General features: G+C 43.6%; 1 protein-coding gene across 4 annotated transcripts; it reads right to left on the bottom strand.

Annotated features, from left to right (window-relative positions):
- Positions 1 to 59637: 59637 nt before the first annotated feature.
- IRF2 (interferon regulatory factor 2) lies at positions 59638 to 136611 on the bottom strand. Of its 4 annotated transcripts, XM_083170466.1 has the most exons (9): positions 136425 to 136600; positions 113775 to 113885; positions 97458 to 97557; positions 96166 to 96342; positions 91227 to 91267; positions 69316 to 69430; positions 65053 to 65211; positions 64394 to 64434; positions 59638 to 60894 (listed from the first exon to the last, which is right to left on the bottom strand). In XM_083170466.1, the coding sequence occupies exons 2-9, from the start codon at positions 113859 to 113861 to the stop codon at positions 60583 to 60585; spliced, it is 1032 nt and encodes a 343-aa protein (XP_083026592.1). In that variant the 5' UTR covers positions 113862 to 113885; positions 136425 to 136600; the 3' UTR covers positions 59638 to 60582. The 4 variants fall into 4 exon arrangements, with proteins under 4 accessions (XP_083026592.1, XP_083026572.1, XP_083026565.1 ...); XM_083170457.1 differs by lacking the exons at positions 59638 to 60894; positions 64394 to 64434; positions 65053 to 65211; positions 69316 to 69430 and adding exons at positions 78322 to 78688; positions 79734 to 80180 and having other exon boundaries at positions 136425 to 136611; XM_083170446.1 differs by lacking the exons at positions 59638 to 60894; positions 64394 to 64434; positions 65053 to 65211; positions 69316 to 69430; positions 136425 to 136600 and adding exons at positions 77992 to 80180; positions 135990 to 136411.
- Between the last annotated feature and the right edge of the window lie 7568 nt (positions 136612 to 144179).

Raw genomic sequence — 144179 nt, 5'->3', positions numbered from 1 at the left:
CCTGCATAGGGAAATGGACTTTGTGCCGCCCATTCTGTTTATGTACGACACCGCTGTCGTATTGTCTAGGCACAGCTGTATGCAGGTGTTCGTCATGTGATTGGGAACTAGAGCTTTCATGGCCAGTTTCGCTGCCCGCAATTCCAAGATGTTTATAAACATCTGGGCTTCTTCTACAAACCAGACTCCCCGGACTGCTTTGTCTTGTGAGAAGCCTCCCCAACCCGTTAGGGATGCGTCTGTAGTAATTGTCATAGACGGTGGGGGATCTATCAGAGGACGAGGAGGAGGGATAGGAAGAGTGTTCCAATGGGACAGCTCTGTCTTCGCTTTCCTGGACAGGAATATCGTATCTGTCCATGTATAATGTGCGTGTAATAGAGACCTAGGAAGACCCTGCATCTCTGCACATAAGGGGGACATGGCGAAAACCCGGGGACATGGCGATCATTTTCCAAATGATTGCAGCTAAATCCCGTAGGGTTAGTCTGCGTTTCTTTAATGTATTGTGGCTGTAGGTCTGTGTATCTAACCTTTTCTCTGAAGGGACTGCCAGGGAGAAGAATGGGTTTCCAGGTTGAACCCTAAAAATGTTATCGTTTTGGTAGGGTTAAGGATGGACTTTTGGGTGTTTAGAGTGAAGCCCAAGGTGGACAGGAGAGATAAAGTTATGTCCCTGTGTTTTATTAAGGTATTGATGTCCTGGTGCATCTGTCCAGGTATCTGTTTAGGCCTTTGACGTTTAGTACCGGTCTTACTTTTTGTTTTGCTATAGGGAACAAGTGACTTGTCCAGCCCGAAAGTGCTGGGTTCGCTGGTTCTATTTTCCCCTGGCTCAAGGCTAATGCCAGGACCTTGTCTAGTCGAGGACTGCAATTTCTTAAACAAGGAACGCGATGGAACTGGTGTGGAAACCGAATTAGAGGGAGGTTCAGCCCAAGTCGAATTGTTTTTAGCAACCATTTGTCTGAGGAAATGTTTTCCCATTCCGCATAGGCTTGGCCCAGAGTTTTGTGAAATGTGGTGTGTGTGGGTACACTTACCGTAATTTCGGCCTCTTTTGGAGCTGTTCCAATTATTTCCTGCCGATGTTCTGGGGTTATCACCGGATCTGTTACCGAAACCTCCGGTCTGGGTTCTTCTCGTGCCCTGGTATTCTCGGGACGGACCTGCGGGTCTCGAAGTCCAACCCCCTTGGGGAAAGGGCCTCTTGAAGTGTTCACTCCCTTATTTGAGGTCAGAAAAGGATTTACGCGCCTTATGGTGAATTTTCACCTCTTCTATAAATTGGGGCCCGAAAAGGTCGGCGTTATCTAGATTCGGGAATTCTAATGACTTAGGGGCCAAGTCTGCCAGACCCGCTGTAGTGAGCCATCTAGACCTGCGGGTATTGGTAATATGATTAAAGGTTTGGCCTATAATCAGTGTTGCTCTAATAGCTTGAAGAAGAGCCGTTTTAGATGCTACCAGTCCGTCTAAGGAGACGCTAGATTCTCCTTCCCTCTCTGCCTTATCTAGCACAAATAATAGCGGCCCAGCTGTGTCCGCAATTTTGTATTGTATCTTTTTTAAAGTACGGTGAGTGGTGTCATTCTGTCTCTTTTCACCCACTATGGACATTAGTGCTGGGGCAATACCAGGCGCAAATAGCGCGGGTACTTCTGGTAACCCTGTATGTGAGCGCAACACTAATTAATCTTCCTTAATCAGTGCTGCTCTGAATGCTAGCTGAGCAAACTTCTGTACCTCAGAATTTTGTTTTAGTGCCCATTGGGTAGCATATAGCTTAGGTGGAGGAGTCTTCCCTGCAAGAGCCACTCTAGCCATTTGAATGTCACTATATTCCCCCCGTTTTGAAGAAGCTGATGTTCTGGTTACTTCTTCTGACTCCCAATCCAATGAGGGAGGGGGGTTACGCTCCCTATGGGAGTGATGTGACTGTTTGATATACTGGGAATGGGTACCTTCAGGCTGCCTGCTACGGGCAGGAAAGTTTTGCTGGCTACGGGCAGGGGAGGTGTGCTTGCTCCGAGCACTATCAAGTTGCCTGCTACGGGCAATGCCAGGAAAGAGGGGTTTATCACCTGAATAGGTCCCCTTATCAGAAGACTTACGTTTATCTGTTTTCTTAAGACTTTTCCTGTGTGGAATGGGGCTTCCTGAGGTGTAGGGTGACCCTGCCTCCTCCTGAGGAGACTCATTTACCTCAGAATCAGAGTCAGTCTGTACCACCTGTCTGACTGACTTTTTCTTCCTTTTTGGTATAAATATATCCTCAGAAGAGGATGAACATGTTGAGGAGTGAGACAGTGCCCTCTTGTGGCCTCTCTCCCCTTTCATACTGCCAGGCATGGAGGACATATAAAGTGAATCTGTAGCTGACACAGAAACACTGTCCTCCATGTCTGCTGACAGAAAAAATCTGACCAGCGCTTGGGGGCGTGCTCACGTGTGCGCGCACGTGCACGTGCCGCGATGTGCGCACGCACGCGCCCCCAGCGGTGCTGTAGCTGTATAGGGAGAGGTAAGTGAAAAAAATGTAATTTTCTCTCCCTGAGCATTTTCGGGAGGCTTGCTGCCTAACCTACCTGCTGTTGCTAGGTGGCAAGCCTCCCGAAGAACAAAATGCTCTGTTCCTGGACTTCCCTGGTAATGTATGATTGCCATCACCTGTGGGGAGCTAGGTAAAGGTGTTTCACCACAGGTGATGGCAATCATACATTACCAGGGAAGTCCAGGAGCAGAGCATTTTTTCCCGCATGGAGAGGGTCAGGTAGGCAAGTATGAGCTATGAGCAGCCTGTGTGATAGAAACGAGATGACCAAGGCGTGAGCGGACGTCACATGCCCTCCCTGCAAATGCCTGTGCACTACTGTGTTTTCCCTGACACACCCGGAAAATAGCCAGTTACCACCCACAAACACTGGCTTCCTGTCAATCTAATTGTGAACGGTTTGTGATCAGAAAAGAGCCAGGATTTTTCAGCTCAATGGCTTTGTGCATGCCCGCTACAAACCGTACTCATGCGCAGTCAATTGATAATCATCTGCCCTGTTAAAGTGCAGAGTTACAATCATACATACTTGCCTACCTGACCCTCTCCATGAGGGCGGGATGTACTAAAGGGAAAATGCGGTAAAACACCCGTTTTACCGCATTTTCCTATAAATCAATACCCGTCCGCCCCGTTTTCGCTAGGCAGGGTATCGCCACCCAGACCCTATAGAAGCCTATGGGCTTCTTTCGCCGCCCGCCATCCGCACGCCCTCCCCCCCTCCCATCCTCCTTTGATCTCCTCCTCCCCCTGGTGTCACATCCGGGAGGACATCCGGCTTCAGGGGGGAGGAGGAGACGCAGGGGGACGCTGGCAGCCGCCGGGAGGTGACGGAGACCCCCGCAGACCACATCACAGGTATCGCGGGGGTCTCCGTCACCGCAACCCGAAGCTAGCTGCCATGCGAAGGGCGGCGATGTATATTAATACATCGCGCCCTGAGGGAGAAAATGCTCTGCTCCTGGACTTCCCTGGTAATGTAGGATTGCCATCACCTGTAGTTAAACACCTTTCTTGTCAATTAACTAGCTCCCTACAGGTGATGGCAATCCTACATTACCAGGGAAGTCCAGCATTCGCACGCAGTACCGATGTTGCGCGTCTGCGCATGCGCAGGCGGGTATCTGTGCATGTGCAGGCGTATGGTGAACCTTTCGGTTCGCCGGGTGCACGCACCCATGCCGGTGTGGGGGGGCGTTCCATGGGCGTTCCCATGAGAACGCTGGGCGTTCTCATGGTAATGAGGCAGTGACGCGGGTGTGGGGGGCGGGTAACTGACATCACCGGATGTCAGCTGCCCGCCTATATCCACGCCAGCGTGCACGCAAATGTAAGTAACTGAAAAGTCACTTATATATGCGTGCTTGCTAAACATCATTTGATGGAAAGATGTGGGCGGTTACCCGAGCCATGCGAATGGATGTTTATGCAAAACATCCATTCACAGCTGTTCGGGCGAAGCCGCACTTTGAGGGGGGGGGGGGGGGGGGGCGGTCGTTCGCTGGGCGGGGTTTGGTGGAATCAACCAGAATAACCCCCAAAGATTCCAAGCCTTGACTTGTGCAATAATATAAGTGTAATACTCACGTTTGCCAGCAGATGGCAGCCAAACTATCAGAATAGCCATGTTTAGCGTTGGCTGTGGAATATATTCATACTATGCTAACACATTATTCTCTGCCTGAACAGTAGATATGTATGTGACCACATTATTCAGCGTTGTTCAATTTTGTTGATGATCCTTAAGCGCAACCAGGACAAGCTTACAAAACAGACAAAGTAAAAAATCAGCCACATGTGATTGGCATTGCTGTTTTGGGGCTTTTACAAACCTGATTAATATAGTAAGATCATAGTGACCAAGTCTTGACTTGGACTAAGCAGCAGCTAGGTAGCTACACCAGCCCACACCTGGGAAGTGTCACAGGTGACAGGTATACGCTTAATTGTGGGAAGTGTGGCCATACAGGCTAATAATTTCGGCAGCGCTCCTGCTGGGCAGTGTCCACCTACTACAGTGTGGGGGAACTCTAACGACGTTGGAAAGAACCAAACATGTCTGATTTTCCTAACTAGTTGGGCCAACCGTTTTTGGACGTATCTTAGCATGTGGGAGCAAACGGCTGATTATCATTTGCTCCCACACACTAGAAAAGATTATCAGGTACTTATGTAGTACCAGGGCGCCCACTAAGCAATTTGCTTAGTGGGCTATTCTGCGTAAGGAAATCGCACTGCATGTCCCGTTTTAGTGCCGTATGATGCGTGTGATGCAATGCGATCTTCCTAAGTAATTTATTCACTGCTCTCTCGCCTGGACTTATCGCATGCCATCGCACCTCACGCAAAATCACATGCAATCGCATGCGGTTTTAAAGGGTGCAATGCCATTAACTTTACTACACTGCAATGACATGCAATGTGATTTTTAGGCACCCACCCACTATCCACACCACCCCGAAGCGTGGCGAGCGGCGGCGGAACGCGTCCTCCTGACCTTTTCATACCCCCACTATCCACGCCGGCGTGGAGTTGATTTTATATAGTGTGGCGAGCTCAGCGAGCCACCAAACCTGAAGCGCGGTGAGCGGACACGGATTACTTTACATGTATTCCGCGTCTGCTTGCCACGCTTCGGGCTCAATGGCTCGCTGCACTAGATAATATCAACTCCACGCCGACGTGGATAGTGGGGGTATGAAAAGGTCGGGAGGACGAGTTCCGCTGCACCCGCCATTTTTGTGGGACGCGCCTCTTTGACGCTTGTTTCACCATTTACATGCCCCCCCACAGCCGCTCAATGTTTTGCGTGTGAACCCCTGACTGTGGGTCCACAAAGTTAAATCGATGGTTCACATGCGCATGCTCATATCCTGCCTGCTGAAGCTGCTCCGTGTTGTAGGCCCTCCAACAATCCGAATAGATCATCGATCCAGAAGCAATAAAATCGTTGATGGCGGCCATCAACATACTGGCATCTCTCTTCTCAACTGGCGTGACAGAGCAGGCACCTGTCTCCCTGCAAATCCTTCCAAAAATCCACTGCTGAGGCAGCATCCTTCCCACATGATTTTTACGCTTCACGAAGAGGCTTTCGTCCACTTCGACCACCATGGCGGGACCGCCAATTTGCCTATGGGGCTGGGAATTTAAGTCCCTAGTGCATGCCTCCCGCATCAAACCGTTGTACTGCACTGCGATTTTGATAGACATGTGCAGTTCCCGGTTACAATACGCCACACTTGTCATCTCCTCCGCGTAGGAATAGATAAAGCAGACAAGTGTGGGGAAGGGTAAACGGCACCCTGGGAACCAGTGCGCCGCTCTGAGGCTGACCTTTTTGCGGCAGGCCTTAATGTGTTTACTAATAGTGGCTGGTGTCTTGGGTGAGGGAGGGTTAAGAAGTGATTGTATAAATGTATTAAATAGTCATTTGGGTTAGAAGCTTGAGCAGAGAGGAGAGTTTGGAAATATGTTTGTTTGGCAGTGTACAGGTACGTACATTACGACAGGAGTGGTAGAAAGTCTTATATGTGAGGAATTACATTGGTCTACGACAGGGCAGTGGCGCACACAGGGGGATTTCTGAGTACCCAGAACCCCCCAGGTGTCTAAGGGCCCTAGGCTGAAAGCTGAGGGTCCCCTCTTTCCATGAGCACAATAATTAAAAAAAATCGGCCCTTGGGAACCGGAGATATCTGGTGGTCCCCATCCAAGCCTGTTAATTGCTCTTCCCAGTCAGATATTTCAGGTTCTGTTTGACTCCCCCTTTGATGGACACTAGTATCTTGTCTCTACTGTGCCCAGAACCAGAGATATCAGCCTTCCAGCAGCTGGTTACTGCTCCAGCTCCACACACCTGGTATGTAGTATTATATACTCGTTGGCGGATTGCTCTGTCTCCTGAACTCTGATCCCCTAGTCCCCAATACCATTTGGTAGGTGGGATTCTCTAATTTTTAATTCCATTAAAATCTAAGAAATCTATTTCCGGGAACTGGAGATATCTGCAGTCAAGCAAGCTGTCCTCGCACCAGAAAATGATGAATAATAAGCCCACTCCACTATACACCCCTCCTCTGCATATTAAACATCCTCTACCACCCTGGAAGTTATGTATCAGGGCCCCTTCATTCAGCCCAATGCCCCCTTCTCCCACCCCATCTCCCACCATCTGTGCAGTAAAGGGGTAAATAGTGGAAATTACTGATCCAGGCCCTACATGCAGAGTGGTTGATATAATACCCCCTACCACCCACGGAACATCAAAGCTTCCCCCATCCCTACCGCTAGAGGATAGGTAGGGGCCCCAATACATTGCTATGCCCAGGGGTCTACACTGCTGTTTACGGCCCTGTATGTACTGTATATATATGTAAGTATATGTATGTATGTATATATATTTTTTTCTTCATTATTATTATTATTATTTATATACATTTGGTCTATCTATAATACTTTAACTGACCCGGCATATACTGGGTCACCTAAGTGTCCATCTCTGTGCTTTGCTCCGCCCCTTTGGAAACCCCCTTCTGAAAATCCTGCGTTTGCCCCTGCAGGGGTGTCCAAACTTTTTGCGACGAGGGCCAGTTTTGGTGAAGTAAAAATGTGGGGGGCCGACCATTCAGCCTGACATTCTTTGAATCATTAATCACATCAGAATGGTCCCCCAATCTGCCCCATTCATTTTATGTCCCCCAGCCTGCTCCTTCACAGTATATTCCCTAGACTGCCCCCCTTCTCTGTATTTCTTCCAGCCTGCCCCCATTCACTGTATGTCCCCCACTCTGCCCCCTCCACTGTATATTCCCCTGCCTGACCATCTTTCTCTGTATGTCCCCCAGCCTGCTCCTCCTTCACTGTCTGTCCACCATTCACTGTATGTTCCCCACTCTGCACCCATTCACTGTCCCCCAGCCTGTCCCCCTTCTCTGAATGTCCATCACTGCCTCCATTCACTGTATATCCCAAAGCCTGACCCTCCATTCACTGTATGTTCCCCAATCTGCCCCCTTCACTTTATGACTCCCATTCAGTATGTCCCACAGCCTGCCCCCCCCCCCCCCCCCCCCCCCTTCACTGCTGTCACTGTGATTGCAGAGGAGGGTGATATACAATAGCAGCTGCAGGGGTTGGATGCAAACTCACCCGAAAGACACCAAACACATCTCACTGTGGCGGCCGGCACCTCCTCACTGCTGCAGATAAGGTAAAGGCACGCTCACCGGGGCCCCACCTTTAGTGCTGTTTGTCCCGCATCTGATGCTCCACCCGCTTCTGGCTGGAGGCTGCGGGCTGCTTGAAATGACAGCACGGGCCGCAATTGGCCCCTGGGCCGGACATTTGGACATGCCTGGTCTACGAGATTTGCACCATTTATGTTCAACTTTTTGGGGTTTTGTAGGTGTCTTGTTAATTTAGAGTACCATGGTTGGCATCTATGCCTATGTTTGTATATGATGATGATGATGTGATCTGATGGTATCTGGAACCACTTCGTCAAGGAGAGTCTGGTTCAGGTGGGATACCGCCATCTCAAGAGAAGTGAAAGAAGAAATAGGTGAAAGCAATTATTGCAGAGAGGAGGAGAGTTCTTGGAAATAAATGGCATTCATATTTCTGTGGGTTGGAGGTAGATTGGGGACTTCAATGTTAGGTGTCTGTGAACGGGTGCAAACAGTTGTGGTCTGGGTTTGGTGAAATGATACCAGCTAATAGAAGCAGGAGCGAGAGATAAGTGTAGCTGTAGGAGGTTTGTGGAGGTTTTTAGTGGCAAACGGTTGTGGATTTTATTGTTAATGTAGCGAGATACTGTAAGTAAAAATCCCATGAGTGCTAATTAGGAAAGTGGATAATTCAGGCAGAAATTTGTATAGTGGGGTGAGTTGCAGGGTGAATAATGGATGTGATTGATTTAGAAAGAATACCATGGAGAGAGATGCAAAGGAGTCATTAGTGGTACATGTTGTATTAAAAATACAGTTATTTAGGCTTGATGCAGACTAAAATTGCACCACTAACTGAAATTATAAACACAGGTATTTACAAATTGCAAGCACATTATGATATTATAATCATCATAGCATGTATAAAAAATGGCTGTATGGCAGGGGTTCCCAATCTTTTTGGAATCGCGGCACCCTAGAGTATCAGAATTTTTTTACTGCACCCCTAGGCCCCGCAAAAATGTAGAAAAAAATATATAAAAATAATTAGATTATATGTGATCCTGATGTTCAGTTATATGGTAAAATGCAGGATTTGCTTCTGTATGTACACAGATTTTATGATTGGCAGCCACCAGCACTGGTTTTGTCCATAAATAATTAACCATAAATAATTCTAATTGGTCCAGGACCACCAACCCGTGGCACCCCTGCAAGTGTCCCGAGGCACACCAGGGAGACGCTGCACACAGTTTGGGAACCACTGCTGTATGGTGTTACCGGACAGTGGGAAATATGCACTAAGCTTCAAAAGTGATAAAATGGAGAGTGATAAACAACCAGCCAATCAGCTCCTGCCTGAAATCTATCAAACACAGCCTGTGACATGGCAGGTAGCAGCTGATTGGTTGTTTCTCACTCTCCATTTTATCAATTTGAAGCTTAGTGCATCTGGCCCAGTGTGAGGATTGCAGAATGAAATATATGTACATATGATTAAATACACATGTGAATTTAATTGAGTGTGAAAGGCAGGTTGTTGTTTGTCAGGGTTGCCTACCTGACCCTCTCCTTCAGGGAGAAAATGCTCTGTCCCTGGACTTCCCTGGTAATGTATGATTGCCAGCACCTGTGGTGAAACGCCTTTCTTATCAATTACCTAGCTCCCCACAGGTGATGGTAATCATACATTACCAGGGAAGTCCAGGAACAGGGCATTTTCTCCCTGAAGAAGAGGGTCAGGTAGGCAACCATGCTGTATGTTAGTTACATAGCCACAAAGGTGGAGGTTTCTGTTTTTCTCCTGAATAAGTGGTGAATTTTGTTATATTACTTAACCCTTTTAAATAAAACACATACCAGCAAACAGCTGCCCAACCTAGTATCTCTCCTTAAGAATGGTTTCTATCCATGTGTACAATAGTTCTAATCAAAGGCTGAGCAATTTCCTTGGCATTACTTTTAAGTTATAATAATGTATAAACAGAGTACACACTTATAATTGCTGGCATAGATATTAGCAATGTAATTACCCCAAAAAAATCCTCCAGTATGACCCATTCCGTTACAAAATGCTCTGCTCCTGGACTTCCCTCTTAATGTAGGATTGCCATCACCTGTGCTGAAACACCCTTCTCATCAATTAACTCAGGGATGGGGAACCTTTGGCCCTTCAGCTGTTGATGAACTACACATCCCAGAATGCTTTGCTACAGTTTTAGCATGGCCAAATAGTAAAACTGTAGCAGTGCATGCTGGGATGTGTAGTTCAGCAACAGCTGGAGGGCCAAAAGTTCCCCATCCCTGAATTAGCTAGTTCAACACAGGTGATAGCAATCATACATTTTCAAGGGTCCAATGTAAGTACCTGTAATGATAGGAGGAGAACACATTGTAACAGCACAGCACAGTCCCTGGCACAGAAACAGCCACTAGGTAAGTACTGAAAAATTTCTACATTTTGTTATATTACTGAACCCTTTTAAATAAAACCCTTCTAATATTAAAAAAAACCCTGACCAGCCAATGGCTGACTAGCCCAGTACTGCATGTCTCCTTAAAGTCGATTTGTTTAAACCAGAATCAACAACACCGCCTTCCACTAATTATGAAAATGTTATGTAATCTTTTACAACCGGATTTGCAGGCAAGGTCCATGCCTTGCTATTAATTAACCAGCAGCCTATACTTGTAATTTCTAAAGATAACTTTGAATGTTAAGCTGGGTACACACCTACAGATTTATCTGTTCAATCTATCTGGTGGGAACAAAACCTAGAAATGTATAGGACCAAAGGACAATCAAAAAATTTCTCCCAAATGCTGTAAAACAAACAATAGTAATACAGATAAATTGATTAAAGTCGTTTGATTTACCAAATTAAACCAAACAATAATTTGTATACATTTTCCAGTGTTTGGGAGCAAATGATCAATTGTCATTCTCTCCCATACATTTCCAGATTTCTGTTCCCTCCAGACAGATAAATCTGCGTGTGTACCCAGTGTGGAAGTCTAGTTGCACACACGCCATTTTAGGATAGTATGGCCGCCATTTATGGTTCGCAGAGTTGCGCAAATAAAGTTTCCATACCCGAGTATGTGTGACAAAGTGGACCAGAAGAGTAGCCATACTATCACACATAAATTCATAAATACATACTGACACTAAGTAAAATGTAGTTAAAGGTTTAGAACGCCACACATAGCTTAGTTAGCCCTGCACACATCTGTCTGTATCATGTTTAGTATCGTTCCGTTCCCTTCATTGTGCGAAGTATTCCGGTCATTGCGAATATTTCGCAATATACACGGCTCGATAGTTATGGACATAATCCATATTCCAGGGACAGTTTCTGTTGAAAGAATGTAACAAAGGAATCTAGATGAAACCAGTTCTTATCACTGCTGACGCCGAAACCACCAAACAAAGGACTCTTAAAGTTCACTCCCCTGGACCTAGCCAAACCAGGAGTATCATCTTACCCCCCAATCACAGCTGACCTGACATACGACCTCTGACCAATGAGAACGGCCTTTGACCTCCCCTTTCTGACCCTATAAGATAGGCGACCCAGAGCAGCCAAAGTCTCTTCGGCACATCTACCTTTCCCTGACTTTCCACCGGACTATAGTTCATCCCTGAACGATAGTGAGCTCTGACCGGACTGCGCTTCGCATATTTGATGAGAACGGTAACGGTTGCATTTAACGGTATTTATCCTTAGTGTATTGTTGGCTGATTGTGTCTTGTATCTGTTTTTCTTCCCTTAGCAGAGCCTGTATAGTATATACTTTGTTAGACTATTGTATAACTTGTTATACCTGTATTTTCTATTTCTGTAACCCCCTTTTGTCCATTAGGGACTTAAATACATCTTTTTGTGGAGTTCCTATCTCCTTACTTCTATACCGTGGTTGTGTCTGTTATTCGCATTTAGAGATAAAGGTTTATTACGGACTCTGTCCTTAAAAGGTATATTCGCAGATCAGAGTCAAAGTACTGCGAAAGGATCTCTTATTAAGGTATTGGTTCTTTGGTGTATAATACACGATAAAGGTACGCTACGCTGCGCTACGTTTTGTTCGCACGTAGCTAGGCATAAAGGGTACGCTGGTTACGGACTTAATACGTAACTCGCGCTTTTCACTTATTGTTTCTTTGGTCATATTAAATCGCCATTAACAATTGAGGGCTCGTCCGTCCGCTCCACATTCCAGAACTCAGTACCAGGCGTGCGACCTGACCTATACCAGCAAAAGGGTGGAAGTATTTATTGTTTCCATTGCTGGATAGGCCAGGTCCGCGGCGGTGCGGGGTTCGGGAAGTGCTAGCGTTGAACCCGAAGCACAATAAGTGAAAGCCACGTGTTTTAAAGCATATATTAAGTGTTTAGTAAACTGTACTTCTGCCTGCCACAAGTAGTTTAACGGGGTATAGTGTCTTGAGTTGCTTGTTCATTACAGTATATGTACCACGTGCGATAAGGTTCGCACACGTGGAGTCTGTGTTTATTATAGTACATAGAGGATCCCCTCTGTGCAAAACTATAACTGTTTATTGTTAGTTACTGCAAAAACAGGGACTCCGCCACGTGGCGACAAGTCCTGGGCCTTTTGCAGTAACGTAAAGCGTCTATTGTGTATTACGCAAGGTGCGCGCGCACGTGCCCATATCGGGAAATTTTCGCATCTTTGTACGTGATTTACGGATTAAGTGCGGGATTTATTTCGCATCTTGATACGTAACTTTCGGACGGAGTTAAGGGATTTATTCCACATTTAGGCGCAATTACTGCGTATAGCGAAACCCGAGCGCAACCTTGCAAATACACTATAGAACACGTGGGTGGCCGATTCATCGGCGGCCTGTGAACAACGCATGTACACACGTGGCTGTTCATTGGTACTGCACATGCAGCACACATAGGAACTCAAAGGTGAACAGTATTGAACCACTAGCTTTATTTAAACAGTATAGTAATATACTGTGGATAAGGCGGTGATTAATAAAAGAAAATAAGTTTTTTTTCTTTTTGTTCATTTTTCAAAAACAAGCAAACTCAAGCATTATTTTAATAGATTCCTATAGCGTATTATAAGGGATTTATACCTGCATAAGTATCTAGTGAAAAGCTACCAGCCTGGGAAGATTTTCTGTACAGAAATATTTCAAATATATGCATAAGACCAAGGTGTAACCAGCGCCCAGTGTGAAAAATAACTGAGGCGAACGGGTGTGTGACGACACGACTCAAGCGCAGAGATAGCCAGTGTAGGACAGTCCAGTTAGGACCGGGTTCACGTGACGACGTGCCCATAGGAACTGCCCCTTCCGTGGAACTACCTATTTTGATCCACTGGGAGGGTACAAGAGATACATCGGAACCCAGTGATCCGATTAGCTACTTTAGAAATTCCCGTTTTTGGGGGTACAGGAAAAACAAGTTTTGCTGTGCCCTGGAAAAACTGCCGCACCTTGCAAGTTGGCTAGCAGTTCGCTACTAGTTGAAAGACTTGGTGATTGAGTACATTACCTCGCATAGTGGGCTTCACGCTTGATTGCGGAATAGTGCCATTTTGTGGAGAAGGAGTGATTTGGGAGTGACTCACTGATAAACGGCCCTCCGGTTTCTGCTAGCTGTGAACGTTTATTCCTGTAATTATGGGTAATAACGGGTCACACAGGGATACCGAGTCAGTTAGGGAGGAATCTAGTCGACCCAAAGGGTCGGCGGCTTTCATAATGTGCTGTAAGCACGGTGAACGCGCAGTTGTTTACCAAAATAAATGGAGAAGAATGACACAAGGCAGCAAGTTAGAATTTCCCAGTGTTGGTAGCTTTGATCCAGAAATTTTATCGGCAGTAAAAGATGAAATATGCCTACTCTCCAGTCGTAAGGAGAGAGTGAAGCATATAGATATTCTTAAATTGTGGCAGAAGGAAGGACAGGAACAATGGGGAATCAGAGGTCTGACAATACCAGATGCAATCAGCCACAATAAAAATGCAACCGCTGCCACAATAGAATCAGCTCCCCCACCCCCATATGTGCCGAAGGGGTTAATGACTCATAAGAAAGACATGAGTAATAATGTATCCATTGCTAACTTGTACGCTGTTTTTACCCCCTATAAGCAAGATACAGATCCAGAAGGGAGATTCCTGACATCAGCCATCCCTTGCGAAGCTAGCAGAAAGGAGAGAGAGGCTGAGACAGCCCAAGCTGCTGCTGCCATTCTGGTCGAGGAGATGGCTGATGCCAGGAACACGATTGGAGACACAGGTAAGTACACACAACACAGCACAGAGATAGTTGCTCCTGGGATGTTGTCCAATGGTGCAGGGGGGATACAGATCCACCCTCTGCACACAGTGGAACCTCCTTGTGGACGGGGAGACGGGGATGAGGTAATGCCTGTAAAGGATAGTGACATGCACAATACATGGACACGATTGGAACGTCATTCAATCATCAAAAATTTCCCTGATCCCAGCAAAGATCTGGCAAAGTGTCAGAAATTTGTAAGGGAGCGAGGAAATTCAGATGAGCCCACCAATAAGGATTGGCGATACATGTTGAGAGCTTGCCTCCCTTCACACATAGATGTCCAGAAGTTCATTCGAGACAGTGGTGTGGAGGGCGATAAGATTTTAACTGAACAGGGCAACCAGGAAAATATACGCCTAATAAATATACAATTGGGTGTATATTTCCCAGCGACAGTTGAAAATACCCTAGGGTTCACCATCACACAGAAAGATGGTGAGTCCACCAGCGGATATTTCAACCGTGCTTTACAGACATTGCCAAAACACTCTGGTATCCCCAGCCCCAGGGACAACATACATCTTAATGGAGGGATTGTCTCTGTGCTGATACAAGGTCTTAGGGAAAATCTGAGAACCAACATAGAAACCATTCACCCCAACTGCAGACAAATGTCAATACACACTTTAAAGAAATCTGCTGTTGATCTGGACAAACGATTTATGACAGAAAGACAAAACCAAACGGTATGTTTCAAATGTGGAAACAAAGGACACATAGCCAGACATTGCAGGGTAAGTAACCATAGGAAACATAACACATATGTAAGTAACTGGGAGACACAATGGGAGAAGACAGATAGGTCTCAACACATAGCCATAGCCCCACCTAGTAGCCAACGCCGCCCTAAGCATGACACATATATGCAAACAGGGAGTAGGACACACATACACCCCACATCCAGGTAACATAAGACAATATCTGAGGGAGGAGCCCCAGATATGGGTAAGTGGAATAGTTTAAATATAAAGTTTTTTTTGTATCAAACCCGTTAACAACATTCCCTCCTGGTCTAGGTTGTGCCAAGCAATTAGTAGCAGCAATTGGGGTAACAGGAAAAATACAGCATTACCCACTGACGAAACCAGCAGATGTTACAAGCGGGCCTCTGCATACCAAACACTCTTTTCTGTTGGCTGCAGCGGCCCCGACTAACCTCCTGGGTAGAGATTTACTATGTAAAATGGGATGTGTCATCTATTGCACCCCTGATGGGGTATTTCTGGACACTCCTAGAAATCTTACACAAGAAGTGCAAGATATGCTGGACAGTCCTCAGAGGCTAATGTTGTATTCCACTGTCATAGAGTCAAATCCATCTAAGGTAGCTAAAAACTACAGCACAAATACCGAGTTCCCTTTGAACTAAAGATGGGAAGGACACAGGATCAATGGCAACCATAGCTTCAATAGAAACCCTGTTAAAAACAGAAAGTATAGCGCCCCAAAGTACAGCTTCACCATTTGAAATCTGAGGTTGAGCTGGAAAAATACCCAGTGAAATAACAAGGTTCCCAAAAGAGAACTTTTAACTAAATACCCCTAGACACAGCCCATAGTCACAACCACACTGGGAAACAGAAAGAAAGGGAGGGCTTACAAATCAGAACAGGAGTTGAAAAGGGTAAGAACCAAATAGTTGAGAGCCAATTCCCCCATAGTGCTAAATCCTGGTGTCATAAAAAAAAAATAAAAGAAAAATTTCCAGTTGAAAATAAATGTACACATTACTGTCATAAATATTTTCTACTTTTTTTTTTTTGAGCTTTTCTCTCTCTCTTTTTCCAATTTTTTTTTCTCCTTCCCCTACTCTTCTGTTCCAGAAACCTCAGAGAGCCACCAAGCCCTCCCCCGGGTCTTGCAAGATCGCACACTGTCCTTACGGCCCACAAATGGGTAAATACCAATACAATGGGTTAATGATCTATTGTTATGTCCTTTCCTCATCCACAGCAACAGCAGTTGGCGATAGACAACTTCTGGTGTATCCTCCTGAGGCAGGACATAAGGTATCTCAGGACGGATTGCGGTTGCGCCTGAACAAGAAAGGGGGGGGAGGGGGGGGAAATCTGGGACACATTAGTAACCATAAACCCACAAATCATAGAAAAATAGTTTGAAAGATCTGTCGCACTCCCAGCAGAGAAATACCCATTGTGTATATGCGGTACCCCATAAAGCGAGTAGTCAATATATATATTTTTCCAGAAAATCTTGAACAAAGTCCCAGTAACTTTGAGCATTGCTCCTAATGTTACCCAGGGCAACCACAGCCACCATCTTGTGAAAAGCAGTCCAAGTAATGCACAAGCATTCCCCTTCTACAAAGAATGAAAAGGGTTGTAAAACGCATTTACATATAAATAGGTGCAATCACAATACCCATGTCTTCACAGACAGATGTGGATAATAAAGAAGGAGAAACAGGCCTGATTACAGCCTTTGACATGGGTATGACTGACACAAGAGATCATGTGATTTAGAATATTAGACCTGCTGAGGGGGCGACAGATATAGTGACGTAAGAAACCTGGTGATGCCAGCCTGACCAATGTCGTACTGCAGTGTGCAATTAAACCCTATTACTTGAGCACTTCATACTTGTCTACACAGTGTAGTTGCCATAGCACTACTGGTAAACAAAACTGAGAATGTGGTGTTGGGGTGTGTTTTAACTGTTTATGCTCCTCATATAGTCTGGACACTCCTAAAATTCTGCCTAAACATGTGAAAAATATTCATCAGCCAAGTTCACTAAATGGGAACTTGCATTGATGTTACCAGTAAAATGGGTAATATTGTAAACCCAGCAACACTCTTACCAGGTGTGCCCGCCAAGGCACAAAGGGTGGATTGGTGCTGAGGTTGCTGGAATGGTGGAATTTAGTGGGAGCCGAGACGAATATGATTGCATGACATGTTTGAATCAGACCTTTGCAGCATGCCCCCAAAGGGTGGTAACAACCCATTGGAAGAGGTAAGTCATTTTTTTTCTCTCCCTCGTTTTTTTTCCACAACACCGAGAGGGGAAAATTGTACACTGGCTATACCGTAATAGATGGAAAAGGCATAGTAGAGGCTGAACCCATTGGACGTCTCACTCAGCAACAGCAGTCTCATTAGTAGTACTGCGGGCTGAGAGAAAAAAAAAAACAGCCAATATTCATGCCGACTCCAAGTACGTTTGTTGGGGTAATGCAGAAGATCTTAGGCCCAATGGCGCCTCAGATGTTTTGTTTCAGTAGCTGGCACTCCAGTGGCGCAAGCGTTGTAAGTTTAAAAGATTCCTGACAGTCACACAGCTGCCGGACAGAGTGGCTGTTATCAAGTGTAAAGCCCACATCTTCAATGAGGATTCAGTGTCACTTGATGATGAACATGCTGGCAAGGCAGCTGGGTGAAAGGGGGAGGTGTGTGCAAGGTGTGGGGAACGGAATCGCCACAAATTGCACTGTGCCTCTGGCGCTGTTGTCGAGATAATTAATTAATACAAAAGAGTAAAAAGACTAAATTGAGTGGTTACTGCTGCTGCATGTGATTTATGTGAATTAGCTACAATTCACAGAGAGAAAGACCGAAAAAAACTATTGTGTTTTAAACCACCTTGCGCTGCTAGTACACCAATTAAACGCTAATAATACCACTGGATAGAATGACACTGGACACACTGCTAGAAATATACAAAAATCTTTTTATATAAGAAAAACGAAATAAAATAATTCATACATATAAATTAATACAATACAATAAAATACCTAAATGGCCATTAGGTTTACGTTAGCAAACTATAGAGTACTCCGTGATGGGTTAATGATAACAGTCACTGAGGGTAGCCAGAATGATGAGGGAATGAAAGGGGGGAGATGATGCAAATGGGTAAATAGCAGAGTTAGTGGATGAATGCACAGCACATGCGGGGTTAATGAAGCTGATAAATCTGTGCCCAGAATGAGGCACTTTAAACAGTAGATGTTATCTCACCCTCCGTTGGTATAGTAGTGGGAGGCGTCGGGGAGCTTCAGTTGGTATCAGCTCGTACCCGGTAGATGACGCTGCTGACGGGGAGCTTAAGTTGGGAAAGCTCTACCCGCTGTGTGCTGGGTCTGATGGTTTTAGACCAGCTGATCAGACGTAGCCAGGAGAAATAACGGCTGGATGAAATTGCTGGGTAGCGGGAGGGACACTCGACCGCTGGGTGAGGAAGTAGTAGCTGCTGCCAGATGACGGTGGCTTGTGGGCTGAAGACCGCGGCAGACCAGCTGATAGTGGTGACAAGGAGGCAGGGGAATCACGGAGGCTTGCTGACGTAACCGGAAGTGACGTCGACGCGTTTCGTCTCTATGGCAACGGAGACTTTTTCAAGACGGATGTTAGACAGGCTCTACACAAACCTATTTAAGTGCTGTATGGCGATCATTAGCCAATCAGATCGTAAGGGTAATCAACATATAATTAAAACAATTCTAAAGCTCGTGTGTCCAGTGAGATGACTCATTACATAGTTTAAACAATAATGCATTAATTTCTTCATTTTAGCACATCATTTCTACAGATCATACTGAGATTCAATCTTTATATAGTAAACAATCTGGTGGTTTTATATCATTCAAATAATTGTATTGTGCGTATTTGGTGTTGTGACCTCATTTAAAGAGGTATACACATCCGCGGTAGAGTGGAGAGAGATAGGGTACAATAAATTAAAAGTCATTCAATATAAACATCTAGAATTTTCAAACATATGTATGTATATATAACACATATGTATATTGAAATGGTGGAGATAAAGAATTCTATATTGCAAGTATCATAGTTGAAATAAATAAATAAAACTATAACTAATAAAAATAATAAAAATAATAATAATAAAAATAATAATAAAAATACACATATAAATGAAATTCCATAAATATAAAGAATTATTATGTATATATATATATATAAGGACATAAGGAACTGATATAGAAAAATGGTTGAAAATTATATATATATTAAACAAAAGTAAGAATAATTAATAAATAAATATATATCAACTAAATAAATAAACATATAATATATTCCATAATTTCTACACAGCGTATTACATAGTGGGTATATTCATCATTAATGGGACCTAATGCAGTTAGGGTAACTATCTGAGATCCGTGGGGGTCAGGGTAAATTTCATCTGCAAACCCGTGGTGTCATGGAGAGAATAACCTCTGACCAAGCACCCTGGGTAGATGTCCTTCACCCTGATCCGCACGGAATCGAGAGTAAAAAGAAACATTTAGAAATTTTTGGATAGCATTATAAGACCCTCAAGGGGAATAACAAGAGGAATGAATAGTTAGAATAGTCGAGTACATAAAAGGTTCTAGTCCATACATGTTAAATCCAGGGCTTCATTTAGGCCCTGTGGACTGAGTGTGTCTAATTTAAAGATCCAGGAGGTTTCGGCTAGGCATAACTTTCTGAACCGGTCTCCTCCTCTTTTAGTGTTTGGAATAAATTCAATAGCAGTAACTGTTAATCCACTGGGGTCACTCTGATGGTACTGAGAAAAATGGCGAGGAATGCTGTGATTCACATAGTTCTTTAAAATGTTTGTTCTGTGCTCCCTAAACCTGGTTTTAATGCTCCGTATTGTCCTCCCCACGTATTGTAATTTACAGGGACACTCAAGGAGATATATACAATGGGTTGTATCACAATTAGTAAATTGTTTCAAAGTAAAGGTTTTTTTATTGTGTGATGATGTTATATTTTTTATTTTGTTTCTCATATGTTTGCATGTTAAGCAAATATTTTTGTGGCATCTATAATTGCCAGGGGGTTTATTAGGAATCCAGGATTGATTAGGAATTACCATAGGGGCGGGTAGCAAACTGGGTGCTATCTGATCTTTTATGTTTCTATTCCTCCTAAACACAATTTTTGTTTTTTCTTCTAAATTTCCTTGTAGAATTTTGTCATAATTCAGAATCTCTAAATTTTTACGTAATATCTTTTTGATGTTATGTGATTCTCTGTTGAATTTTGAGATAAATATTAATGATTGAGAGTCATTCTCCATAAATTTATTTTTATTTTTATTTTTATTCTCAAGTAGACTTTCTCTATTAACTTTAGCTACAGATTGAGATGCTTCCGTTAAGAGTTTGTCAGGATAACCTCTTCTTTTGAAATGGCCAAGCACTGATTCCGATTGAGTTTGGAAATCTGAATTTTTTGTACAATTACGACGAAGTCGCAGTAGTTGGTTTTTGGGGATATTCCGAATCCACGGTCTATAGTGTCCACTATTAAAGTGGAGATAGTTGTTTGTCCCCACCGGTTTGAGATAATTGGTGGAAATGAGTAGACCTTCATGAACTGAGAACGCAATATCCAGGAAGTTGATAGACGTGTGACTAAAGGTGTGGGTGAAAGTAAGATTAAAAGTGTTGTGATTAAGGTAATTGACAAATTCAAGAGCTGTTTCGTGACCCCCCCTCCATATAATGAAGAGGTCATCAATGAAACGGCCATAGAGGACCAGATTCTCTCTATATGGGCCGCCCCATATAAGTTGTTCTTCCAGGCGGCCCATATAGAGGTTGGCAAAACTAGGTGCAAATCTGGTCCCCATGGCCGTTCCAAGTGACTGTAGGTAGTGGTGATCTTCAAAAATAAAATGATTATGTGTAAGAATAAATAAAATGGAGTCTAAGATAAACTGCTTTCTTGGTGAAGAGATGGTGGCATCTAGGTCCAAATAGTGATTGAAAGCTTGAATACCCTCAGTGTGTGGAATGTTAGTGTAGAGTGCCTGGACATCCAGTGTGAGAAATGCCCAACCTTCAGTCCAGGACAACTCGTGAGTTAAATTTAGAATGTGGGTAGTGTCTTTGATGTGCGAAGGGAGTGAGGTGACGAATTTTTGAAGGTGAGAATCTACAAAATGTGACAAATTAGATGTGAGGGACCCCATACCTGAAATAATGGGTCTCCCAGGAGGTGCAGTGAGGTGTTTGTGGATTTTGGGTAAAAAGTAAAAGGTGGGGGTGATGGGGTGGTGAGGAAATAAAAATTGTGATTCCTCCCTGGATATTGCGTTCTGTAGCTCAGCTCTTTCGAGCAGATCTTTAAATTGAGACTGATATAAGGGGGTGGGGTTGGACTGGAGTAATGTATAGTAATGTTGGTCATTAAGTTGTCTTAGAGCCTCTGCAACATAGGCTTCACGGTCCATTATCACAACCCCACCCCCCTTATCAGCCTGTTTAACTACCAATGATAAGTCTTTTTTCAAGGAACTCAATGCTTGGCGTTCAGATTTACTTAGATTATCTTTTCCTGATAGATAGAATTTATTATTTTTTCTTTTTTGGGTTTTAGAACATAATCGTTTAAAATCGTCTAGGGTTTTATTATAGAAAATGGTTATTGCAGGGCTTTTGTGTTCTAGGGGAAAGAAGTTAGATTTCTTTTTAAAACGGGGTACGGATTGGGAATCTGTTATCGTATTGATGTTGAAAGTTTCAACTTCTTCTGGGTGACTTTCACTCAGAAGAGATTCAAGAGTAAGGAGGGATGGTAGATCGTCATCATCCAGAAACACAGGTACAGCATCTGCATCTGTGTTCGTGGATTTAAGTGCTTTCATTGAAAAATAGCGTTTTCTGCAAAGGTCCCTGGTGAACCGATTTAGGTCCACAAATAAATCAAAAATATTGGGATCTTGTTGTGGGGCAAAATTAAGTCCTTTACATAATAGGGATTTTTGGGCTTCACTAAGGTCCTGTTTGCTAAGATTAAATAGTCCCGATGTATCTAATTTAGTCTCGGTTTTCTGGGATCTTTTTCGACCTCCTCTTCCACCCCTCCTTCTCGAGAACGTTTTGGTGTGTGATTGGTTAGGACTTCGTACGGATTGTAATCCTTCCAAGTTCCTAATTGAAAAACCTGGTCTTTTTTGTTTTTGTAATTATGGGTAGACTCCGCTGGCTGTTGATATGATGATCTATTTTCTTTTATATGTGTATTTTGTCTGGGTTCTGTGTAATTATGACTTGATCTCTCTCTGTAGGAATTATATCTCTCTCTACCCCTCGAATAAGATGATTTTCTTTGATGGTACGGGGGTCTTTGTATATATGTTGAGGGGATCTCTCTGTTGGGATTGGGGTTCATATTAGAATTGGTTTTGTGGTAAGTTCTTACTATACCTTTTTGGTAATCATTATGGTCCCTATCCCATTTGCGTTTTTTATTTGTTAATAGCTCCTTTTCAAATCGCTCCACTCTATTATTCACCTGTTCATCTATCTCTTTAAATGATGGGTTGTCTTTAAATGGTAGTAACTCATCCTTCAGTTTATCAATTTTAGTTATGGTTTTAGTGACCATTTCCTCTCTATATTGTATGAGAACCCTCATACAATATAGAGAGGAAATGGTCACTAAAACCATAACTAAAATTGATAAACTGAAGGATGAGTTACTACCATTTAAAGACAACCCATCATTTAAAGAGAGAGATGAACAGGTGAATAATAGAGTGGAGCGATTTGAAAAGGAGCTATTAACAAATAAAAAACGCAAATGGGATAGGGACCATAATGATTACCAAAAAGGTATAGTAAGAACTTACCACAAAACCAATTCTAATATGAACCCCAATCCCAACAGAGAGATCCCCTCAACATATATACAAAGACCCCCGTACCATCAAAGAAAATCATCTTATTCGAGGGGTAGAGAGAGATATAATTCCTACAGAGAGAGATCAAGTCATAATTACACAGAACCCAGACAAAATACACATATAAAAGAAAATAGATCATTATATCAACAGCCAGCGGAGTCTACCCATAATTACAAAAACAAAAAAGACCAGGTTTTTCAATTAGGAACTTGGAAGGATTACAATCCGTACGAAGTCCTAACCAATCACACACCAAAACGTTCTCGAGAAGGAGGGGTGGAAGAGGAGGTCGAAAGAGATCCCAGAAAACCGAGACTAAATTAGATACATCGGGACTATTTAATCTTAGCAAACAGGACCTTAGTGAAGCCCAAAAATCCCTATTATGTAAAGGACTTAATTTTGCCCCACAACAAGATCCCAATATTTTTGATTTATTTGTGGACCTAAATCGGTTCACCAGGGACCTTTGCAGAAAACGCTATTTTTCAATGAAAGCACTTAAATCCACGAACACAGATGCAGATGCTGTACCTGTGTTTCTGGATGATGACGATCTACCATCCCTCCTTACTCTTGAATCTCTTCTGAGTGAAAGTCACCCAGAAGAAGTTGAAACTTTCAACATCAATACGATAACAGATTCCCAATCCGTACCCCGTTTTAAAAAGAAATCTAACTTCTTTCCCCTAGAACACAAAAGCCCTGCAATAACCATTTTCTATAATAAAACCCTAGACGATTTTAAACGATTATGTTCTAAAACCCAAAAAAGAAAAAATAATAAATTCTATCTATCAGGAAAAGATAATCTAAGTAAATCTGAACGCCAAGCATTGAGTTCCTTGAAAAAAGACTTATCATTGGTAGTTAAACAGGCTGATAAGGGGGGTGGGGTTGTGATAATGGACCGTGAAGCCTATGTTGCAGAGGCTCTAAGACAACTTAACGACCAACATTACTATACATTACTCCAGTCCAACCCCACCCCCTTATATCAGTCTCAATTTAAAGATCTGCTCGAAAGAGCTGAGCTACAGAACGCAATATCCAGGGAGGAATCACAATTTTTATTTCCTCACCACCCCATCACCCCCACCTTTTACTTTTTACCCAAAATCCACAAACACCTCACTGCACCTCCTGGGAGACCCATTATTTCAGGTATGGGGTCCCTCACATCTAATTTGTCACATTTTGTAGATTCTCACCTTCAAAAATTCGTCACCTCACTCCCTTCGCACATCAAAGACACTACCCACATTCTAAATTTAACTCACGAGTTGTCCTGGACTGAAGGTTGGGCATTTCTCACACTGGATGTCCAGGCACTCTACACTAACATTCCACACACTGAGGGTATTCAAGCTATCAATCACTATTTGGACCTAGATGCCACCATCTCTTCACCAAGAAAGCAGTTTATCTTAGACTCCATTTTATTTATTCTTACACATAATCATTTTATTTTTGAAGATCACCACTACCTACAGTCACTTGGAACGGCCATGGGGACCAGATTTGCACCTAGTTTTGCCAACCTCTATATGGGCCGCCTGGAAGAACAACTTATATGGGGCGGCCCATATAGAGAGAATCTGGTCCTCTATGGCCGTTTCATTGATGACCTCTTCATTATATGGAGGGGGGGTCACGAAACAGCTCTTGAATTTGTCAATTACCTTAATCACAACACTTTTAATCTTACTTTCACCCACACCTTTAGTCACACGTCTATCAACTTCCTGGATATTGCGTTCTCAGTTCATGAAGGTCTACTCATTTCCACCAATTATCTCAAACCGGTGGGGACAAACAACTATCTCCACTTTAATAGTGGACACTATAGACCGTGGATTCGGAATATCCCCAAAAACCAACTACTGCGACTTCGTCGTAATTGTACAAAAAATTCAGATTTCCAAACTCAATCGGAATCAATGCTTGGCCATTTCAAAAGAAGAGGTTATCCTGACAAACTCTTAACGGAAGCATCTCAATCTGTAGCTAAAGTTAATAGAGAAAGTCTACTTGAGAATAAAAATAAAAATAAAAATAAAAATAAATTTATGGAGAATGACTCTCAATCATTAATATTTATCTCAAAATTCAACAGAGAATCACATAACATCAAAAAGATATTACGTAAAAATTTAGAGATTCTGAATTATGACAAAATTCTACAAGGAAATTTAGATGAAAAAACAAAAATTGTGTTTAGGAGGAATAGAAACATAAAAGATCAGATAGCACCCAGTTTGCTACCCGCCCCTATGGTAATTCCTAATCAATCCTGGATTCCTAATAAACCCCCTGGCAATTATAGATGCCACAAAAATATTTGCTTAACATGCAAACATATGAGAAACAAAATAAAAAATATAACATCATCACACAATAAAAAAACCTTTACTTTGAAACAATTTACTAATTGTGATACAACCCATTGTATATATCTCCTTGAGTGTCCCTGTAAATTACAATACGTGGGAAGGACAATACGGAGCATTAAAACCAGGTTTAGGGAGCACAGAACAAACATTTTAAAGAACTATGTGAATCACAGCATTCCTCGCCATTTTTCTCAGTACCATCAGAGTGACCCCAGTGGATTAACAGTTACTGCTATTGAATTTATTCCAAACACTAAAAGAGGAGGAGACCGGTTCAGAAAGTTATGCCTAGCCGAAACCTCCTGGATCTTTAAATTAGACACACTCAGTCCACAGGGCCTAAATGAAGCCCTGGATTTAACATGTATGGACTAGAACCTTTTATGTACTCGACTATTCTAACTATTCATTCCTCTTGTTATTCCCCTTGAGGGTCTTATAATGCTATCCAAAAATTTCTAAATGTTTCTTTTTACTCTCGATTCCGTGCGGATCAGGGTGAAGGACATCTACCCAGGGTGCTTGGTCAGAGGTTATTCTCTCCATGACACCACGGGTTTGCAGATGAAATTTACCCTGACCCCCACGGATCTCAGATAGTTACCCTAACTGCATTAGGTCCCATTAATGATGAATATACCCACTATGTAATACGCTGTGTAGAAATTATGGAATATATTATATGTTTATTTATTTAGTTGATATATATTTATTTATTAATTATTCTTACTTTTGTTTAATATATATATAATTTTCAACCATTTTTCTATATCAGTTCCTTATGTCCTTATATATATATATATACATAATAATTCTTTATATTTATGGAATTTCATTTATATGTGTATTTTTATTATTATTTTTATTATTATTATTTTTATTATTTTTATTAGTTATAGTTTTATTTATTTATTTCAACTATGATACTTGCAATATAGAATTCTTTATCTCCACCATTTCAATATACATATGTGTTATATATACATACATATGTTTGAAAATTCTAGATGTTTATATTGAATGACTTTTAATTTATTGTACCCTATCTCTCTCCACTCTACCGCGGATGTGTATACCTCTTTAAATGAGGTCACAACACCAAATACGCACAATACAATTATTTGAATGATATAAAACCACCAGATTGTTTACTATATAAAGATTGAATCTCAGTATGATCTGTAGAAATGATGTGCTAAAATGAAGAAATTAATGCATTATTGTTTAAACTATGTAATGAGTCATCTCACTGGACACACGAGCTTTAGAATTGTTTTAATTATATGTTGATTACCCTTACGATCTGATTGGCTAATGATCGCCATACAGCACTTAAATAGGTTTGTGTAGAGCCTGTCTAACATCCGTCTTGAAAAAGTCTCCGTTGCCATAGAGACGAAACGCGTCGACGTCACTTCCGGTTACGTCAGCAAGCCTCCGTGATTCCCCTGCCTCCTTGTCACCACTATCAGCTGGTCTGCCGCGGTCTTCAGCCCACAAGCCACCGTCATCTGGCAGCAGCTACTACTTCCTCACCCAGCGGTCGAGTGTCCCTCCCGCTACCCAGCAATTTCATCCAGCCGTTATTTCTCCTGGCTACGTCTGATCAGCTGGTCTAAAACCATCAGACCCAGCACACAGCGGGTAGAGCTTTCCCAACTTAAGCTCCCCGTCAGCAGCGTCATCTACCGGGTACGAGCTGATACCAACTGAAGCTCCCCGACGCCTCCCACTACTATACCAACGGAGGGTGAGATAACATCTACTGTTTAAAGTGCCTCATTCTGGGCACAGATTTATCAGCTTCATTAACCCCGCATGTGCTGTGCATTCATCCACTAACTCTGCTATTTACCCATTTGCATCATCTCCCCCCTTTCATTCCCTCATCATTCTGGCTACCCTCAGTGACTGTTATCATTAACCCATCACGGAGTACTCTATAGTTTGCTAACGTAAACCTAATGGCCATTTAGGTATTTTATTGTATTGTATTAATTTATATGTATGAATTATTTTATTTCGTTTTTCTTATATAAAAAGATTTTTGTATATTTCTAGCAGTGTGTCCAGTGTCATTCTATCCAGTGGTATTATTAGCGTTTAATTGGTGTACTAGCAGCGCAAGGTGGTTTAAAACACAATAGTTTTTTAAGGCAGCTGGGTGAGCCATGCGCTCTGCGGATAATGTTTGTGTTCCCCCTGTAAATGTCAGTATATTCACATAGAAATACAAGATTTGTGTCCCCTGCAGGAGAAGCAGTCTGGAAGGAGAAGGGATGTGGACAGGAATAGAAAAATGGACAAGGAAAACCAGTGACTCTGAGAACATGCCAAACTGTCAGGACAAAGATAGCCCATGGCCTGACTTGTCTTGACAGGGAAGGTATGTGGAAAAATTAGTCCGAAATTATAGTGTGCCCACAGACAGGTAAGACGACAGGATCGTGCCTTACTTGTCTGGGGGAAAGAAACTGCAACGGCTGTTCCCACAGAGCCATCTCCACATCCCTCCTCCAGCAGGATCCTCTGCAGGTAATACAAAATTGGCTTTGTACAGTCCACTCTAGAAGCATTCTAGTTATTTATTTATTTATTTTATATATATATATATATATATATATAGGGCGATGACCCGGCACTCCAACGCTGAAACAATAGTGGCCCTGGTGCCTTCTCTGTAGCCTAAACGGCTACTGAATAGCAGGATGATCCGGTGAACGGAGGGGGTGGAGCGGCACTCAGATGGACTTAAATCTCACAGAATACAGCAACAACGTGCGATCAACGTTTCGGTTTATTTAACCTTTGTCAAGATCGTTCAAATGATGAAAACACATACCTTTTATGCCAAACACCGTGTGTGACCCTGCGTCTCCCTCTTCCGGGTCCATCGACGTCAAGTAGATGATGGGGAGAGGACGGGTAGGGAGTTGGTCTGCACACTCTTAATGGGTCGTTATTCGTTTTATTTATAGACCCGTATTGCCCGCTATTCCGGTTCACTTGCGGGGGTGCCACTCAAGGTAACTAGGAGTATACAGAGAACTGTGATGGCACAAAGAGTAGTGCCAGGAAAGAACGTTACGCTGTTAGAGTGCACACTGTTTATTTGTATTTTTCACTGTATTGTGGTCTGAGTTTGTAATAGAATTTAACTTTTAATAAATTTGCTTTAAAAAGATTTCCTCTTTGTTTTTATTCCTTTATATTCGTGGGAAAAAAAGAGGATTGGGTTTTCTAGGTGAAATATAGAATTAAAATTGTTTACATTTAGACATGGTGCTCATACAAGGAAACGAAATGAGAGGGTGTATAAGAATAGAATGTTTAAAACAAAAGAATGTTAGAGTCCGTAGTCTGCTGCACTTGATTTGATTGTTTCAATGTTATAATTTTGTTGCAGGTATTCCCTGGGTCTTATTATGTCTATGCACCGTTGCCTGTGATTGGCTTTGCCCAGCTACCTGTGTAAATATATCTAGTACAAGAATTTAGGCTGATTTTTAATACTGCCAATATTATTGGCTTTTTTAGTTCAGCACATTTCTTTATTGTAGAGGTAGGTGTGTGTGCTGGTTATTCTTATAATTGGGGTTGTGTCACCTCCTTGGATCCTTAGAGGTTCTATTAGCCCCAGTTAGTCGTTACGTATCGGGGTTTTTAGTATACAGAGTTTTGGAAAAAGAATTATTTTGATGGAATTCTGTGTGTAGTTTTTACTTATATTTATAGCCTTTTAGGCTTAAGTTGCACAGTCAGTTTAGTGGGTCTATCTTTGTTTTCCTTCCGTGTGTATTCTGACGCCGCACTGGGGGTCCCTGCCTGGATCGGCAGTTGGAGCCCTGTTGCGGTTTATAATCACAGGTTATATTGGGTTTTTGTTACAGTGATTCTCCCACCAAAGTTCCACATGCATATATCTGTTGTTACTTATTGGCACATATTATATTTGAATACTTATTTAGCACTTATTTGCAGACCTTGGCTGGTATACTATGTATCGTTCTTATAAATTGTATCAATTGCTACCACAGTTATCTCCTGTCTGAATTGGTAGTTTAGGATTTAATTCACAGTCTCCTGTTCTAGGAGAGTGTTGGTATTGATACTTTGTTCTTAAATCCTAGTATACCCAGCTCTATGATATCATTGTATCTGCGCATTTATTTGCCAGGTTTATACCCTATGCAGGGTGAATTGCAGTCCCTTGATTGGGTAAGGGTTAACACTGATTGTCTGTGTATCCACACAGATTTATTCTATGTGCACTCGCTGTTTTTATAAGTAAATTTCCAAAACACTTTATTCCTGCTCTGTATTAGTTGCAGGTTTTTATTTTATGCATATACACTTTAATTTACTATCATGTATGTACATGAGTTTCTATCACTATGGATAAGTAGTACTCTGTGTGTGCACGTTCGCTGGCTATCTCCACTATGGGTAGATATGTTGCCACTGCTTGTCCCCACACACACACCTTATTCCTCTAAACACAAATAGTATACATTGTTATAACATTGTAATTAATATCATTTAGTGCAGCTAGAGGTCGGGCTCTAACAGCTCGACGCGCGTTTCACCTAACAAGGCTTTTTCAAGACCAACCAGGTGCTTCCTTAGGATTATATTTATTTATTTCCAGCCTCCAATCACGTCGCGTTTTCGCGGTCACGTGTTCTTCAGCCAGCCAATCTCGTGGCTGTAGTTCTTTTAGTGATCAGACGGCATCTCCGTCTGTTTCCCTTGTTTCCGGGTCATGTGATTAGCGTCATGCATCACATGCGCTAGACTAGCCAATCACTGGCTTGAGATCTCGATCCCGGAGTTAGTTCTGCCCGGGACTCTGTATATTGAAACATAAGTGTTTTACTTATGTCTTTCTTGTTTGCTCAAACGTCTTATCCCATCTTTATTTGGGTATGTATATAGTGTAATGGACATGCTTTAATATTAGCAGAATGTTGGTGTCCCTATTCTCCAGCTATTTTTAGCATCCTGACATCGATATTCTTTTATGCCATGTTCTGGGGGGTCCGGAATCTGTATAATACAATGTCCTCTTTAGTTTAGAATGTCAAGTCCTATTTTGTGAAATTTGTCATAAGGTTTGATCCTTCCTTTTTTGCTTGGACTCATCAAAATTTATTATTGTATTGTACTTGTCTGTCTCTTCATAATTGTCATTTTGTTAATAGTGGGAGCGTTATGATTTATTCAGTTTCCCACGTAGTATTGATCTGTCTCAGTGTATACATCTGGGTGGATTTAAAGGGAAAGTGTAATAAAAAAGTGAATACAGTGAACAAACTGGCAAAGAAAAACGTGAAAAATATATGTATGTACATGTATACATATATACATATACACATGTACATATACATATAGTGATAATGGTGAAGAATTATGTTTGTATGGTAGTACTCATTGTTAATATTGGTGATCTATTCGTGGTGTGATTATTAACCACTTGGTGTTCTATTTTAATTGCTTTTTAGGAAGGTGAGTGATAATTTCTAGAGGAAATAAGGGGAGACAAGTGAAAAAGGGGGAAAGAGTGATAATGGTGATTCTTGTTCTAAATGTGGTGTGGAATATCTGGATTGGGTGTAGTATATATCAATCCAGATATCATATGTGCCCCATTATGCTGTACCTATAATGGGTGATATTGTGTATCTTCTATTATAGGTGATAAGTTGAGTGGTCATATTTGTGAATAATAAATCCTTTAGTTTTAACATTTCTCTTTTTTGTTTATCATCTGTGTTTTGTAGGTTTATCTCAGGCTTCTCCGCCGTTCCTCCGAAGGCACAACACATGGTATACCCAGGTAAGTTTTTTCCTTTTTTATTTTAATTTTTTATTACTAGGTTTATGATTATTTTCTAGTTTTTATGTGGTTGTTATTTCTGTTGTTGATTTTTATTGTTTGAACCATTATTGTTTTTGATTCTCCTTCCTATTTTCGTTATATATGGGTAAGAGAGATCCTTTCTCTACCAATATTTGATCTTCAGTAGATTCTTCTTTTTACTCAGTGGTTTTTGTGTTATTATGTTTGGAATTCTTGGCTGACTTGTTCTTCCTGGATTTCTTTGTTCTTGTATTTCTTATGTCTAAAGATATGGTGTATAACTATTATTCTCATTTAGACCAGTTGGATGTAAGCTGTCCATTATAAAAATCATTCTTGTTTCTTGTTTTAGCAATTCTTTGTCAAGGTCTCCTCCTCTTATTCCTAGACGTATTTGTTTCATTCCAAATGCTTTCAGCGTTTCAGGTTTGCAATTATGGAATTTGAGGAAATGTTTGGCCACAGGAGTTAATGTCTTAAAGTTATCCTTGTCTCTCTGTGCGTTGCGTATCGTTCCTGCATGTTCGAGTATTCGTACCTTAAGGGGTCTGATGGTTTTGCCAATGTATGTTTTATTGCAGGGGCATTGCAGGTGGTATATGACTCCCGTGGTGGTGCATGAGATGTTCTCTTGTATCTTCCACTCTTTCCCCCCATTTGTCTGTATATGATGTTCTTGTGATCATATACTGGCAGGCTTTGCACTTGCCGCATTTCGTGGAGCCAGGTCTTTTATCTGGAATTGATGGTTTTGTAAGATGGCTTTTTACGAGACGGTCCTTAATGTTTCTAGCTCTTCTCCAACTTGTTTGTACCCGTGTTGGTAGTATCTTTTTCAGGTCTTCATCGGTTTTCAAGATTTGCCAATGATCTTGTAGAATGGCTGTTATTTCTTTCCAATTTTTGTTGAAGCTGCCTATAAACCTCACCGGTTCTTCCTTTTCATTGTGGGTTTTGGGTTGGAGTAAGGATTCTCTCGATATTGCATCAACTTCCTTTTTTGCCCTTTTAATTAGTCTTTGGCTATATCCCCTGTCTTGGAGTCTTTTGCTCAGTTCTGATTCTCTTTTTACATATGTTTCGGGATCGGAGCAATTGCGTTTGGTACGGATCAGTTCTCCTTTTGGAATGGCTCTGATTGTTGCAGGTAGGTGGGCACTTGTGGAATGTAGGATACTATTTGTTGCTGTGCTTTTTCTGTGGATATCTGTTGTTATTATCCCCTCCTCTTCGATGTTAATAGTAAGGTCCAGGAAGTTGATGGAGACCTTGCTTGCCTCATGGGTCAGTCTCAAATTCAAGTTGTTGGTGTTCAATATTGAGATGAAGGCTTCCAAGTCATTTTTACTTCCTTCCCACAGTATGAATATGTCGTCTATATATCTCTGATACATCAAGATATTGTCTGTGTATTCCTCATTTTTTTCCTGAAATAGAATTTCCCTCTCCCACCACCCCAGGTAGAGGTTGGCATATGTGGGGGCACAGGCTGTCCCCATTGCCGTGCCCCTCACCTGGAGGTAGTGGGATTCGTTACAGGTAAAGAAATTCTTAGTGAGGATGAATTCTAGTGCTTCCAGCAGAAAGTTGTTAAATTCTTGGTTTGCTTCCATATTCAAGAAGTACCTTGTTGCAGCAATTCCTTTATCATGATTAATGCTGGTGTACAAACTTTCATTACATTACGGTATAAAATCATCGAACAGGTGCCCAAAAAAATCAGAGGAGGTAATAGGCCCAAAACCCTTTTGCAACATGAATCTAGGTGGATTTTTAAGTTGAGAACCGTAGCCCCTGAGGGCCTTAATGAGAACCTACCCCTTTCGTGTTTTTTGTGATCATGTCTGGTACTCATGCTCATTGATTGAATGTATTGTATCCATTCTACTGAGGTTCCGTACCTCGGTTCATTTTTTCTTACTTTTTCTTGTTCTATATATATCTCCATCTGTTTATTTTTGTTTATCCTCTTGTATTTATGCCCTTTGTATGTGGTTATCATACTCTGTATCATTACTGCCAGTTAGGCACATCACGTGTCGTGTGGACACGGTTTTTGCTTCATCCAGTAGATAATAGTTTTTTGCCTGCATCCCCTTTTTTTCTTAGTGGACAGCTCCAGTGTACAGCTTTTCGACACTGGTTATCTCTGATAGTTATATGCTGCTGCATTAAAGCACACTGTATTATTATGTATCAGTGGTGCTCCGTTGCGCTCCCCACGGTATTTGGCCACCGTATTTTTTGTACTTTTTCTATTTTGGCCATATTGATTACTGCAGTTCTGTCCCGCAGCGCAGGTTCCATGTACTGGTTATTGGATTTTTATGTGTATTTTAAATGTTTGTATTCACGCATTTGTTTTTTCATTTGTTGTAGTCTGGTTGCTATGCAACCTGTCCCCCGACCCCGGAAGTCCCGGTCTGTGCATCAGCACAGCGGAGAGTGTCATCACGTGCACCCCGCAGCGTGCGTCGCCGGCTGGTGACGTCGATGGACCCGGAAGAGGGAGACGCAGGGTCACACACGGTGTTTGGCATAAAAGGTATGTGTTTTCATCATTTGAACGATCTTGACAAAGGTTAAATAAACCGAAACGTTGATCGCACGTTGTTGCTGTATTCTGTGAGATTTAAGTCCATCTGAGTACCGCTCCACCCCCTCCGTTCACCGGATCATCCTGCTATATATATATATATATATATATATATATATATGTTGACGTTTGTGTGTATAGATATGGCAGCCCAGAAGCACCCTTGAGTATGCAAATATATATACGAAAGGTTTAAGTCATGTGTGAACCTTCAGGGACTGATGGTACACCCCATAATCTCTTTTTGTAGTAGTAGAATCACTCTCAGAACTCCACCTCATTGGTCCCCATCGAAACATTGCTTGGCGGGCAGCCACAGGTTATGGTAATCCCACAAGGAGATCCTAGACCACAAATGCAAGTGATGTATCCACACCTGGAAAACTGCAGCAAAAGGACTTTGTTGACACCTGTTGTGAACTGTCATAACCATGAACAAGGAGATGTTGTTGTTGTTTCCCCTGCTTTGCCATATACAGGTTGCTTGATAGACCGTTGGAAAGGACCACCCCAGATCTTGTTGACCAGCACTACCTCAATAACAAAGTCGCAGAGAGAGAGATTCGGGTACGTTCGTCCTACTGCCAAAGGAACAGAAAACCAAAAGGTCCTTACACTCGAGGGCGAAAGAAAGAAATCGCTAAGAGGCACCATTTCTGGAGGACTGGAGAGCAGCTAAGGTCAAGCAACCTGTACAAGCTACAAAAGGGACTGTGACACACCCCACTGGTAACAGGTTGGAAGGATCACTAACAAAATTTTTCCTTTCTCAGTTTTCTCTATTGTTGTGGGTCCTATTCTTGTCTCCCCCCCCCCCACTATCCGTTACCGCCGTCGCACTGCTGCCAGGCATTGGACGGACGATACAGAGTTCTGAGAGTGTGTTACCCGTCCCAGTTTAGGTCAAGGTAGAATCTATAAACTTGACACATTACCCAGGACCGGATGTTTGATAGTGATAATACCATCATACTTAAAAGCATACCAAAAAGAGAGACAACAAAGAGTTCAAGGGTCTGTTGTCACAAACAATACCTACCAAAGGATGCCATATCTGAAAAACGTGTATATGTTGTAACCTCCCTTGTTTTTATTTTTATCCCAAAATTGTACATTATCCTTCGTGACCCTGAGTAGATTGTTCGATAAATGCGGCCCATCGTTTATCCGTGATCCTGGATCGGCCAAGAGCAGATGGTTTACTCCCCTTATATGTTTATTTCATGGATCCCAATTTCTTTGTTAGGATTATGAATTTCTGTATTGTCGTGTAAAATGTTTTGTATTGTAACAGTTTTATATTTACTGTTAAAGGGTGGACTGTGGAAGTCTAGTTGCACACACGCCATTTTAGGATAGTATGGCCGCCATTTATGGTTCGCAGAGTTGCGCAAATAAAGTTTCCATACCCGAGTATGTGTGACAAAGTGGACCAGAAGAGTAGCCATACTATCACACATAAATTCATAAATACATACTGACACTAAGTAAAATGTAGTTAAAGGTTTAGAACGCCACACATAGCTTAGTTAGCCCTGCACACATCTGTCTGTATCATGTTTAGTATCGTTCCGTTCCGTTCATTGTGCGAAATATTCCGGTCATTGCGAATATTTCGCAATATACACGGCTCGATAGTTATGGACATAATCCATATTCCAGGGACAGTTTCTGTTGAAAGAATGTAACAAAGGAATCTAGATGAAACCAGTTCTTATCACTGCTGACGCCGAAACCACCAAACAAAGGACTCTTAAAGTTCACTCCCCTGGACCTAGCCAAACCAGGAGTATCATCTTACCCCCCAATCACAGCTGACCTGACATACGACCTCTGACCAATGAGAACGGCCTTTGACCTCCCCTTTCTGACCCTATAAGATAGGCGACCCAGAGCAGCCAAAGTCTCTTCGGCACATCTACCTTTCCCTGACTTTCCACCGGACTATAGTTCATCCCTGAACGATAGTGAGCTCTGACCGGACTGCGCTTCACATATTTGATGAGAACGGTAACGGTTGCATTTAACGGTATTTATCCTTAGTGTATTGTTGGCTGATTGTGTCTTGTATCTGTTTTTCTTCCCTTAGCAGAGCCTGTATAGTATATACTTTGTTAGACTATTGTATAACTTGTTATACCTGTATTTTCTATTTCTGTAACCCCCTTTTGTCCATTAGGGACTTAAATACATCTTTTTGTGGAGTTCCTATCTCCTTACTTCTATACCGTGGTTGTGTCTGTTATTCGCATTTAGAGATAAAGGTTTATTACGGACTCTGTCCTTAAAAGGTATATTCGCAGATCAGAGTCAAAGTACTGCGAAAGGATCTCTTATTAAGGTATTGGTTCTTTGGTGTATAATACACGATAAAGGTACGCTACGCTGCGCTACGTTTTGTTCGCACGTAGCTAGGCATAAAGGGTACGCTGGTTACGGACTTAATACGTAACTCGCGCTTTTCACTTATTGTTTCTTTGGTCATATTAAATCGCCATTAACACCAGCATAAGACTTTACTAATAAATATTATATGTCAGTTGGAAAGTGGTACATACTAGCCAAAATAGTTTGTAAAAACTTGTCAGATGGTTATAACAATATGGGGGATATTTACTAAGGTGAATATGTGAAACCGCGCTTTACCTAATAACATGCAACAGGTGTATTGGAGCTCAGACACCCACCTTTGGATCTCCTATTCAGCTTCCTACTGTGTCCGGACCAGTTTCCTGAGTAAACCTCAGCAGCCGTGCTAACCAGGACATTTACCATCAACAAACCAGGTTGAGCCCTATACCATCAGGGGCTCCCTGGACTGGAGGATACCATCACTCCTAAAACAGTCCTTTCAAATCATAGGCATAATTTATATGGCACACAAATAGGAAACATATCTAGGAACGGACACAAGGACACTACCCCACTGGAAAATTGGGTGACTATCTTTGCTCCATTTTATGAATACCACTACCAGTACTCACCATGTTTACATGAATTTCATTTTAAAGTGTATAATTTTATTAAATGTGTTTTTTTAATTTTCCACCAGTTGCATGTTATTAGGTAAAGCGTGGTTTCACATCCCCTTTTTTACCATATACTTCTGTTTGTTTGGGCATGACCCACAAAACCGCAGCTTAAGCAAAACCACCCATTTTGAGGCGCCCTCTCGGGACACCTAGTGCCCCACAACTCCCCTTTACTAAGGTGAATTGGCCTGAAATAGGTGTATTTGTAGGCAGTCATATAGAAATACGACTACGCGTATTTTCGGCGTTACTATGGCCGATATGCACCCATTCATATTCTTTTGGCAGGCTGATTTGCGTTCCTAATCAGGAAAGAATCGAAAGAATACGAGTAGGAATCACCATTCAGTTGAATGATGATTCCTAATTTACTAACCGGCCATATGTAATGTACGTCCAGTAATTGACCCGAAAATACTCCTCATTTTCCAGGTGTATTTGGGTGAATGGATCAGTCAGATCCGTGCAGGCTTCAGTGTAAAAAAATAAAGAAAGAAATAAAAAAGCTGACATGCTGTCCCCCCGCCCTGCAATTACAATCCCCGGGCTCAAAGAACCGGCACTGGCTGTAAAAATTCACAGGGCAAAACATGTAGGGGATCCCCAGAATTTTTAAAACCAGCACCAGGCTCAAGGGCCAGTCCTGGTTCCCAAAATATGGGGTCCAACATATTTTGAGAACCAGCACAGGTCCCAAGCAACCAGCACCGTATTGCCACAGCCGGGGGAAACTATTTATATTAGTTCCACCAGCTGAAGCATTCACCCCCTGACCGTTCAGGGACCCTGGGGGAGTGGGGACCCCCCAAAAAAGGGGTTCGCCAATCCAAGATTAACCCTGCCCATGCTGAAGCCCGTGACTTTCCGCCGTTGCCCCAGGGCGGTGTGCACCGGGCAGATGGCATTTGTTTTAAAAATAGAACTAATTATTGGGTTATGCTGTGGAACTATGAATCCCAGCAAGCCTCACCTGCATACTGGGACTTAGAGAACCACAAGTCCCAGGATGCGGGGCATTAATGTGCATGCTGGGACTCTTCGTTCCACAGCAGAACCAATATCCCAATAAAAACACACATACACACCTGAAAAGTAGAACTTTATTACACACAAATCCCATACATAATGATACTCATGTACAGTAGCTTGACTCAAAGGTATCGGTCCCCTAGCCCAGTAGAAAATTTATATGGTGTACCTGTAAAAGGAAATTATACTTAAGAGCTCCTATGGCGTGGATTGGTCCTCTTCATTCTATATAGGCATCCACGTACTTGGCAAAATAAATTTAAATTTTCTTCCAAGTACAGTAGATCTTACTAACTTCTTTTGGACCACTTACATGAAACCACTTGTAAAGCCTGTACCTCTTGACATGACAATTAGGAGCTGTTTTGTTGGTACTTTATCTCTCTCCAAGGCTTAGCAAATAGACCCCAAGCAGCAGCAGCACTGCACAAATAACCATGAAAATAACACATCAGCCATTCAGCCAGCAACTGCACAGAAGAAATATCGCAGGAAAAATGTCTGCCACTCCATTTTTCTGGAGACCTGTACAGTAGGCTCCAGAACAGTGCCAGACATTACTAGCAGTGCTGCTAGCTAGAGAAGAGAGAAACTGCACACGGGGCCCCATCTCAGCTAATGCGCCCTTGATCATGAGAGTGGCCTATGGATCGGCTTGTGTATTTTACAGAAAATCATTCAAGTTCATACCCTCCAACTGTACCGATTTAGCCGGTACAGTACCGTTTTTTAACAGTCTGTACCGACTAAATCAAAGTGTACTGATTGTACCATTTTTGTAGGGTTTGGGTGGCTCTTCGCTTCCTTTCCCCTTGACAGGCGATGGGAATCGATTGGGACCGATGCAGATGGAAAGAAGAATCTATTCTGGGCCTTCTGCACCCGTTCCCAGGGGTGCATTGTGGCGGGTCTATAAGTGTCGGAATCTTGCAGGGTGGGCTGGACACCGCGCAGCTGCAAATACCACTATTCCTAACAAAACTTTAATTGTACTTCTGTGTGGATTGGATAGAGACATTGATAAACAAAGAAAAATGCTTAGGAATTTTTTTCTCCATTATGGGAATCAAAAGATTACTCCCTCATATGCGCACCAGGCAACAAACCCACAATAGTTTTGAAAATAACACTTGGTACCTAACTAGAACATTGGAGGGAAATCCCACGATCTCTTTGACCTAATCTGCACATCTCATTGGATGGCATCCTTCCTCCAGTCTCCAAAGAATATGTTTTGGATCTGTAACAAATCGTATGCATCCATCTTTCATTTTTGATATTGAGATATATATATATATATATATATATATATATATATACACACACACACACACACACACACACACACACAGTTGTGCACATAAGTTTACATACCCTAGAAGAATTGGGATTTTCTGGCCATAATCAGTGTGTGTGTATAAAAGGTCAGTGAGTTTCTGGTCTCCTGAAAGGCCCTTGCATCTTTCATCCAGTGCTGCACTGATGAGTCTGAATTCTGAGTCATGGGGAAAGCAAAAGAATTGTCAAAGGATCTGCAGGATCAAACCCAGTTTGATTTTGCAGTGCAAATGATTGTCACTTTAAAAAACTGGAGACTTCTTACCAAATCTCACACTTTCTGCGTGTGAAGAATCCAAACCGGCACTCAACACTTGAAGAAAAAAAGGGTTTCATTCCAAAAGAAAGTGCAAGGTGAGCAGGTAGGCAGAAGCTGTACCCGACAGCGGTTTAAACTGGATGCAGCCAGTTTTTGTCAGGGGTTTGAATACTGTGGAGCAGGCTCACTTTAAGTACAGAATAATTGCGCCAACTTTATTCAAATTGTGCACGGTCATACCCGTCAGCAGCCTCATTCCGACTGTCTGACAATGGGGCCTGTGGTAGTGTCATCGGGAGTTCCCGGCGTTGTCAAGGAAACCTTGGACGCCGGGGCTTCGGTCAGCTCCCTGTGTGTGGCGGCAGTTCGGTTGAACTGCCTGTGGCTGCAAGTAAGTGAAAGTGACAGGTTGTAATATAACATGCCAAGTGGGGGAGAGAGCGGGGCAGACAGATCAGCTTCATTTCTGGCTCCACTATGTACACAGTGGGCGTATCGCTGGGGTGCTGGGGAGGACCATTAATATCAGATAGCACACTGAGGCCGCTGCTGGTAATGACAATACATAGGCAGTAAATGGTATTGCATATAAATTAACCCCTTCCTGACACAGCATGTTTTTGCCTTCCTGACAGAGCCCTTTTTTTCAAATCTGACATGTATCACTTAAGTGGGGATAACTTTTTTTTGCTTTTACTTATCCCAGTGATTTTGAGATTTTTTTTTCGTGACACATTGTACTTCAAGTTAGTGGTAAATTTTCGTCGATACAGTCTGTGTTTTTTTGTGAAAAATACCAAAATGTCGGAAAAAAATGGAAAATTTAGCAATTTGCAAAATATTAAATTTTCTGCTTGTGAGACAAATAATCATACCACTCAAAATAGTTAATAACTAACATAGACCATATGTCTACTTTATGTTTCCATCATTATTTCAACTTCCTTTTAATTTTTTTGGACACTAGGAGGCTTACAATATGAATAGCAAATTCTCAAATTTTCAAGAAAATTTCAAACACTGATTTTTTTAGGGACCAGTTCAGTTCTGATGTGACTTTGAGGGACTTGTATGTGAGACACCCCCATAAATGATGCCATTTCAAAAACTGCACCCCTCACAGTATTCAAAACAGCATTTTGGAAGTTTGTTAACCCTTTAGGTGTTTCACAGGAATTAAAACAAAGTGTAGGTGAAATTTCAAAATTTCATTTTTTTTGCAGATTTGCAATTTTAATACATTTTTCTAAGGAACACAATAGATTTTACTAGAGAAATGTGACTAAAAATTGATTCCCCCAATTCTTTTGTTTTCATAAATATCCTATATGTGGCCCTAGTGTGCACGTTGACCAAACCACAGGCTTCATAATAGAAGGAGCACCTACTTGATTTTGGAGCCTCCTTTTTATGAGATTATTTTTTAGGCACCATGTAGGTTTCTAGGCACCATAAGATGCTAAAATTTAGGAACCCCCCCACAAGTGACCCCATTTTGCAAATTACACCCCTCAGGGAATTCATCTAGGGGTATAGTGTACATTTCAAACCCCCAGGGGTTTCACCAATTGTGGTACAACTGGGCAGTGAAAATGAAAAATTACATTTTTTACACAAAAATGCAGTTCTGGCTCAAAATTTTTCATTTTCACAAGGAATGAAGGAGACAAAGCACCCCAAAATCTGTGCCCCAATTTCTCCCCAGTACGGCAATGCCTCACATGTGACCAAAAAATACCATTTGGGTGCATGGCAGGACTCAGAAGGGAAGGAGTGATTTTTGGATTTTGCAGCTCAGATTCTGGTGGAATGTTGGTGGGTGCTATGTCGCATTAGCAAGACCCCCAAAGCACCAATACAGTGGAACCCCCCCACAAGTGACCCCATTTTGCAAACTACACCCCTCAGGGAATTCATCTAGGGGTATAGTGTACATTTCAAACCCCCAGGGGTTTCACCAATTTTGATACAACTGGGCTGTGAAAATGAAAAATTACATTTTTTTACACAAAAATGCAGTTCTGGCTCAAAATTTTTCATTTTCAGAAGGTATGAAGGAGAAAAAGCACCCCAAAATCTGTGCCCCAATTTCTCCCGAGTACGGCAATGCCTCACATGTGACCAAAAAATACCATTTGGGTGCATGGCAGGACTCAGAAGGGAAGGAGTGATTTTTGGATTTTGCAGCTCAGATTCTGGTGGAATGTTGGTGGGTGCTATGTCGCATTAGCAAGACCCCCCAAGCACCAATACAGTGGAACCCCCCCACAAGTGACCCCATTTTGCAAACTACACCCCTCCGGGAATTCATCTAGGGGTATAGTGTACATTTCAAACCCCCAGGGGTTTCACCAATTTTGATACAACTGGGCTGTGCAAATGAAAAATTACATTTTTTACACAAAAATGCAGTTCTGGCTCAAAATTTTTCATTTTCAGATGGTATGAAGGAGAAAAAGCACCCCAAAATCTGTGCCCCAATTTCTCCCGAGTACGGCAATGCCTCACATGTGACCAAAAAATACCAGTTGGGTGCATGGCAGGACTCATGAAGGGAAGGAGTGATTTTTGGATTTTGCGGCTCAGATTCTGGTGGAATGAATGGTGGGTGCTATGTGGCATTAGCAAGACCCCCGAAGCACGGTGAAATTATGAACCTAATAATCCATAGATGTGTGGTATATTTTAAAACACTCCTTTATACATAGGCCGGGTTTGTCGGGGCAAGTGTCACACTGGAAAATAGTTTGCTTTCTTATTCCCTTTTTATAGCAAACTTTGCACCTTTTTTGTGTCCTGCCCTTTTTTCCAGTGGAGGGGATTTCATCAGGAAAATGCTGCCCTGGTACAATACGGGGGCCAGTACTAGAAGTACTGGGGCCCTCTGCCTGCTGGTTCCCAAATATTAGGCCCTTTATGACTTCCTCTTGAAAGTGCATAAATGTCCCCCTCTGGCCGGTAGAACGGAATAGCACGTAAGCGTTATACAGTGCCATCTGGATGATATACACGGCCAGCTTCTTGTACCAGATTTTTGTTTTCCGCAGGGCACTGTACGGCTTCAGTACCTTATCTGAAAGATCCACTCCGCCCATGTACCTATTGTAATCCAGGATACAATTAGGTTTTGAGGTGTGGGTACTGGTACCTCGTACAGGGACGGAGGTGGTACTGTCTCCGTGAATTGTTGTCAGTATAAGGACATCCCGCTTGTCCTTATATTTGACCAACAACATATTTTCGGTGCATATTCCCCTGCTTTCACCCCTTCTCATTACTTGGGCAATGTGCGTTTTTGGGAGGCCTCTTTGGTTCTTGCGCACAGTACCGCAAGCTGCTGTACCTCTTGAACCAAGGGCCTTAAACAGGGGGATGCTAGTGTAAAAGTTATCCACATAGAGGTGATAACCTTTATCCAGGAAGGGGTGCACTAAATCCCAGACAATTTTTCCACTAACACCTACGAGGGAGGGGGGGCATTCTGGCGGTTCAATTCTTGAATCCTTCCCTTCATATACCCTAAACATGTGGGTGTACCCTGAGGTGCTTTCACACAGCTTATACATTTTTATGCCATACCTTGCCCTCTTACTGGGAAGGTACTGGCGGAATTTAACCCTTCCTTTAAAATGTATAAGGGACTCGTCAATACAAATAAATTTTTCAGGGATGTACATCTCTGCAAATTTGGCACTGAAATGATCAATGACCGGCCTGACTTTGAATAGCCGGTCAAAGGTGGGATCATCTCTGGGTGGGCACTGTGCATTATCGTTGTAATGCAAAAATTTAAGGATTATCTCAAAACGAGCCCGAGTCATGGCCATACGGTAAAATGGGGTGCTGTACAGAACATCTGTACTCCAATATTGCCTAATTTCTGGCTTTTTTACTATGCCCATATGAAACACCAGACCCCAAAACGTCATCATCTCTACTGCATCTACAGGGGTCCACCTAGCAAATGATGACGTGGGGTTTTGAGCAATAAACTGCTGGGCATATAAATTAGTTTGGTCCACCATTAAATTTATAAAATCATCAGAGAAAAATAATTTGAAAAAGTCAATTTCTCTGAGACCTGTGGAATCAAATTGGATTCCTGGCATGGCCAAAAACTCAGGAACCTGGGGCTCAAAATTGTCTGGTGGTGGGGTCCATACGAGATCAATTATTGGGGGGGGGGTCTCAGCTGCTCTACGGGGGCGTCTTTGAGGGGGTCCCTCATCACTAGAGGAGGAAGAGGAGCTTAAGATGAATCCTTCAAATTCCCCGCTTGCCTCACTGGCTGTGTCAGAGTCAGAGGCAAGCATGGCATATGCCTCCTCCGCTGAATACATTCTTCTGGATGACTGGGATGACATTTGGGATGCCATTTTTATTTTTGTGTTTCTGGTAGTGAAATGTTTCAACACGTGTATAGTGTAGGGGGGGTACAAACTTTATTTCAACCCGGGGGGGGGGGGTATGTAGTGTGTAGTGTGTATGTAGTGCAGAAAAAAAAAAAAAAAAAGGTCCTGCGCCAAAAATTGAGCACAGATGTTGGTCAGTAACGTCCGTCACTGAACAGCGCTCAAAGGCAACAGGAATTTGATAAAAAAAAAAAAAAAGATCAACCCTGTGCCGAAAAAGCTGATCAGTGATGTACGTCACTGATCAGCGCACAGTGGCCACAGGACACCCACAAAATCACAGTGTGTGTAAAAAAAAAATTAAAAAAAGACCCCACAGCACCCTCAAAAAAAAAAAAAGGTGATCACTGATGCGACACTGATTACCAGTGAGGGGCAGCAGGTGCACAACCTTTGGTGCAACTGACAGTGCAACTGGCAGCAACTGACAGGTATACTGTATATAAAAAAAAAACCCTGCACCCCCAAAAAGTTGCTGATCAGCACAGATATACTGATCAGCACAAAAGGGGGGGTAGCAGACACAAAATATAGCACTCTCTGTCACTATCTCTCTCTATCTCTCTATCTCTCACTATATATCACTCTATGACACTGCAGCAGCAGCACTGACAGTTATATATATAAAAAAAACCCTGCACCCCCAAAAAGGGGGGGTAGCAGACACAAAATATAGCACTCTCTATCACTCTCTGTCACTATCTCTCTCTATCTCTCTATCTCTCACTATCTATCACTCTATGACACTGCAGCAGCAGCACTGACAGTTATATATATATATATAAAAAAAACCTGCACCCCCAAAAAGGGGGGGTAGCAGACACAAAATATAGCACTCTCTATCACTATCTCTCTATCTCTCACTATCTATCACTATCTATCACTCTATGACACTGCAGCAGCAGCACTGACAGTTATATATATAAAAAAAAACCCTGCACCCCCAAAAAGGGGGGGTAGCAGACACAAAATATAGCACTCTCTGTCACTATCTCTCTATCTCTCTCTATCTCTCTCTCTATCTCTCTATCACACTGCAGCAGCAGCAGGAAGTCAAAAGAAGTCAGATCCAGGAAGCATCCAGCACGCTACAAGCAGTGATCAGGTGATCAGGTAAGGTATTTGCAAGGATCAGGTAAGTATTTGCAAGGATCAGGTCAGTATCACGGCAGATAGGCACGGTGACCGCTCTGCACGCAATTCCAGATCGGAATGGCGTCTGCAGCGCAGTCACCGTTAGTTTAAATGTCGTGCCTTGGCTGTGATTGGCTGTCGGTCCGACGGACCAATCACAGCCTTGGGGGCAGGTGGGGTGAGGTGTCGTCGTCACCGATGACCCCCTCATGCCCCCTGACGCCCGGCGGTCATTGACACCTGTGTTACCGAGCGTCTGATTCGCTGGTAACACAGGAAAACGCTGTGAATGGCTGTTCACACTGAACAGCCAATCACAGCGATCGCCGACGGGGGGGCGGCATCGCAGCCCCCCCTGGGCATGCAGGGACATGTCTGCTGTCAGGGACAGCAGACATCGTCCCTCTGTCACTGCGTCTCTAGACGCAGTGACACTTTAAAGTCATGACGTACATTTATGCCATGTGTCGGGAAGTACATCCCGACCATGACGTAAATGTACGTCAAATGTCGGGAAGGGGTTAAGGGGCTGAACATCCGATCCTGAAAACATCTATGCCATTAATGATAAATACGGGATGAGCACACGGTGGTGCAACCCTTAACAGTATTGTAACATCTGTACACACGGTGGTGTTTAATTCAACCAAAGAGGGGCGCCAGGCGTATCAAACACTGGTGCATGAGAAATCCACACAGATGCAGATAATAGTAAATTGTGTACATCCTGGAATGTAAAAACTGTGATAGGTGCAGCCGCACTGCAGATCAAACTTACCGGTGAGCGAAATATGGCAAGCTCAGGCAAGCAACCAGACACAATGATTCAATGGTGACTATACAGTAAGTAACCATGTACACACAGCAGTGTACACAAAATAAACATACTTCATGGCAGGGCTTACACACGGCGGTGTAGCTACCTGCACGACCAGTCCTTGGCACTAAAGCAACACACAGAACCCACAGGGCACACGGCGGTGCATACAACAATGGCCAGATTGTCTAGGGACTATTGCCACCACTCCATTGGCAGCAGGGGGTGTGGACAATAGAATAAATGAAGCAGTTCAATTGGTAAGTCAGAGAATACATCCTATCGTGAAGTCCTCGTTCAGACCAAAAGGTGCCAGGGTATTAAGTCTGTAGATCCACTGGGATTCCCTTTGTAGCAGTAATTTTTCTCTGTGACCCCCTCTCTTGAGTGGAAGGATGTGGTCTGTGATTGCACATTTAACTTGGTTCACAGTATGGGATTTTTCAATGACATGTCTAGCCACAGGTAGGTTCTTTAGCTCAATTTGCATGCTTACGTTTTAGCAGCCTTTCTTGATAGATGAGAAAAATGTTAACAAACAAAAAACAAAACAAAAAACTTGAAAACCTTTTCATGTGTCGTCCTTTTCCATGCGTGCTACTTCATTTGTACTAGCAGGATTTGTTACAATTGAAGATGATGTACTAAGGGGGATATAAATCTCACTTGTTTAATCATAATCTTCACTTGATAGAAAAAAAATGTAAAAATATTGGATTACACATAATCAAAAGTGGTTTCTTTAATAACAGAACATCTTTGAAGGAAAAATATCTTGCCGAAAATAGTTTAAGTGCAAAGCTGGGCCTGGTTTTTCTTTTGTTGATTTTAAACTACACTAAAAGACGGAAATATCTAATTAAGGCAGTTATACCTGTTGTTCCAGATATTCAACATTTGTACTGTACATATTGTGTTTTTTATTTAGTGTTCTGTTAACCCTCCTCCACTTATGCAGTCTTGGAATTTCCCAAGATTGATGATTAATACTCTTTATCAGGGAAAGGTTTCAAGTAACTTAAACCTGAGCAAAGCTGTACTTAGCCCTGAATGAGTCTGAAGCAGGTTACAAAGATAATAGCTTTAAATTAAATGACACATTAACTTACCTCTTGTTTAAAGGATTACTAAGAAGTTCTGTGATTTCCATGAAAGCATCCCACCAAGTGCAACAAAAATGTTTATTAATACCCCTTTGACCGAAGCCGACTCTACCCAATTTGACAAAATTGTGTGTTTTGCCCCCTAGCACCGCCATTACTTCTGCCTCTGTCCCCCCCAACACGGGACAGAGGCAGCTATGAGAGCTTTTGCGATGAGAGCTGCCCTTTGCGGCTAGGGGGGTGAGCGGGTGCCCGGCGTCTCTCCCATTTCCTCCTGCCCGGCTGCTGGAGGGGTTTTTACAGCATTTTTGGTTTAGTGCATCCCGCCCTGTGTCTTTTGGTTTCCTCCAGGTGTTCCACTTTCTTCCCACACTCCAAAATCTACCGGTAGCGTACATGGGTACTGCCAAAAATAAATAATAAACCCTAGCTTATTATCTATATGTATACTATAAATATACCTGGTAATAAAATAAAGAATATAAATAAATCTAGGAAATCTACTGTCTTTACCAGTGGGTGGCAGGACTAAATGGGAGATCATAATAATCATATATAGCTAGTCTTAAGGGCCCCATACACTATGCAGTGTCTCTGAGGAGAGAAGTTGCATACGATGTCTCTTGCGTAGCCCGGAAGCTTCCTGGGCTGAAGGGACACATACGATATATTGTATGTGGTCCTTCTGCTTACGATATATCATATGCGACCATGTTCCCCTCTGCCAGGAGGGGGCCCTAGTCAGAGGTCGGACGTGCAGAAGGTCCAGACTCTGATCCGATACGCACGGGACCCCGAATCGGATCATATACCAAACACCTCCGATATAGCCACTTTTCACCTGATTTCTCTGCCCGATCCATCGAGTGAAAAGAGGCCAAATTGGACAAGTGTATGGGGGCCTTTAGATATTGGAGAAAAAAAATGTAATCCCGGTCTCACTTAGTGGTTACAACTTACAACAAATTCACTCCATGGCTCCCGTACATGTGGCTGCAAGACAAATCACATTTCTGTACATTGTTGTTTTTTTTTTTTTTAACTCCTGATTGGTGATTCATAGGTTCCCTGGGCTCAAAAAACAAGAGAGGGGTAGTTGCAGCGCTCTCAAATTTTAATGAGTGAGTGCGATATCAATAAAATTGGGTAATAAACATACAGTACATATGAAAAATAAAAAATAATAATATTAAAACAATATATTGGTTAAAAGCAACAAGTGGACCAATTATTATGTGGAATATATAACCTGCTCTGGTAATGAACCACTGGATACTGGTGCTGGAGTCCAATTATAAGTCCCAATATGTAACCTTGATAAAGCTGTCCCTAGTGACAGCGAAACGCGTTGGTGACCAAGTGGGACCATTTGTGGACATTTCTTCCTACCTGCTTAATTCTTCTGGGACTTTAAACACCACCTCTTCAATTCCTTTGGAGCATTTCTTACTTCCAAGTATTGAGCACCTTACTACGGCAGCCCTCCCCCACAGCTATCCAGACTGGGGTAAAAAGATCACGGCTTGCTCATTACAATTGGAGTACCATACCCATTCCCCGACTGCACTCATTCCGCACTTTAGAGAGGATCCCTACAAGCAATATCCTTCGCCCCATTGGGCCAGGGACACCTCCAGCGTCTTTTGGGATTACATATTGGGACTTATAATTGGACTCCAGCACCAGTATCCAGTGGTTCATTACCAGAGCAGGTTATATATTCCACATAATAATTGGTCCACTTGTTGCTTTTAACCAATATATTGTTTTAATATTATTATTTTTTATTTTTCATATGTACTGTATGTTTATTACCCAATTTTATTGATATCGCACTCACTCATTAAAATTTGAGAGCGCTGCAACTACCCCTCTCTTGTTTTTTCTCATTCAACACTAGGGATCTGACTAATCCCCAGTTGCAGCAGCTCACTCTGAGTCTAACAACCACGACCAGCGCTCTAAACAGCTTTTGCTGTATCTCTTTGTTCCCTGGGCTCAGGCTGAACTCTGCTTTCACCACACCAGCACTGCCATTGTAGAACATCATGATAGTACTTTGGACCGGATTCATGTTTGCAAGTATAGTCATTTGGCTGGATATTTTAATGGGACACTAAAGAAAATATTTCAGAACTACAAAAACTCTCCACGTAGCTTTGAAAAAAAAAATTAATGGCAAGTGTTTGTTTTTAAGGTGTCAATGAATAAAAATATTGAAATGTATTGTGTTGCTAAAACCATTCCATGTGTACAGTAGATGTATTTTCTGATCTTAACCCTCATCATAAAAAAAAAAATCCTATATTTAACAAGTGACAAGCACAGGATTTTACATGGCCCACAAGATATAAGAGAACTTTCAGTGCAAGCGTAGTATATTCCATTTTATCCTGTAACTGCTTATTAAATACAAACCACAGCATGTCTCTCTCTCTCTCTCTAGTATAAATCCCTCATGGAAGGCCAGGAGTCGTTGATTTGCTGCTTGTCCACCGACCGAATGAGCCCAGCCGCTTCTAGCCTTCCATGATGGATTTATACTACTAAGCTCTCCAACACTACGGTTGTGCCTAACCCTTTTATGTGGTACATGACCTTGTATTTTTATATGCATGGATTTTAAAAGGAAAATAAAAACTTGGCAGTTGAATATCTGCACTATTGAGTGCTCCTGTTCATTTTCTAGATTATCATCACCTGAGGAATCCAGGTGCTTGTGGAGCAGCCGGGTTGGAAAGGAACCCAGAATGCCTATTAAAGACATACCTCTTTCGGGTCAGAGACTCATATTTGTGGACATTTTACAAAAAAAGTTTTCTCTCTCTCTATCGATCATATATATATATATATTGATGGAAAGGAAGCTGGTGGCGACACCCGCGTTGACCAGACACACTTAGGCAGGTATTCAATGCTGTTTGCGAGTGGTGACAGGGCAGGGCTTCCTGCTCGCTGTCACCACTCACCCTGACAGCATTCAACACACCCTCCGCATCCGCCAATTCCCCCTCGCTCCGTTTTTTTGAGCGAGGGAGAATTGGCGGATGCAGCTCCAGAATCAGCGAGACTCGCGGCTAACAACTGCGAATTTTCTGCAGTAGCCGCGGGTCTCGCTGTTTTGGGGAATTCTCGCCGTCCTGTGACGGCGAGGATTTCCCCAGAACGTTGAATAGAGCGAGCGGCCGGCGCAGGGGTTAAACAGAGAGGATCGCTGGTTTTCAGCAATCCTCGCTGTTTAACCCCCCTCGCCGGCCACTCTCTGCAGCATTGAATACCCCCCTTAGTGTGTGAAATATCCCCATGTCCCCTTCCCCCCTGAAATGTATTTTGATTGATGTACAGGGCGTTATAGTATCCACTCACAGAGGGCGCATCTGATAGGAGTCGTGGGGTCAGACCCTGAACACGTCCTCCCAAGACTCAGATGTGAACACAGCACGCCAGTGCACAGATAGCACCCGGCCGGTGCGTCCCTCTCTGTAAGCGCAGTGTGTGTAACGGAGCGCAATACGGGTCTGCGAGAGTGAGAATCAGACACACCACTGACTGTGATCTCTCCGCAGGCACCGATGCGCTGCCAGCACAGCCAGGAACGACGGCACACGCACAAGCCGCGTTTCCTACTGATAGGAACCCCTCAAACGGCGATATAACCGATAGCCGATTTGTGTTCCAACAAGCAGATTTGACAGGCACACCCCAATGTGGGATATAGCGCATGATTGAAGCGCAACTAATCCTGTCATCTGTCAGATGTAAAACTGTGCTACACACTGCGCAATATTGGTACAGATATTAGACAGCATTTTCTGTATAATAATGGACCTAATTTGATGTATGAATTTTACTGCATTAAGGATATCTTCCCATTGGTTTGAACGATCTACGTTACAAATGAATACTGACCAAATAAAAGTAACAAAGTAAAGTGAAAATTGTAACAGATCTGTTCACACTGAGTGGATACACACTGTAAGATGCACAGTAACACGCACCCAATCTAACACCAATATAGGCAACAGGACATTGGGGTCCTATTTGAGAGGATACATATCCCCTCTTTTAAAAAAAAATCTGTTTCTTTCTTTGCCTCTATGGCAATTGTTTTTATATGTCGCATTCTTAAATAAAACTAATAAAGGTTACATTTTATGAATTATTCTTGATCTACTGGTGCGCCACGCATATAACAGTCTTTCTCCTTCTTCAATATTGTTCAAATTACTGTTGAAGTGGCAGCACACCCCAACATAAATCACCGTCTACTCAGTACTAACCAACATGGGTTCGTGAAAAATCGTTCATGCCAAACTAATCTACTAGGGTTCTATGAAGAGGTTAGCAAAAACCTCAATAATGGAAATGCTGTAGATGTGATTTTCCTAGATTTCGCTAAAGCATTTGATACTGTCCAACACAAGAGATTGATTAATAAAATGGAGAACCTAGGATTGGGTGAAAATATCTGCAGATGGGTAGGGAATTGGCTATGTAATAGAGAATGAAGAGTGGTTGTGAATGGTGCCGTATCAGATATGATACCGGTACTAAGTGGAGTGCCCCAGGGTTCGGTTTTGGGGCCCATTTTGTTTAACATTTTTATTAACGATATTGGGATAGGGTTACTCAGCAATGTATCCATCTTTGCGGACGATACAAAACTTAGCAAAGTCATCAAATCATCAGAAGATGTCACCATGATTCAAAATGATCTTGCAATTCTAGATGAGTGGGCAAAAAAATGGAAGATGAGGTTCAATGTAAGGTTATGCACCTTGGGAGACACAACCAGTGTGCAAGTTACAACCTTAGCGGAGAGGAACTGGGTAATTCCATACTTGAAAAGGATCTAGGAGTCCAAATAGACAGCAAACTGGGATGTAGTGCCCATTGTAATGTAGCTACAAAAAAGGCCAACAAAATTCTGGCATGCATTAAGAGGGAAATGGAAACTAGGGACTCCAGGGTAATTATGCCACTATATAAAGCATTGGTGAGACCTCACCTCGAGTATGGAGTACAGTTCTGGGCCCCACACTATAAAAAGGACATCATAGAATTATAAAAAAGTCCAAAGGCGAGCAACAATGCTTATTAGGGGAATGGAGAATTTAAGCTACGGGGAGAGATTAAGCAATTTGGGACTATTTACATTAGAAAAGAGACGTTTAAGGGGGGACATGCTCAACATGTACAAGTATATCGAGGGCCAATATAAGGAACTGTCACACACCCTCTTTTCTACTAGAAAGGAATCTAGGACACGAGGGCATGAGTATAAATTAGAAGAAAATTTTTTTTCATTCAGCTAGTAGAAAGAATTTCTTTACGGTCAGAACAGTCAAACTCTGGAACTCTCTCTTCCCAGAGAGGTGGTAACGGCTGGCTCATTAAATGCGTTCAAAGCAAAGTTGGACATACATTTACTGGAGAAAAAACATCCATGGGTACAAATAAGAAATATAATTTGTCTGTAAAATACCAGAACCTACCAAATCAGCAATGGATATCTATACCAGGTTGAACTAGATGGACGCAAGTCTTTTTTCAGCCTTACCTACTATGTAACTATGTAAGTGATTAGATTGAATCAAATAAGGGGTTAATCTACAATATTACCAGTGCGACTGGTCACCCCCCTCTCTTGTGTTCCAAAAAGTGAACTGGCCCTGTCCACACAAAGAACAGGTCGTCGATGAATCGGACGAATAAAAGAAGATGCTGATTGAATTCATTGTTGTTTAAAAATTTTAAATTTCTTCACCAGTGGCGAAGCTAGGGGCCACTGGGCTCCCCATCGTGCACCCACTGGTCTGTTGGTAAAAGCACCCATCGTACAGGAAATAATTGCGCTCCAAAGTCAATGTCAACAATTCAAGAAAGAGAGAGTGGTCCATTTCAGCGACATTGTTGTCCCTCAAGAATGCTGCCACTGCCGCTATCCCCGCCTTCTGAGGGACAGAGGTATACAAACTGCTAACGTCCATTGTAACCAACACAGCATGTTGTGGTATTGAGTCCAGGCTTTGTAGTCGTAAAAGAAAAGCAGTAGTGTCTCTTATAAAAGTTGACTTTTTTTTTTTTTTTTTAAGAAAATTTTTATTGGGTTTTTTCATGTCAAGAATACAGAGCAGTCAAAACCAATAATATAATTAACTTGGTATAAACATATTGAGTACGTTTTGGTTTTTGAAGAGAAGTCCAAATATCAACTCGAGAGAGCTATAGAGTAGCTACGGCGAAGGACAGATGGACTTGAGAGGTGCATAAAAAGTGGGGGGAGAGGAGTCGGAGGTAATATGGTATGGGGTGGGCGAGAGGTATGGGCGATAGGGCCTGGGGGGAAGGGATGGGGATAAAGGTAGAGGGGGTGAATCTTTGACGTTGAGAGAAAGATTTTTGATAGGGAAGAGGGGTAAAAGGGGGAGGGGGGGCGGGGTCGGGAGGGCAGGCAGTATTAGCTGAGCGGTTGGGTTGATATACAAACAGTAGTCAGATATGCGTCAATGGGGCCTCGGTTTGAAAGAAGGCGGTCCATGGGGACCAAGTTTTTATGAAGGAGGGAGTGGAATCGTTTAAGAATGCTGTGATTTTCTCAATTTTGTATGTGGACCAGATAGCGTTGACCAAGAAAGGTTTGGAGGGCGGGAGGGGGCTTTTCCAGTTTTTGGCTATTAGACACTTAGCTGTATTGAGGATATGGTTGATTAGCTTTTGTGAAGCTGGTTGGGTGTGTGGGATTGGTCTCATCAACAGGGAGAAAGAAGGTGAGGAGGGCATCTGGATGTTTAGAATCTCTTTGATTAGTTCATGGGTTCCCAGCCAAAAGGGCTGGATAATTGGACAGCTCCACTATATGTGTAGATGAGTGCCTTCTTGGGCACACGATCTCCAACATTGAGAGGAGGTAGAGGGGTAAATGGAGTGGAGCTTGGTCGGGACCAAGTACCATCGGTAGTAGATTTTGTATGCGTTTTCTTTTATACGTGTTGAGATAGAGCTTTTTGAAATAGCTAATCTGATATCAGACCAGTTTTTTGCGCTGAGTTCCTCTCCCATGTCTGATTCCCATGCAATTTCATGTTTCTCTTTCTGCGGATGATTGAAAGTGTTAAGGCTCTGGTAGATGGTTGATATCAATTTTTTCGTGATTTGCGGTTGTCTGCATAGAGATTCAAGGGGGGATCTTTTGAGAGATGGAGGGGCCTGAGGAATAGATTTGTAAAAGTGGCGGATTTGCAAATATTGGTAGAAGTTAGAGTTTGGAATCGAGTATTTGGCTCTGAGGGATTCGAATTCAGGGAATAGTGGCATGGGGGCGATGTCAATGGGAAAAATAATGTTATGGCTCTTCCAGGCTTTAAACTCGTCCTTGTTGGTCCCCGGAGGGAAAGCAGGGTTATTCCACAGTGGAGTGAGTGAAGGGTGGTGTGATCGTAGTTTGTATAATTTAGTGGAAAGGTCCCAGATCTTTAGTGAATGGCGGGTAGATGGGAGAAGGGATGACATCTTGGGCCGGGCCGATGGCGGGATCCATAGAAGAGAGTAAAGAGAGTAGTGTGCGATGGAGGAGGCCTCAATTAGGGTCCAAATTCTTTGTGAAGGGGGGGCGTGCCAAAGTATTACAGGGGCAATTTGTACGGCTCGATAATACTTGATTAGGTCGGGGAGACCGAGACCTCCTGTAGTGTGATGTTTTTGTAGGAGGCGAAGTTTGACTCTGGGTTTTTTGCCCGCCCAGACGAAGGTGCTAATGTCTCTTTGGAGGTGTTTTAGTATTGTAGTGGGGATATGAATGGGGAGAGTTTGCCAGAGGTATAGCAGGCGTGGTAAGATCATCATCTTGATCGCTGCCATCCGGCCCACCCAGGAAATAAATTGTGGGTTCCAGGTGGCAAGATCAGATCTGATGGCTGCCAACATTCTAGGAACGTTCGCCGCGTATAGGTCTGTGTATGATTTGGTTAGATAGGTTCCAAGATATTTGATTTTGTGTGATTGCCATCGGAGCGGAAATTTTGATTGGAGGGCGGCAAGGTCAGGTGGAGCAATGTTGATATCGAGGGCCTCTGATTTCGATGTATTAATTTTATAGTTGGAGAATGAGCTATACAATTGGATTTCGGAGAAGAGAGATGTCAGTGAAGGAAGTGGATTGGTAAGGGTTAGTATGACATCATCGGCGTAGAGGGCAATTTTGTGTTTTGCGGAGCCTATGTTGATGCCATAAATATTTGGATTGATGCGTATACGCGAGGCCAGGGGTTCCATGATTAGTGCAAAAAGGAGGGGGGAAAGTGGACAGCCCTGGCGTGTACCGTTTTTTAATTTCGAACTGGGATGATTTAAGGCCGTTGACTAGTACCGAGGCTGATGGGTTGTTGTAAAGAGCTAAGATACCGTTTAGAAAAGGACCAGTGAGTCCCATGTGTGCCAGGGTGCTACGAATAAAAGGCCACGCCACCCTGTCAAAAGCCTTTTCGGCGTCGAGGGCCACAACCAGGGCTGGTTCTGACCGTTTATTGGCCACGTGTATAAGATCTATAAGACGTCTGGTATTGTCAGATGCTTGGCGGTTGGGTATAAAACCAACTTGATCTGGGTGGGCTAGCGTAGGGAGGTGGGGAGCAAGGCGGTTAGCGAGAACTTTGGCATATAGTTTTAGATCGGAGTTGAGTAGGGAAATGGGACGATAGTTTCCCATCTCTGTGGGGTCTCTGTCGGGTTTGGGGATAACTATTATGTTAGCCCTGGTTGTGGCTGAGTCTATGGAATGGCCTTGAAGAAGAGAGTTGAATAGGAGAGTGAGCATGGGGGCGAGGGGTTGGGCCATTTTTTTATAGTAGAGGTTTGAGAACCCGTCGGGCCCAGGAGCTGCTGAGCGTCGCAGGGTTTTAATGGCAGCGAGGATTTCGTCGGAGGTGATCGGGGTATTTAAAGCTTCTATTTGGGACGTGGTCAGTTTAGGGAGTTGACATGATGAGAGATAATTGTCTAGGGCTTCTGAGTTGGTTGCAATAGTGGGCTCAGAGGATGCAAGGTTGTAGAGGTTTTCATAAAAGGTGCGGAATTGAGCGGCCATAGTAGTGGAATTGTACGTGACAGTTCCATCTATACATTTTAGGGATATAATCCTGTTTTTGGTACGTTTGGCCCTAAGTTGGTTAGCTAATAGTGCATCTGCTTTGTTGGATTTCTCGTAGAATTTCTGCCTTGCCCATAGTAGTGCTTGAGTGGCTTTGGATGAAAGGAGTTGGTTTAATTGGCCTTTTGTCGTTAGGAGTTCCATATATTTGTGATGAGTTGGCTGGAGTTGGTGATCTTGCGTGAGGGATGTAAGGGTGTTTTCTAGTTCTTGTATGCGTTCGCGTGTAGCTTTATTGTGTAAAAGTTGACTTTTTTTAAATATATGTCTGTAAAATAATATCCAGCAATTTGGAGAGAGGTTGATAAAGGGAATTATTGGCTGTTATGATGGGGCATCCGGGGGGCTTCTCGATTATATTTATGGATCTTGGGGACATTGTAAATGAGGGGTATAACAGGATGTTTCTGAACCAAGGCTGTGGATAATTTGGCTTCGAGGGCTCCATTAAGGACTGCTTGCTGTAGAATGCGGTCTAGTTCAACCTTATAGTATGGGGTTGGATCCTTAGTGAGTTTGATATAAGTATTGGAGTCACTTAACTGGGCTGATATTTCATTTTTGTAATCATCCAAATTTTGTATAACAATCGCCCCGCCCTTATCCGCGGGGCGAAGGATGATATGCCAATAGCCTGCTAATTTTTTCAATGCATCTTGTTCACTTTTGGAAAGATTGTAATGGACTTGTGGAACTGCTGCATTGTACTTGATGACTGCATCATTGACCAGACATGAAAAAGTGGGCATGGATTTATTAGTAGAAACCGGATCAAATGTCGATGTTGTTCTGGATCTAATGAAATCACTAAAGAGGTCTTGCTCCTTATTACTGGTCTCCTGATGTTGAAAGTGTTTTCTTAACCTATGGTTCCGTTCAAACCGATACTAGTCAATCTGCTGTTTGTCATTGTAATTGTTCGTAGGGATAAAGGACAAACCCGTATTTAGGACAGAAAATTCTGATGGTGAAAGAGTGTGATTACAGAGGTTGCAAATTAATTCCTCATTAGAGCTAGTAGCTCTCGCGATCCGTGCGTTTTGGCGGCTGCGACGGGTGGACGTCCTCCGCTTCGCTTTTGGACTGCGGTTGCTTGGTATAAAAGGGACATCTCCCGATTGTGCGTATTCTGAAATCACGATCAGAGTTTGAGGTCTGTACGTCTCTAGATTTTGCATGTATCCTGTTTTGATTATATATATAAAAAAATTTGATTCAAGTCCCCTGGAGTGTCGCTTCCTTTCCATTATATATTTCTAAAATACCTACAGTACTTATACATAACATAAATAATTTTCCCACCACTACTCACCAGTCTGACATAGCAGGGCAGGTAAAGGACCCAGCTAGCTATCCACAATAGCATGACCTTTCACCTACCTACTGATTCTGAACTTTGGTTCAACAATAATCACCACCATACATGTGACTGTGGGAATAACAAATATACCTATGCAATAATCCTGATAAAAAATATAGGCGTGTATGCAGGAGCATTAGCTAACAAACTGCTTCACGGTCTGCATAAAAATTGTGATCCTTAACCTGATCCCATTGAAGAAAGCATACACTAGAGAAGGGTCAGAGCTTTTATCTGATATGCAGTGATCTGTAAAGCACGTACTAAGCTTTAATATCTATGGGGGGATTCAAACAACTCCTGACTATTCAATTACATCCATGTACACCACTATTGAAGGTATTTTTTTTAATCTAAAAAAGTGGTGAAAACTGCCACAATTTCACCAGGAATGGGTTAGAAAAATCAGCCATCCATTTGAATAGGGGGAATCACCATTCACCCTTAAAAACAGAGAAAAGTGCAGATTTTTCACCTAGGTGAAAAATCGTCACTAATTGAATTCCACTAAATGTTTTGGAACAGTGCACCCCAACTGTGAATGTATGGGTACGGATATGGATCACCACAACGTATCAGGACTTGCCTAGAAGCAGTTAAAAGGTGTTCTTTTGCATTGTTATAGTGAAATTGTAGTTAAGGCTGCCATACATCTACAGATCGATTGTCAGATTGGGCTGGTTGGAACTAAATCATGGTAACAGCTGAATGACAGTTGTTGGCCGTTTTCCAGCATTTCAAAGCAAATGGTCAACTGTCATCTACTGTCATCCATTACCAGGTTTTTGTTCTAACCAGCCCAATCTGACACTTGATCTGTAGATGTATGGCCAGCATTACTCTAAATATCCTTAAATAGCAGTGCTTCTCAAATCCAGTGCATGCCTTTACAGTATCTCCTTGCAAGGCTAAAAACCGTAATGAATTTGATTTAAACATGGATTGTCGAGCTGTGTCCAGGAGTTCGACAATCCATGGCAGTTATCGGCAGAACGGGACCGACTGCTTCTAAAGTCGGGGTCCGTTCTGGCGAGATCCCTGTTCAATGCTGTCGGGGGAAGAGATCCCTGTTCAATACTGTCGGGAAAGACCGCACTGAATAGGGCCCCGCTGCTATTTCCCCCGTTGGGAATAGCAGCGGGAGATTGAATACCCCCCTAAGTGTGTAATTAGGCTTATTATTTTTTTAAGGCAGAGAAAAAATGTTCTTCTTTACACCCAACATTGTATCACATCATTTATTGCCATGTATGGGACAAGTCAAGTCCACCGCAGCTTTTTAAAGATATATCATACTCAATAATTCCCCTCAACTCTAAGCTAGTGTTATTTTATTTTTTTATAAATACCTATGAGAATGCTATTATTTAATGCGTCAACCTAAATTGAGAATTTAAAAGATGCACTGCTGTTTTCTTACAGTGTAACCTATGGGATATTTCTACTTACTGTGTTACTTAAGTGCCATCCATTCTGATCTGGAGTTTTGAAATCACAGTCCGATGACAGGACCTGACCATACACCAACCCAGTTATCTTGGAATACAGCAGATGGTTTAACAGGCCTATAAACCAATGAATGAATGTAGCATCATGTGTATGTTTGCACCAGTAATTGGGGTCTGTAAATGAGGTCCTGCAGAACAATGCCCATACCGCATCCACTGCCATTTTCCCACCTCCACACCATACCTCACCACAGAAATACTTCTTCCTTACACCATTCCTTTGTGCCAAAGTCCCTGATCCCATAAGTCACCAATGAGAATACACCTCACCCCTCATTGACACCATGTAATGTAACCCACTGTAATTTTTCTTACAATCACTTCATGATGTATAGTTACAAAGTGGTGGCCTTCATATGAAAATTGGAAGCAGCCCAGAATGTTTTCCATTTAATATTATTGCCGCTTTAAATTCAAAAAGCAAATCTACTTCACTCAATGAAGACCCCTCAGGCACCACCATTTACTTGAACCCTAATCTAAATCTAAAAGAAAAAAAGTATCTAAGTATATATTGAATGTATATAAAATGGTTCTCCTGCTCTATGAGGTGTTTATTCTCGCTAGCTTTCACAATGCATATATAACCTGCATTATTGCAGGGCTGACCCAGGTCAAGGTGCAGTGTGAAAGTACCAAAGTTAATAACCCGGGCCGAGCAACCTGGGTTAAAAGAAAGGTTAAACCTGGGTCGTGGATAATGGGCGACCCGGGTCCATTATGAAAAGGCTTGACCCAGATAGGACCAGAGATTGTGATGTGAAAGTGTTATTAGAAACCTCATGCATTATTTGGTTCTATAGGAGGACCTTGGCCACAAATAAGTATAAAAACATATTCCGCATCTATGCACATCTTTATATTACAGACTTCACTAAGGTAAGCAATAACATGGAGGCAAACACCACCTTTTTTTGTAACAAATAGATCTGCAATTAATATTTATTTTTCAATCCACAGGATAAATTTTGTTTTCTACAGATTAGAGCAATATATCAGTTTCATGTCAGGTAACAAAAATTAGGAAATGTGCTACTTTTTTTTTTTTCTTTTTAGAATATTTTTGCTAACAAACAGGAAACTGAATCCATAAAATAAATCTGCTGTATAAAAACAAAAAAAACAAAAATTATATTTCATTTTATAATATCGCAAATTAAATATCCCCTGTATAAAATAATAACAAAAAATCTTGCTCTGGGAGAGATTAGTCATATCTTCCTAATTTTATATTAAAACACTCATGTTTTAGGGGAATATATATATATATAAGAACTCTGAATATATCTAAATTCCTATTGTACCTCAAGCTTGAGCAAGTTAGTAAAATAAGCTTTTTGTTTTTAAATAATTACTATCCACAGTAAAGATGTTTAATATCCAGTATACAAAGCAATCGCTCTTACAGGTGGCCATTTGTCTTGACTGTTCTCTCAGGTGAATGATTATTATAATCAACATGACTATGGAACCTCCGTACAATTTGTGCAACCACGTCTCCTGTGTAAGTGCCTATTTTGTAAGGTGCACAAGCAGATTGCCAACGTGCCAGACTGTGGGATAAAATATACATATTTACAATAGAATAGATTTTTCTCTTCTTTTAACAAAAATGACAGTATTCTACCAATTTCACATTTGCCTAGTCCACACTAAGGCTTGTAACCTGTTGACTCTCGATCTTGGTCCGGTATTCTCTTAAGCTTAGATCCTGAGAAAATCTTGGGTCTCCACAACATCTTGCCGAGTTTCTTCAACTTAAACAGCAACTCAAAGGCAGATAAATGGGACTTATGAACAATTCATTGGTTTTCTTTGTTTCCTCTCCCGGACAGAAAGATGGGAAAAAAAATCTCATAAAACAATTCCTCTTAGAATGTCTTTAGTCTCGGCTGAGTCACATCTGAGGTTTTCTTAATAACGGTGGCTCTGGTTTCATGGTCCTTCCGAGTGGTGTTTAATGTGGAGGAGCTGGCTGTCTGTGAGAAAGGGGTTCCTTCTTGAAACACTGGCCAGGAACTATTATAAGGCATGGGGCACTTCTCCTCCTTAATTGTGACCTGGAGGTCTGGCTTATTGGACGTTACAAATGTTGCCATGCTCGGGAGATTGTAGAAAGCTCTTGGGCTTGCTGTTCGTACACACTCTTTATTTTCGCTCATCTTTTGACCATGTAATCGACTCTTAAAATTAAAAAGACAGAGTTGGGTTAAAGTATTGAGCATTCACATAAACAGAATAAAAAATATGTGAAGTTCATGGAAGATTTATTAAGCATTTATAAAAAGATGGCTCAGGCATAACGTAGAAAAAAAAAGGGGGGGGGGGGTGAATGCTGTAAGCAAAAACTAAAATGAGAAAAAAACTGAAAATGTGACAGTTAGTAATGACTACAGCTGTGCACCAGCAAGGTGATATGGTAACGTGGACTGTTGGTAGATCTCGAGGACTGGTTTGGTCACCACTAATGTAGATGGTAAAATATGAAGTAAAAAAAAAAATGGTTTTTAATATTGAAAATAAATGGGGTTTAGGTTTTCATGGCTCTTGTTTTTATAAAAAAAAAACACATTAATATACCAGTTGACCAAAAAAAGTGTTAAGTAGTGCATTTAGTGACATAAGCTGTCTGTGGCATTTTAGCAGTGGGTTTATACACTTATGTGTATTTAAGAATACAATTAATAGGACCGACCAAACACCGGAATGACATCACTGTTGAACACAGCCTACACGTTTAATCACTGATTGGGACTTCGTACCCCTGACAAAGTCCCAATAAGTGGTGAAACACATTGGGCGAGTGCAACAGTGATGTCATTCCGGTGCGTGGTCTCCGGGATTCCCTACTGAAGGCGCATATAGGCTGAGCGGTGAATGAAGGGCCTGCTGTGATCATTACTATTATCGCTGGCAAGCTGTTATTCAGTTACTTATATGTATTTGAGCTTTTTTATGACATAAAAGTTATTTGAATGTAGCTCATTGTGTGCTTTCTCCCGAATCAATATCTCTCTCAATCTATATATCTCTCTCTCTATGGGGCGGGATGCTCTAAACGAGAAATGCATTTCTGTATTTTCTAATCCCCCTCCGCAGTGTCAGCGCTGTGAAGGGAATCGCCAGCAGAAGCCTATGGGGTTCTTACCGCAGCGCTGTGTGAGGGATCCATCACGGCCGGCGCTCTGCGCATGCGGACTCCCGGGTCTCAGACACGGAAGTTCAGCACCGTGGTCACATTACAAGGGACAGCTCTTATCGCAAGAGCTGTCCCTAATAATCGCATGTTATCGTTAGAGCATATGCGATTATTAACAATGCAGTACCCGGCGAAGGGGGGCGTTAGAGGGCTGCGCATGTTAGAACATCCTGCCCTATATCTATATATTAAAAAAAATTATATATATATATATATATATATATATATATATATATATATATATTTTTTCACACACAGCACCTTCTGCAAACATGAATGGGTGAATTTTTTTACATGTCAGTATTGTGGTCGAGGGTCAGGATTTGACTGCCTGCATCTCCAGCATGCTAAACGCATCCCGGGACATGTTCTAAACACATTCTAATTGCCAAAGTACATAAGCTATAGAACCTGTTTAATAAAGACTTCTCCCTGTAACTAAAGCACCTGTCACATGATATGAGGCTTGCTTTTAAAAAAGTGCTCCACCCAGCACAGACATAGCAAAACACGGCTGTCACATGAGGATAGCATTAACTCCTGCACGTTCACACATACCTGATGGTGACCCCTTAAGTGATTTAAAGATCTCCACATTATTACAGCATAAAGCTGCTTATGTTTATATTTTGGTCAGCAACATTGCTATGTTCTGCCCACACAAACTCAACCTGACTTTGTAATGGGAACACAATTACATTTATTACATAGCCAATATATACATGTATATGTTCTGTTATACAGGGAGTTCAAAAAGTCCCTCTGCAGCGAGTGCTTTCTCTGGCTGCAGATTTGTCCTACAGCTGTGCAAGGCCATAGACTGGGACAACACTTTCAGCACCATGTACATACTGTAAGTATGTATCAAACTATTTTATTTCCAAAGTGAATATGATAAACTTATGTTCTCAAATGCCAAATTCTCTTCAGGAAGGTACACATTCACTAGGGAGGGACTTTTAAAACTCCCAATAATGTATTGCAAATGCATCTTTCAAATTAAATAAAACTCCTCAAAACAAAATTTAGCAGATGATGTAAATGGTTGTACTTTAGTTATGATTACACACCCTCCAACATGAACGGTTTGCACCCAATGGGGCAGATTTATTAAGCTTGGAGAAGAGATAAATGGAGATTAAGCGGAGAAAAGGTAAAAGGAGATAAAGCACCGGCCAATCAACTCCCAACTGTCTTTTTCAAACACAGTTGATTGGCCGGTGCTTTATCTCCTTTTACTTTTTCTCCGCTTAATCTCCAGTTTATCTCTTCTCCAAGCTTAATAAATCTGCCCCAATAGACCCTGTTCTTCACACTTATTATAATTACCTGTACTGATTTAACTGACCAAGGAGCTGTATGATTTTTTTTCTCAAAGTGTTATTGAATAAATCTGTAAGTAACTGCAATAGTAAATGAAGTATGATACGTGGAAGCGACATTGTCTGTTGCTGTAAGATCAGTTTGAAGACTCTTGAATGGATTACTAAATATAAAAAAAACTAATCAATCCAAACAACTAAGCTTCAGAGCCTGATCGGGATGCGCTACACTCTGGTATCCATTATGTTACCTATGCTTATTCCATCAGATCAGACTTCCTACTTTCTTAGGTAGAAAAAGTGAGGAAAAATATGGAAAATATGATCTAGAGCAGGGATGGCTAACCTTGACACTCCAGCTGTTGTAGAACTACACATCCCAGCATGCCCTGCTACAGTTTTACTATTTGGCCATGCTAAAACTGATGCAGGTCACGCTGGGATGTGTAGTTCAACAACAGCTGGAGTGTCAAGGTTAGCCATCACTGATCTAGAACCACAAAAGGGCCCTCTGAATAGTCCAGGGGAATTTTATCTTATGCGCCAAAAAAGTGCTGTTGTAGTAATACCACAAGCATTTTGGTAACACAAGCATTTTGGATAAGGGATTTCAGAATATATATTTTTTCTTTCATACTCACTTGGTCCCCTGGCAGTACCCCGACAGACCCACGTCATCCACGGTGTCCCCTGACGTCCATCGGATTCCATTTCTGCGGCATCCCCGGTCCCAAGGATGCATTACGCGGGTGCGCTGGTGACGTCACCAGCGCACCCGCACAATACATCCTTGGGACCAGGAATGCCACTGAAAAGGAATCAAATGGCCGCCGTGGACAAAGAAAGTTTAAAAAAAGGGTGTGTGTGGGGGGAGGGGGGGGGGACAACACAAAAAAAATCTGTAATATTCTGAAGACCTACAGTTTTCAGAACATTTCTAAAATGGAATACCCAACCTGTACTGCAATAAAACTACAGGGAAAGATCAGGCAAAGATACTGCTCAGTAACAGGTATGGAAATAACATTGCACTTCTGTGCTCTGGTTTACTTTGTTACCAGTCTTCGGCTGTGTATAATTAATTTTCCCCCCTTAGCACAGATCTTTTATATATGCATAAACAAATGGGATTCATATATAAAGCCAAAATGTGACACTTACCATACTTTCCTCGTCACTGGGAACGCTGTCTGTTTCACTCTCTGAAAAAGAAATGAAAACAAACTGAAAGGCGTACTGATCTGGATTTCATATAAGTCACTCCAAATAATGGTCTGTACTAAACTTCAATTATTATTACAAATAGAACGGAGAGCACAGACGCAAAACAGGATTATCCTCATGGTCCACAGATTTCACAAATATGTACGGAATGAGATTATGCAGCAATTACCAATGCATTGCAATAAATGTTACTTGGATGATTCTGGTGTATCAAGACACCCACAAAAAATGATTTGCTAGATGCACATTCTAATAGTCTGCCCTAAATTAGACAATGAAAAGGAGTAATATTGTTGGATATGTAATTATACCATCTCCATTCATTAATTGGGACATTGTTCAAAGCCTATGCTTACGTTCCCTTGTTTGTGATGTATGTTTTCTGGAGTTTAGTGGCTCCTACTTGTATATAAAAGGGACATCTTTATTTGTAGCACCATATGAACATTTCCCTATTTTAAGTTATTATTTCTTTATTTTTATAATGAATTTATTTGAGAGAATTTATTTTATTTTGCTCCAACTGAATATCACACAATAAGACAGCCAAGTGCCGGTGATGGGTCGGTGCAGATGATTACATTTTGCCCACTCACCTGCGTATGAAGAAACTGGTGAGATCTGCAGTGGGTAATGCTGTGCCCGATATGCCGGCTGGTCATCACTTTCCGTCATTACTTCAACAACCTGGCAAACATCGGGGGGATTGGTGACAATCATCTCTTCTACCATGCTAGAGTGATATGTGGTCCCATCTGCCAAAATGGAGAAGTACAGGTTACAACAGCCAGTGTCAGCTATGAGATCCATGCAGTATGCTACCAATATTTTACTCCAATTACATAATACTGTTGTGCAAAAACCTAATGTTTACAAATACACAGTCCTGAGGCTAAATCAAAATGGTTGTGATCCTCTCAGCGGTTTTAAGTATACTGTGCCGCAATTTGGTCATGATAAAATGCACACCACCCAGTGATCCACACTGAAGTACAAGGAGTTCAGAAACAATGAGTTACCCGCTGAAAAATAAGCGCCAATGTGTGGCCAGCAGCATAGGAGACTGTGTACAGTCTCCTTCCTGCCAAGCGGGTCTGTCTCAATGGGACCAGCTAAAACGTTATGTGTGGCCCTAGCCTAAGAGTTTGTAGCCACAAATGTACAAAACCTTGCACTGTCAGTGCTACATTAATGTGTCCTAACAACAGTTGCGCTCTTTAAAAAAAAAACTTTCAAACGGTCCATCTATATTAAATGGAAGATTTAAAATGAAGATAGTGTGTGGGAAGATTTACTGTACTGGTGTGGAACACTGCTCAAGCTAGAACCTAATTATTTTGGTTTCTTTGTGCTGAACTCTTCCCCCCACTACAGTAGACAAACATTGTACACTAAAATTGTAAAACCACAACAGTAAATCAGACCTTAAAGGGGCAGCAAACAACAACAAAAAAAAATATTCAGCTGATATTTATGGTGAAGAGACCTATAGATATAGAAGTGCAGGGAAAATAACACAAACCTACACAGATTTTCCACTATATGACCATATGAGTAATATTAACAGTGACTCATTTCCAAACTTCCAAAAGATCCCCTGATAATTGCTTTAGTTTATTCATCATCTGTATTATATACAACATAGTTGTGGGGGTGGAAAAAAAAATCACAGCTGTTTCCTCATACAGCTAGCCTCAATGGCTACTAAGATGGGAGTTGAAGATGGATGTTGCCCATAGCAACTGGTCAGATTATTAAGTACTTATGTAGTATCTGGACGCCCGATTAAAAAATCGGGTCCATCGCATCACATTGCATGCGACCAAATCGCATGCAATGCGATGGACCCGATTTTTCCATAGGATTCAATGTTAAAATGGACTGAGTCCATTTTAACATAGGATTCTATGGGAAAAAGGGTCCTTTTAATTTCCCCACTATCCAACTACGCATGGAGTTGGATATAAACCTGTGGCGAGCGTAGCGAGCCACCGAGCCCGAAGCGTGGCAAGCCCAGCGAGCCCCGCGAGGGGATGCGGAATCCTTTTTAACGAATCCGTGTCCGCTCGCCACACTTCGGGCTAGGTGGCTCGCTACGCTCGCCACAGGTTTATATCCAACTCCATGCGTAGTTGGATAGTGGGGAAATGAAAAGGACCCTTTTTCCCATAGAATCCTATGGAAAATCGGGTCCATCGCATCGCATGCGATTTGGTCGGATGCGATGCGATTATCGGGCGTCCAGATACTACATAAGTACCGATTATTATTTTCTAGAAGGTGCTAAATAGATAAGTAGAATCTGATTGGTTGCTATGGGAAGGATCCCATCTTCAGTAGAACTCCCATCTTAGTAAGTTTACCACACTACGTCTCAGAGAGGGAGATTCTTCGCATGAGTGGGCAGGTCCCAAACAACCCTCCTAGTGTCGGGCATTTTTTTTTTAACCAAAATTTGATTTTTGTTATGTGACTAGGTCACAGCAGGAGACTCTGCTGATTAACCTGATATGCAATCCTTGTAGATCTGTGTGCATACCAGTCTATATATATATTCATAAACTCAGACACACACACACACACACACACACACACACACACACACAGCTAATCAGTACCGCCCCCTGGTACGTTGTATTTGCCAGACGCCTGCAGTCTCGTGGGACCAGCCGTGCCATAAGGGGCTGTTTGGCATGACTTTAGCAAAGATGAATGAGTTCACATCCATACTGTACATCTGTCAAGTTACACCTTTCTGGTGGGAGCAAAATCCCATACATTGCCAGATTTTTTCTCCCACCAGATATATGGGACAGATGAATCTGTAGGTGTGTACCCAGCTTCATGAGATCCAGAGGCGGAACTAGAAGTTTGTGGGCCCCATAGCAACATTTTGGTAGGGGCCCCCCACCTACCCCTGCCGTTGTCACTATAATGCCCCTAAAGGGGGGGGGGGGGGAGAGGAGAGTGAGACAGAGGCTATTGGGGAGAAAAAGTGTGTCAGGGTGAGGGAGGGGTAGTGGGCAGGAGAGGAAATACTACGGGGCAGGCTATCACTTGAGGGGGTTGAAAGGCACATGCAGGATAGAATAAGGGGGGCAGGCTGTCACTTGGCAGGATCAGAATGCAGATACAGGGGATTGAAAGGGGGGGCAGACTGTCACTTGGTGGGGGTTGGCAGACAGATATAGTATATTGCAGGTTGGCACAGGCTGTCACTTTGGGGTGGGGGGTGGGAACAGCAGGCAGATAGGTACAGCAGACTGCAAGGAAGGAACAGGGAGGATGTCACTTGGGATGGTGTCAGCAGGCACATGCAGGAGAAGAGGCAGGGTGAAGTAGGAAAACTAAAACTCTAGGTTACCCATTACCTGCAAACCCCCAGCCAGTTACCTGCTTCTATCTGAGATTAGAGGCCACCCTGAGGGCGCCCAGCATTGCTCCGAGTGTTTGCAGGGATGACTGCTATCTGCAGCGTGCCCACCAGATGGATGGTGCCGGGGAAGAGCGCTCTCCCCTTCCGACATGACTCCCAGCTCCTCGTGTGAAGGAGAAGCCTGCTCTAGTGCTCTATGGTAATCTCAGTGACTGCTCTGAGAAGGGAGCAGCGCCCCCTGGTGTGTTGTTTTACACTCTGGCTCTGCACCTCGCCTCCTGCTTCTGTTCCTGCCCGGAAATAAAGCTGACAGCTCCGGTCCCAGCGCTGCACGGCTGTGTGTACTACGGTATTTTTAATTAAAAGAAGGAACAAAGAAAATGAAAAGGGTGCAGGGGATAGCCTGCTGGGTCCTCGGGCCCCCAAACGGCCGGGCCCCATAGCAGTTGCATCCCCTGCACCCTCTGTAGTTACGCCACTGATGAGATCATCTAGTAGTCCTGCATGCAGGCTTGGTGGTGAGGTATTGGGTGATGCTATGCACATATTATGATCTTATGTCACATTGTATAATGTGTGCATAAGATATCACATGACAAGCAGAGCAAGGGAAATTGTACACAACTAGTAAGCCCGCTCAAATCAAATGCTTCAAAAGCTAGTCTGCTACCTTGTGATTGGCTCTGTGTTTGTTCATGTGTGCGAAAAAAAGACATGTAGTTTCAATCGCTGCCAACAGATGGCATTGTTTCGGAGACACACGAACGGACAATATACATAAATAGATGATATCTTAGTGTATACCATAGTTCTAATGTGTACATAGCCTTAGGATTCAACACAATATTGTATACATTTTCCCGAACATGTGATTTCTTATCTACACATTATACAATGTGACATACTATCATAATATGTACATAGCATAACCTAATATCTTACCATCAAGCATGAATGCAGAACTATCAGATAATGTTTTATAAGATGCAGAGGAGTGCACATCTTACAACACATCTTGCGGACACATACAATATTGTACTGAACTGAACTCAATCGTTACAATAGTGTACAATATTGCATAATGTGTATGGGTCCTTAGACTTAAGTAGGGCAAAGTGCGATTTACTTGCTGATCAATCCCGATTGAATTGGGATCAAACTGCATGGCGATTTAGACTATGTAGTACAGATCTTGCCTGCACAGTCTATTTTTATATTCGATTTCGATGCCGCGGGGCCGAGCATTGGGAACGAATTAGTCATATGCAGATCCGGATCATATTCGCTATCCGGCTCTCAAATGTTTTGGAGCCAAAACATGTGACAGCTGATCGCCAATAAGATCCCGTTTTGAGAGCCGGGCAAATCTGGATCTGCAAATGCCTAGATCCATTGCGACTTGATTTCGCATAAATAGGCAGAATCGAATAGAAAAATCGAACCGTGTGTACTCTACATTAAACTGACATTATTATTTACTTACCTATAATATTTACAGTGCTATCCACTTCTACCTTTATTGTCGGACACAAGACTAATTGCGACGTATATGTACATGGCCGATTCAAAGACGACAGTGGAGTCTGAATACTTTCATCCTGTACAAAGATAAAAAATAAAGGATTCAATTAATATACCTGTTCCTGCTACTGATATAAACATAACTTAAATAAGACAAAGCTAAGCCTAATTTCCAGGTTCTTTTTAGACTCCTACATGAAGTATCAAGTTGATCGGTGTGTCTGGGTAAACTGTTCACTTTACACTCCTAACTAGAGACGGGTCGTCCGTGAGTGAACCGGTTCTTCTGAATGGGTGCTGAAAAAATAGCAAGTGATCTGTTGCTCACTAAAACGTGAATGGTAATTCTTCGGTTTAGTTTTGGTTTAGTTTTCATACAATGCATTTGCCTGAGCACCGCAGTGCCACACATGGTAGCTTACAGGAACTGTACTGGCTGACTCATTAGGGCTGTAGTTCATCCAGCTCCGCAGAGTCCAATCCACACCATGTCTGAGCTCAGCACTGCCACCTGTGGCAGCTGAGATGTACTAACTCCGGAGAGTACTGCATTCACATTGGAGCTTCTGAATAACAGGGCTGCTGCAGAACTTGAAGCACCACAGGTCCCAGCAGAGGATTTGGTACAGCTGTATACTGCTCACAGGAGGTACCCAGTACCAGAAGCAGCAAGACAGTGCTTGGACATCTTCTGGACTAGTAGCATAGGATCACAGAAAGGTGAGTAGCATGACCACACATTCTCACTCACAGACACACAGACTTTTTTTTTTATTAGATCTGTGTTTGCTGGCCTCTGTAGTACTTTTAACTTTCATTTTACAGCACCAGATTCATAAAGTAAAGATCCAGTGAGCTGGGCTCCATCTGTCTTTGTCTCCCACTTGCTTTACTTCCTGGTGTCTCACACCTCTATTACACCAGTGGACCACTAGCAGCCGTGTGCTACATCATTGTCTGGTATCAAACGGTCCCACCGGTCTAGCTTAATTTACACACTTGTGTGTGTGGTGTCGAACAGACTGGGGCCTGACGCTGTGGAGATAATCATGACATCGGTGTTCAGCTGTTCTGCTGACTGTTGGTTACTAGCTGAATTGAAATATTCGGCTTACCAAATTAACATTGGGGGCAATTTACTAAGATGAAAGTTGTATTGCAAATGGGATGTTGCTATGGGCAACCAATCAGATGCTCTCTATTATCTTCTAGAAGGTGCTAAATAAATAAGTAGATTCTGATTGGTTGCCCATAGCAACATCCCATATGAAATACAACTCCCATCTTAGTAAATTTCTACCATTGACTTTACATCAGCTTGATTATATAAAGTGGAATCGGTCTGTTCACATATTATTAACAGCTTTATTTGTCCTCTGAACGACGGGAGAAATCTACTGACTACTGTTAAATTAATATTGAGAGGAAACTAAAAATCCTTAAAAAAGGTCTTCTTAACTGGAACTGCTAACTAGATGCGAGCTGGATAACATTGCTCTTGGCTGCACTAATTTGCGTTTATACAGAGGTCAAAAAATGTCTTCTTCCCCAAAGGGGTAATAAAGTGTCTGTTACAAGTCCGGAAAGTGAGCAAGGTTACTAGTGATCTTTTGTATCATTTTGACAAGAACAAGGACAAGAAAGGGATATGCAACTATTGCAAGGCAACTACATCTGTAGTGTCAGAATCTACTGGCAATTTGACAAGACACATGAAGTCAAAGCACCCATTGATACCATTACATCTTGGGAGAAATCCTCAGTGGATGACCACAGAGAAAGAACTTCACATCAAAGTGATTCTACTCCAGTTCCAAGTCCAAGTATTTCTCATGCCAGCGTCTCTGTTTCCTCCTGATTAGTGCAGCGTGGACAACACAATGTCTCCACTGGCACCATTGTCGACACCGCAGTCTGCTCAATCATCGATGGAGAGATTAGTTGAGGTCATTTGACCACTTTCAATGACTAAGAAATGGTCTTTAGATATTATGGGGAAGATTTATTAAGCTTGGTGAAGTGATAAAGTGTCTGGTTTTTATCACCGGCCAATCCACTCCTAACTGTGAAGTTACAGGCTCTGTTTGAAAAATGACAGGTAGGAGCTTATTGGTTTTTATCACTGGCCAATCAGCTCCTACCTGTCATTTTTCAAACAGAGCCTGTAACTTCACAGTTAGGAGCTGATTGGCCGGTGATAAAAACCAGACACTTTATCACTTCACCGAGTTAAATAAATCTACCCGAGTTACTAAAAATGATGTGTAAAGAATATCATCCCTTCTCTCTTGTCGAGAATGAAGAATTTAAGAAATTGTGAACAATGTTAAATCCAGGTTACAAGCTGCCAAGTAGGAAAACGCTGGCAAACCGCTTCCATCAATGTATAATGATATTTTAGATAAAGTTAAAGTGGCTGTAACTGCTGCTCAAGCTGTTTGTGTTACTTGCGATGGTTGGACGAAAATAAATAACGAATGTTATTACGGTCTTACTGCGCATTATATAGACAGCCAGACTCGTCATATGCAATCATGCCTGCTTGAATGTTCAGAGTTTTCTGAAGGGCACACTAGTGCCAATATCGCTACGTGGATAGGCGAAGTACTAGAGAAATTTTCCATTCGGAACAAGGTGTTCGCTGTAGTTACAGACAACACCGCCAACATTAAGCGCGCAGTCACAGAGTTATATCTTAGACATATTCCTTGCTATGCTCATTCTTTAAATTTAGTCCTTCTAGGCGCTATTTCTGGATCAATTAACAATGTTGTGAGTTCAGCAAAGGAGCTTGTGCAGTTCTTTAAGAAAAGTAGTTTGGCTTTAGCGAAATTAAAAGAGATGCAGATTTCCTTACATAAAGAGCAGCTAAAGCTGAAACAAGATGTTCCAACAAGGTGGAACTCAACCTATGATATGTTAGAGAGGGTAGTAAAAAATAAGGAGCCAATTGTGTCTACACTTGCACTGTTAGAAAATACTCTAAATACTGATGTACCACGCAATTTTACTCCGCAAGAGTGAGACGTTATGACCCACGCTGTTAAATTGCTAGAGGTTTTTAATGACGTTACCAAGGAAATATCAGCTGAAAGTAATGTTTCATTGTCAAAGACTACCGTGCTGTGTAGAATCCTGACAAGAAAGGTTAAAGCGTATATGGACAGCAACCCCGCTGTTCCTGAAAGCATTGTTACGTTAAGCAAGCTTCTTTTAGATGGCTTAAGTACGTGGTTGAGCCACAAAGAATCTGTTAAGTTAATTTCACAAATGCTTATTTTAGAGCCAAGGTTTAAAAGACAGGCATTTGGAGATGAACAAAAGTACAAAGCTGCATATAAGTCGCTCATCGGGATGATTAAAGCGGAAGTTCAAAATAGTGGCACAACACCATGACTTCAGCCACAAGCACAATTCATTTTGGGATGAATTTGATGCGACTCTTAGCCATTTGCAATCAAGCCAAGACCCCACAGCTGAAGCTACATTAGAATTGGACAAATACCTAAATGAACCGTATTCGCCGCGCACAAGTGACCCTTTTGAATGGTGGTAGACAAGGAAAGTGACTTACCCGAATGTATATGCAGTGGCTATGGAACGATTGTTTATTCCCGCTACCAGCGTGCCCTGTGAGAGATTGTTTTCTAAAGCAGGGCAGATATGTACAGATAAGAGAAGTAGGCTTCTTAGCAAGAAAATAAACCAAATTGTATTTGTAAACAATGATTTGCATCTGATTTAGAACAAGTAAATGTAAATGTGATTTTACTACCCTTTTAATGACTTCCGACTCTCTCCTCTTGAAATTTACAGAAGGTACATGTAGTTCTTTGAATGTACAGTTGTGCTCTTAAGTATACATACCCTAGCAGAATTTGTGATTTTCTGGCCATTTGTCAGAGAATATGACAAATATATGAATGATAACGCTCTCACTCATGGTTAGTGGTTGGTTGAAGCCTTTTATTGTCAAACAACTGTGTTCACTTTTTTTAAATCATAATAAAAACAGAAACCACCCAAATGACCTTGATCAAAAGGTTACATACCCTGGAGATTTTTGCCTGATAACATGCACACAAGTTGACACAAACGGGTTTGAATGGCTACTAAAGGTAACCATCCTCACCTGTGACCGGTTTTCTTGTAATCTGTGTGTATAAAAGTTTAGTTGATAGAGAAGAAAGAGTTTGCGCTATGGATGTATCCATAGTGCATACTCTTTCTTCTCTATCAACTAAACTGTTTCCGAATTGCTCGGATAGCACCCCTGCTGAATTATAAAAATTATAGGCGGCCCTCGAAAAATCCCAAAAATCAAAGGGATAAAAACGGATTGTGTGTGGTCCTTTGATATCCCTTCCCCCTATTCCTCCTTATGAAATGTGTATAAAAGGTCAGTGAGTTTCTGTTCTCCTGAAAGACCCTTGCATCTTTCATCCAGTGCTGCACTGACATGTCTGGATTCTGAGTCATGAGGAAAGCAAAAGAATTGTCAAAGGATCTGCTGGAAATGGTAATTGAACTGTATAAAACAGGAAAGGGATATAAAAAAAAGATATCCAAGCAATTGAGAATGTCAATCAGCAGTGTTCAAACTAATTAAGAAGTGGAAAATGAGGGATTATGTGGAAACCAGGTAGACCAACAAAAATTTCTGCCAGAACTGCCAGGATAATTGTTCAGGATGAGAAAAATCCACAAATTACTACAGCTGAAATACAGAACACTCTGAAAAAAGTGGTGTGGTTGTTTCAAGATGCACAATAAGGAGGCATTTAAAGAAAAATGGGCTGCATGGTTGAGTCGCCAGAAGAAAGCCATTACTACGCAAATGCATACCTCCCAACTTCTAGTTTGACCGAAATTAGGGTGTGTGGCTTCTCGCGGGAGGGGCGTGGCCTATAATCACGTTGTCCTGCAAGGCCACGCCCCCGTTTTGTGGGGGCATGGCCCTGATTCTCTGTGAGCCTCAAGCCAAGCCCCCAGCCCCTCTAGGTGCGGGGGAGAGACGCTGTGTGCATGTGCACAGCGTCTATTTTCCACTCGCCAGCAACTAAAGGGGGAATCCCAACTGTCCCCCCCCGTCGCGGGACACTGCCGGTGGCTGGAGGGACGTGTGAACGTCCCCGAAAACCGGGACATTCCCGCGATTATCGGGGCGGTTGGGAGGTATGCAAATGCCACAAAGCATCCCGCTTACAATACTCCAAACAGCACAGAGACAAGCCTCAAAACTTCTAGAACAAAGTCATTTGGAGTGACAAGACCAAAATTTTACTTTTTGGCCACAACCATAAATGTTACAAGGCCTATGATGAAAGGTACACCATTCCTACTGTGAAACACGGAGGTGGATCGCTGATGTTTTGGGGAATGTGTGAGCTAGAAAGGTAATGGAAACTTGGTCAAAATTGATGGCAAGATGAATGCAGGATGTTATCATGAAAATACTGCAGAAAAATTTGCAGCTTTTACCATCTGATGTTGGATGTACTTGGATGTTCCAACATGACAATGATCCAAAACACAAGGTCAAGTCGACCGGTCATCGGCTACAGCAGAATAAAGTGAAGGTTCTGGAGTGGCCATCTCAGTCTCCTGACCTCAATATCATTGAGCCACTCTGGGGAGATCTCAAAATGTGCAGTTCATGCAAGACAGCCCAATAATTTACAGGAACTGGAGGCTTTCTGCCAAGAAGAATGGGCAGCTTTTACCATCTGAGAAAATAAAGAGCCTCATCCACAACTACCACAAAAGACTTCAAGCTGTCATTGATGTTAAAGGGGGTAATACACAGTATTAAGAACTGGGGTATGTAAACTTTTGATCAGGGTCATTTAGGTAGTTTCTGTTGTCATTATGCTTTAAAAAGAGTAAACACAGTTGTTTAACAATAATCGGCTTCACCCAACCACTAATGATGAGTGAAAGAAAAGTTTGTGAGTTATCATTCATATTCTCTGACAAATGGCCAGAAAATCACAAATGCTGCTAAGGTATGAAAACTTATGAGCACAACTCTGCCGTGCTTTAATAATCAAGCTTTAACGGTTTATTATACTTTCTTGAAGATGTCAACATTTTAAATGATCCTACATAACTACATGTAACCTATATGTTCAATGCGCTAGTCGAACTCATGTATGTTCATATTCATGCAGCTCACTGATACTTGATTTGAAAAGTCAATACAAAGAAATAAAAAAATAATGTGATTATACTTTGTGTTTACTGTTTATTGCAATAAATGATTGTAAAACTAATTATGCTTCATTATTATCAAATTACCCTCTCAAGAATTACCAGCAACTTGAACAGTATTGACGCCATGAAATGCCTTTTTCTATGCAAAAATAATTCTGTAGTATTTAAAAAAAAAAAAAAAAAAGTGCCAGGATAAATAGAAAAATAATTGAAAATAACCACCTGTAAGATTAATGTACGAAATTCGCTTTACACTACTAGAATCAATTCAAAAGTAAAACAAACAAATACTACATTTAGGCGTAGATGTATGAAGCAGTGATAAGGGAGGAGAAATGATAAAGTGACTGGTACAGTACTTTATCACTGGCCAATCAGCTCCTGACTTATGTTACAGGCTGGATTTGAAAATGAACAGTCAGGAGCTGATTGGCCGGTGATAAAGTACCATGCACTTTATCACTTATCCTCCCTGATCACTGCTTCATGCTTCATACATCTAGCCCTTAATACACTCAAACGTAAACAACTATTCTTTTTTTTGGCAAAGCCAGCCAGCTAGGTGCCCAAAAGAGCCGGTTCTTTTCACTGAGCGCCCAATAGGTCACCGCTCTCTTTAGTGAGTCACTTTGACCATCTCTATTCTGCATCCCCAACCCTATACTGTTCCTATGTACACACTGCACCTCCGTCCTCTTCCATATTCTGCACCCTCAACCATATACTGCTCCTATACACACACTGCCACCCCCCACCCCCCATATACGGCTTCTGCCCTATACCATGTACTTTGCACTCCCTCCTCCATATACTATAATACAACCCCAGGTTACTTGCCATCCCAGGACTTGGCAACAAGTATTAGCAGGAACCACTAGAGCAGAGGCATCGGGGTCACATGTTGCCACTTACAGGCGAAGATGAATCACTCCAGCAGGAAAGAGTTAGACCCTGCATGGGGCAATTTGTGGTCAGTGCTGGGGCAGATGACGGCTCAGCTGAGGCAGGGTCCTGTGTTGCACAGACCCCTCCGGCTAACTGCTGATGGCTACTGGTGTCTTCTACCCCAGACTTGCTGGGAGCTGTCTGGGGACGGATGAGCTATACACGTGTGTGTGTATGTGGTGAAGCATCCGCCCTTGTTGTTCAACATTTTAACAGGCTTTTAACTAGTATTAGCATAAAGTGGTAAAGAGCTTTACAACTATTCAACAGTGCTGTCCATCTGTTTGCTCTCATGGTGTGTCTGTGACATCAACATTGGTTTGAAACCATGAATAAAGCCCCCTAAAAGATCCAATGTAGTACATTGCAGTTAAATTACCTGTAGTTAGGACTTGTAGAGATGGGCAAAGGGACTCACTAAAGGGGGCAGTGATCAACTGATCGCTCAGTGAAAAGAACCGGTTCTTTTGGACAGCTCACTGACTGGCTTTGACCAAAAAAAAAAAAGATTCGTTATTTACGGTTTGAGTGTACTAAGGCCCTTATTCTGATTGAGTCGGATGGCTACGAATGCGGACGGACAGCCGATGGTTGGTGTTTGCGCATGTGCAGAGGCGTATCTGCGACCGCCTCACACATCCGAATACTGTGTGAGATCCGTGCAGAAAATGATCGTATGGAACCATCTGAGCAGAAGGTGGAGAGGGGCGTGAAGGGCTGATTTTGCTCATTACCATATTCGTACACCCCGCATTTCATGGGCATTCCCATGAAAACACTGGGCGTGCGTATGGTAATCCGGCCGTGACGAAAGTGTGGGGCGGACATATGACATAGCCGGATGCCAGCTGCCCGCCCATATCCCTGTTTTTGCACTGAGAAATGCCCGAGTCGTCTGGAGCACTCGGTGCTGCCTGACCACTCGGTCCAGCATTCGATGGTCGGCGACCATCGAATGATGGGGGAGGTTCCCACAGTGGAGGTGTTCACATAAAAAATCCACTCGCGGTCCGGTCGGTCGGCGTCTTACCGCATTCGGATGGTGTGAGCGATCCGTACGGAAGGCGGGGCTAAGAACACTCGGTTCCTGTCCGAAAATATGCATCAGTCCGATTCAACTAGAATAAGGGCCTAAGTGTAGTATCTGTTCATTTTATTTACATTTCAATTGATTCTAGTAGTGTAAAGCGAATTTCGGACATAAATCTCACAGGTGGTTATTTTCACTTATTTTTCTATTTATCCTCACACTATTTTTTTAAAAATACTACCAAATTATTTTCACAGAAAAGGGCATTTCATGGCAATTATTTTACACAGAAAAGGGCATTTCATGGCATCAATACTGTTCAGGTTGCTGGGAATTCTTGCGAGGGTAATTTGACAATAGTGAAGAATAATTAGTTTTACAATCATTTATTGCAATAAATAGTAAACACAAAGTAAAATCACTTTTTTTTTTCTTTTTATTTGAATTTTATTCAAATAGAGCATCAGTGAGCTGCATGAATATGAACATACATGACTTCGACTAGCACATTGAACATATAGGTTACATGTAGTTATGTAGGATAATTTAAAATGTTGACATCTAAAGCTCGGCAGAGCTACATGTACCTTCTGTAAATTTCAAGAGGAGAAAGAGTTGGAAATCATTAAATGGTAGTAAAATCACATTTACAAAACTTTCTTGTTCTAAATGAGATGCAAGTTGCTGTTTACAAATACAATTTGGTTTATATTCTCGCTAAGAAGCCTACTTCTCTTATATGTACATATCTGCCCTGCTTTAGAAAACAATCTCTCACAGGGCACGCTGGTAGCGGGAATAAATAATCGTTCCATAGCCACTGCATATACATTCGGGTAAGTCAATTTCCATGTCTCCCACCATTCCAAAGGGTCACTTGTGTGCGGCAAATACGGTTCATTTAGGTATTTGTCCAATTCTAAGGTAGCTTCTGCTGTGGGGTCTTGGCTTGATTGCAAATGGCTAAGAGTAGCATCAAATTCATCCCAAACTGAAGAAGAAGTGCTAGCTTGTGGTTGTGCTTGAGGCTGAAGTCTCGGTGTTGTGCCACTATTTGGAACTGCCGCTTTAACCATCCCGATAAGCGACTCATATGCAGCTTTGTACTTTTGTTCATCTCCAAGTCCCTGTCTTTTAAACCTTGGATCTAAAATAACCATTTGTGAAATTAACTTAACAGATTCTTTGTGGCTCAACGACGTACTTAAGCCATCTAAAAGAAGCTTGCTTAATGTAACAATGCTTTCAGGAACAGCGGAGTTGCTGTCCATATACGCTTTAACCTTTCTGGTCATGATTCTAGACAGCACGGTAGTCTTTGACAATGAAACATTACTTTCAGCTGATATTTCCTTGGTAACGTCATTAAAAACCTCTAGCAATTTAACAGCGTGGGTCATAACGTCCCACTCTTGCGGAGTAAAATTGCGTGGTACATCAATATTTTGAGTATTACTATTATCTAACAGTGCAAGCGTAGTCACAATTGGCTCCTTATTTTTTACTACTCTCTCTAACATATCATAGGTTGAGTTCCACCTTGTTGGAACATCTTGTTTCAGCTTTAGCTGCTCTTTATGTAAGGAAATCTGCATTTCTTTTAATTTTGCTAAAGCCAAACTACTTTTCTTAAAGAACTGCACAAGCTCCTTTGCTGAACTCACAACATTGTTAATTGATCCAGAAATAGCGCCTAGAAGGACTAAATTTAAAGAATGAGCATAACAAGGAATATGTCTAAGATTTAACTCTGTGACTGCGCGCTTAATGTTGGCGGTGTTGTCTGTAACTACAGCGCACACCTTGTTCCGAATGGAAAATTTCTCTAGTACTTTGCCTATCCAGGTAGCGATATTGGCACTAGTGTGCCCTTCAGAAAACTCTGAACATTCAAGCAGGCATGATTGCATACGACGAGTCTGGCTGTCTATATAATGCGCAGTAAGACCATAATAACATACGTTATTTATGTTCGTCCAACCATCGCAAGTAACACAAACAGCTTGAGCAGCAGTTACAGCCACTTTAACTTTATCTAAAATATCATTATACACTGATGGAAGCAAACGGTTTGCCAGCGTTTTCCTACTTGGCAGCTTGTAATCTGGATTAAACATTGTTACCAATTTCTTAAATTCCTCATTCTCGACAAGAGAGAAGGGATGATATTCTTTACACATCATTTTTAGTACCTGAATATCTAAACACTGGTTCTTAGTCATTAAAAGTGGTCGAATGTCCTCAACGAATCTCTCCACCGATGATTGAGCAGACTGCGGTGTCGACAATGATGCCAGTGGAGACATGGTGTTGTCCATGCTGCCCTCTTCAGAAGAAAACGAAGAGTCTTCAGAAGAAAACGAAGAGCCGCTGGCATGAGAAATACTTGGACTTTGGACTGGAGTAGAATCACTTCTTTCTCTGGGGTCATCCACTGAAGGCGACCGCGATCGCTGAGGATTTCCCCTACGATGTAATGGTATCAATGGGTGCTTTGACTTCATGTGTCTCATCAAATTGCCTGTCGATCCTGATACTACAGATATAGATGCCTTGCAATAGTTGCATATCCCTTTCTTGTCCTTGTTCTTATCGAAATGATACCAAACATCACTAGTAAGCTTGCTCACTTTCCACACCTGTAACAGACAAGGAACAGACACTGTATTACCCCTTTGGGGAAGAAGACATTTTGTTGACCTCTGTATAAACACAAATTAGTGTAGCCAAGAGCAATGTTATTCAGCTCGCATCTAGTAAGCAGTTCCAGTTAAGGAGACCTTTTTTAAGGATTTTTAGTTTCCTCTCAATATTAATTTAACAGTAGTCAGTCGATTTCTCCCGTCGTTCAGAGGACAAATAAAGCTGTTAATAATAATATGTGAACAGACTGATTCCACTTTATATAATCAAGCTGATGTAAAGTCAATGGTAGAAATTTACTAAGATGGGAGTTGTATTTCATATCGGATGTTGCTATGGGCAACCAATCAGAATCTACTTCTTTATTTAGCACATCCTAGAACATAATAGAGTATCTTATTGGTTGCCCATAGCAACATCCTATTTGAAATACAACTTTCATCTTAGTAAATTTCCCCCAATATGTTAATTTGGTAAGCCTAATATTTCAATTCAGCTAGTAACTAGGGATGCCAATCCCGGGGCATTTTTTCAATCCCAGAATTCGGGATTGAAAGATGCCAATCCCGGGATTCCCTGGATTGGCTTCCCTAATAAATAAAAAACCCACCTTGGCCACCCCGCATATTTACTTACAGATGCGTGGTGAGTGTGGTTGAGAGGGGGAGATGGAGCCACGGTGGGAGGGACGAGCTGGGTTGATGGGCTGGTCTCGTGGTGTGCGGGTGAGCGGGCTGGTCCGTGGTCCGCGGCAGCCTGGTCTGCCATCTGACTGGTCCGCTGCAGGGCGGGTGGGCGGTCTGGTCTGTTGGTGCCCGGCAGGCAGCCTGTGCGGCCTGCGCAGCGCGACCTCTGATGTCATCACGCTGCGCAGAGCCGCGCTGCTTGGGACGGGAGAAGCCGGGCAGCTGCTGAGCCCCCGCTCAGACGCTGCCCGGCAATAGAGTGTGCATGCAATGTCTAATCCCGAAATCCCGGGGATTGGCAACTCCAATCCCGGGATTGAAATCCCGGCATTTTGGGGGCCAAATCTCAGGATCCCGCCGATCTCGATCCCGGGATTGGCCACCCTACTAGTAACCAACGGTCAGAACAGCTGAACAACAATAAGATCCTATATGCCGCTGGACTCACTTGTCCGATAAAGCCGCTAAAATGATTAATCCCGCAGCATCAAGCCTCAATGTGTTCAACACCACACACAAGTGTGTAAATTAAGCCAGACAGGTGGGGACCGTTTGATACCAGACAATGATGTAGCACACGGCTGCTAGTGATCCACTGGTGTAATAGAGGTGTGAGACACCAGGAAGTAAAGCAAGTGGAAGACACAGACAGATGGAGCCCAGCTCACTGGATCTTTACTTCATTAATCTGGTGCTGTAAAAAGAAAGTTAAAAGTACTACACAACCCAGCAAACACAGATCCTAAGGTGCCCATCCGGATTTCAATTATTGTATACAATATCGCATCTCGGTTTTGCGATGAGATGAGATCTAGTACAAAAAGTATGCTTTTTGTACTAGATCTCATCTCATAACCGAGATTCGATGAGATGCGATATTGTATACAATAATTGTAACGTGTATGTGCACCTTTATAGTAATAAAAAAAAAAAAAAAAGACATGTGCACTGCCTAGCCAAAGTCTGTGTGTCTGTGAATGCGTGGTCATACTACTCACCTTTCTGTGATACTATGCTATTAGTCCAGAAGATGTCCCAGCACCGTCTTGCTGCTTCTGGTACTAGTCTTGGAGATGGAATTGGGGCGCATCTCCCCTTGGGTTGGTGTAACCAAGTTGCTTTCTGGGTGGCACACCCTAACATTTATTTAGCACTATTTATTTTCACTAATATTATACTTTCTAGCACTACACTTTTTAACCTCTAGCTCCTGCTTCTTTCTTATTAACACACTTTTATAGCTTAGTTTTTCACTTGTGTGCTGCCCTGGGGTGACTGGCTTATGCTGGCCTTTTTGGGCTTCTGCGGCCCAGATTCAAACTTAGTATTAGGGACCCACCAGAAATGAGGCCACCGTGAAGCTGGTTGGTGGGCAAATATTTCTTGGCCAATGAATATACCAAGAACCTCTATTATTGATTGATTTTGATTAATAATATGGAGTGTGCATCTGCACTACGTGTTTTTCTTTGCAGAACTACAAGTCCCAGCATGATAGCACCTCATGTAAATCGGGTTTGCATTCTAAGACCCCCCCCCCCACCAATATGCTTCTGGTACTGGGTACACTCCTGTGAGCAGCATACAGCTGTACCAAATCCTCTGCTGGGACCTGTGGTGCTTCAAGTTCTGCAGCAGCCCTGTTATTCAGCAGCTTCAATGCAGGCCTGCCTACCCTCCCGCATTTAGCGGGAGACTCACGATTTTTACAGAAGCCTTCCACTGCCCTGCCAACCCCTGTCGTCTTCTCGGTGTTTGGGACCGCGGGCCCTATATAGAACTATAGACTGCACATGGGCGTGTCTGGAAATGGTGTGGATGGGGCCTGTGCATTGGGAGGAGCAGAGCGCTGGCAGCTAGGGCTCTGCTACATCCTTGTAGCTGGCCCTGCTATGTCTTTACTTATTATTATGTACTGACTAAGGAATAGTGATCAGGACGTCACGCTAAATATATGATTGTAATGATAACTTATATAGTAAGCAGCACGTGTTTATACAGGTTAATTTAGAGCGATAATTACTTGTGATCATAGAAAAGATCCATCCATGGTCTGATATACATTTTTCGCTTTTTTTTATATGTGATTTTTAAATGTATTTTTTATATATATTTACTGTAGGTGTCTTCTCACTGGTTGTAAAATCTGGCTGTCATTGACAAAGGCTTGAGAAAGGCTCTGGCTACAGCCAAAACGTTGACCCGTGTTGTGCACTCGTTTTAGGTAGAAAAGAGATAAATGTATTGAAGAATATTGAAAACATGGCAAACATCTTACAGAACATCAAACAGACCCGACAGGCTGTTTCAACTGGATTCCAACCAGTTTTCTTCTACTATTAAAAGGCTGAAACGTCATTGGTATGGCTTTGTGTACCTTTATTCACTAAGACCTGAGTGCCGCGGTCCCCTGTTTGCATATACATTGGGGCTCTGCTCAGGCAGCGTCCTCTCTGAGAGCAACAGGCAAGAAGCCAGCTACGAGGAGCTGAGTGCCGGCATCTATCCACTGTATGTATGTATGTATGTATGTATGTATGTATGTATGTATGTATGATATATATACATACATACATACACACACACACACACATATACATATATATATACACATATATACACACACACACACATACATACATACATATACACACACATACATATATATATATATATATATATATATATATATACACATACATACATACACACACATATGCATATATATATATATATATATATATATATATATACATATACACACACACACACACACACACACACACATATATATACATATACACACACACACATATATATTTATATATATATCTGTGCATGTATGCATGTTTGTGTATATACTGTATGTATTCTATGTGTTTGCGTTTGTGTGTATGTATATGTATACCATAGTTTCTGACATCAGGCCTGGCGACAGGGGGGGTTCAAAGGGGACAGCCGCGCCAGGCCCTGATGATCTGTGGAGCACAAAGCCAGCCCCCCACCCTGCCTCTCAGCCACTGGTCCCCTGCCGCTCAGATGCCCAACCTCACCACCACCCAGGTGCCTGGAGCTAAATGGCTAAGGCTACCAGGAGCCCAACCGCTCAGACACCCCACCTCTGCCACTCAGAAGTGACCCCTGAGTGCTGCTATTCAGTCAATGGGTGGGGGTACAAAGAAGAGGTACTCTGCACTTTGCACTGGGGGCAGCCATTATATGGCACATCTTTCCAGCACTACTCCCTCTCCAACCCCTCCCTCCCTGCTCTGCACCACTACTCCCTTCCTACTCCGCACTACTACTCCCACTGTCCCTCCCTGCTTCGCACCACAATTTCCACCCTCCCTCCCTGCTCTGCACCACAACTTCCACCATCCCTCCCAGATCTGCAAAACAACTCTCTCCCTGCTTCGCACCATTATTCCCACCCTCCATATCGGAATCAGAAAACCTCCTACCAGCCTGCTCCGTGACTGTTTGTCCCAGGTTCTTCATGTGGATCTGACCACCATACTGCTGGGGAAATCTGGCCTTCAACCCAGGTACATGGCTGTGTGGGCTGCCAGTTGTGTGGGTCACTGCGTGAGGTGTAACGTGAATATGGGTTACTATGTGAGGCATAACGTGTATAAGGGTCACTACGTGTGTTGTGTAATGTGGATAGAATTGTTCTACACTATAATTTAATCGGGGGTACTATTTCTTTGTAGGGGGTGGGCATTTGGCAGGGAAGGGGAGTTCCACCACCTCTCCATGACCACTTTAAGCCCTGGGTGTGTGTACTGTCTGTAATATGAAGGGGTGGTGGTGGATGTGTGTAATGTAATATAATATACAGTAATGGTGTGTATCCTGGCTGTAATATTGGGGGTGTACTGTAATATACAGTAATGGTGAGTGTACTGGTTGTAATATGAAGGTGTGGTGGTGAATGTGTGTACTGACGTAATATAGAGAAATATGTGTAATATGGTGATGTAAGTTGGATGTGTGCAATGCATGCTTACCTACCCTCCCGCATACTGCGGGAGACTCCTGGGCAAATGCAGTATCTCCCACTGTCCTTGAAGCCATATAAATCTCCTGGATTCCAGCACTGCCCTAATGCAAATATAGGTTATATGAATGTTAAGGTGCCCATACACTAGTACGATCTGGGCCATTTTCACCCAATCTCAACGTGTTGGACTGAGAAATTGGCCCAAATCAGATATGTTTGATGTCCCCCTTGGGTCCGATTTGTGGGCCCATGCGCATTGAACCTAAGCTGAAGGTCTGACCTGCTGCCCGTCATACCTCCGACTCCCAGCAGCAGGAAACGGGGTTATATGCGATACATCGCATGTGAAAGGACCACATGCAATGTATTGCATGCAATCCTGCTGCCTGGGAAGGTCCGGGGCGGCTATACATTGCAGTAGTGTATGTCCACCTTTACTCTGACACTATGCCTGTAGCAGCCCCTCAACCTGCTCTGTGCTGCAGCTACAGGAGGAGGACAGCTTGAGCAGACACCACCAGCAGCTACTCATCGCTGTGACTGCAAGGGCAACGCAGGGGGATGTGGCGCAGTAACACGGGCAGGGTGTAGAGGTCACTGCAGTGTTGGCAGAGGGAGGCTGGAGCTCACTAATTAACCTTATTCCGCAGAGCTGGCTTGAGGAGGGGGAGCTTATAGGCATGTGCCACAGAAGCCCCAACCTGTTTCTGGTATTGTACCTGTCTACATTTTATTTAGGTGCATAATAATGAGCAGCTAACGAATCCAAATTGGTGCAGTACAGGTCTCCTGGAAACTCCCTGGTTATTGGGGTGTGCAGGGAGGGACTGGTGCCTCCACGGTGAGCAGTTTTCTCACCTCATACAGCAGCTGTCTCAGTTCCTCCCTGGTCTAGGTCTTCACCCCCTGAGAGCCACACTCTCTTTTTACCTGCCTCTGTTTCCCGCACTCAGTCCCCATCTCTCTCACACCACACTCTGTCCCCCCCGTCTCTCTCACATCCGCACACACACACTCTCTATCTCACACACACTCTCTCTATCTCACACACACTCTCTCTATCTCACATCCACTCTTTTCCTCTGTATCTCACCCTCTCCTCTATCCCTCACACACACTCACTCTCCTCTATCTCTCACTCCCTCTCGATCACATCCACTCTTTTCCTCTGTCTCGCACTACATCACTCCCCCTCACATCCACACTCTCTCCCTCACACACTCTTCCTCTCTCACACACACACAGTCTCTCCTTTTATCGCTCTCAAACACTCTCCCTCACACTCTCACACACACACACCTATACCTATAAGCAGCAAGAGAGACAGAAGAGATTTCTTACAAAGGTTTAGTGATACAGGCAGAACCTCCGCATCTGAATCAGGCCCAGAGTGTTCCAGAGTTTTCTTCTGCCACTGTAGTACACACCCCTTAGTGGCGACAGGTATGCCATAGATGAAGTTAGACACGCCCTCTGGGCGGAGCATGACACACCCTCTAAGCGGCGCAGCGCTATTTTCTAGCAGCGAAAAATCTCCCTGAAACTAGTTTTCAAAAGTAGGCAAGTATGGCATAGCTGCCTACCCTCCTGCATTCTGCAGGAGACTCCCTGAAATAGCAGCAATCTCCCTCTCTCATTAGATTAGAAATCTCCCGCATGTCACCTAGCCCACATTACACTGTTACTTTTGGGGGAAAAAGGAATGAGAGATAGATGCATTTACATTGAATCATCAGCACCATTTCCCAGCACTTTAGCAAGTATAGTCGCTCTTACTAACTGATTTGAGGCTCATCCACATTTGGATCTAAGTCATTTTAGAAGATTCCTCTCACATATATCAGTACACACCAATGATTCTCGGTGCCACATTCACAATCTCTTTTCACAATCTCTCCATATATGGAACTATACTCGCCCTTTGGGTGGAGCATGACAGGCCCCCTCAATGGGGCGCTGTACAAAATTCTACCACCAACTATAATCTCCCTGAAACTAGTTTTCAAAAGTAGGCAAGTATGCTCCAATGTGAATGCAATACTCTCCGGAGTTAGTACATCTCAGCTGCCACAGGTGGCAGTGCTGAGCTCAGACATGGTGTTGATTAGACTCTGCAGAGCTGGATGAACTACAGCCCTAATGAGTCAGTCAGTACAGTTCCTGTAAGCTACCATGTGTGGCACTGCTGTGCTCAGGCAAATGCATTGTATGAAAACGAAAATTAAACTGAAGAATGACCATTCACCTTTTAGTGAGTACAGCTCACTCGCTCTTTTAAAGAAACCATTCAAAAGAACCAGTTCACTCAGGAACAACCCATCTCTAATGCAGAATATGAAAGAGGATGGAGGTGCACTGTGCACATAGGAGCAGTATAGGGTTGGGGATGCAGAATATGAAAGAGGATGGAGGTGCAGTGTGTACATAGGAGCAGTATAGGGTTGGGGATGCAGAATATGAAAGAGGATGGAGGTGCAGTGTGTACATAGGAGCAGTATAGGCTTGGCGATGCAGAAAATGAAAGAGGATGGAGTTGCACTGTGTATATAGGAGCAGTATAGTGTTGGGGATGCAGAAAATGAAAGAGGATGGAGGTGCAGTGTGTACATAGGAGCAGTATAGGGTTGGAGATGCAGAATATGAAAGAGGATGGAGTTGCAGTGTGTACATAGGAGCAGTATAGTGTTGGGGATGCAGAATATGAAAGAGGATGGAGGTGCAGTGTGTACATAGGAGCAGTATAGTGTTGGGGATGCAGAATATGAAAGAGGATGGAGGTGCAGTGTGTACATAGGAGCAGTATAGGGTTGGGGATGCAGAATATGAAAGAGGATGGAGGTGCAGTGTGTACATACTGTAGGAGCAGTATAGGGTTGGCGATGCAGAAAATGAAAGAGGATGGAGGTGCAGTGTGTACATAGGAGCAGTATAGGGTTGGGGATGCAGAAAATGAAAGAGGATGGAGGTGCAGTGTGTACATAGGAGCAGTATAGGGTTGGGGATGCAGAAAATGAAAGAGGATGGAGGTGCAGTGTGTGCATAGGAGCAGTATAGTGTTGGGGATGCAGAAAATGAAAGAGGATGGAGGTGCAGTGTGTACATAGGAGCAGTATAGGGTTGGAGATGCAGAATATGAAAGAGGATGGAGTTGCAGTGTGTACATAGGAGCAGTATAGTGTTGGGGATGCAGAATATGAAAGAGGATGGAGGTGCAGTGTGTACATAGGAGCAGTATAGGGTTGGGGATGCAGAATATGAAAGAGGATGGAGGTGCAGTGTGTACATACTGTAGGAGCAGTATAGGGTTGGCGATGCAGAAAATGAAAGAGGATGGAGGTGCAGTGTGTACATAGGAGCAGTATAGGGTTGGGGATGCAGAAAATGAAAGAGGATGGAGGTGCAGTGTGTACATAGGAGCAGTATAGGGTTGGGGATGCAGAAAATGAAAGAGGATGGAGGTGCAGTGTGTACATAGGAGCAGTATAGGCTTGGCGATGCAGAATATGAAAGAGGATGGAGGTGCAGTGTGTACATAGGAGCAGTATAGGGTTGGGGATGCAGAAAATGAAAGAGGATGGAGGTGCAGTGTGTGCATAGGAGCAGTATAAGGTTGGGGATGCAGAATATGAAAGAGGATGGAGGTGCAGTGTGTACATAGGAGCAGTATAGTGTTGGGGATGCAGAATATGAAAGAGGATGGAGGTGCAGTGTGTACATAGGAGCAGTATAGGCTTGGCGATGCAGAATATGAAAGAGGATGGAGGTGCAGTGTGTACATAGGAGCAGTATAGGGTTGGGGATGCAGAAAATGAAAGAGGATGGAGGTGCAGTGTGTGCATAGGAGCAGTATAAGGTTGGGGATGCAGAATATGAAAGAGGATGGAGGTGCAGTGTGTACATAGGAGCAGTATAGTGTTGGGGATGCAGAATATGAAAGAGGATGGAGGTGCAGTGTGTACATAGGAGCAGTATAGGCTTGGCGATGCAGAATATGAAAGAGGATGGAGTTGCAGTGTGTACATAGGAGCAGTATAGTGTTGGGGATGCAGAATATGAAAGAGGATGGAGGTGCAGTGTGTACATAGGAGCAGTATAGGCTTGGGGATTCAGAATATGAAAGATGATAGGGGTTCGGGTGTGTATAGGGGCAATGGGGCAGATGTATTAAGCTTTAACAAGAGATAAATCCAAGGGTGATGAGGAGAGATAAACTTCCAGCCAATCACCTGCTAACTGCCATGTTACAGGCTGTGTTTGAAAAAAGTCAGTAAGGAGCTGATTGGCTGGGCGTTTATCTCTCTTTATCACCCTTGGATTTATCTCTTGTTAAAGCTAAATACATCTGCCCCATTATGTGGTGGGCGGTGGAGTGGGCATGTCTGTGTCCCGAATGGAGCTCTGTCGGGTGACCACCACATGTGTGGATTGAATGAGTTGTTGCTGACATTTGGTAAAAAATGTCATTACAATAGCCCGATTACATATAGATTTAATAAATTATTATAATGTTGATGCATTCCCTCATCTGTACAGGCAGGACGGCAGAGGGCATCGTTAACTACCTGTGAGCGCTCATGGATGCCGATATTTAGCATACACACTAAGTGATATTTTAAACAATATCACTCTGAAGGGGGTAAATAAGTCATAGCATCTATCTATCTATCTATCTATCGCAGTGTTTTTCAACCACTGTGCCGTGGCACACTAGTGTGCCTTGAGCTGTTCTCAAGTGTGCCCCCAGATCTAAAGATGTCCAATCCAGTTTACAGCCGTCACCAGTTCAACTGTTATTTACTGGTCTCTTCTTTTCATGTAAAGGGCCAATGTATTTTATTTTTGTTACCTGTGTGGACCAGTGTGATTGTTTTTTTCCTGTGGGGGCCAATGAGTTTTACCCCGTGGAGATCTCATGGTGTGCCTTGGAATTTTAAAATGTTATTTAGTGTGCCGCAAGGTAAAAAGGTAGTAAATCACTGGTCTAGTGTCTGTGAATCTCTGAAACACTGCCATCTGCTGGCAGAGAGTGAAACTACATCTCGTTCTCACACATGCACAAACACAGAAGGTACCAGACTAGCTTTCGAAGCTTTTGCTTCGAGCAGGCTTACTAGTTGTTTAATATATTGCTTAGCATGTATGGGGCTTTAGTAAGGACATATCTTTTATCGACTACAAGGTGTTCTGTAGAACTAAGAAAAAAAAGGGGAAGAACTCTCTAATACTTGCTAACTGGCTCATATATAGAGCAAAAAGTATATGCAATTGCTGAAAACTAACAACCACTAACCAGTTCCAACTCTAAAAGGAGATTGTATGTTTAATGTTTGTGTGTCTTGTGTGTAATATGAAATGTATTGATGTATTTTATTATGATTAATTTTTATTAAATATTTCTTATTTATTCAGTGCAGCGCTGTACTTCCCTTTTTTTTCTTGTTCCTAACTTCAATTAGGGGTTTATGGTAATCCCCCTATTAGCACAGCAGCAGCACTGAATAGTCAATCAGCGCTCAGTATCATTCTGTGGAGTTTTCGTTCTGTAGAACTGTTCCAGAACACAGTGCATAAAGTAGCAACTGACTGACAGAGACATGGCTAAGAATCACAGTAAGAGAATCCAGAAATATTAACATACTGTATTGAGGAAATATTGCGCAAGGACATGCGCAGACCAAAGTGTGAGAAATGTGAGAAACCCCTCTGTATGCAAAATGATAATTACTACTGTGACTCAGATGCTGCAGTGACCGATAAGGGGCCTACACATGGGGAGATTTCTAAGCGATCTCACTAGCGGCGGGATGCACTAATGCGAAAATATGGTAGAAACCATGTTAGTGTTTTTACGTCATTTTCGTATGCTCTAATCCCCCTCCGCCAGCAATGTGTGAGGAATCCTTCACGGATCCATTCCAGCATTCCCCACTCTGTGTCTCGGACTCTGAAGTCCAGTCCTTATGACAAGAGCTGAACCTTGCATTACTAATCGCATATGTTAGTGCATATGCAATTAGTAAGAATGCGGTAACTGGCAGAGGCGGGCAGCGGATGTTAGTACATCCCACCCCAGATCACTCAGAAAATGCCCCAACATCACTCTGCGGCCCCGCGATTCCCTATCGCCCAGTGATTAAGATCCAGCATGCTGGATAAAGCTAGTTAATCTCCGGTCAGGGCCAGTTCTCACTGGAGAACACTGGCCCAGGCACATCGCTTAGCACACAGCGCTGAGTGATCTACATTGCTCAGATCGCTCAGCAGTGTCGCTATGTATGTAGGCCAAATCTTCGCTTAGGCGAGGCACAATATGTGATGCAACGTCATCATGAGCAGGGCCAGGAAATACACACCTTCTCATGTTTCGCTTTGTCTTCTTTTTCTGTCCGTTTGCCTAGAGTGAAAAGCAAACAACAACGTTATTGAAAAATGTGACATATTACATAACATTTTCTACAGTCACCAGAGACTTATTTTATAGGATTTGGGCTGGGACTTATATTGTAGTAAGCAATCGCTGCTTCTGTTTGTATTATATGACTAAGTGCTTCCCATAAAAGTCTTGCTCAATACTCCCAGCCTTTCACAATACATCCTGTCAGATTTGAAGCAGACTGTTGCCCAGAGTGTAGAGGAGCCATACCATTTAGGCAGCTGATGCGAGCCCTGTTACTGAACAGTCTGTTTTTAGGATTCATTTAATAACATTATTAACATTTACCTGTATTTTAATCCTCACCTATCATATATAGGAGGAGAGTTACACGTCAACTCACCAAAAAACCCTACTGCAAAGAAAAAGTAGTGTATATACAGATATTGGCGGTGAGCCCGTACCCCAACTCCCGGCGCTATGAAATACGGTATATATGGAGGTAAATCTTCACAAATGGTGTTCTATAAAGTAACACTTTTGCTGAACATAAGGCCTGGTAAAGCCATGCTTAGTTATCATAAAAATAGAAATAGGTCTCTGCGTCTTAGGGGACTATTCAATCTTGGCCACTATTTCTGTCTGGCAGGGAAACGGTGGTGGCCGCCGCCTATTCAAAGCTGCAGTTTTCGACAGCATTGAAGTCAGATGTCGACAAAATAGATCCAACTTTTAAACATGTTGGAGCCCTTAGTGTTAATTTATTAAAGGATATTAGAATATAAAGTAAAAAAAAAAAAAAGGAAGAATGTGCTCGTATAAGACTTGACATCAGGGCGATAAGCCTATCTCACTGGTGTCAAGTCTCTGAGCAGACAATGCCTACAAACTTTAATAATTTTTATCTTATAGGAGCACATTCTTGTTTCTTTTTTGGGGAGAACTAGCTACGTTGGTACTTACTTTGTATTCTAGTGATCGTTAATAAATGAAAGCTAAATAAAGCGCCATAGATGTGGCCTCAACTGGAGCCTCGTGATGAAAATATACGCGGAAAATGCCAGTGTCGCTCGCAGCGACTGTTCTTTTTTTGGGGGGCAACTTCAATTAGTCGACTTCAGATCATTTGCCGGCAATAATTAAAGTGACTCATATTCCTCGACTTGGACACTGACATTTTTAGCAGATATTTTGTACCTCTCTCACAGCAACGTTGGCACGCTAAGGGTTAAGCAAGGATCGCTCAGCACACATCACTGCACACATTGCGATGCCTCCGCCATGTGTGCGGACCAGTTTTCTCGGATAAGATCCCTGGTGATCAGTCAAGATCTAGAGGAGTATTCAATGCAGCCGGAGAGGGTGTTTGTACGGCGAGGATGGCTTTTCCTCACCCAAAACAAGCCATCCTCACTGTCAAACGCTCCTTGCCATCCCCTCACTGTATTTAATGTAAGGGCCAAATCCTTGCCATGAGGATGGCGAGGATCCCCTTAAATGGCAAGGTTTGCCGCAAATGCAGTGAGTCCACAGCATTTTGTGCGCAGCCCTGCCTTTTTAAAGGGCCACACTCGCCCTTTCCACCTCTCCTCAGGGAACAGGGGAGGTGGAAACCGCGAGTGAAGGGGAGTGAGTTGAATCTTCGTCAAAGACTCACCGTTGGAGCACTGAATATACCCCCTAGTCAGGAATATGGCATCGTGCGGGACTGCACATCACCTTTACTATGGCCTGTACACACGGGGTGATGTGTCCTTAATTTCTGAGCAACCTTATCAGATCTCTTAGAAATAGCCTTGAAATCACCTCATATGTACGCCTTTGGAAGCAGTGACATACTTTTACTTTTCTCCTTGCTTAGTGTAAAATAAATAAACTGCACAATTGTATGGAGAGCTAAAGCTGGGTACACACTACGATGCAGGAGTTATGGATGGTAGAGCTGGGCACATGGAAAAAGGGGCAAGGGTGGTGGTGTTGGTGGGGTTTCGCTGTAAGGTCTGAAGTGGTACAGAATTGGTTTAGAGGCGCTGCCGACTTGCTCAGGGATATAGAACATCAGGGGAAAGAGGCCACCAAAAATCACCCCATATATAGCCAGCAGCTCTGCAGTTCCTTGGTTCCTCACTTCTAAACAGCACACACACAAATATGTCTGAAGGATTTTCAGTTCTAATATTCTCCAAGGACTGTTACACAGAACTACAACACTGTGAAGCGCAGGAGATACCAGATGCTGCAGAAATATGCAGATACCTAAGACACTTGTATTTACTGTGTTACCTACAATAAATGTGGAGAGGAGTCACAGAGCAGGACACACGGTACATCTGTGTATTGTATTACTGTACACCAGTTTCCTGCTTTTCAAACCAGCAACACATGGGGCCAAATGTCATAGTGTGTGTGAGGATCAGAAAGTGAGAGATTTTAGCAGAGGTTTTCCCACCTTTTTTTTTAAAAAGCAGCAATTACATGTCAAAATCAACCTGAATTTTACTGGGAAAGAAATAAACCCTTCATTGCCTAGCCCCCTACAGCACATTAACGGTCAAACAATTAAAAGGAAATAAAGACTAAGGAAAGAGATTTGGGGTGATATCCCATTGCACGCGATAGTCCTACTCTGGGCTCTCCTAATGGTATGCAATCATTACATTGATAGTGTCTAGGTTGACTGTAAAAGGGTTGACCACTATTGTTCAACAGGTAGAAAGAAGACACATGAAAAAGGTCCATATGGGAAAAGATGGACCATGTTTTTCAGGATTTTATTTTTAAACTGACTTCTTCATACTTTCCCAGCCCAGTGGGCATAGAGGGATCATGTGGATCTAATGCAGGTCGGCCATTTTCATGTATCAACTTACTACCTGTCGAATTCGCAATGGGGAATCTGAACCAGTATGACCTCCTTAATGTATTAGCGGCACAGCAGAAGGTTTGGTAACGGAGACCCAATGGCAAAGAACCTGGGTCCAGTAACAGTTCATGGTAAAACAGTAGGTGAATGAGCCAAATAAAGCAATATAATAAGTCTCTGGAAAGTTACAATATGGCACAACGAACTCTAGATAGAACATAGTTGAAAAAAAACATAGTTTAAAAAAATAACATAGTTTGCTGAAAAAAATAGTCCTGAAATGCAACACAAGAAATACAGCAGGCAGACAGTCAGTGTGATCATCAGTCGCTGGGATGCAGCCCAAGAAATACACAGGCAGATCTGCAGTGCAATTATCAGTCCATGATACAATGCAAGATGAACGGCAGGAAATACTGTACACTTAGGGTCAGAGATAACATAACAGCAAGTCGATAACACTGCAGTCTGAGATGCAATGCAAGCGGAAGCTACAGTAAGTAGAATAGTTGCTGTAATGCTCGTTTTGTGCAGGGCGACTGAGGATACTGGGAGAAAAAGGTCAACCACCTGAAGGTTTTGTAGAAAACAGGGAATAGAAACAACAGGTTGCAGTCTGAACTATCAAAAGATAGGAGAGATCTGGGTTGTAATGGTCAAACGAACTGTAGGTTGAGCTCCTAGCAAATCCAGTGCACAAGCCATAACAGGATTCCATATGTAGTGTTCATTCTAGCACCCGCTATCTTTGAAAACCCATGCAGTACCTCTTCCCTGCCTGGGGTGTCACTGTCTGCTGTAGTGCTTCTAGCAATTAGACATTTCCCCATTCCTTCCCAAGTGAAATGTCTACATATTGCCTTTTGACAGGTTCCTTTTAAAAAGGGACCTGTTTGGCAGGAAGGAGACTGCACATGTAAGTCTATGGCTGCGTCTACACATTGGGCGGTATTCAATGAGAATACCTGCGAGGTGCAGCGAATCCTTTTTAGGATTCGCTGCACATTCGCCACGTTCCGGAGCCGGCGGGCTCCGGTATTCAACGTGTCAGGGGCTCGCTGCCCCTGACTGGCGAATATGAGCTCCTGCGGCGAATGCCTCAGGGAGCCTGAGGACGGTGGCAGGCAGAGAGATGGAAGTCTCTCTGCCTGCCCCAGAACGTTTGTGGGGGGGAGGTGGGCTCCCCGGGTGCCAGGCAGCACAGGCTGCCCCCCGGGGGTGCCAGCAGGGGACCGTATATTCACTATACCCGATTGTAACGATCGGGTGCAGTGAATATATGAATATGTAATGAGCGGCTCGGCTCCGGTGCCCCCTGCTGTGTAAAAAAAAAAAAAAATTTTTTTTTTAAATTAAATATATATTCATGAGCTTACAGCACATGAATAAAAATAGCATGCCCCTTCTCAGAATAAAATTCCTGAATTTTTGACACCAAATGTAAAAAACAAAACACTTTATTTTAAAAGTTCACATTCCACTTCTCCATAAAAAGATAGCGATTGCTACTCGGTGAATCATGGCGAAAAAACCCTTCAATTGTATTCGCCATGTGGTCATTGAATAGGGTGATTCACCGTTTTAGTCAAAAATTCGCCAAACAGCACAAATTCGCCATAAAAACATGGCGAATCAGGCTCATTGAATACCGCCCATTGCCTTTTAGCAGGATGCAGTCGAACAGGAGCTGTTTAGAAGGATGCTTACTCAAGACTTACATACAAAAGCCTGCCGCATCCTGCTAAACAGGATGTGTGTAGAAGCAAGAAGCTTCATCCCTCTACACATGACCCTGTTCAACTGCGTCCTGTCAAAAGGCAATGTGCAGACTCAGCCTAAGCTGTAACAATACTTTCGGTGGACTATCACTGGGGGCAGGATGCATCACACTTTGAATGCCAAAACCAAAACCCGCTTGATTGAGGTTTGCATTGATAGTGTACAAAGTAGCATTAATTCAATGAGGGACAGCCAGAATTAACTTCTTAAAATAACTGGCCGCTGATGGCAGAAGAAAGAGGAGTAACCCTCTGGGAATAAATAAAGCATTACCCACCTCTTTTTGACGGTCTCTCTGCTATTGGAATCATCCTATAGACTCTGAAGGCATTATTTCCTTTCTTCATACTCTTGTCTTTTACTTCCTCTATGTCCGGCAACGAGTTCATTGCACAACGGAAATTTGCCTTCCATGTCTTTGGGTCCGGTTTATCTACCCCAGGTTGATATTTCCCTGAAAGGCAATAATAAGATAATCATCATTGTTAGAGAACACGCAGCTGTCTAATCTTGTTTAAAGGTGCCCACACACTAGAAAGATCTGCGATCTTAAGATGTGCGCATAAATTAGCCTTGAAATCTTTTGTCCATCCTGGACAAAAGATTTCAGGTAAGCGCACATCTTTTCCAAAGATTTTTCTTAAGATCCCGTGTGTGTTCATATGGATATTTTGTTAAATCTAAGATCAGAAGATTTAGCAAAAGATCCACGGGAGCGCGCATCGGATTGATATTGGCCGATTTACGACCGATTATCAGCAAACGTCGGGCTATATATCGGCCGATTTATTGGAAATCGTCCAATCGGCAAAAAAAATTGTTCTAGTGTGTGTGGGCACTTTAACAAATGAATAAGACTCCAACAGACAGCCGTCTCACTACATTAAACAGTATACCCGAGCCCTCAAGCAACAGCTGCAGAAAGGGTCATATTTCATCTACAGTGACACTTTATTGGATCATGAACACTCCCAGAAGACAACAGTTGTAATCTTATGATGGCAGCCCACGCTCCTCTCCAATCTACAACTTCAGTTTGTGAACGTTTGCTTGTACTGTGAAGCATGAAGTTGTGTGCTCTGTACAACATGTATTATGCGATTAGTAACGTGTCTAAAATGCCCATTTCTGATGATTCAAAGCAGCATGCACTTTATGGGCAGTGTTCAATGCTGGGGGCAAGCTGTGACAGCGAGCAGTGCTGCATGCTCGCTGACACAGCTCGCAGGGTCAGTATTCAACTGACTCCCAGCATACGCTGTTTCCCCCTAGCTCCGTTTTTGGAGCGAGGGGGAAGCAGCGTTTGTGGCCGCTGAAACAGCGAGATTTGTGGCTAAATGCAGCCGGCTCCCTGCATTAGCCGCAAGCCTCACTGTTTGGGGGGATCCTTGCTGTCCTCTGACTGCGAGGATTCCCCCGTAACGTTGAATAGGGTGAGTGGCCGACGCGGGGGTTAAACAGTGAGGATCGCTGGTCTTCGGCAATCCCTGCTGTTTAATCCCCTCCACGGCCACATTGAATGTCTGGTGCTTATTAAACGGGTTTACTTTTCCCTCAAACAATTATTACCTGTATGAATTGCCCAATTTCTGAATAAAGGGGCATCCTTTTCAACATCCCACCCATGACGGGCTGCATGCATCCATGGAATTTGGAATATCTTCTTTTCCTAAATGGGTGAAAGACAACACTACATGAAAATATAGCATTTTCTGTCCCTCGTGGTCCAGCAGTGACTTATCTGTTCCCGTATTTACTGGCGTCTTCTAGGTCACAGTGGTCCTGAATGTGTGACTTATGGCGCAGACATCTGATGGGACAGTAGTTCTGTTGAGCGTTCTCCCCTTAACCCCTTTCCTAGTGCCTAATCCTAACCTCCAATAGCCTAACCTTAAACTCTGCCAGTGCCATAAGTAACATAACCTATGTCAGTGCATTACAGCAGCACGTGAGTAAAACCCCTTGTATTTGTTATCCAGACAATTTTGAACATTACTAGGCCAGGTTACAGAACACAAGAAGCCAGATTCTGAGCAGCATACAATGATGATATTTAAGCCCAGATTTCTTTGGTTCTAATCCTTTCCCAATCAACTCAAAATTGTAATTTCCTTTTATGTACCAGAGAATACCATACTTTGGGGGGTATTCAATGTCTGTCGAGCTCCTTATTTTTGTCGAGCTTTGTTGTTTTCTCGACGAGAGGTTGGTTATTTATGAGGTCGCCTATTCATTGTCTAGTTTTCTCGACTTGTCGAGCAGAGCTCACCTGATTTGGTTTTCGGTTTGCTCGACTGTCGAGTTGAACATAACTCGACTTGTCGAGTTATTTTGGGTAAAATCTGTCGAGATAATTCCTGCATCCTATTCAATGTCAAAGAATTCACCTGACCTCGACTGTTTGCTATCACTCTTCCCTCAAATTTAACTTGACAATTATTTCTGTCGTGACAAGGGAGTTTCTCTTGTTGCATGTTCATAAATTGTGTTAAATGTATATGCAGGATTGTACTAATGTTTGTAGTGCTTATCTTGACTTCTGTCTTTGTGATATTTTGCTAAATATTCCTCTTTTGATTAACTTTACATTTGCTGCATGTTTATATGGTATGCTTTAACCCATTATTCCATTGTCAGCATCAGTTTTCAGCTTGTATTATTACGCATTTGTTTAAATTATTCCATTTGGCATATAAGAAGTATTATCTTTTTTTTCTGCTCACCTTTCATGTTCACTGTGCTGCATTTTGCCCATTGAAAGTCTTCTGTATACATGTCTATTTATGTCTACTTCTGGTTTGATCAAACACCTATGTTTAGGTCCCTTGTGTCCATGCTGGGGCAGAATGATGCTGCTTTCCCACTGCAGACCCGTTTTAAGTTACAGGTAATCTTAAATGGTATTTAGCATTCCCACTGCAGCAGATTACAGTTTTAAATGCCATTTAAGTACCATTCCCATTGCAGGTAAAACGTTTTAGCTCTTCAAAACGTTTTTACAGCACAAATGAGTGCCTGTGACTTTAATGGGCTTTTCAGGGTTGTGGGGAGTGTCACAACACAGGCAACAACCAATCGCTTGAATTGTAGCCTGTTTACATTAAGAATACCGTTTAAGATGCATTCCCATTGCCTCTTAAACGGTAGATTACCGTTTAAAACACTGCTTTGAAAACAAGTTGAAATACCGTTTAACTTTAAACGGTATTTCAACTCTGGCGCTTTCCCACTGCAGCCTTAAACGGTATTTTGCCCTCAAAAATATCGGCAATATACCGTTTTAAGGCTGCAGTGGGAAAGGGGCATGACTCAGGATACAATGTTTGTTTGTTGCCATTCTTTTGTTTACTTCTACAATGCAATGCATTGCAATTTACCTCAGAGCTCTCATTCCTGTACTGAGACTTCAGAGAGATACCAGCATTGTGCAGTCTGCTGATTTGGAAATGGTTTTTATAGGAGAATTTTCATTTTTAACAAGATATCTACTTTTATATAATTGACTATAAAAATGAAGCCTATCTCTGACAATTGCCACTTTCCACTCTAGTGGAGAACGACTTGTCGAGCAGATGAGAACTCGACTTGTCAAGCTAAATTTTCAATTAGCAAAATGAGAAAAACAAATGCAAATGCTCGACAATTCGGACTGTTACTGGTGGGATTTAAATTACAGTTTGAATAGGCGAGAACTCGACTTGTCGAGCTAAATATTCATGTCGAGCAAAAAGAGAAAAACAAATGCTCGACAATTCGGACTGTCACTGGTGGGATTGAATACCCCCCTTAATATCTACAGGACGTCGTAAAATGATCGAATATCAGCGTTAGGTCTTTTTAGGTTCAAACAATCAAAATAGATGCTAATTCTGTAACCAGGGCTGAAAATATATAGATTTAAGTTGTAAGTTTGTATGAATTACATATGAAAACTGCTCATTCATTGCTTCTTAGCACACGCAGCGTGTCTGGCAGCTCCTTAAATACATTTGCTTTTACATGGGGATCGATTAATTTGAGCATGCAGTGAATAGCCCTGGGAAGGAGGTCCTGGAGCTATTCAATTCATTGTGCTTGCTATGCCGTACAGATGGATTATTTTCTCGCATCCCTGCTGAGGTGCAAGCAGAAATCCAACTAAACAACTGTTTTAATGCTGTTTACGCATGGCGGTAGACACTCATTTTGGAGAATGACAATTCTTGTGACTAGACACCCGGTTTAGTGTTCGTTACGAGTACTGGAATTTACGGATTAACAGCGTGCTGAATTGAATGGCTCCAAGATCTCCTTCCCCGTGGTATTCACTGTGTGCTGAATTGATCCAGTAGACTTGACAACTAAAAATGGCCATGTTATTTATTAAAACGAAGATTCTGTAGATTGATTTTACAAATGCCAAGTACAAATATCAAGAAACCAATTTGCAAATGAAATAATATTGGGATATTTAATTACCTCAATGTGGGTATTTTACGATTGAGATCTAGTTAGGATGTACACAAACTGAAAAACAGGACTGGTCATGATGCACAGTATAATAGTGTAACCGTGCACTGTAATAGATTGGCCAGGAAGTATAATAGTGTTAAAAGACTACTATAAATCCTCCCACACACTAGATGGGAATACACGGTTCTACTTCCTGACCAAGCAGTGTAATATATTGCTCATGAAGTATAATAACGAAACCGAGCACTGTACTACAACTTGCTCCGGATTTAGTTGTACTGCACATTCAGGAGGGGAGTTATAAATGGTCCTGTCCTTCCAGTGCATATATTTTCAATAATGAATCTTAAGACCTGCAGTATTAGAAAAATCAGCTCTGTTAAATAAATTAATCTGATGCATAAATCATGTACAAGTAGGAAACATCTAGCAGATGGCCAGATCATTCCAGGTGAGGGCTATCAGGTAGGTGTATAAACCTCACAAACATCCACTGAACGCTAAACAAATAATAAAATAAAGAGCAAACAAACAAGCACAAAACAAGTGTCAGTAGTTAGTGTTAAGTGCAGTAAGGAACATTCTATATCTGCACTATGCCAATAAATAGCTCCTTAGTAAAGCCAATGCCTCATTGTGAAATGTTTTAGTATATTTGCACTGTTCGTAAATGGTCATCTAATGCTTGAGGTTCTATGTAAAACAGTAGACAAAGACAACATGACATTATCTTATTTGTCTCACTCATTTTATTATTCCAATATTTTTCCTTAAGGAAACCAGTTCCCTGCAACCTGATGCACATCTGAAGCACTGTGTTCTAGTAGACGCTGTTTATCAGGCTAGAAGAACTTAAAACCTCACATCCGGCCACTCTGGGCCAAACAACTGAAACTGATAAGAGAACAAAACACTCGCTTGGAACAACGATGCTGTTGTAAATTCTGCTCAGATTACAGCAAATATAATCATTATCACAGCAAAAGTACAGACATGTAAAACTTCTTATGTAGAGTATATATACAGGCTCATGGTACAAAGGGCCTAATTCGGACTTGACCGCAGAGCAAATTTGTTTTCAAAATTGGCAAAACCATGTGCACTGCAGGTAGGACAAATGTAACATGTGCCCCGCACGCATGGTGCGATTAGGATTAGGTTTCTATTTAGACTACAGTATATAGTCAAAATCCAATCCAAATCGGATAGAAATCGAACGTTTTTCAGCCGATCGAGATGCGTGGTATCAAAATCAAATAGAAAAATAGACTGTGCAGGCAAGACTGTATAGTCCAAATCGAATGTGTGCACTGCGCCACGCGATTCGCTCCTGATAGAATTGGGATTAAATAGAAAATGAACCGCACCGTGTGTACGGGTCTTACGATTTGGGTGGGGTGTGTAAAATCTAAATTGCAGTGCACTGGGCTGTGAGTAGGTAAACACCACATCACTGGGCAAACCCCCCAAACACACACACACACACATTCGCCATTGAGTGAATTTTCCCCTCTGACTCACTCGGAGCTGCGAAGGCCGTGGGGAGAAGGAGGCCGCTGCTGGCATCAGAAGCCTGTCCTCCCAATGGCCAGGGAACATCTGCGGTTTCCAGGACACTCCCTTTTAATGTTCGCTAGCATTTGCATGGTCCATGCACAAAGGGACCCCGGGCATGCGCACAGTGTACCAAATTCTCAGCATTGTTAATGGGTCTGTATCGGGCCCATGATTTTGCCCATTTTTGAGAACACATTTGTCCTGAGATCAGGGGGGTTAATCTGGAGGATTGGCTCAGACGCAAATTTGCATCCTTGCGAGTAAACAAGCTCCCGCCTTGCAAATGGTGGTACGCCGTCCCACCATTCGCACTGGCTACGAATGGATGTTTCACATAAACATCCATTCGCAGCCTGCGGGGGAACACCCACATCATTTAATGGTTGCCGACCATCGAATGATGTGGAACGTGCACATTTTGAGGGAAGTTGGCAGGCAGCCAGCGGCGTAACTATAGCACCGCAGCCTCCGCCACCGCGGGGGGGGCGCTGTGCATGTGGGGGCGCCGGGGGCTGCGGTGCTATAGTTACACCATCCCCCGCAGACTTACCTATCTCGCTGGTCCCGGCGGCTCCGTTCTTCTGCTGAGGACCACCACAAAATGGCTGCCCCCATATAGCACACAGTTCTCTGAAACTGTCTGCTGTATGGGGGCGGCCATTTTGTGGTGGTCATCAGCAGAAGAACGGAGCCGCCGGGACCAGCGCGATAAGTAAGGCTGCAGGGGATTGAGAACATGCACCCAACAGACAGTTTGTTCGCCGTGGCCGCATGCACCCAGCACATACATATGCGCAAAGAGAAACCATCAGCCCCGTGTGAACGCACTCGACCATGCGAATGGAACTGTATAAGTGGGGCAGTACGGATGGTGTAATGGTTGGCATTACTGCCTCACAGCACTGAGGTCATGGCCCTAACTGTGCGGAGTTTGTATATTCTCCCCGTGCTTGCGTGGGTTTCCTCCGGGTACTCCGGTTTCCTCCCGCAATCCAAAAATATACGGGTAGGCTAATTGGCTCCCAACAAAATAACACTACAATGTCTGTGTGTGCGTGTATATGTGGTAGGGAACATAAATTGTAAGCTCCACTGGGGAAGGGACTGATGTGAATGTTCAAATACTCTCTGTGAAGCGCTGCGGAATATGTGTGCGCTATATAAGAAACTGAAATATATATATATATATATATATATATATATATATATATAGTCTGAATTTGGCCAAAAGACTTGTGTGACCTCAAATTAGTGATGATAGCACTGCCAGCAACTTTCCAACCAACCTTCATGATAATGTGGATACTAGGTAATTTCATGGACAGAATAATGTAAGAACAAGTACCAATTCCGAAACATGTAAATATGAAGAGGATTACACATCTCTACACATACCACAACCACAAGTTTTGGTTGTATTTTGAGAACTATAAATAACTATAAATAGATATCCTGCATATACAAATTCTATTGGTTGATGTGTATTATGTCGACATGGACGATAGGTTGAAGCAAATAAGTCAACATGGCAATGATCGAAACATGAAAAGGTTGACATACGTTTAACTTTTTGTTTCCCCAGTATTTGAACTTTATCTCTAACATTTCCAATTGTAGTCCACGTGGATGGTGTAGTGTCCTGAACCAAGGCGAGTGAAGAGAACAGTGCCAGAGGATGCTGTACAATAACTGGGGTTCCACATGCCCAAATGCAGAAATGGACACCACCAGGGATGTTAAAAAGTAATGTCGACCTTTTCATGTGTCAAGGATTTCTGTGTTCTCCTTTTGCTTGTGTCAACTTTTTTCCCCATGTCAACCTTTTAGGGTCTAGGCACAAATACTTCATTGCAAACATCCTACTTTTACAAGGGAGCTTGTTCAATAGGTTTATATTTTGCTTATGAAGGAGGATAGATTTATTAGTTTATATAGCGCCCCATGTGCCGCGAGAATTCTAACACAGTGCAAATGTGTAATAACCGACAGCAATGAATCAAGACATTTCACTTAATTGTCTAAACTTGAACCAGACAGCTAAAGCCAACTGCTGAGTGATCGGTATCACTGCACATTTCTGTGGAAATTCCCATCTCACACTTTTCTTTCTCTCCATTGTTCACAAGTGAATTGCTGTAACAGAACCCTTGCAACCTTTACTCAGAGTATAGGACAACATCCCCCTACATACTGTATGCTCACAGTCCTACTTTTGTATAGCACCCAATCAAAACACAGTAAAGGCCCCCATACATTAGGCCGACTTGTCCCCTGAGTTCCCCCCGGCAGCTCACTAACAATTTGACACTTGATGTGCCATTTCTTGTGCAAATCGCATGCTATTTATCCCATGTCAATTCCCAGGGAGTTGCGGGGGCAGGAGAATAATACATTTAAAAAAAAAACCTGGGCGACAGGGTCCGGGCTGTGCTGAGCACCCAAGGTGGGTGGGTGCAGCGTTGCGGCGCGGCAGACAGTCCTCCGTGTCCGGGAAGTGCTGAGCGGACACTGCCAATCAAACACTGCAGCCTCTGCTCTCTGGAGATGCCATGAGTTGGGATAATCTGACTGCACTGTGCAGATGTAATACCCATTAATGGTTATGGTATAGGAGGGAGGTTGACTATGTATAGGTCGACCACTAATCGTCCACATTGACAGAAGGTCAACAAAAGCTTAAGTTTGACATGCACATGTTCGACGTCATTCTTTCAAGTATTTGGTGTCTAGGTCGACATGGACACTGTATGGACACTGTATGGCCGCATCCCCCCGCTACGCTCGCCATAGCCTGGGCACGCTACTAGATTTTCACTCTATGCCCACTTGGATAGTAAAGTATGAACCAAGTAAAAAAGTGAAAAACCTTTTGAGTCGACCATAAGTTTGTGTTGGCCTGTCAATGCCGACCTATGGTAGCTCAATCATTTTCAGGAGTCAACCTAGTCATTGTCGACCTAGACATATGTAACACCCTGCTAATCAATATATTATGCCTGTCACTGAATTCCCAGCAGCCTGGGGAGTTGCTTAAGAGGTCAGGAGAAGGTCACATGACTAGTGTCAGGTGGTAAGGGAGTGTCAGTTGATGGAGTCATGTACAAGGCCCAGTGGGGCAAATGTATTAAGCAAAAAGAAAAAATGCTAACCAATGGTTAGTATAGAGCCCTTGCCAAGAATTGTTTGCCCAAAGCAGCTGCTTATGGGAGTAGTCAGCTCCATAAAAAGGTGAAAATAAAAGTGACAAAAAGAAGCAGCGCTGATGTTTATCAATTAAATCAATGAAAATGATTTAATGACAATAATACACATTAAAATACATATATAATAAAAACAAGAAATGAATTGATAATGGACCCTCCTTATCTGCCAATTCATCTGATCGGATTCCATCAATCTCTGGAAGTCCCTTGCCCATTTCAATATGGACACCTGACCACTCGCAGCAGAGAGGACTCCCGAGCTGCCTAAATACACCTTGTGCCATCGGTTGAGTCCATTCAAACACCATCAGGATACCATAAAGTGGCCAATAAGGACTCCATCCTATTTATCAACCAGGATCAGTGCAGGTTGAACTATCCTAAATTTGGTGACTATAATAATTGTTTCCATTATCAATTCATTTCTTGTTGTTATATATGTATTTTAATGTGTATTATTGTCATTAAATAATTTTCATTGCTTTAATTGATAAACATCAGCGCTGCTTCTTTTTGGGCAAATGTATTAAGCATGGCGAAGAGATAAACTTAAGATAAAGTGGAGATAAATTGGAAAGCGATAATGCACCAGCCAATCAACTTCCAACTGTTATATTTCAAACACAGCTGATTGGCTGGTGCGTTCTCCTTCCAAATTATCTCCACTTTATCTCAAGTTTATCTCTTTGCCAGGCTTAATACATCTGCCCCAGTGTGTGTTAAAGAGCAGACGCGGTCTGTGAGGAGCCTGTCCAGAGGCAATGATGGAGAGGTGCTGCTATGGGCGGTGATAATAAGAAAACTGCATCTTGGAGACCATGGGTGCGTGAGGTACTAGTGTTCCCGCTAGGCTGTTTTAGCGGGGTGCTGCGCTCTGCCCAATTTTTAAAAAGGGCAAAATGCGCCCCGCTAAAACAGCCTGGTGCCTTCCCCGACAGGTTAGCGTAGAGTCGCCTTAGACGGCGATTCCCAGGCAGCACGGCAACTTCGGCGGGGCCGGGCCCGCCCCCTTTAGTGATGGCGGTGGCCGGGCCGGCCCCTTTTCATGACGCCGCGGCCCGGGCACGCCCCTTTATGACATCGGCGGGCCCTGCCCACCCACATTTCTAGAGTGAACACTAGGTACTGTCAGGTGATGCAGAGGATAAAGGCCGGAGCCAGCATCAGTGCGGTGTAGAGAACGGGAACTGCGCTACAGCAGATTTGGAGAGCTGACCGCTAATGCACTTTGAAGCAGAGTCTGCAATATGGACTAACCGGTCTCTCAGGACGCACACCTCACACATACTACAGGAAAGTACACAGCTAAATCCAGTGAGCACAACTCTATCAACTGACAATACCTTCAAACAGGAGCAGGGACTTACGTTGTGGCAGGAAAACACACATGTTATAAACACACTTATACGGCTCCACCTGTGAAGGAGCCGTATAGGTGATAGAGATTACCAGTGTGAGCACAGCACAGAGAGAGACCCTAGCACTCTCTCATGGCTAGAAGAGCCATCATCGCCATATATAATAATTTTTCTGAACACCTCAGTTAATGTTAACTATTAAAAGCAACTACAATGGGGCGTAAATACAGTCAGCGTGCTTGGATTGCTATAAGTAAACGGTCACCATCTTTAGGACATGAGTCTCAGAGAGCCTTCTCTAGTAAACTGGATACTCTTATTTCTGGAAACCATTACAAAGGTAACGGACAGTGCACCAACGTATATGGCCATGCGAATAGACTAAAAGGTGGTATTTATATTTTGTATGGGTTATTTAGCTAAAAAAACGGTACTCTTTACCTAGAACGGCGCCAGCGATTGAAATCGCGGGCGTCGGGGGTAAAAATCGCGGTGATCGCGGGCATCGCGGGTAAATCGGGATGGCCGCGATGCCCGCGATCACCGCGATTTTCCCATAGGGAACAATGTTAAAACGGCTGATTGACCGCGATTTTAATGTTAAATGCCTCAATGGACCCGATTTGGGGCCAAATAGGCCAAATTAACCCTTAAATGTCCCCCCAAATTTTTAACGCCACCCCACGATCCACGCCAACCCGAAGCGTGGCGAGCGCAGCGGTACGCGTCCTCCGACCTTTTCATGCCCTACTATCCACTAGGGCGTGGTGTGAGAATATAATAGTGTGGCGAGCGCAGCGAGCCACCGAGTCCGAAGCGTGGCGAGCGCAGCGAGCCCCGCGAGGGGACGCGGATACCTTCACAGTTATGCGCGTCCCCTCGCGGGCTTCACAGGTGTCCGTGGCGAGGCGGACACCTGTGAAGCCCGCGAGGGGACGCGTCTACCTGTGAAGGTATCCGTGTCCGCTCGCCACGCTTCGGGCTCGGTGGCTCGCTGCGCTCGCCACACTATTATATTCTCACACCACGCCCTAGTGGATAGTAGGGCATGAAAAGGTCGGAGGACGCGTACCGCCGCCCCTAGCGGGCTCGCTGCGCTCGCCACGCTTCGGGTTGGCGTGGATCGTGGGGTGGCGTTAAAAATTTGGGGGGACATTTAAGGGTTAATGGGCTCTGTGGCCCATTTAACATTGATTCCTATGGCCAAATCGGGAGGATTGAGCCATTTAACAGTAAAATCGGGTCCATCGCGCCTTTTAACATTGATTCCTATGGGAAATCGGGAGCATCGCGTCGCGGGCATCGCGGGTACATTTATGGCCGGCCGCGACGGTCGCGTCGCGGCCATACATAAATGTACCCGCGATGCCCGCGACGGGCGCCCTTCTAGGTAAAGAGTACCTAAAAAACTTTAAAGTAAATGTTTCTTTATACAAAAGAGTGAATGCACAGCCTACTATTGAAGGTAGTTTAAGGGTCACCCTCCAGGTGGTAACTTAAGGTGCCCACACACTAGAACGATTTTTGGGCCGATTGGCCGATTTTCGATATATCGGCCGATATTTACCGATAATCGGTCGAAAATCGGTCGATGCTCGCTCCCGTGGATCTTTTGCTAAATCTTCTGATCTTACGTGCTGCACAAAAGATCAGAAGATTTAACATAAGATCCATAGGAACGCACACGGGATCTTAAGAAAAATCTTTGGTAAAGATGTGCACTTGTCTGAAATCTTTTGTCCAGATCGGACAAAAGATTTGAAGGCTAATTTATGCGCACATCTTATGACCGCAGATCTTTCTAGTGTGTGGGCACCTTTAGTTGATACATTACATTTACTTAGTAACAAAGTTAGGGTAAGCTTTAGATTGTAGCAAATATAAAATATTAGTATTCTTACATATTTATATGATGTATATGCTATTAATGCGGTTTTGTGCATAAACAGTAGAAGAGTACCTGTTAAATAAGTTGAACATATACTTTATATGTATTGTGATATTTACGGAGTTGTGTCTGGGGAACCACCTGCCTCTCTGCTGTGGGCATGCAAAGTCTGGGAGAAGCCCCAGGAATGAACAGTTAAGTCAGTGAAGTCAGTCTAAAGTTTGAATTGTAAATGTTAAAAAGTTTGCGCAATATTTACTGCTGCACTAGATTAGAACTGCTATGGTTTAATGATTATGGTGCCAGTCACACTATGCAGTGCTGGATAATCATTTACTGTACTTCGGTGTGGATTAGCTCAAAGGCAATGTCTAGCTGGACAGTCAATAGGGTCAACACGAGTTTTTCAGATTTTTTTGTTCCCATATGGAGTAAACATGGTTCAAAAAGTCCACCAAAAATGCAGGGGGGAAAAATTGTCAAAAAGGTCGCCTAGCGCTTCAAACCAGCCACAACCACGGGAAATATGACAACAATCACACACCCTCTTTATGTTTGCGTAACTCTGTACTTTTTGGTGTCATTTTGGACCAGCACAATGTTATGAGGTATGGTGATGGAATGTGAACTATAGCACCATTATTTCTGTACACAAGGATATAGCTACTGCAGTTAAGCAGTGAACATGCATGTTCTGTATACTGAAAATAGCTTACATATTGTCCTGTATCCGGTCTTCTGCTAGCAGATAGCATTTTAGTTTAAGTTCCATTCTATACATTTCATAATGAACAACCCTATTGTTACTGGCAGAAATCTTTTCCGTCTTAGAACTTATTTTAAGTGAAATGTCTAATTTCTGTAAATGGATTGAATGGTTAATTGTATTAGTAAGTATATCAATATAATCCAGAAAATAAGGCACAGAATATTTAGCTAAAAATAGCTATCCAATAAAAAATAAATAGTAAAAAGAATATGCGTACAGCTTGAGAAAATAGTTCTATCGTTGATCGCAGGATGCTCAAAAAGACAGAGGGGCAGATTTATTAAGGTTGGAGAAGAGATAAACTGGAGATAAAGTGCCAGCCAATGAACTGTGTTTGAAAATGACAGTTGGGAGTTGATTGGTTGGTGCTTTTTCTCCTTTTACCTTATCTCCAGTTTATCTCTACTTCAGGCTTAATAGATCTGCCCCAAAGATTTAATGCTTACCGGAAATATTTATTTTCTTGCTATAACAGAGTAACTGATGGACTGTGACATTAATGAACTGAACTTGGCTATATTAGCTAAGGAAATATTTAAATTATGCAGAATAAATGGCACACATTGTTCATTCCAAACTAACACTTAAGACACGGATGTCATTCAAGAGACATGAGCCCCATACACACTAGAGGAGAATTTAGGGTCCTGCTGAGCAATAAAAGGCCTAGGGTGTACATTAGAAGTCATGGAAACATGCAGGTCAATTTTAACTATGTAACCAACGACCTGCATGTTCAGCGGTCGCGGGTGATGTCAAAGAACGATATCGGTAATTGATATTGTTCAGTGTGCACATACTATTGAAGAAGTGTAATTTACAACACTGAAAAACATTTCCTCATCCACTGTAAATAGTTCTACATGTGATACAAACCCCCACTTTAACCATCCAAATATGGCCCCTGAGCCTTCAGATTCAAGCTCAAAAATCTCAATAGAATACAGGAAAATACAGATAACATATGAAAACTACAGGATTGTGCTCCCGCCCAGGGAGCACAATCATGTTGAGATCATGGCAGGATATTTTAAATAGTCAAAATCTCTTACAAGGTTAGCCAAAATCTCCCAGTTGTTCTCCTACTTTTCGATCTGTCATAACCAGTGTTCTCCACTGAGAACACCGGCCCTGACCGAGGCGATTAACTAGATTTATCCAGTGCACTGGATATTAATCGCGCGGCGATAGCGATGCGCGGGCCATGCATCGCTATGCCCCTACACACGTAGCGATGTAGGGGCATTTTCTAATTGATCTATTGAGATCGCATAGAAAATGCCTGTAAATCGCTACATGTGTAGTCAATATCCCTTAGCATAGATAGACTGTGCAGGCAAGGAAGTTTTGACTAGGTCATAGACTATCATTACATAGACAAAATTGCTTAGCCAAAAGCTTAGTTAAAATTGTCCATTAACCAATATCTCACCGTGTGTACTGGGTTTAAGAGCGTGCAGTTAATCATTATTGTGTTTGCATTCATTAACAAGCACAACTAGTAAACCCAGGAAATTTACTTATTAACTCAAGCCTCATCCTTAGTAACATTTACCATATAACACTGGATTATGAAATATTGCGTCCACAAATTTTATTGAGAACAGTTGGTTATGAGTAATGACAAACATTGTGTAATTCCTAGCGAACACTCTCCATTAAAAGACTGCACCAAACTTGCCTCAGAGGATTGCTAGAACAGAACTAAGGAAGGGCCTATATCATGTTTGCATGGAATAGTATACCCAGCTGCATTTTTTTCAACCTATGGACTTGCTAATTATTGCATGTGAAGCTGATGCCAACGACCCCCAGAGCCATCGCAAAGTGGCCAGTAACAGTGTATTAATATGCAGCATCGACAAAATAACAATGAATATCGACCAACCAAGGCTATGGTCACACAGACTGCCCACAGCAGTGGTGACAATTCCACCATGATACTCAGTGTACATGATTGCAGCTGAAGGAAGATACATGCCACTACTGCTTTACCTCTACCAAACAGTCCCTTCCTGTCAATCACTCTGAGTTTGAATTCAGAGAGATTGACCGAGTTCCCATTCTAATGCATCATTTAATAAAGTAGGTGCTACTGGGCGGTATAATGTGAATAAGGAACAAACTGTGTGGCATGAACCACTGTGGTATAATGTGAATTGGGGGCACTATTGTGTGGCATGTTAATTTTGGACATTATTCAAATGATCGTGAAAAATGTTACCGGGGGGGGGGGGGGGGGGGGGGGCTAAAAAACGTTTCCCACAATTCAAATTAAGCCCTTTAACAATAATTACATTTACCAGATAAACTGCAAAAACACAGTTTCCAGGAAAAGTTCACAGATCTATGTGTTTTCGCATTTGCAGCCATGAAAACATGGCAATTATCAAGGATTTTGTTTATTCAGGTGAAAAAAAAATCCTTGATAGTGCCAGCTATTGGGGATAATTGAATTAGAATAGAATCAACTTTATTGGCCATGTATACTTGCGCACACTAGGAATTTTTTGTGGATTACAGTGCAGCATCAAGCAGGGATGAAGGGGGGGGGGGGAAACATTACATACATTACATTAAGACATTACATGCGGGGCACACATGCCCGCCGGGTTACACAGTCCTGGGATCAGTTTGCAAAGTAATTTACCATGGCTTATTAAATTCTCTGTGTGGCATAATGTGAACTGGGGGCATTATATTACTATACAGATAATGTAACTTACTTAAGAATGTTAATTACCTATGTATATACTGTATAGCTATTTGCAGATTTAGTCCATCTAATAGATCAATTGCATGCATTTTTCCTGTTAAGCACCTCAGTCTATGTAGCCATACCATAGGGGGTCTCTATTTTTGTTGCAGTAAAAGCACATATAGTTGGGCATCGATCTGCTCACCCTTCATTATGACATTTTTTCATCAGAGCCAGGAACAAATCGTCAAACTGGGATTCACCAGAACAATACGGTCTGCAACTACAGCCAATATTGCAGTATTCAGTAACCAGTACTCAACACAGGTTTTTGTCATGAGAAAGCTCTCAGAAAATTAAAAAGGCAATGACAATACTATAAGGAGAAAATGCCGATAAAGGCATGAATGTAAAGGCTGGCAGACCACAATACAGAGCAGTAGCAGAAGTAAAGGAAGCGGGAGTTAGTTCTGGATTGTGGCCAGAGATCTTTTAGAAGTGACTTGCAGGATGTGGGAGTTAAAATGTTTACATAACAATTCATCAACTATGGGAATCCCCTAGAAAATGTAATTTACAGACTCCCGCTCAACAAAAATAAATACATTCTTTGTAAAAAGGAGGCTCTAGAAAGATGTTATGAAACATGCGAAGCGATGGTACCAACTAACAATGTATGTATTGTACAATGATCAGCTATGTATGAAAAATGACAGTTCGGAGTTGATTGGCTGGTGCGTTATCACCTTCCACTTTATCTCTTCACCAAGCTTAATATATCTGCCCAGTGTGTCTGTTCCTAATACAGCGTATCGCACAGCACCACTGTACAGTGTATGGGCACCTTAAGACTTAGTAAAGCTATGCTGGTTATTAGGAAGCTCCTACATCCTTTTGTCTGAACCTGCTGTTGGACTGCCAAAATAGTCTTTGTTTGGTCACAGGAAGTGAAAGTCCTTCGTACGTTTCGTCATGGAGGATGAGAAGACGGGTCTGTGATATTACATCAGAGATGCAACTGAATTTTGTGTTAAACTTGGAAAAAGGGGAAATGAAACTCAAAAAATGTTTTACGGCAAGCACGCCGTGGAGAAACAACTAGCCACGCTGCAGTATATTGGTGGTGTACAAAGATCTTGCTGGGACCAAATAAAGGAGACTATGATAATCCATGAGCAGGTTCAGATACATTGATGGATGAGCTTCACATGCCACCACAATGTATGGGACAGGGGGTGAAAAAAAGCCGGTTCTTCGCTGGCGACTATCTGCTCATTAGATTTCTCCGGAGTTCTAATGAAGCTGGAAAAGATTGTAAAGTCAAGTCCCATACACACTGGGCGATTTTGAACTGAAAGATGCTCAAAACAGCAAGTTTGAGCGGCTTTCGGCTCAAAGTCGCTCAGTTTGTATTGCCCGGCGATGAGTGATCCCGCATCATCGCCGGGAAAGTCATTCATCTGCTGGTATTACCAGTCGATGAGCCACTTTGTGAGTGTCTTTGCATAGCACTTCACTATGCAAAGCAGTCTGCCCCCCGCTGACAGCGCCGGGCAGGGGGAAAGCCACTCAGTGTGTATGCACTGAGCGGCATTCCCCCCCAGCGATGACAGCGGTCATAATTGCCCAGTGTGTATGGACCTTAATAGAAGAGCAGAAAGTCCCAATAACACACAGCATACTTTATAATACACAGGGGTAATTTATAGAACTTGTTCTAGAGATAATTGTAGTGTAAGCCCATGGCAGCCAGGTGTTAGCGCTGAATTGCCTAGAGAAGAGAAAGAATATAGCCGCTTGCTACAAACATCCTTTCCTTTCCCACAGCATTCACAAAGTGTCTGGAACAGACTCTGAATTTGGTATAAAATGTCCGCACACCACCACCGCACAAACAAAAATGCATGCAAAGGTAATAAAAAGTGGGAGAAAGAAAATAAAAGTCAACCTAAGACAATTACCTTATTTAACCATTTCAAGCCTGGTATACAATCGCCATTTATCTGTTCTTCTAACCAGGGCCGCATCCGCATCCTTTCCACTGGCATATTTACAGGACTGATCGTGCAGAGCTGCAAGGAAACATTTTGAACATGCAAGTCAATTATCTTCATAAAACTTGCCACCTATATACAGCAGAGCAAACATAACAAGACCAGTGGTACTGTGCAGCTGATAGGCTAGTACATGGGAAATACTGTAGCCCCACTTTAATGCATTCAGCAGAAATGGGAAGTAACTAATGACAGGGTCACCAATAGACTACATTTAAATCAGTTGTATACAAATGTAACATGTACTATCATAGGCATGTACACAAGTATGCAGTGAACAAATTCAATTATTTATGGTTAATCTGATTTGGATGTAAATACCCTCAAATTAAAGCTGAAAGTCTGCCTTCAAAGCACATCTTGTTTGGTTCATTTCAAATACATTGTGGTGGTGTATAGAGCCCAAAATACGAGAATTGTGTCCCAATATTTATGGACCCGACTGTATAAAAGAAAAGAAAAAAAGAAAAAAGGCGGGAGTGTGTGTGTGTGTGTGTGTGTGTGTGTGTGTGTGTGTGTGTGTGTGTGTGTGTGTGTGTGTGTGTGTGTGTGTGTGTGTGTGTGTGTGTGTGTGTGTGTGTGTCAGTGCGGTGCTTTCTAATCTTTTTTTCGTTCTGCCTTATCAGTTCACACCTATTTTAAAATGTTGAAATACATAAAACTGAATTCAATGTGATCACCTTTAAAAAGAAAAAAAAAATAGAAAATCAAGACAGATGATAACAAATTGTATAAGCAGATATCTGATGTGACCTACAGCCAAGGATCAGAAGGGCAACTGAGGGCTTTACAGTGTTAAATAAATATCAAATTCTCAGTTACAACTAAGCTGAGTACACAGAATGTGTAGGAAGCCGATATCACAAGACAAATGTTTCTGCACAATCCTCTTTTCTAGGACTCCCTGCCCCCATAAAGTCCTGTTCCTATTCACACTATAAATATCAAGATAATGTACATTCTTAATGCTTGTTATACTTTTCCTTAGCCCTTTTACTCATTTGGTGGTTTATGGTACGTAGGACAAATAGCGAAACATCCCAACTAAACTTTTCTTTCCATTGTACCAACTACCTTGGTCTGCTTCCTGTCTGGATCATACAACCTTTGCTCCAATCCAAGCCTTGAAGCTACACTACACCCGATAAGATTGACAAGAGATCTCTGGGATGAGTTTATAATACAAATGAGACAAAATAGTCAAATTGTTTTTATATTGATTGCATGTGTTTTATTGTATTGTCACCACACACAGCACATTGTTTTTCAAAAGATTATCATAAATTACTTAGTTAATTACTATACTGAAGATGTGGGTAGAATCACAGTAGACATGCTAAGATCTGCAGGATTTTTGTAGGGCAGCACCCACCTTATGGAATGCCCTTCCACGCACACTAAAGGCCTCCTTACACTTGTCCAAGTGGACCTGATTGACTCAAAATTTATCCTATGTGCAGGAGGATCAATCTCTTGGTTATACCCAATGGGACGAGATTGTGCATTGGGTCCTACACATCAGATTTTGTCAGACAGGCACATCAGATTTTGTCAGGTAAATTGACCCAATCCACCTGAATTGGGTCATATCTGACAAAATCTCACAAGTGTAAGGGGCCCTTTAGACTCTCCTCTAGCCTCCAAAATTTCAAGCGTTCCCTGAAAACTCACCTCTTCAGACAAGCTTATCATATTCAGGAACACCCACACATCCTCCAGTAGCATTCATATCTAATTACATCCCATCAAGACTGCCCTGTAATCTGGTGGGCCTGCAATGCTATGGAATTCTATCCTTATGTATCCCTCCTATTATTCCTATGGATTGTAAGCTTGCGAGCAGGGCCCTCCTACCTCCATGTCGGTTTGTATCAAGCCAGTTTGTTAAATCACGGTTTCCAATTGTAAAGCGCAATGGAATATGCTGCGCTATATAAGAAACTGTAAATAAATAATAATAATAATCTGCTCATATCTTCATAAAAGATCCTGTTTAAATTTCATGCAATCCAATATTTCTCATTAAAATGTTTATTTCGGGTCTGTCACACAAGTTACAATTTCTCTCCAAATTAATAAAAATCAAACTAATTGGTCAAATTGCAATGTGTAGGTACTTTAAACACAGACAGATGTTCCAAATGATTTGCGTAACAGAAGCCATTTTAAGTAATGTTAGCCCCTTGCACACACACAAGAATAATAGATTCTAATGAATCAAAATATGGATAATGGCCTATTAGGCAACTACTGTATATAGACCATCTCTTTTTTGAATCACAGGGAAAAAAAACTATAAAATGTAAAAATAAAAAAAATAAAAAAATAAGGTTTCTCAAAGCACAAATAGCAGAAACACGCACACAGCAGCAGCACACAAAATAAAGCTCTTAGAGGAAAAGGAAGAGAAAGTTACTTTTTAACTACATGGCAATCAAAAGCACATGATATGAATTAACCAACAAACTGGACATTAAACTTTTTATTTTATTAAAGGTTATAATGTATGTAGACGATTCATAGATAAAAACACAGATTTAGAGCCAAGAGTAACTAGCGTTTGCCAGGCCCCAGAACATGATTTTTATGTTGAGTGGGCACCCTTGATACTTAAACCACTAATTCAAAAGCCCTTTCCCTTCTTTACAAATGTGACAATCATGGCAGCCAATGGCATGTCCTATACCAATGACTCCCATATAGTGCACCTAGGCTCCATGGGTTGCCTCGGAGCACTTGCCGGTGTGTCTCGGGTTGGTGGCCCAGAACCAATTGAAATTATTTATGGTCAAAATCAGGTGCTTATTGTTTCCAATTATAAAACATGTGGGCAAACAGAACAGAGTCATGTTCCTCACCACATAACTGGACCCAAGGATTACATGTAATCACAACTTATTTAATATTTTTTTTTTTTAATTCTCACTAAGGCAATGCCCAGGACGCTGGATCACATAATATATATCGAATGGCATACGATTTAGCGTATGCAATCCCATTCACTGCTGCCGAGGGCTATCCAATCAGACAGATCTTACATTCAGCACGTCCAATCTAAAACTCCGATCCGATGCACACAGGACTGCGCATCGTATCAGAAGCCGAGACAAAACCCATATGATTTGCCACTTTTCAGCAGATTTCTTGGCCCAAAAAAAAAAAAAATAGCCACATCACACTAAAGTATGGCCAGTCTTACTTCTACATTTTGGATGAAATATTTATTTAAGAATATACCCAATTAAGCATAGACTGGGATGTCATTTTTACTAAAATACATTTTTGACACAAATTAATCTTATAAATGCTGCCAAGACAAAACTGATAAATGGCAAATTCCAACAATACCACTGCACAGAATGGGCAACAATAATCACACATTTGGACTGTCAAAATAAGTTAAAACCATTATACTCAAACCAAAGCAATTATCATCAGGGTCATACACGTCACTCCTAGACAATGACAACCAATCCTAGCCCACACTCCATCTCCAAACACCTCACATTAAGGACCAATTTATGAACACATGTGGACAAATATCAAAAAGCATAATTTGCAATGTATTATCATTAGTCAGATGTAGGCTCCATTAAGAGCCCACCCTGAAAGTCTTCTGAAGCGATAACTTCAATTCTGTGTCCGGACCCTGGCGAGATACTGCACCTGCATGGTCAGTGGCCAACGTGTATGCAAGAGGTATATGCCAGGAAGGAATCCTTTCTATTCCTTTCTGGGGACTGCTATTGTGAGCATTAATAGAGGACCACAGCAGCACTGGAGTACTGACCAGATTTTTAGTATATAATTCTTAAGCCAAATATGAACCAACACCCACTGCACAAAGCTTCTCCTGCAGCAAAAGGTCCATGCAATATTCACCTTAAAGCCATAACTTTTAAAACCACCTTGCCTAATATTATGTAGGTCCACCTTGCGATGCCAAAACCTCTCTAAACCAATAAAGGCATGAAGTTCATAAAAGACACAAGAAAAACTGAGAAGCGCTACTGATAGGAATTTAAAAACCAGATTGGTAGGTCTATTACAATGATTTATTAATGCATGCTATAAAACATACTAAGCCAGTGATAAAAACATAGATGTTAAGCAATAAAATTGAATAAATGAAATATGATAGTGAATTGTGCGCAAAGTCCTCACCAACCACACATTTTTTGGAAGTGACCTGGAGAGTCCCGATTTTTAAAGGTCCATTGGAAGCAACAGAAGTCCCCACAATAACGGTCCAGAGGGAGAACAAGATGAAAAGTAGTTCTTGCAAGGAGTGGCCCCAGATGGCACAAATTACCAACTCCTACCGCTGATTGTATGAAGTGGGATAGTGTCCTCAACCTCCTGGTACCATGGTGGATTTGAGGTTTGTGTCCAAAATGAGAAATGGAGAGGGGGTTCAGATGGAAATATCGGGTCTGCAATCCAGTAGTCCTTGGTTGTGAGGAGCAACAGATACCTTACGCGTTTCGCTACATGTGGTAGCTTTATCAAAACCTCTCTAACCCAATAAAGGCATGAAGTTCATAAAAGCTATGAAGGTGTCCTGTGGTTTCCGGCACCCAGACGTCAGCAGCATTAAGCCCTGTAGACTGTGAGGTATGGGCTTCCATGGCTCGGACTTGATTTTTCCAGCACATCCCACAGATGCACAATCAGATTGAGATCTGGGAAATTTGGGGGCAAAGTCAAAACCTTGAACTCTGTCATAATCCTCAAATCATTCCTGCACAATTTTTGCAATGTGTCAAACATAGCTCATATCCTCACACTTCAACTTCACTTGCTGTTAAATATATACCTTGACAGGAGCCATTGTAACAAGATAATTAATGTGATTCACTTCACCTCTCTGTGGTATTAATGTAATGACTCATTTGTGCACCCAGTAGTTATACTGGACGGGGAAAGTGAATATTTGTAACTATACATTTGTGTATATTTCAATAGGATGATTATTTGTTTTTAGAACCTCCCCCTTTCTAATTGGACCAATCAATCAATTTGTATTTGTCCAGACGCTCAGGTGGTCTTGCTGCAGCTTCTGGGTTTCATGTGATGTGCGCAGAGAGGACCCACTCTAGAGTATCCACAGACTCAATAAATAACTAACAATAATGTTGATGTATTACTTAACTAAATAGAATGGGCTTGATTCAAGTTGTACACTAATGCAATTTTCTAGGCTACATAACTGCCAATACTAACAAGTGAAGCTGCTGGAAAGGAATGAAATAAGACGCCCACTGGAGCGATTGCAACTCATTCGCAATTGTGTACATTTCGCAACTGATGGAAGATACACGGCCTGAAAATTCCCAGGATTTGCCGGCCTTTTTGCAACCACTTCCCGTTAACACCTACAAACGGTTGCTTCCGGTCAATCCCTAAGCGATTAAATCCTCATTGTGAGCTGAATCGAAGCATCCCCTTAACACGCACACACAGTGCGATTGAGGTACATGGTGGTCCGCTGATAATCACCCACTTGCATGAGCATCACTCATTGCGTCAACTCTGAATTAGGCCCATTGTGATAAATACCATGTATAAAGCTTTTCAACAGATCTAGTATCAAATTGTAGCTACATATTTTTTACTTTATATATGTTGAAACTACAGAACATGAAAGCAGCACCTGCACATGTGAAAATCTTGAATTCCACCAGTGCCTTCACAGCCCACTTCATTAACAGTCTGAAACTTTACGCAAAGGATGTCAAGTTCTTTAAACCAACGTTCTTATTTTACACACACTTCTCACAATGCTGTTGAGACTTGCAATCAGCCAATAGAAACAATACACAAGTACTTTATTAAAGAGTAAACTGAAATTAACAGGGCAGGACAAAAAATTAGTACATTAACCCTTTGCTTGGCATAAGAAGAGATTAGCAAAGATATTGATTATGTAAAGTTTCTCTAGGCCGATTTATAGCTACAAATGTCTGTCAACACAATTTGTAAGATCTTTTTTTACTTTGTCATTCCGTAGAATTGTATTCCATACCGTTATTACCATGTCACATAATCTACAATCTTGTATAGAACGAGAATTCATTTTAGCGTTGGGAAAGGGTTGTAGAAAAAAAAAAAAAAGACGTTTTTCAAGGCCTAGTTCCACCAGTGAAATTTACAAAAGTTTACAGGCCCATGTGATAAGGCACGTATGTCAGAAATCATCCTGAAAACATTGGCTAAAGGTGCGTACACATGGATAGATTTGGCAAACGATTCAATCTTGTTAACAATTTCCTCTGAACTCCTGCACAAACGATTAGTGTCAAACGATTAAAAATGAACGATTGATCTTTAACGATCTTGGAGGGGAGAGGGAACCAGTCAATCAGCCTTACCGAATTGTTCATCGTGCATACACATGAAAAGATTGGTACACATCGCTAACGATTGGTCTATGATCTTTCTGCATGCAGGAAAGATTATCGACCTCTACCAACGACCGGCGGGTACGCGCATAGTCTTCTATATCGTTCATACATACGGAGCAATTGGACATTTCAATCGATCAGGAACACCCAGATCTTTCATAAAATAGCCACAACCATTATAACGTAATAAACATAACCAACATTTCCTAGTGCTCCTCCAAACATCTAGACCCCGGGTAATTAAAAAAAAAAAAATTGGTCTAGCCTAAATCGCTAAGCGCACATCTCAACATGTGTCTATGCCTCTTTAGCGTCATATCGGACCATTGTGCAATGTTGGGTAGAGTACACACTATGCAATATATTATCTGCACAACCAACCAACAGTACATAGATCAAGCCGCTCTCATCTTCTCCCTGTCCTGATAAGCGCTCGCGCGTATCTATCTCCAACTGTCATTCACCTTTATTTCACAGATAAAGATGTCTGCAATGTATCTATCAACAGATCATACAGATATGTTGATGAAATCTTATCAAGTATACAGATTACATAAATTACTGTACAATACATTGGTGGCAGGAACCACTGAAAAAGGACAACAAAATTGAGTGGGAACATTTGCATCAGTTCTTCTGATAATGTTCATGTCGCTGGTTGGTGCGTATGCACAAGAAGGTTTTATGTATTACAGGTTGAGTATCCCGTATCCGAGTATCCGTTATCCGAATTATTCCGAAAACCATACATTCCAGAAAGTGAAAAAAAATAATATTTTTTTGCTAAAAACTCACTGGGGACATATGTAACAGCACTACTGAGGACATGACATGTAACTGCCACTATATATGTACAAGAAAATGATTGCTTGGCATTCAAATTCAATATCTGAGCTAGTACACAAATTTTGTTTCTTGTTTTGAAACCTTGTTTTTTGAACAAATAAAATATATTTGTGTGTATTTTATGTGGTAATAAAATATATTTGTGTGTATTTTATGTGTTTATACAGCATACATGCAAGATACTTCAAAATACATAATTGAAATATTAAAATACTAGGTGATTCATCGCGCCCTACGGGCGCTCTTCACACCGTCGTAAGGGGCTGCGCCCCCTTAATTTGTGAACGTTTGTATATGAGAAATATGGTTAGAATTGTATGAAAGATGCCCTGTATTGCAACTTAGGTGTCCGCGAATCGCAGGAGGGGGGGTCGCGGAGGGTGCCGTGAATTGCAGGAGGGGGGGTCGCGGGGGGTGCCGCGAATTGCAGGAGGGGGGGTTGTGGGGGGGTGGATGCTGCGAATCGCGGGAGGGGTGGGTTGCCGCAAATCGCGGGAGGGGGGTTACGGGGGCGGGGGTTGCGGCGAATCATGGTAGGGGGGGTCGCGGGGGGTGTGCCGTGAATCACGGGAGGGGGGGTCACGGGGTGGGGTGCCGAGAATCGCGGGGGGTTTTTGTGTGCCGTGAATCGCGGGAGTGGGGGTTGCGGGGGCGGTGGGGGGGTGTGACGCGAATCGCCACAAGAAAAAATCAACACAGAAAGGTCAACACATGTAAAATGTTGACATAAGTGTGGCACTTCATTGGTGTCCATGTCGACACATGAGAATGAATATGAAAATATTCAAAAAATGAAAAAAAAAAACTTCAAAAACTCATGTCAACCTTTTTCATTGTCGACCATAGCCATGTCAGTGTTTTCCATGTGCAATTTAATTGTGGAGCTGCCGCGAATCGTGGGGGATGCCGCGAATTGCGGGAGGGGGGGTCGCGGGGGTGGGTGCCGCGAATCGCGGGAGGGGGGGTTACGGGGCGGGGGTTGCGGCGTATCATGGGAGGGGGGGTCGCGGGGGTGTGCCATGAATCACGGGAGGGGGGGTCACGGGGTGGGGTGCCGAGAATCGCGGGGGAGGTGTGTGTGTGTGTGCCGTGAATCGCGGGAGTGGGGGTTGTGGGGGGGGGGGGGTGTGACGCAAATCGCCACAAGAAAAAAATCAACACAGAAAGGTCAACACATGTAAATGTTGACATAAGTGTGGCACTTCATTGGTGTCCATGTCGACACATGAGAATGAATATGAAAACATTCAAAAAATGATAAAAAAAACTTCAAAAACTCATGTCAACCTTTTTCATTGTCGACCATAGCCATGTCAGTGTTTTCCATGTGCAATTTAATTCTGGAGCTGCCGCGAATCACGGGGGGTGCCGCGAATTGCGGGAGGGGGGGGTCGCGGGGTTGGGTGCCGCGAATCGCTGGAGGGCGGGGTTCACAGGGGTTCCGGTGGGGGGTTGCCGCGAATTGCGGGAGGTGGGGGGTCACGGGGGGTGCCGCGAATCGCGGGAGAGGGGGTTGCGGGGGGGTGTGACGCGAATCGCCACAAGAAAAAATCAACACAGAAAGGTCAACACATGTAAATGTTGACATAAGTGTGCCACTTCATTGGTGTCCATGTTGACACATGACAATGAATATGAAAACATTCAAAAAATTAAAAATAAATCTTCAAAAACTCATGTCAACCTTTTTCATTGTCGACCATAGCCATGTCAGTGTTTTGCATGTGCCATTTAATCCTGGGGCTGCTGCGAATTGCGGGGGGGGGGGGGGGGGGGGTGCCGCGAATCGCGGGAGGGGGGTTGCAGGGGGGGTGCCGCCAATCGTGCAAGGGGGGGTCGCGGGGGGGTTCTTTTTGCCGCGAATCGCGGGAGGGAGGTCGCGGGGGGTGTTTTTTCCGCGAATCGGGGGGGGGGGGTCACGGGGGAGGGTTTGCCGCGATTCGCGGGAGGGGGGGTCGCGGGGTGGTGGTTATGTCGCGAATTGCGGGAGGGGTCGTGGGGGGGGTCTTTTTGCAGCGAATCACGGTAGGGGGGGTCGCGGGGGAGCGGGTGTTTTTGCCGCGAATCGCGGGAGGGGGGGCGCGCGGGGGGGGGGAGGTTTTGCCGCAAATCGCGGGAGGGGGGCGCTCACCTGGTGGCTGTGGAGTAGCAGTGCTGGGCAACATGGGAAGGCAGTAGGTGTCTGGCACTGTCTGTGGGCTCACTGGGCTGGTTCTCTGTCACATACCTCCCAACATGACCCTCTCCAGGAGGGACACAATGCTCTGTTTCTAGACTTCCACTTAATGTATGATTGCCATCACCTGTTTTAAACAGGTTAATTTCTCAGAAAGGTGTTCAGCACAGATGAAGGCAATCACACATTAAGAGGAAAGTCCAGGAACAGAGCGTTATAGACACAGACACCCACTTTGAGTGACAGATGTAGCCAAATATATAGGAGATTCCGAAATACGGAATAATCCGTTATCCAAAATTCTCCTGGTCCCGAGCATTTTGGATACGGGATACTCAACCTGTATTGCCAAAATTGCTACATCAGTTGGTCATTTAGATCTATCGCTGGAGTGTGGACCTCGTAGAACTATGTCCTTTTTACGTTCACATAGGTTTATTTATGGTGCTCTGTTTTTATTTCATGGTACAAATGCACAAAGGTTAGTTGGTTAATTGGTTACTAAGTAAATTGGCCTCTGTGTGTGTATTCATGCGATTGTGAGCTCCATTGTAGCAGGAATGGCAGTTCATTGATAAGGAACTTCTGATGTTAATAATATAGTGCTAAAAGGTGCCCATACACTAGTGTGATTTGGGCCCTTTTCACCTGATTATTACATATTGTTTCGAGAAATCGTGTGAAAACTGTCAAATCGCATGTGTTTCACCAAAGATTCCGATCCGATAGGAGCCCGAGATCACAAGGGCTGCCATCAAGATTTATTGGACCTGGCAGTCCTTGCTGGGATTGCATATGATACATACAGAAAGATTGCGGGGAGCTCTAGGGAGATTGTATGTGACTTCCCCCCCTCTGAGAAGTTAATACTTCAGTGGCTATTGCTCGCCGTCATAGCCCATCCTCAGTATTCAACTGACCCACTGCACTCGCCGTTTCGCTATTTCTAAAAAGCGAGGTGGAAACAGCATGCGCGGCTGTCAAATTGGGGAGGCTCGCGGCTATACCCAGTGGTCTCGCTGCATTAGCCGCGAACCTTGTCGTCGGGGGAAGTGGACAGTGAGGCTTCCCTCTGAACATAGAATAGGGCGAGCGAGCGGTGAGGAGGTTAAACGGCAAGGATGGCCATCCTCGCCATAAGAACCCCCTCACCGGCCACATTGAATACAAGCCTATGTATGCGACACATTAGAAAAACAAGCATTTACATACACAACAAAATACTTCGAAAAAATAATATACTTCTATTAAAATGTAGTAGGGATTACAGACTGGCACAAAAGTAATCCTTAGCTACAAATTATTATGGTACTTGTTTCTTAGAACGGCGCCACCGATTTTGATTGTATGCATCGGGTCTGAAAAATCGGGTCGATCGCATCGCATGCCAACCAAATCGCATGCCATGCGATCGACCCGATTTTTACATTGGAAATAATGTAAAATGGTCCGAGACCCGATTTTACATTGATTTCAATGTAAAAAGCCCCAAAACCCCCCCCTCATGTTTCAAATGCCCCCCTATTGTTAACGCCACCCCACTATTGACACCAACCCGAAGCGTGGCGAGAGCAGCGAGCCCGCGAGGGGTGGCGGTACGCGTCCTCCGACCTTTTCATACCCCTACTATCCACGTCGGCGTGGAGTTGATTTTATATAGTGTGGCGAGCGCAACGAGCCACCGAGCCCGAAGCGTGGCGAGCGCAGCGAGCCCTGCGAGGGGACGCGGATACCTTCACAGGTATCTGTGTCCCCTCGCGGGCTTCACAGGTATCCGCATGCGCTCGCCACGCTTCGGGCTCAGTGGCTCGCTGCGCTCGCCACACTATATAAAATCAACTCCACGCCAACGTGGAAAGTAGGGGTATGAAAAGGTCGGAGGACGCGTACCGCCACCCCTCGCGGGCTCGCTGTGCTCGCCACGCTTCGGGTTGGCATCAATAGTGGGGTGGCGTTAACAGTGGGGGGGGGCATTAAACATAATTTTTAACCATATTTAATGTGAAATGGGCCATATTGGCCCATTTCACATTGTCACCTATGTAAAATCGGGTTGATCGCATCGCGGCCCATTATAATGAGGCCACGACCGACGCGATCAACCCGATTTTCACTTTAATTTTTTTTTAACATTGTTCTCTATGGGAAAATCGGGTTGATTGCGTCGGTCGCATAGCGGCCCCTTATTAGGGGCCGCGATCAACCCGATTTTGTCTTTCACCGGCAAATTAGCTGGTGATTGACACAAAATCGGGTCCATCGCGTTGATTGTATGCCTTAAACTTAAGGCATACAAATCAACGAGATGGGCGCCGTGCTAGGAAACAAGTAGCATTATTTTATTACAGCTGTAAAGTGTAAAAATACATATATGAATGTAATATACTAAACAAACATGTACAGAAAATGACACAAGATATGGGTATGCTCTACATAAAAGCCGATTCAGTTAACTGCATGTCCGCTCACTCCACAAGAAAGTCCATGAATATGCTGCACCTTGAAGATACAGATATAAGTTCTCAGGGGTAGATTTACGACTGTGCGCAGAGGGGTTTTTGCGCTATCCCCCTGCGCTAATGCAGGGGATAGCGCTTCCCCTCATTTATCAAACCTGCTTGACTAGTAAAATATCGGCGGCGGTGCGAGGGCGGAGAGATAGCGCATGTACTTTTTTCAGTACAGGGCGCTTATTGCATACCTCATTTATGAAAGTTCTTTATGCGCCTCTGAGGCGCTGTCCTTATCGCCATAAATGTCTGGCGCTGCAGGTCTCTCCTGCCGCTTACTGGTGTTCGGCGTTTGCAAATTCAAACTGCGCATGCGCCGGGTACACAACATCCCCGGCAAACATTACCCGGCGCATGCGCAGTATTAAACTGAAGAAGCCGGAGACCAACAAGCGGCACCTAACAAGAAAAACTGCGCATGCGCTGGGTACGTATTGCAAGAAAAAGGTATCCTGCGCATGCGCAGATAACAGGCGGACGGCAGCGCAGGAAACGTTATGGGAGGCAGCGTATCCCCGGCAGCAGGGGATAACGCACTCCCATAACGAAGCACACTCTAATGGTAAATTTGGGCGAATTGCAGGGGAGCTTCACCACGATAAAGTGGTGAAGCGAACCTGCGCCCATAAGGAACGTTAGGGAAGAATTGATAAATCTACCCCTCAGTCCCATAGGGCCAGGGGCTGGCTGGCAACTTTTAGCCTAGGGGGCAAGTCCAGAGCACTGGCCCATAATCAGCCAAGTCACCGTCGGAAGGAATGCTTTTGCGCGCCGTAGGCGCGCCGAAAAATTAGGGGCGTGGCCTATCATAAGGGGCGTTGCCTGTACCATGATTGTATTGTGTACCTGCAGATTGCACATTTTAGCGAACCTTGTAATACCCATTACACATAAAGCCACATGCCGTAATGCCAATTACACATTATGCTGAACACCATGATGCCAGTTACACATTACGCCCAAACACTGCGATGCTAATTACTCAATACACCGCACACTGTGATGCTAATTACACATTATGCTGCACACCTTGATGCCCATTACACCCCATACTGTGATGGCAATTACCCAATGCTCCCCACACCGTAATGTCCATTACGCCCCATACCATGATGCCCATTACACCGCACAATGTGATGTCCACAGTGCCAGATATGCCCCCACAGTGCAAGATATTCCGCCACAGTACCAAATACACATATGCCCCCACAGTGCCAGACACAAATGCCGCCACAGTGCCAGATATTCTGCCACAGTGCCAAATACGCATATTCCTCCACAGTGCCAGATATGCCCCCAGAGTGCCAGAGACACATATGCCCCCACAGTGCCAGAGACACATATGCCCCCACAGTGCCAGAGACACATATGCCCCCACAGTGCCAGAGACACATATTCCCCCACAGTTCCAAAGACACATATGCCCCCACAGTGCCAGAGACACATATGCCCCCACAGTGCCAGAGACACATATGCCCCCTCAGTGCCAGAGACACATATTCCCCCACAGTGCCAAAGACACATATGCCCCCACAGTGCCAGATATGCCCCCACAGTGCCAGAGACACATATGCCCCCACAGTGCCAGAGACACATATGCCCCCACAGTGCCAAATACACATATGCCCCCACAGTGCCAAATACACATATGCCCCCACAGTGCCAGACACATATGCCCCCACAGTGCCAGACACATATGCCCCCACAGTGCCAGATACACATATGTCCCCACAGTGCCAGATACACATATGCCCCCACAGTGCCAGATACACATATGCCCCCACAGTGCCAGATATGCCCCCACAGTGCCAAATACACATATGCCCCACAGTGCCAGATACACATATGCCCCCACAGTGCCAAATACACATATGCCCCCACAGTGCCAGATACACATATGCCCCCACAGTGCCAAATACACATATGCCCCACTGTGCCAGATACACATATGCCCCCACAGTGCCAAATACATATATGCCCCCACAGTGCCAGATATGCCCCCCACAGTGCCAGATACACATATGCCCCCACACAGTGCCAGATATGCCCCCACACAGTGCCAGATATGCCCCCACACAGTGCCAGATATGCCCCCACACAGTGCCAGATATGCCCCCACACAGTGCCAGATATGCCCCCACACAGTGCCAGATATGCCCCCCACAGTGACAGAAACACATATGCTGGGGTGAGGGAGGGGGGGGGGGGAGAGCGCTTACCCACTCGCTAGCTGCGGGCCGTGCTGCGGCTGTATCAGCTTCTCCAGCCCTCCTGCGCTGGCCGCGGCTTCCAGAACACGGCCGCGGCTACAGGAAAATGGCCGCCGGACTCCTGCACTGAGAACATGTCCTCAGTGCAGGGGGCCGGCGGCCATTTTCCTGTAGCCGCGGCCGTGTTCTGTAAGCCGCGGCCAGTGCAGGAGGGCTGGAGAAGCTGATCCAGCCGCAGCACGGCCCGCAGCCAGTGGGTGGGTAAGCGGCCCGGGGGGCATATGGCACTCTGCCCCCCGGCCCAGCCCGCCCCTGCATAGGGCTGTGTACAGAAGACCAGACGTTTGGGCAAGTTGCTGTGAAATTGTGTACATTAGCCATACATTGCATGCGAGATCTTCTATATAGTATCTAGAGCAGACTTGGACAATCTGTGGCTCTAAACCTGCTGTGAAGCTACAAATCCCAACATGCCATGCCAAGAGAATGCTAAAACTGTGGCGAAGCATGATGGGATTTGTAGTTTTACAACATTTGTTCTCCTTCCCAGAGGAAGGAGAACAAAAAAAAGATGTTACTGGACTGAAATCATCAGTGAGGTGAATACCATGTGAAGTTTAGTACTGTATCCCAGAAGGTGCTTACTAAACTAATGTTTTCATGGCGCAAAGTATTTTACTAGCATTTGATAACTATTCCAGCACCAGCTTTTGCATTATAAGCAGTTGATGTTGGTTACATAAATGATCATTTCTGCTGTAATACATCAATCTTTACATTAGATGTTCCTATCAAGGTGTACAAGTAGCTACACAGTACAGGGAAAACAGTCATGGAAATGGTATGGTATGGTTCAATTGCTCAAGGATGGAAAAAACCATCTACATTCAGAAAACCGATTGAGACATTCTAAACTGCTGCCATTGAATTGTACAGGATGTACCCAAACGTGAGGGAACAGCAGTCATTTACTTAAGGCTTTGTGAAATTTTTTAGATGGAAATCTCTAAACAATACCATAATGATCAGGAACAGATAAGATTCTATTTCATCACAGAAAAACAGTGAAACAGTTTAAGATTTCCTGTAGGGCGGGCCAACAACTATTATAATAATACATTTACTGTATCTCCTGGTTATAGACAAATGATTAAATAGGTTTATTATCTCAACGCACGTTAAAAAAAAACAACAGTTCTAGCTTCCTTCCACTACTGTTACTTCTTGTTTCAGATTCTAAAAATAGAACAATGTTCTCTTGTGATAAAATGATGTATGGTACCACTCAGGCAAACTGGGAAACGAAAGAAGCGCAGGAAAATACAACCGTTACAAATTGTCCCTGACAGTATCGTAATAATAAATAAATCAAGCATAATATATATGACTATTTCTCAACTTGGGTCACAATTGCTTTCACTGGTCAGACAAGTCCTATTGTGTAAGGAATGCCAGCCCCTAAAGTCCGGCACACAGAAGTCAACTGACGGCACCGCCGATGAAGTTAACTGGATCAGTCAAACATGATCGTGCATCCACACTGCACAATATCATTTACCATTATCATTATCTATGAATGCAGTTGCTGACTATAGTGTACATATACAAGTGAGCAGAACAAGAAAATGGGGACTTGCAGTTAGGGAAGCCAATCCCGGCGCATTTTTTCCAATCCCAGGATTAGGGACTGAAAAATGCTCAATTCTGGGATTATCAGGATTGACTTCTGTAATAAAAAATAAAAAATAAAACACACCCCAGCTAGTAATTGGATGGACACAGGCTTCTTAGAATGTGCAGCATATTATGTATTTATAGCTAAAACTCTTAAGGAGCCCATACACGCTTCGTTCTGCTCCGTCCGTTTTGTACTCTGAGATGCGCGCTCCCGCGCATCTCATCGTACAGTACAAAAAGTATGTGCTGCCCATACTTTTTGTACTAGCTTTACATCGTATCCCATCGCATTGCATGCACAAGGCATGCGATGCGATGTGTACTTTAAAAGTACCGAACGGAGCGTGTATGGGCTCCTTAAGGGCTATTTCACACGCTCCAGGTCCTGCCGGGCGGCTAAACCCTGCATGGCCAAAAGTCGTGCCGCACAGAGTAGTTAATAATGGACATGATTGTGTCCATTCACACGGGACGGCCATGGCCCGGCCGCCCAGTTGCATCCGGATCCCACCACTGGAAAAGGACAGCTGCCATTGTAAACTTCTGTGTGAGGCACAGTTCTTGGCCGTGCGGGGTTTCGCCGCCCGGCAGGAGCCAGAGCGTGTGAAATAGCCCTTACAGACACGAGTCCAGCGGTTGGGATGCCAGTTGGTCAGAAGATGAACAGGATCATTCCAATGATCAGAGGCTGGAAGAGTACAATTACCCTTTCCCCCGTTCGCCCATACACTGAGGCGATTTGGTCCGATTGTGAACAATCGGCCCGTTAAATCTGACCAAATCGACTCTCCCTGATATGCAGTCGGGTCCGATGCGCGGTTCCGTGTGCATCGGACATGACTAAGTGGTCAGACCGGCTGGCTGTCCGACCACCCGTTCTGGGGCGAGCGGGAAGCAGGGACGCATGCGATCATCACAACGGAACGCATGCGTCCCTGCCACCGGGAAGGTCCCAGCGGCTTGCAGGGGTATCGGGTGTCCGAATACTGCTGCGAGACGTCGCAGCAGTATATGGGCACCTTAACACTATGTGAGACCCAGGTAGGAATCCCGGCTATGTGGCCTCTGGCCGGAATTCTAGCGACAAGATTTTAACCATGGTATCCAAATCACCAACTAAAGGCATCCCACACTATTACGTATCCATACCCCTTTGTGCAAGTATAAACTTTTACACCCCAGGATTTCACATAGAACTATTATAAAAAGGGTCTCACAATAGAATATTTTTTTTAAAAAGCATATTGTTACTATCAGAATAACATTTACAACAACACTTTGTTCAGCCTCATTAACATGAGATAGTACAGTAACAGAGCTAGAGACTGACACCTGGACAGTTGCTAGTAGAAAAAGATTTAAAGTAAAACAGTTATGTACACGTTAATTCCAGGCATCTATTATCAGGCTTTTTAGTCACCAATTAGCTCATGACTAATAGCCATCTGCAGAATATGACTGCAGGGCCTAGATAAGGGTAAAAGAAGTCATATCTACCACTACAACTACACCAATTTTCAGAATTCTGTAATATTTCATGTATAGCACCAACATTTGTAATAACATTATTAAGTACAGTAGGTTTATATTTTCCAAATAAGCTTCTACTGTCACTTCTAAGAATACATTGCTGTTACTACCATTCAATGACAACCATTCAAAATGCCTCATCAACAAACATACAATAAATAAATACAGTTTACCTCCATACATGCAGCAGTGTCAAGGGAGAGCTGATCAGCGCTTGGGGACGAACCCCCCCCCCCCAAAAAAAACCGAATAGGTCCTACACACGGGGAGATTTTGCTGAGCCACGCTTGATCGCTCAGCAAACTGCGTCGCACAGCGATGTGCGCTGAGCGATCTGTCAGGACCAGTGTTCTCCGGTGAGAACATAGGCCCGAACCTAGCAGGCTGGATATTAATATAGTCAGATCGCTTAGAAAGTGCCCAAAATCGCCCCATAAATACCATTCTCTTTTAATCCAATTAACAGCATGATATCAGGGATGAGATTTTTGTCATAAAGGTTAACACTTGTATTTTAAACTTCCTCTTGATCAACACAGCTAGGAAAAAATACGTTCTCAATTGTAAAGAGCAATAAAATATTCTGCCGATATATTAAGAAAGTCAAAAAATACCCAGTGGGCCTTTCTTCAGCTAGTTTAAATAATGATATTACAGTTGGTTGTACAAATAGCGGAACACCTATAAAATATGTAGTTGTATGTATGGTGCATCAAAGCGATCTGTAGTCCAGTGGTTCTCAAACTTTTTAGAATCCCTGTGCCCTAGAGTATTAGAAATTTTTTCATGGCACCCCTAAGTCAAGAGTTTCTTATTGAGAAATTTAGAAATAAAAATATTGAAGTAAACTTGTTTATGCAGTATGTCATCCGTAAGTTCAGTTACAGGGGATGCAGTTAAAATCCCGGCGGTCGGGATCCCGGCGTTCAGAATCCCGACCACCGAAATCCCGACACATTCTCCCTCCGTGGGTGTCCACGACACCCCTGGAGGGAGAATAAATTAGTGTGCCGAGCGTAGCGAGGCACCGGGCCCGCTGCGTGGCGAGTGCAGCGAGCCTGCAAGGGGGGGGGGGGGCGATCCACGTCCCCCCCCTTGTCGGGATTCCGGCGTCGGGATTCTGAACGCCGGGATTCAGTACTGAATCCAGTTACAGTATGTGGTGAGGGACCGGATTCACTCCTATTTGTCTATATATTTTATGATGGGAAGCCAAAAGCACTAGTTTTGCCTCTTACCATTTTGAATTTGATTTACTCCTGGAGCACCAACTCAGGGCACCCCAGGATGCAACGGCACACAGCTTGAGAACCACTGATGTAGTCATTCAGGATATTCTCGTCCCAAAATCACTTTTACCCAGATAAATACCACCACAAACCCATCCAACATCACATATTTTGGATCTTGCTGACAGCAGTGCGCCAGTCTCTAACTCTCTAGCTTAATCAGTTTTTAATTTCTTTACACTCAGACAAAATAATTAGAAACCTTAAATATTCCCAGCAAAGGAAAAGTGCATAGGAAGCACAGTGGAGCTATATGTAATATATCAATATAGCATATAATGGAACTCTGTTAAGAAATATGAATTAGTTGGAGGACGTTATCCCTCAGAAGAGAGAAGCGTCGCCAACACTAAGTTAATAAAGCTCCACTCAGACTCCACTTCCAGGCATTTCGCGCCAACAGACAGCTGCACAAAGTGACCATGAGAAGGCATACAATCTGTAAATTAATCATGCTGTAGTATATAAATAAGTAAATTACTTATATACTGGAGATGAAATGGGAGTGCTTCATGGAGCACATGGAGTTGGGGCAAGGTCTCCGTAGGAGCAGCGGAGCCTGTTGAGATTGCCGGAGTCACCCAAGCAGGGTCCCCTGGAAGAGGAGGAGATCCTGTGAGAGCCGCGCCGAGGCTGTGATTGATCATGTAAGCTACCAGTATAGATAATTGTACTGGCAAATGCTTAGGCTTAATATTTATTAATTATTACCAGCTATTTATAAAGTGCGCACATATTCTTCAGCACCACAGTTAATATTGGAACATTCACATCTGTCCCTGCCCCAGTGGAGCTTAGTCTATATTCCCTACCACATGTACACGCACACATAGACATTCTAGGGTTCATTTTATTGAGAGACAATTAACCTACCAGTGTATTTTGGGATTCTGGGGGGGAACCCATGCAAGCACAGACTATACAAATGCTGCACAGTTAGGGCCATGGTGGGAATTGAACCATTACACCAGTAGTTCCCAAACTTTTTTGAGCCAAGGCACCATAGGTAATCAGAATACAGATATAAAGATTTATAGTTTGTAATTTGTATCAATAATGGATCAGTAACTAACATTAAAGGGGTCAATTCATTTCGAACCAAGTACGTTGCGGCTATATACTGCACTTTAGGCCCCTATATACTATGTGACTTCTCCTAGGGGAGTAGTCGCATGTGATGCCACTATATCAAAAGCAGTCCTTTTGCACGGCATGCGATTCCAATTCCCACTGCCAGGAAACTGAGTCGGACGTGCAGCAGGTCCGATATCCAACTCCCATGCGCACTGGACCGGATGTCAAACACATATATGGCCACTTTCTCCCAATGTCTCAAAGAAGCCAAATCGCACTAGTGTATGGCCACCAAACTCACAGATTTTTCTTTGCAGCATTAATAGGCTGCATACATAAATGCCCAAGTCGGGGTAAGATTGCGGTTTAGGTAATGAATGACAATTTTATTTTTTAATTAGATAGTAAGGATTATATAATAAGTATGTATGTTACATAGAAGAGGCTACGCTTATTATAAAACAGCGCTCCTACACTTCAGTCCTCAAGTACCATGTAACCAGTCATTTTACAGAGATCTTTAATCATGTACAGGTCAAATCATCTATTTTTTTCTTGGTCAGCAATTATCCTTCCTGTTTCCACAGACAGAAATCATGACATGTTTGGGGTAGTTGTGTGGAGTTGAGAACCACTGATATAAAGGCACATTTAATTGGCAGAAATATTTATAAACAACTACAAATAAAAACAATGCTTTAAATCATAGAGCACTCTAAAGGGATTCGGTATGGAATCCCGAAATCCCGTCAAGGGGGGGGGGGGCGCTATGCTCTGCACGCTAATTTATTCTCCCTCTATGGGTGTAGTGGACACCCACGGAGGGAGAAAGTTTGGGGATTTCGGCGGTCAGGATTCTGAACGCCAGGAAATTGACTGCATCCCCTCTTAAGCTGCGACACAAGCCTCTGTGCTAAGCATGATCGCTCGCCAAATCTCTCGGCAGTAGCGAGCTCGCTGAGCGTTGTTTTGCCCATTATTTATATAGGCAAAACCCTAAAGATCGAGCAGGAAAGCCAGGGCATACACTGTCTTTCCCTGCGGGCGATGGCTATGCACAGGACCACACATCGCCATCACTGCAGGACATACAAACGGAGTCTGGTCGCTTCGAAATAGGGCTGAAATCGTTCCGTGTGTATGTCTCTTAGCAAAAAAATGCAAGCAAGCAACTGGATTACATATTGTGAAAACGAATGCTGCAAATAAATAATGTACCCAACATATGGAAAATTGTAATACTTTAAAATGCTGTGTACAACGGTGTACCTTGAGTACTTGAGATGACATAGATTTCTCCATACAGTACATATTGAAAGCACTGACATACATGACAGCTAAGGTTGTAATTGCTGAACTGTTCCCAACATGTGAAATGCTGCCAGCTTCTACTTTGCTAATGGCCGGGCATAACTCCCTTGTTTCATTATGCAATTGTAATATTATAATAACAAAAAAGTCATCTAAAGTATACAGTTCAACTTCTAGACATGAATATTGCTGCCTGTAAAACAATGTTGAAGTAAAGCTTTTGCCTTTATTAGGCTGAAGCAATTGGTGGCACAGTCAGCAAGCCTGAGCCTGCACCTCCCATCCCCCCTGCTTGTTACAAGTTGCCAGCACAGAGGCCTTCCTCCACACTGACGTGTAACAAGAGCTGTCATTGGCTGATATCCAGTTAGCTCAGCTGTCCCATTGGCTGTGTGAGGCATCAGTCAACAAAACTTACTTGAGTGAAAGAGAGAAGCTTCAAAGCTCTTTAACCAGTTCAGTACCTCGAAGCCTTGCACCATAGTCTGAGACAGGCCACACACATACACTTATATGTAACAACGTGGGTGTCTACAACAGAGTTGTGTTTATTCAATGGGAAAGAAGCAGCCAGTGTCAACCTAGCAGCACTGCCAGTGCCAATGCTCAGACAGGCCTCAGAGTCAGACAAGCACAGACCTGACATTGCTGATACTAGGCTGTGACATGCACAAACAGCCATAGGGACAGATGTATAGGAGCCAGAAGATACATGCCATTATGGAGCCCTGTCAGATGCACAGATATATGGCAGCATAATGCATAGCACAAATGACAATCCTGCTGTACATACCTCATCAGCTGTGAGGGGGAAACCAAGTCAATGCACACAACTACACTGGCTGCTCCCAGGCACTGTCACCACAGTAAGGGACACTACAGAAGTGACAGCACATCCATTGGGTTACACAGCTGCAGCACAACGCAGTGACACAGGAATAACAATGGTTACTTGTCACACAAACACAAATGATGCAGAAACCACCAGCCCCACTCCATGTTACCCAGCACCCGCAACAGGGGCTCTGCTCCTGCCCCAGACCAGTCATAGGCACACTGCACACAGAGCAGACCTATTTTGGGGGATTATTTTACCTCATGCCGTAAATGGCAATGTGTCAGCTGGGGGCTGCTGCCTGCCCAGCACTCCTGCCCATATGCTGCCCAGCATCCAGCAAGTATGCCATCTCCACAGGTCCTCTCAGCGATCCTGGAGCAATGGCACAAGTGTCGCCTCCCCTGGAGGGTGACCAAGGACAAGAGCAGCTCCCAAATCCAAAAGCGAAATTAAAACTTCCCATTACCCCAGCCCCCACCCCTGCCCCTGGCACAGTATCACTCCCTCTTTCTCTTTGGCATGTTATTGCGCACCCCCATCCCCCCGGGCGCTTCCTGCGTGTGCCGTATGGAAGGTGCCCGCCGCAGAGACACACAGGGCAAGGTTACAGTATCGCCACTCCGGCTATTGACTACTAAAGGGTGCTACAATGGATGCGTGCTCCCAGGCGTTGTGCAACGCAAGTTACATACCAGCAGCGACTGATCGCGGGATCAAAACTAAAAGTGACGGCTCCAGATCGAAAGCAAAACAAGGAGAGGAAAGTGAGAGTAGCGGCGCCGCTCAGGCACACACTGCCCCCTCCCCGGATTTGTTTGTTTCGTGTTTGCTCAGCAGCAGCAGTGGCAGCAGCACAGGGCTGGGGAGGGGAGGGGGCGGGGCGGGGCGCAGGCCCCACTGCTGCCTTCCTATTGGTGAGACCGCCCCTCTGCCCAGCCATTCTCGGAACAAGGCAATTTCATTTTCACTTCCCTCTATGCACTCAGCAGCGCGTCACTACTGGCAGCCTGGGAACTGGAAACTAGTCACCGCTGCAAGGCCTACACACAGGGTCAAATGCAGGATGGGAGGGGCGAAGAAACACATGAACTGTTATATACATGGTTGTTTTTATATATATATATATATAAACAACCATGTATATAACAGTTCATGTGTTTTTTCGCCCCTATATATATATATATATATATATATATATATATATATATATATATATTACCACTGTTATCTGAGCAGCTCCTGGTCGGTTTTGTGCATGGCAGTGGGATAGTGCTAGCTTCACCTATCTGTCAATGTGACAATGATTAATGGTGCTGTGCATCGGGAGCCAAGGCACGCTGACTGCATAAGTGCATTACTTGCAGTTGACTAAGTCACATGATACTTTGCACAAGAGGTCAGAGGTTGAGAGATTTGTGCTGAGCTCTGTGTGGTGGAGCTCAACATATGCTTTTCAGGCCCATGGAAGACAGCAGTAGTGGCCTCGTCATCGGAGGATATTTAATCAGAGGCAGTGCTGAGCCTGTCAGGGCTCATACAGAGTAAGGTACAGAGGGACAAAGACAGGCTTTTCATGTGCTATTTTATATATATATGGGTAACTGCAGGGGGGGGGGGGGTAATATAAATATATATTTATGTTTATATTACACCCCCCCCTGCAATTACCCATTGAAGTTTATACCAGGGTTGCCTACCCTCCCGGAATCGGGTCCCCCTCCCGGCCCCCCGGAAAGGGTGGCAATCCTCCCGCATATCCCCCCCATTTCCCGCGATGTGTCCCTCGGCGGGGGGGTCCGCGGGTAAAATGCCGCAATCGCAGGATTTTAGCCCCGCCCCCCGATGTGTAATGCCTGAAATACCGGCATTGCACGGCGGGGCTAAAATGATGCGACGCAGTAGGCACGCCCCCCAACAGGGCAGCATCCGTGTGGCCACACCCCGAACCGCCTCTTTTTCACCCCGGATGTGGCCCCGCCCCCCTGCCTACCAGAGCTGGCTGCCCTCTCCCGGAGAGGGCAGCTGAAAAGTCGGCAAGTATGGTTTATACTGCCTTTACTCTGTTTTGACAGTGTAATATTCTCCCATGCAGTTTGCAGCCAGTAATGACAAGAGGGAGGGAGCCCTCTGTCTAAAGTGCCCCGGGCCCCCAGAAGGCTTTATCCGACCCTGACCACAGGTGATGGCAATCAGTGGCGTAACAATAGAGGGTGCAGGGGGTGCAGTTGCTATGGGGCCCGGCAGCTGGGGGGGCCCGAGGAGAAGCTAGCAATCCCCTGCACCCTCTGCCATTGTTCCATGTCCCTGTGACAGCGCAGCACTGAAGCCGGAGGCGGTCCACGTATTCTTGCCTCAGTCTCTCTCCCCCTGTGTCCTGGGGCTTAACGTCACTCTCCTGTGACCAGCCCCAGCGCCAAATACAAAGCGCCTGACCTGAGCATCATCCGGTTCTATGAGGTGTGCAGACGCAGCACGGCAGGGGACCCAGCACTGGAGCAACTGCCGGCTATTATGTGCCGTGCAGTGACCTGGCTCAGCGGTGAGGAAAACGGGCCTCAGAGATTCTGCGGCGGGCACCCGGCAGTGTGAAGATTTGACAGAGAGGAGACAGTGCTGCCAGAGGTAACGCCATCTTGATCCCCCTCGCTTGCTCTTCTCTCCCTCCTTCCCCCTGCTCCCCCGCCCGCTCTACTCCACGGAGCTTACACAGGATGCCCCGCTCCCTCCTCCTGCTTACAGAACACTTCTTGACCAGCTTGCTCCACACTTAGCTGCGTTTTCCACTCTGCTGCGCTCGCTCCCCCTGGCTCACACGGAGCATACATATGCAGGGGACACAGGCTGGCTACAGTGCCCGTCCTCCTGCATCTGTACTCTGCCCGTCCCTTGTATTCGCAGCTTGTACAGGCAGTGTCTGGCTCCTGCATGGGTACGCTGAAGTGACAGCCCTCCTACTATATGGGTTTGGGTACAGTCCCCGCTTGGGTCAGTGTCTGCATTCTGTATGGATACACTCTCTGTTCACCTCCTGCATGGGCAGAGTGCATGTCCTACTGCATGTGTATATGATTGGTACATTCTACACATCAGTACACTACAGTTAGTCCTTTCTTCTTACATGGGTATGCTTCCTGACATCCTGCATGGATTTGGGTACAGGGAACAGTCATTCAGTGCCTATATCTGCATGGGTACCTACCCACCCTGCCCTCCCACAGGTTACACTGCCCACACTCCTCTATGTGTACAGGAAATCAGTGGCTGCTTTTTGCATGCCTGGGTAGTGGGTACACTTTTTATTTCTTACATGAGTAAAATTCTGCCCCTCTGCATTGGCACATTGCCAGCCCTACTGCATGGGTACAGTCAATTAGTGGCTACTTCCTGCATAGGTACAGTGATGTCCTCATCATGGGTACAGTCAGTGCCCTCTCTCCTTCCCTCTCCCTATTTCTCCCTATTTTTCCATGAAGCCCTCTACCCCTTTCTCTTTTCCCGACACCCTCTCTTAAGCTGTGTACACACGGGGCGATAGGGGCTGAAATCACTGGAAATATGGTCGCAGGCGACCATATTGCCAGTGATGGGAGTGTGCCCCGGCGATAAATCGCCGGGTGCGTGCTCCCTTTTTCAGCCCCGTTCTAATCGCTGGTCGCAGGAGCTATCTCTGCGGCACCACCGGCAGAGGTTCCCTTTCATCGACCATCTCTGGTCGCTGATGAAAAGGAGAAACTGAGCAATATATTGCTCAGCCATATATTGCTCAGCCATATATGGCTGAGCAATATATCTCCCCCATGTGTAGGGGCTTAACACTCTCACTTTCTTCTGCACCCCCCTTCGGGGTAGGGGGGGGGCTTTCAAGTTTTTGCTATGGGGCCCACATCATTGTAGTTACGCCCCTGATGGCAATCATACATTACCAGGGAAGTCCAGTACCAGAGCGTTTTCTCCCACATGGAGAGGGTCAGGTAGACAAGAATGGATAAGTGGGTGTGTTCTAGTCACTGAAAGGACAGGGATAAGAGGGTGGGAACTGGGTACTAGTCACTGAAAGGCCTGCACAGGGATAAGAGGCAGATAACGATGGAGACGTGATAAAGTGGAAAGAGATAAAGCAGCAACCAACCAGCTCCTAGGCCCCATACACAATGCAAGTTGGGAACGATTTCACTTGATTCCAGAAGATCGGGATGAGAAAAAGGGTAAAATCGGCCCAAATAGCATGTGTCTGACATCCAACCTGATGCATGGTCCTGTGCACATCAGATCGGACTCATAGATCATACGTGCTGCACATAAGACCCCCCTCCCAGCGGCAGGGAGCGGGGATAGCATGCCCGGGTGGCTTAAAGAGAATTGGATGCAGCTTCTCCCGTAGGAAAGGTCACATAGTGTATGGGAGCCTTAACTGCCATGGTACAGGCTGGGTTTGAAAATTAACAGCTGATTGTCTCCCCAAGGTTTGATTCATTTCTAACCCAAACGTATCTAACCTTGGGGAGACAATCAGCTCCCAACTGTAATTTTTCATACAGTCTGTATCAGTCTGTACAGTCTAGCTCACTCCAAGGTTTTATACATCTACTCCTAGTAACTGAAAGGCCTCCACTGGAAAAGGTGACTGAGAAGGGACCAGTCACTAGGGATGGTAGTCGACCATTGATGATTCATAATCATCAATGGTTTATGGTCGATACAGAATAGATTTGCCATTGATGAGGGAGAACCAGATGGTTTCCCTCCATTGATAGCACAGCATAATGGGTCACATGCCTGTATAGATAGACAGTGCTTGCACTATCTATCCTGCTAGATTGCAGGGCTTTGCCTATAAACAATAGGCAACACCCTGCTCTGCACAGATCACTCAGCACACATCACATGGTGCATCACAGGTGTGCTGCTATTTGTGCTGAGCGATCGTGCTTAACAAGAGAGTTTGGGTCGCCCCGTGTCTACGGGGCTGTACAGTTCAAGACAGTTATCAGCTGACAATACTAAAATAAGTAATATGGTGGCATAAAACCAAAGGATTAGATGCCATGGAAGCAGGGCCACTGGAGGGCGGTACTGAGCTTCCGAGGAGGAGAGGTACCATAGAGGTACCCATACTATAGAAAGCAGGAAGCGCCGCGGGGACTGGGAGCAGGTGAGAAAGGTAGCGTAGCTTCCAGCCCCCCCCCCCTCTTGGACACAGGGGTTGCGGGCGCACACTGCAGTGTCGGCCGCACCCCCACCCCATGGTGCAGTATTGTCCGCACCCCCTGCCCACCCGCTGAAATCTCCCCCGCGGCAGGTGGGCAGGGGATTTGCCTGGGGTGGGGGGGGGGGGGAGGCTTGCACCGGCCCTGCATGGAAGGAAGAATGGAGATGGTTTAGGTAAAAGAAGGAAGTGCCCATGAGGGAAGAGGCAGGGCCGGCGCTAGCCACTCAGCAGAGCCTGCAAAGCAGGGAGGCGCCGGGCTGGAAAGGCGCTCAGCCTCTCCCTACTCTGCTGACCCTGCTGCTGTGCGCTGCGGCTCCTATCCGCGCCGTGCCTGTCATCCTGTATGACAGAGCAGGCGGCAGCTTAAAGAACGGCTTCCCCGCTGTCACTGACTTCAGATCCCCACCCAGAGCCGGCGCCACCCACCACAGATCTAAACGCTGTTATTGCTCAGATCTGCGGCTCTGCACTCCCGGCTCCCTGCTGCCCCTGACTGACAGCCGGCACCGCCTAGCAGAACGGGACAGCTGAGCAACGGCTCAGCTGTCCAATAGTATTTGATGATGCACCCTGCAGTGACTGGCTGAGCTTGCAGGATGGTTGCACTGGAGGAAAGAAGGAGGCGGGATTCTGGCCTAAGCTAATGGAGCCATCGGAGGTGTGCTGCTAAGAGACAGAGAGGAACCTGCAGGCTCTCTCCTATGCTGCCAGTGTACAGCCTGTCTGCCAGCAACACAAGTAAGGCAAACTGTACTAAGAACCTTTTAGTTTAAGGCACGGATATAAATTTGTGTGTGTATGTTTAACACACATATATATATATATATATATATATATATATATATATATACACACACACATACATATATATATAGAGAGAGAGAGAGAGAGAGACTTTGTGGTGCGGCACTCGTGGCTTAGATTTTTTTTTCTCTTCACAGCATCACCTGCACTTTTTCTTTGCACAAGCCTTGAAGATAAAGCCTCTCCGGCTTTGAAACGTCGGCATTATGCTTGTATATGTCTAACTACTGCACATTAAAAATTGGATTTTCTGTATCCAGCTGATTGAGTGCCGCCTGTTACTTTGGGGGTCCCCACTGGACTCTCAGAACAACCCTGCTGTTTATATTCAATTCAGAGGAAGGCACCTCGGCGCATTACCCCATCAATGAGAGTGCCAGTCAACTACTAAACGTATATATATATACTAGGTGATTCATCGCGCCCTACGGGTGCTCTTCACACCGTCGTAAGGGGCTGCGCCCCCTTAATTTGTGAACGTTTGTATATGAGAAATATGGTTAGAATTGTATGAAAGATGGCCTGTATTGCAACTTAGGTGTCCGCGAATCGCGGGAGGGGGGGTCGCGGAGGGTGCCGCGAATTGCAGGAGGGGGGGTCGCGGGGGGTGCCGCGAATTGCAGGAGGGGGGGTTGTGGGGGGGTGGATGCTGCGAGTCGCGGGAGGGGAGGGATTGCAGAGAATCGTGGGAGGGGGGTCGCGGGGTGGGTTGCAGCAAATCCCGGGAGGGGGGTTACGGGGGCGGGGGTTGCGGCGAATCATGGTAGGGGGGGTCGCGGGGGGTGTGCCGTGAATCACGGGAGGGGGGGTCACGGGGTGGGGTGCCCAGAATCGGGGGGGGGTGTGTGTGTGCCGTGAATCGCGGGAGTGGGGGTTGCGGGGGGGTGTGACGCGAATCGCCACAAGAAAAAAATCAACACAGAAAGGTCAACACATGTAAATGTTGACATAAGTGTGGCACTTCATTGGTGTCCATGTCGACACATGAGAATGAATATGAAAACATTCAAAAAATGAAAAAAAAACTTCAAAAACTCATGTCAACCTTTTTCATTGTCGACCATAGCTATGTCAGTGTTTTCCATGTGCAATTTAATTCTGGAGCTGCCGCGAATCGCGGGGCGGTGCCGCGAATTGCGGGAGGGGGGGGTCGCGGGGGTGGGTGCCGCAAATCGCGGGAGGGGGGGTTACGGGGCGGGGGTTGCGGTGAATCATGGGAGGGGGGGTCGCGGGGGTGTGCCGTGAATCACGGGAGGGGGGGTCACGGGGTGGGGTGCCGAGAATCGCGGGGGAGGTGTGTGTGTGTGTGCCGTGAATCGCGGGAGTGGGGGTTGTGGGGGGGGGGTGGGGGGGTGTGACGCAAATCGCCACAAGAAAAAAATCAACACAGAAAGGTCAACACATGTAAAAGTGTGGCACTTCATTGGTGTCCATGTCGACACATGAGAATGAATATGAAAATATTCAAAAAATGAAAAAAAAAAACTTCAAAAACTCATGTCAACCTTTTTCATTGTCGACCATAGCCATGTCAGTGTTTTCCATGTGCAATTTAATTCTGGAGCTGCCGCGAATCACGGGGGGTGCCGCGAATTGCGGGAGGGGGGGTCGCGGGGTTGGGTGCCGCGAATCGCGGGAGGGCGGGGTTCACAGGGGTTCCGGTGGGGGGTTGCCGCGAATTGCGGGAGGTGGGGGGTCACGTGGGGTGCCGCGAATCGCGGGAGGGGGGGTTGCGGGGGGGTGTGACGCGAATCGCCACAAGAAAAAATCAACACAGAAAGGTCAACACATGTAAATGTTGACATAAGTGTGCCACTTCATTGGTGTCCATGTTGACACATGACAATGAATATGAAAACATTCAAAAAATGAAATAAATCTTCAAAAACTCATGTCAACCTTTTTCATTGTCGACCATAGCCGTGCCAGTGTTTTGCATGTGCCATTTAATCCTGGGGCTGCCGCGAATCGAGGGGGGTGCCGCGATTTGCGGGAGGGGGGGGTGTCGGGGGGTGGGTGCCGCGAATCGCGGGAGAGCGGGGTTCATGGGGGTTCCGGTGGGGGGTTGCCGCGAATTGCGGGAGGGGGGGTCGCGGGGGGTGCCGGGGTGCCGCGAATTGCCGGAGGGGGGGTTGCAGGGGGTGTGACGCGAATCGCCACAAGAAAAAAATCAACACAGAAAGGTCAACACATGTAAATGTTGACATAAGTGTGGCACTTCATTGGTGTCCATGTCGACACATGAGAATGAATATGAAAATATTCAAAAAATTACAAAAAAACTTCAAAAACTCATGTCAACCTTTTTCATTGTCGACCATAGCCATGTCAGTGTTTTCCATGTGCAATTTAATTCTGGAGCTGCCGCGAATCACGGGGGGGTGCCGCGAATTGCGGGAGGGGGGGTCGCGGGGGTGGGTGCCGCGAATCGCGG

Source organism: Crinia signifera, chromosome 1, assembly GCF_055691185.1.
Source record: "Crinia signifera chromosome 1, ASM5569118v1, whole genome shotgun sequence".
Classification (NCBI taxonomy): Eukaryota; Metazoa; Chordata; class Amphibia; order Anura; family Myobatrachidae; genus Crinia; species Crinia signifera.
The sequence above is the reverse complement of the archived record's forward strand: the minus strand, read 5'-3'. Positions and strand labels throughout refer to the sequence as shown.

Bases quoted from the DNA above. Each gene is read 5' to 3' on its own strand.
- IRF2 (XM_083170439.1), bottom strand. From the start codon at position 113,861: ATGCCAGTGGAAAGGATGCGGATGCGGCCCTGGTTAGAAGAACAGATA. The intron at 91,268-96,165 runs GTGGGTAATGCT...TTTTCACTCTAG, and splicing joins AGAGAGACCGTCAAAAAGAG to GCAAACGGACAGAAAAAGAA. The intron at 80,181-91,226 runs GTGTGTATTTCC...TGTCTGTTACAG, and splicing joins ACAAAGCGAAACATGAGAAG to GTGTGGAAAGTGAGCAAGCT.